The 144179-nt window shown below is 33.3% G+C and overlaps 5 protein-coding genes and 1 long non-coding RNA gene across 8 annotated transcripts; 2 read left to right on the forward strand and 4 right to left on the reverse strand.

Annotated features, from left to right (window-relative positions):
• Window positions 1-5360: 5360 nt before the first annotated feature.
• LOC133183963 (T-complex protein 1 subunit epsilon-like) lies at window positions 5361-16778 on the reverse strand. Of its 2 annotated transcripts, XM_061318837.1 has the most exons (12): window positions 16585-16778; window positions 14988-15213; window positions 14504-14702; window positions 14210-14402; window positions 13818-13967; window positions 13436-13555; window positions 13082-13267; window positions 12517-12654; window positions 11012-11192; window positions 10646-10764; window positions 10247-10258; window positions 5361-5656 (listed from the first exon to the last, which is right to left on the reverse strand). In XM_061318837.1, exons 1-11 carry the CDS (start codon window positions 16681-16683, stop codon window positions 10253-10255), a joined length of 1617 nt encoding a protein of 538 aa, XP_061174821.1. In that variant the 5' UTR covers window positions 16684-16778; the 3' UTR covers window positions 5361-5656; window positions 10247-10252. The 2 variants fall into 2 exon arrangements, with proteins under 2 accessions (XP_061174821.1, XP_061174829.1); XM_061318845.1 differs by lacking the exon at window positions 10247-10258.
• A 206-nt stretch (window positions 16779-16984) lies between these two features.
• Window positions 16985-20631, forward strand: LOC133182181 (sperm microtubule inner protein 11-like). The gene is made up of 3 exons (XM_061316966.1): window positions 16985-17341; window positions 19127-19262; window positions 20181-20631. The coding sequence occupies exons 1-3, from the start codon at window positions 17092-17094 to the stop codon at window positions 20227-20229; spliced, it is 435 nt and encodes a 144-aa protein (XP_061172950.1). The 5' UTR covers window positions 16985-17091; the 3' UTR covers window positions 20230-20631.
• Window positions 20632-32648: 12017 nt separating this feature from the next.
• On the reverse strand, window positions 32649-51003 carry LOC133183980 (tetratricopeptide repeat protein 21B-like). 2 transcript variants are annotated; one of them, XM_061318857.1, is made up of 38 exons: window positions 50857-51003; window positions 50341-50470; window positions 48360-48470; window positions 48053-48117; window positions 47746-47844; window positions 47110-47192; window positions 46554-46751; window positions 46210-46294; window positions 46024-46122; window positions 45567-45759; window positions 45167-45264; window positions 44953-45060; window positions 44748-44840; window positions 44497-44626; window positions 44011-44168; window positions 43595-43715; window positions 43216-43322; window positions 42768-43006; window positions 42584-42656; window positions 42114-42224; window positions 41415-41470; window positions 40766-40798; window positions 40218-40303; window positions 39276-39402; window positions 38403-38468; window positions 38173-38275; window positions 37866-37976; window positions 37658-37739; window positions 37401-37551; window positions 36498-36653; window positions 35889-35955; window positions 35606-35731; window positions 33973-34086; window positions 33790-33843; window positions 33507-33563; window positions 33257-33377; window positions 32990-33057; window positions 32649-32886 (listed from the first exon to the last, which is right to left on the reverse strand). In XM_061318857.1, exons 1-38 carry the CDS (start codon window positions 50881-50883, stop codon window positions 32809-32811), a joined length of 3984 nt encoding a protein of 1327 aa, XP_061174841.1. In that variant the 5' UTR covers window positions 50884-51003; the 3' UTR covers window positions 32649-32808. The 2 variants fall into 2 exon arrangements, with proteins under 2 accessions (XP_061174841.1, XP_061174848.1); XM_061318864.1 differs by lacking the exon at window positions 40766-40798.
• Window positions 51004-51248: 245 nt separating this feature from the next.
• Window positions 51249-84926, forward strand: LOC133183998 (uncharacterized). The gene is made up of 28 exons (XM_061318875.1): window positions 51249-51368; window positions 62914-63105; window positions 64287-64355; window positions 65043-65163; window positions 65440-65554; window positions 65669-65701; window positions 66484-66543; window positions 66922-66996; window positions 68867-69077; window positions 69196-69287; window positions 69508-69706; window positions 70467-70540; window positions 71061-71118; window positions 71769-71843; window positions 72358-72380; window positions 72590-72688; window positions 73253-73298; window positions 74871-75058; window positions 75319-75339; window positions 77212-77272; window positions 77590-77651; window positions 78046-78159; window positions 79782-79910; window positions 80318-80428; window positions 81045-81101; window positions 81399-81449; window positions 82241-82372; window positions 83495-84926. The coding sequence occupies exons 1-28, from the start codon at window positions 51317-51319 to the stop codon at window positions 83540-83542; spliced, it is 2568 nt and encodes an 855-aa protein (XP_061174859.1). The 5' UTR covers window positions 51249-51316; the 3' UTR covers window positions 83543-84926.
• A 9944-nt stretch (window positions 84927-94870) lies between these two features.
• On the reverse strand, window positions 94871-101231 carry LOC133182350 (uncharacterized). Its single transcript, XR_009720539.1, has 2 exons — window positions 100239-101231; window positions 94871-95140 (listed from the first exon to the last, which is right to left on the reverse strand). It is a non-coding gene; the product is annotated as an uncharacterized LOC133182350 (long non-coding RNA).
• Window positions 101232-101544: 313 nt separating this feature from the next.
• LOC133181922 (uncharacterized) lies at window positions 101545-126936 on the reverse strand. The gene is made up of 6 exons (XM_061316574.1): window positions 126786-126936; window positions 126327-126672; window positions 110668-110823; window positions 105945-106089; window positions 102720-102902; window positions 101545-102367 (listed from the first exon to the last, which is right to left on the reverse strand). The coding sequence occupies exons 1-6, from the start codon at window positions 126934-126936 to the stop codon at window positions 102239-102241; spliced, it is 1110 nt and encodes a 369-aa protein (XP_061172558.1). The 3' UTR covers window positions 101545-102238.
• Between the last annotated feature and the right edge of the window lie 17243 nt (window positions 126937-144179).

A 144179-nucleotide genomic window follows, 5' to 3' on the forward strand; every position in this document is an offset into this window, starting at 1 on the left:
AACTTTATCTTGGTCAATGGACACGTATGATATAGGTAGTGTACCGAGTACAAGTACATGTACTTCTAAATGTGAAAATCAGAGCGGTCAACTCATTTTTACATTTCTGGGAGATAGAGCTATACGACAAAGATGACAGTGCAGCTCAGAATCTTCAAAGGTTGAAGGGGAGGGGGGGGGGTATATACGAGTTACAATTAGTTATAGAATACAGATTTTTAGTCTTTTCTATTTGAGTGGGGGGGGGGGGGGCAAAACACTACCTCTACTCAACAAATTAATTATTTTAAAAACCTTCTTTGATGCTAGCAGTGTCTTGGAACTTACTACACTTAATAAATTCTACCAGTGTCTTGTGCTTTTTTCGGCACATTCAATAAATAACTGACGAGGAAACGAAAATTTTGAATTGTTTCGATTGATAATTTTTAATTTTCTAGACCTTTCCAATTGTCCGAAAGGGTTGGTTTCAACAGATCAAACTAGAGTCTAATGGGAAAGGAAAGTTTCATATGTCTAAACAAGAGGCCCAAGGGCCTTAATGGTCACCTGAGTATTATACAACATTGCAAAGGATCCACAGAAGTATGAAATAAAATAAAAGAATAAACTGATAGATGATCGAAGCTATATTGCCCAAAAGCAAGAGAAATCAAATGATTAGGGATCAACAAAACAATTAGTCTATTACTCAGTAACAAATGTTAAAAGCGAATCTATTAACTAGTACTTTTCAGTACCTGCCCCCATTTGTCACTATCACCATTATGACTAACTAAGCAAAACGAAAGTGCTTCAGCACTATTAGAATATCAATTGCATTCCTTCTCACACTAGTCTCTCTTGTTCTCTCAATTTTGGAAGAGGCACATTTGCTAATCATAACTATGCACTTAATTTGATTTTTTTTCTTCATACCCAGGAGAAGAAGATTTTCAAAGAATTTATACAGTTTCAATGTATGATCATTAGAGCCCTGTCCTAACGACAGAACCCCTGAACCTGGGGCTACAAATTTCACAATTTTTGGAAGAGGCACCCTTGCTCATCATAACCAGGCACCTAATTTATCTTCTAAATATACAGGGTGAGAGAAGATTTTTAAAGAATTTATGTATTTTCACTATATGTTCATTAGAGCCCTGCCCTAACTCCAGAACCCCTAACCCTGGGGCCATGAATTTCAAAATATTGGTAGAGGGCTCAGTGCTTAATTTCAATCATGCCAACAGATTGATGTTAAGGAGAAAAGAAGAAGATCTTTAAAGAAAACACTAATTTGATTGTTTTAGCCCCACCCCTCAGGCCGCAGTGGGACAAGGACCATGAAATCACAATTTTTGTACCCCTTCACCAACTGATGCTATATGCCAAAATTGGTTGAAATTGGTTCAACGGTTTAAGAGAAGCTGAAAATGTTCAAAAGTTTGCGACCGACGCACGACAACAGACAAAAAGAGATAGCAATATGTCACCTGAGTGACTCAGGTGACCTAATAAAATTCAAACGTTTTAATTAAAATATCTTGTGAATTCCAACCAACTGTTCAGTATCAACAAGAGGCCTAAGGGCCTTAATGGTCACCTGAATATAATACAACCTTGTTAAGGATCCAAAGAATTGTAAATAATTATTCAATAACGCAAAATATACTGAAAGAAAAAGAATGATCAGGGCTCAACAAAATAGTTAGTCTGGTAATAAGCAACAACTCAGAAACTCGTCTGTAAACTAGTAACTAACAAGCAACTCTACTGCATAACAGGAGGCCCAAGGGCCACATCGCTCACCTGAGCACTGTGGCTAGGAAAAAAGGAAATATCAGTTTAGTATTGAAAAGCTTAAATGCATAAGTGGTCTCAACCTACCCCTAAAAAGGGAGGGGGTGGGGAGGTGTCATGATTTGAACAAACTTGAATCTACACTATCTGAGGATGCTTCCACATAAATATGACAAACCGTGGCTTTGCTGTTCTTGAGATTTTTAAAGATTTTTCCTATATATTCCTATGTAAAACTTTGATCATTCATTGTGGCCCCACCCTACCCCAGGGGGTCATGATTTGAACAAACTTGAATCTACACCACCTGAGGATGCTTCCACATAAATATGACCAATCATAGCTTTCCTGTTCTTGAGAAAAAGATTTTTGAAGATTTTTCCTATATATTCCTATGTAAAACTTTGATCGTCCATTGTGGCCCCATCCTACCCCCGGGGGTCATGATTTGTACAAACTTGAATCTACACCACCTGAGGATGATTCCACATAAATATGACCAATCATAGCTTTGCTGTTCTTGAGAAGAAGGTTTTTGAAGATTTTTCCTATGTACACCTATGTTTAACATTGATCGTCCATTTTGGCCCCACCCTACCCCTGGGGGTCATGATTTGAACAAACTTGAATCTACACCACCTGAGGATGCTTCCATATAAATATGACCAATCATAGCTTTGCTGTTCTTGAAAAGATTTTTCCTATATATTCCTATGTAAAACTTTGATCGTCCATTGTGGCCCCACCCTACCCCCGGGGGTCATGATTTGTACAAACTTGAATCTACACCACCTGAGGATGCTTCCACATAAATATGACCAATCATAGCTTTGCTGTTCTTGAGAAGATGATTTTTGAAGATTTTTCCTATGTACACCTATGTTAAACATTGATCGTCCATTTTGGCCCCACCCTACCCCTGGGGGTCATGATTTGAACAAACTTGAATCTACACCACCTGGGGATGCTTCCATATAAATATGACAAACCGTGGCTTTGCTGTTCTTGAAAAGATTTTTCCTATATATTCCTATGTAAAACTTTGATCGTCCAATGTGGCCCCACCCTACCCCCGGGGGTCATGATTTGTACAAACTTGAATCTACACCACCTGAGGATGCTTCCACATAAATATGACCAATCATAGCTTTGCTGTTCTTGAGAAGATGATTTTTGAAGATTTTTCCTATGTACACCTATGTTAAACATTGATCGTCCATTTTGGCCCCACCCTACCCCTGGGGGTCATGATTTGAACAAACTTGAATCTACACCACCTGAGGATGCTTCCATATAAATATGACAAACCGTGGCTTTGCTGTTCTTGAGAAGAAGATTTTTGAAGATTTTTCCTATATATTCCTATGTAAAACTTTGATCGTCCAATGTGGCCCCACCCTACCCCCGGGGGTCATGCTTTCTACAAACTTGAATCTACACCACCTGAAGATACTTCCAAATAAACGTGACCAATCATAGCTTTGCTGTTCTTGAGAAGAAGATTTTTGAAGATTTTTCCTATATATTCCTATGTAAAACTTTGATCGTCCATTGTGGCCCCACCCTATCCCCGGGGGTCATGATTTGAACAAACTTGAATCTACACTACCTGACAATAGTTCCACATGAGTTTCATCTTTCCTGGCCCACTGGTTCTTGAGAAGAAGATTTTTCAATAATGCCATTAATTTTTTGCTATTTCATAATTATCTCCCCTTGGAGGAGGGCGTGGCCCTTCATTTGGACAAACTTGAAACCCCTTCACCCAAGGATACTTTGTGCTAAGTTTGATTGAAATTGGCCCAGTAGTTCTGGAGAAGAAGATAAAAATGTGAAAAGTTTACGACAAAAACGACGCCGCCGACGACGACAGACAACGGACAAATTTTGATCAGAAAAGCTCACTTGAGCCTTCGGCTCAGCTGAGCTAAAAACATACTGAACATTATAAATTACGTCTTAATCAAATATACTACCATGCCTGAACATTTAATTGACCTATGCTGCCTCATTGATGTAAACCAATAGCAGCGGGTGTCCGAAACCAATATTTTCTCGATTAGCACTACGTGATGTACCAATTAATCGAATAATATATAATTGATATGACTCCGGATTCTTCATACATAATTTGGTGTTGTGACAAGGATATGTAGATAACAGGTGTATATTCTAGAATCACTTTTCACTTTGTTTTTTTTTATTCGTGGTTTGACCACCCGTGGTTTGCCGGTGAAAGTCCTGCCAGGAGCAAATAAGAACTTGGGTTGTGTCTTTGATGGTCAAGTCAATTTAAGGAGGGAGGAATGTAGTGGTTTGGGCCATGAATAAAAGCCTAGATAGCTCAGTAGGTAGAACACCTGATTAGTTATGCAGGGGTCCCAGGTTTGATTCTAAGTCAGCCATATATTTGTTCCTTTCGTGTTACATGTACAATACATATGCACTTAGTTTGTCTGCTAAATATACAGGAGCAGATGATATTTGAATAATTAATGCATTTTCACTATGTCATCTATACAGCCCCCGACCCCCCGGGGGGGGGGGGGGAGGGGGGGGGCATAAATTTAACTATTTTAGTAGAGGGCTTAATGCTTACTCATGTAAATCACTTTTTATGCGCGAGAACTTTATTTTCGCGTGATTACACGAGTCTGTCTGCTCACGGAAAATTTTATTCTCGCACCTCTTTGTATTGTTAAGGATTACATAAAAAAGAAACCACTGCTCATGAAAAATTTATCTTGCTTATAAATACCAAAAAGCTATCTCGCAAAAATAAGGTGTCGTGAAAATATAGTGATCTACAGTATTATAATCATGCCAACATTTTAACTGCTTGGTGTAGAGGACAAGAAGATTTTTAAACAGTGCATAAATGTTTAGTTTTAACCCCATCTCTCAGGCCCAGGGGGAGGGGGTGGACCATGAAATTCATAAATCTTGTTTCCTTTCACCCATAAATGCTATTTGCTAAAATTGGTTGAAATTGGTTCAGCGGTTCCAGAGAAGCTGAAAATGTTCAAATGTTAATGCACAACAAATGACTTTGGACGAAAACAGATGGCAATGGGTCACCTGACTCTGATGACATAAACAATAAATATTATCCACAAGCTGCAGTTGTCTCTCTGTTAAAATACATACTAGTTTGTACCTCCAAGATTACATTCTTCCATAATGAATTTATGCTGAACAAGAGATGTTTGTGAAACACTTATGCCCCCCCCCCCCCCCTTAATAATTAGAATTTTTCTGAGTCCATGGGGCATAACTCTGTTCAAAAATTGCTCGATCGTACCCAAAACAATAAATCTGTATACCAAATTCCATTTCAGTATGTGCAACCTCTGCCTAGAAAATGAACGGAAACTGTTGGTGGACCGACAGACAGACCGACCGATCGACAGACAGCAGCAAAGCGATATGCCCTCCCTTCTTGAAAGGGGGGGGGGGGGGCATAAATATTTACCGATATGATGAACATGAAACATTTCATATTAGCCAATATTCAGTATCTGGTGTTTGCATTTTTAAAACACCTCCATCCCTCCTTTCAATAAGACATGAAACAATGATAATTTCATCACATTTTAATTTGTTCAAGCAGTCTGATCCATTTAGATATATAATATCTTACTGTATAAAAAGTCATTCATACTTCACCAAGTACACTATCACTTAAATTTGACAATGTACAAGTGAGTCATTCACACTAGTACTAAATTGCTGGGAAATGGTATGGAATTCAGTTATATAACATATGAAAACCATTCACAACAGTCACCAATGTTCAAACACAATAAAGTCCTGGTCACTTAATAATTTATATGTCTTTTATATTTGCATACTGTTTCCATATTTACAGCTAGACCTGAAAAAAAAAAAAGATTCATGTATATTATCCATATCTTTAAATTATGTAAAGTACCTACATGCTATGTTTAGTATATGCATAAATGATATACATGTACATATATACTATACTTTAACAAGAGGCCCATGGGCCACAGCGCTCACCTGAGTACTTTGGACTTGCTGTTTTTCACCTGATTTCTCCCCCCCCCCCCCCGTAGTACTTATTATGGCCCCGCCCTACCCCCAGGGGTCATGATTTGAACGATTTAGAATCTACACTACCCCAGGATGCTTCCACATAAGTTTCAGCTTTTCTGGCCCAGTGGTTCTTGAGAAGAAGATTTTTAAAGATTTTTCCTATATATTTCAATGTAAAACTTGGATTCCCTATTGTGGCCCCGCCCTACCCTCGGGGGTCATGATTGAAATAATTTAGAATCTACACAACCCCAGGATGCTTCCACATAGGTTTTAGCTTTTCTGGCCCAGTGGTTCTTGAGAAGAAGATTTTTAAAGATTTTTCCTATATATTTCAATATAAAATTGGATTCCCTATTGTGGCCCCGCCCTACCCCTGGGGGTCATGATTTGAACAATTTAGAATCTACACTACCCCAGGATGCTTCCACAAAAGTTTCAGCTTTTCTGGCCCGGTGGTGCCTGAGAAGAAGATTTTTAAAGATTTTTACTACATATTTCAATGTAAAACTTGGATTTCCTATTGTGGCCCCGCCCTACCCCTGGGGGTCATGATTTGAACAATTTAGAATCTACACTACCCCAGGATGCTTCCACATAAGTTTCAGCTTTTCTGGCCCATTGGTTCTTGAGAAGAAGATTTTTAAAGATTTTTACCACATATTTCAATGTAAAACTTGGATTCCCTATTGTGGCCCTGCCCTACCCCCGGGGGTCATGATTTGAACAATTTAGAATCTACACTACCCCAGGATGCTTCCACATAAGTTTCAGCTTTTCTGGCCCAGTGGTTCTTGAGAAGAAGTTTTTTTTTAAAGATTTTTCCTATATATTTCAATGTAAAACCTTGGATTCCCTATTGTGGCCCTGCCCTACCCCCAGGGGTCATGATTTAAACAATTTAGAATCTACACTACCCCAGGATGCTTCCACATAAGTTTCAGCTTTTCTGGCCCAGTGGTTCTTGAGAAGAAGTTTTTTTTAAAGATTTTTCCTATATATTTCAATGTAAAACTTGGATTCCCTATTGTGGCCCCGCCCTATCCCCGGGGGTCTTGATTTAAACAATTTAGAATCTACACTACCCCAGGATGCTTCCACATAAGTTTCAGCTTTTCTGGCCCAGTGGTTCTTGAGAAGAAGATTTTTAAAGATTTTTCCTATATATTTTAATATAAAATTGGATTCCCTATTGTGGCCCCGCCCTACCCCCGGGGGTCATGATTTGAACAATTTAGAATCTACACTACCCCAGGATGCTTCCACATAAATTTCAGCTTTTCTGGCCCAGTGGTTCTTGAGAAGAAGATTTTTAAAGATTTTTACTACATATTTCAATGTAAAACTTGGATTCCCTTTTGTGGCCCCGCCCTACCCCCGGGGATCATGATTTGAACAATTTAGAATCTACACTACCCCAGGATACTTCCACATAAGTTTCAGCTTTTCTGGCCCAGTGGTTCTTGAGAAGAAGATTTTTTAATGACCCCACCCAATTTTTGTATTTTCTTGATTATCTCCCCTTTGAAGGGGACTTGGCCCTTCATTTTAACAATTTAAACTCCCCTTCACCCAAGGATGCTTTGTACCAAGTTTGGTTAAAATTGGCCCAGTGGTTCTTGAGAAGAAGTCGAAAATGTGAAAAGTTTACAGACGGACGGACAGACGGACGGACAGACGGACGGACGGACGACAGACAACGGGTGATCAGAAAAGCTCACTTGAGCTTTCAGCTCAGGTGAGCTAAAAAATTATATGTAAAAGGATAACCAGAAGTAACAGCACACATGTGAACTAGCCAAAGAGGAAACCAGAAAGTGTTTTATTATCTAGTATATGTACAGGTTTCATAATATCAGAATAAGGTGGAATATTTTCAAGAAAGATTTATGAGCTGAAAGAAAGATCAACACAATCTATAAAAACTTCTGATCAATCAATTAAAATTTCTTTTGATAAAATCCTGACAGTACTATCTTTTTTGACTGAAGTCCTTTAGGAAAGATACTTATTTCAGGAAAGTGGACACAGATAAACTATGGCATATAATTTGAATAAAATTTTTCATGCTTTAACAATATTTGAACATGATGAATTACAATTGTGGGTGAGAAAGGTTTGAATTCTTTGTTTTCCTACATTTCGTTGCTTATAAAGGGAGATCACTCTATCTGTATCCAAGTAATCGCTGAAAAGTAATTCTTCTACAGAATACACAGGGATAATAAATAAAGAAATCAAAATAATAAAAGAATACCTAAAAATTATATGACAATAACTAAAACTAGAACTGTCCAAAAGGGACAAATACCCCCCCGCTGGGTTTTTCAGAGAAAGTACCAAATCACTAATGTTTTCTAGATGTGAGAGGTGTTCACAATTTCCTTAAACATTTACAGTGAAAATTTAATTACTCATTATATATTTTTATACGTCCGTCTTACGACGGGACGTATTATGTTATAGCGTTCATGTTTGTCCGTCCGTTAGCTTTTTCATGTCCGGCTCATAACTTTAATACTATTATGCCTAGAATTATCAAACTTTGTCAGCTGATACATCTAGGGTAGAAGGTGTGTCGCACATTAAAACCATGTCGTTCTGACCTTTAATAAAGACGCTATGGCCAAATATGGAAAATCATAACCAGAAAACCATTAGACTTAGAATCAAAAAAAACTGTCTTTTAACTTTTAAATTACACAATCCCAAAAGATGTCAGAGTATTGCAGTATCTTTATTAAAAAAGTGTTAAATCAAGAAAATACTAGTCTTATTTTTTTCATTATGTTCTTTACAGCAATCTGTAACAACAAAAATTCCACCTCTCCCATGGGTGTAATGATCAGGCACTGGTCAAGGAAAATTTTGATAGCAGAAAATTGCATGTCAAATTAATGAGTTTAGTGTGAGGAGATAACTGGCAGAGCATCTCTGATCAAGCAGGTGTTATCTACATCTCTTGGGAAATGGGCAAAAGGAATCAGTCTCTTAATTAATTGCTTTTGTTGTATTGAATTGTTCTTGTTGGCTAGTCTTACTTTCAAGATAAATTTGATGTAATTAAAACTAATTTGATATTGTATATAATAATTAAAACTTATATGATATTGTGTAATATAATTTAAACTAATTATTTATTGTACATTTTTTATTTGAATTTTTATATCTTTACAACAAATTGCAGACTGCCTTGTCTCGCTAAGATGTCATTCAAACAATTGAATCTAAACTGTTTATGATAATTTAACAATATTTGATGGGCGTATCATGCTGTGGTGGGGCACTTTATTAAATGAATGAAACTAAGGTGCAGCCTAATAAAACATCAACACTAATAATTACAGTGTTTTTTATTACATTGAAAAAATAGTTTGCAACTATCTGCCATCTTTGTGAGACATGACACACAGCAAATTGATTGTTGAAAAAAAAATATCATAATTAATTATAGAAAATCAAATTGATTTTAATACCTTTATATCAAACTCATTTTAAAAATAAAAGGCTGGTTTTAGTAACTATGTATTTTGACAGACATAAATTACAATTAAGAGACTTCGACAACAGAGATCTTTATTTCTTTCTGCCCAATTCCCCTGAGATATAGATAAGACCTGCTTGATCAGAGATGCCCCAACAGCTTCCCACACTGAACTCATTAATTAATCTTTAACTGGATGCATGTCCACTCATTACTCCCAAGGGACAAATGGATTTACACTATCTGCTGTGTAATGTAAAAACTGTTTTTAATACTTTGTGTTTTTTTTAGCTCTAATGAGTAGTTTTAAGCTGTAGTTCACATTTTTGTACAGATGTTCTAGATGCTATGTCTCAAACCTTAGACATGAACCCGAAATGACTAAGTCAATAAAAAAAAAAAAAAAAAAAACACCTGTAAAATGCAGAAAAATTATCAAATAATGTTGAAAATACCAGGTGCATATCTTCATATGGTAAATAATAAGTGTACAAATTTTCATACAAATCTATGCAATAGTCTCTGGGAACAGATCTCACATAATAAAAATGAAAAAAAAACACCTGTAAAATGCAAAATAATTATCCAATCATAATGAAAATACCAGGTGCACACCTTCATATGGTGAATAATAAGTGTACAAATTTTCAGACAAATCCTTCCAACAGTTTCCAAGAAATGGTCTGGACAAAATCTCGTCTACAGACAGACGGACAGACAGACGGACATGCTGATTCCAATATACCCCCCCTAAACTTCGTTTGCGGGGGGTATAATAAGTTTGTGCATATGGAGAAAAGGGTTCTACAATACAAAGCCTACTAAATAAAAAGTCAGTCTGAAAATATTCAAATAAACAGGTAGAAATGAACCTCTAAAGGGGTCATAGATAAAACACAACACTAGCACAGCAACCTGACTTACCACATCTCACATCTGTAAAGCAATATATGATTGTAAGTATTCAAGAAGAAAACATCTCATTTCACACACCATTATCTAAAAGCTTACTGCAGTATAATTTAAATATATTAAAGCCATATGTTGTATACTGTCAATCAACACTCCTATGCACATAAATTTCTTAAATTTTTGTGACAAAGATATTGAGCAAATTTTGTTTGAGTTTGTAAATTGAGTTGCATCGTAAGAGAAACAAAGAAAAGTTGGTTAATGTATAACAGTATTTGCAGAAAGCTTAAAAGCTATTGCCAAATCAATACTTGGAACATATAAATGATATAATTAAAATGCCACGACATGTTACAGAGTGTATCTATTACACTGAGAATTCTCTACACATGATAACTATTGATAACTCACCTGATCTGCACTTCCTCTGACATCATCAATTTTTAAGATCATCTTTGTCAGTTGTACAGCTAACAGAATCTGGGCTCTCTTTGATGACAGGGTCTCTATCACAGATTGGGCCTTCATGTCTGCAATACAGGGGTAGGTATTGTAAACACAACAACATAACTATAGACAACATTTATATTATATAATAATAATATATACATGTATCACTGCATCTACTATAGTTTAATAATTTATGACTTGAAAAACAAGAAATATAACAATTCTAAAAGAATTCCAACTTATTCAGGAAAAATTGAAATTGACACTCTGACATGAAAAATCTTCTAAAAGTAAACAGCCATTTAACCAATCAATGTTTCTACTTACCATTAGTCCCCTTATTGAGACAATCTATTCCTAGCCTGGGATTATTCTCCTTAACCTGTCTAGATTTAATTTCAGCTAATGTGTGGATGGGGGCAAATCCCGAGTTTTCTGCTAAAGCTAGAGGTATACTTTCTAATGCTTCTGCAAAGGATTTCATTGCATACTGTTCTAGAGTAGATATCTGTAAGAAATAAAAAAAAGATGCTCAAAATTTGCGACTTTAACCCCTGAGATCACTGGGTCTTTTCCTAAAGAAATGTGTACATCTTTCATCAGTGTTTAAGTTCCATAAGGAAACATAACCATGGTTAAAGAAGCATATTTCTCTAGCATGATGTCTGAGTCAGTTTATGAATGGTTCAAAAACTGAAATTCCTCATGCAGTTTAAGTAGTAGCAGTATATGAATAAAACTCAGTCACCCACCATATATATCAGTTCCATCATATTCATCAGTAAATTTTTACAATTTCATTGTGGACTTTTTGTAAGCAGTGACATAGAGGGTGTTGAAATCTCAAATATCATGGATATGTTGAAATGAGTTATTAACCCTATGCACTCTTTCTTTATGTATTTTAACCTTAATATCTTGCATTCCAGGATATCTCTAATTTTTTTCTAAGCCCCATTGACTTCGAGATAACAAGGTTTGAATGTATTTATACTTGTGTCACATTAAATGTCAAACATCAGTCTGAATGTCTGCTGTATACATGTATTTCACATCAGAGCAAGTGTAGGAAGAGTCAATAAATTTTCAAAAGTTTAACTGGTGTATACATTTTTGTGTCACCTTGTTGTTCGTCAGAAAGTCCTCTCTTGGTGAAAATGTCCAAATCAGGTAGTGCTTAACTTCAGTACTTTGAACAATGTTTTTTTGTGTTCAGAGATATAGTGATAGCATGTACATCTTTCATCAGTGTTTAAGTCCCAAACAGGAACATAACCATGGTTAAAGAAGCACATTTCTCTTGCATGATGTCTGAGTCAGTTTATGAATGTTTCAAAGACTGAAATTCCTCATGCATAAAACCACCATCATAACATTGGAAAATCTGCCAAATAAGTTTCTTCATCACCGATAAATTTACTTATTATATAAAGGACATGCCTCCTAACAAGTAACAAATCAATAAATTGCCATCACAATGGTGACCCTTTCTAATAAAATTAAATTTGTCATATTTTCCATCTGTAAAATCACTTTCATGCATTAATGTCTGGAAAAATAGCATCTATTCATCATACAAGTATTAGGTGGTCCATCAAAATAAATTTATTTTTAAAGACAAAGATTTCTCCAGAAAAAATTGTTTTCCCCATCAACATTGTGTTTAGATCTTTATAAAAACATAACAATAGTTTGAGGAAATCATTCTTGTAGCACAAGCCAGAGCCAGCATATGACATACACTGTAAAAACACTTGTGCGCAAGTCAACACAACATTACAAGATCACAACATTACAAGATGGTTAACTTTAAAACTCTGCTTTATACAGACCTTTTTGGCGGCCTCAGCCACAGCCACGGAACACGAGATTTCTGGAGCACCACCTCCGTACACAATCCTGTTGTCCTTAACCAGATTCCTGATCACACACAGGGCATCATGAATACTTCTCTTGCCCTCTTCAATAATCTGGAAAACGTCCAGCCCATTTCATAAGGAACTCAGATTGATGGACTTCTAAATAGTCAATACTGTGGAATCATGGTAATTTGTGGGGGGTCAATGTTCATGGGCAAGCAAAATTTTCCTTGTTTGTGGGGACATAATTTCATGGGTTACTTGTTTATTTCGTAGATTCAATAAATCAATAAGTTTACAAAATAAATGTTCGTGGGGATGTAAATTCATGGGTAAGAGTGACCCATGAAATCCATGACCAATAATGATTTCACAGTATATCAAAACATTCAAGATATAAACTGCATGTGCTACAATACCACTATAATTCATCAATCATAAACTATAAAAGAAAACATCCTAATGAATGAAAATACACAGAGACCTGGAATAATCTTTGAATAGCAAAGCTCACCTTCACTCATCTAGAAAAACTTACCATTTTGTTACCTCCCCTTATAAATATGGTGACTGCTCGTGAGTTATTGCAATCCTCTATCACTAACATTCTATCTTTAGTTGTACCAAAGGACAGTTCCCTTACAGTTCCTGCTTTTCCTAGTTTCTCTTTTGTGAGTTCCTCAAACCTGGGTACAATTCTGCCTCCAGTTGCTATTGCTATTAACTGCAAGAGTTAGACAAATGCATGGTAGAGTAGATCTCTTCTTTGTTTCAAACATCAATGTGTATCAATGTGTGTGTATTTTGTACAAAGCTTTTTCACTTTATGTGATTAGCTATTTGAAATTTCCATCTCTCAAAGTCTAAGAATTAAGAGATTCATCCTTTTTACCTCTATTTCCGGTCCTCCCACCCATCGTACAGCAGGCAGACTCCTCTGTAGTAACAGGTGGTTTGCTTCATCATCAAATCCCCACTGACAGATGACCAAATTAGCACCCGTATCTTTTACCTACATCACAATGATAATGGTATCAAGAAAGTTCATTACACATTTTTAATACCTAGTAACATGCCACAAAATCATTATTTCATCTTGATTTTAATTCACACAATATATTTTATTCAGAAAATCTGGATTTGACAGTATGCATTTCTTATAAATACAATCTTCAAACAATCATTTCAACCCAACTCAATCAGCAAACAACACTGGGGTAATACATTTATGTGACTTTTTTATGTGAGTACATCAACAGTATGCAAACCCTTACCTGCTGAACCATAGATTCAAACTTCTCCAGTTCATATTGCTTCAGCTTTCTATAATCCTCAACAGATTTCACCTCAAGGCCATGTTTGGTTTTGGGCTTTGGTGGTTCAAAGGGGCATGTCAGAATAGCTATCTTAGCATCCTTGATGTTCTGGAAAACAACAGAAAGGTTATAAAAGTTTTAACACATACTAAAAACTTTGGTAATGCAACATTTACAACAGCATATTACAGATAACATAATTTTGATTACACAATTATACTCAAAGCTAGTTCTTAAGTGGATGAATCAACCACTTTTATCATTTTCTTTGCTTACAAGAAAGCAATTACATGTTTAGAATTAAACATCTATAGATTTTTCCTTTTCTCTCTAGTAGAATAATCAATTACTTTAGGCATCTGTGGATGACTCATATCTTTGTCTACAATAACACCCTTGATGAGCATTGTATCCTCCATTTTCCCTCCAACTTTACCCTCAACTTTAATAAGCTCAAAATCTACATCTTTCCTCTCAAAGTCAGCTACTGACATGATTGCATCTACAGCTATCTCTGCCATTTGTCTATGACATCTGTTAACTCTGAAATTTAAAATAATTTGTATAAGTAAAGAGTCACTCATAATTCTGTTTTAACCTTTCAGCATATACAAAAATCAATGTTGTCAAACTTTGAGGCCTACATTTTTGAACCTAGGGTAGTCATTGCTAAACGGACCAGATCTTCTTTGTCTTTTGGACTAACTGTGAATTCTTCACTGATTTTTTCTAGGTGTTCACATGCTACTTTAGCAGCCATTTCATATCCATCAGCTACACGTATTGGATGAACTCCTCTATCTAGAAGCTTCTCTGCTTGTTCTAGAAGTGCTCCAGCCAAAACTATCAAATAAAATGATAACTATGACTGAAATTTTATTTGTTCTTACATATTTCATTTTGAAATAGTGGAGAAATGTAATAGCATTACATTAATAAAACAAATGCTATTAGAGGTATCATGATCAAATCAGGACTGGTCGACTTATTTTTGGATCCACATTAGTTATAAAAGGTGGGGCAATCTCAATAACATAAATTCTAGGAAAATATTGAGTATAAGATCAACAATTTCACTTCTCGTTTTGGTGCAAACGTTTATTAATTACAGTATTGTTGTGTCTTTACCTACTACCCCTGTAGTTCCATCTCCAATTTCGTCATCTTGTGATTGTGACAGTTGGACCATCAGCTTTGCAATCTGATGCTGTACATCCATCTGTTTCAGAATGGTAGCACCATCATTAGTCACTGTAATATCACCATCAGGACTAACCAAAAGCTTGTCTAAGCCTTTAGGACCAAGGGACGTTCTCAAGACTCCTGCAACTGACTTGGCTGCCAGAATATGGGACTATAAAAAGAGAACGGACAATGTATTGGTTAGCTGCAATAATGTAGCCCTCTCCGATTTTTTTTTTGGGGGGGGGGAGAGGGCTACAACTCCTTAGGATCTCCGTAATGGTGCAAGTGCAGGAGTGATTCACTACCACACAGATTTTGGCTCAAATTATCAGTAAGTGGGTATCTTATTAACATATCTTACCTGAACTCATAAGATGTAGTTATGCAAGACATGAATTGATCCAAAAATATACAGAACAATCCGTATATCGGTTATTTTTCGTGTATGTCAACATCACAACTTAAATTTATCAGCCATGTTTACCGATCTTGATCGATTTTATTTTGGAACAACCAATGAGAAATCGGGATCTAGGGGAACGGATCATTTAGGATTTCCCTTATTTTAAGCATAAATATCACTGTTTATGAAAAAAATATCACATGGGATGCTTTTATTTATCGATGTTTAGTGATATCATACAACACAAACATTTATCAACACCGACATTTACTTTATCAAGTGCTTCTAAAATTCAAGCGCAAGTCTAATAATGCATGTAAAAATCACTCACCAAATTAGTCTCCTTAAGAGACTTTGTACTCAAAGTTCTAAAAGTTTTGGGGCTATATAAAGCAATTGATACAGTTACTTCTTCAATGAAATTATAAAGGAGGCCAATTATGGTCAACAAGATAATTGATTGGTAATAATTCAGTACAATGAGAAACAATCATACTTATCCATGCCTCAACACACACAAGTGTACAGTTACCCAAACAATAGAAATTCATCTTTTGCTTAAAGTATTCAAATGCTGCAATGTTAGAACTATCTTTGATTTGGGTTGTTGATTTGATAACCCATATTACATATATGAATAGTCAAATACTTGTGACTTTTTGTCTATTTTGTACAAATAACATTTTTGTGAAAACCTGCATATAAATAGCTTTATCAAGCTATTTTGAATAGCTTAATAAAGCTATATATATATAGCCATTTCAAGCTATATAGCTTAATCAAGATTGTGCTGGACCTGTAGAAGGTAACAAAGCAGAATAACTTGCAAAAACAATGTACTTCCTCGTGCCCTCGGGAATATACATTTAATTTCATTAATTCTAAACATGCAAAGGCTGTAAATGTGACTGTGGTTGCTCAGTTTTTGATATACAATGTAGAACTTGTTTAAACATGATCAAACTACATAAACTTTTAAGACTCAAAAAGCAAACTTTACACTTAATGTATGAATTTCATGGAAAAGTTTATGTTTAATGTGATGAAATGTCAAATTAAATCAAACACTCTTCTTAACAAAACTTTTAGTTTTACAGTGACATGAGTTTGTAAACAATGTCATGCTGCATTCCTTACTTTGTGGGCCTCGATTCCTGTCAATCGTGACTTCCTTTCTTGGTCCCTGATGATAATAAAAGGTCTTCCATATTCATCAAACGCTAACGAGCCGCTCATGATTAATATTTCCTAATTACACCGGCGATGATGTTGGATATCAAATAGGAATTTTCATCGAATGTGCGAGAAGAAGATTTTTAACCGGAAGTTTACCATTAAAATCTATGTTCATATCGGAATTCATTTTATACAAAACGAAATCAACATTTATTACTTGATTGTAATTTATTATATTTGAAAACTGGATTTTATGTACAATTTGAGTAATATTTTGTTGAAACAAAATATTATAAGTAAATTTACCAAGAAAAGGAAAGCATTTTACATTGTTTACTTTTTTCGTTTTGTAGAATTTCATTACATTAATCCTCTGTAGTGGATATAAACAAACTTCATAGCAACTTCAAGTGCACACCGCTAAATTAGTTTCAGAAACATAAAACGTGCATTTGCAAGACAAGAACTATGGCATTCTTTGGCATAACCCAATTGGGTTATCAGAATACAATCCGTGAAGGGACGATCCAAGCCAAAATGGATCCAATTCGCTCAAAAACCCAAATTGGATTTGTAGCCCTTCCTCCCCTGAAGGAAAAAAATCCCCCTAGACGATCTATTGTTCCCATCGATCAGGTTTCAGGTTATGGCCCTGGACCACAAGGTTCATATGGGGAATACACAAGGATGAGGACAAAGCATATCAGAAATCCCAAAGGTTTGTTTTCCCTGTGTAACTTGTTTTATTACTTTGCACAATACATGCAATATATACATATATGTTTGATGCAGGCAGAGCTGCACTTGCACATAGGATAGACATACATATTGGAGGTAAAACACAAAGGCTTGCAGCCAATAGTTTTTATAAGTATTATATACAATGCATACATTATATAACTCTATGGATTTTAAGTATGTTGAATTTAAAATTATCAGGAGCTGGGGAGGGGGAGGAGTCATATACATGTGTATATGTCATTCATGAGACACATATGAAACATAATAAAATTATCAATAAAGCATGTGGATCTGCTTGAAAATTGAGTATTCACTATACATTCAAACAATTATAAGCAATAAATCTACATATGTCCTCTTTTGGATTTTAAATATTGATATAACATTGTTATATCAATTTAATATTTAAAATCCAAAAGACTAACATTAATATCTTTCCAAATTTCCCTCCCCCAACCCCCATCTGCCAATAAGAGGAGTAAATTTTTAAGTAGATTTCACTGCAATATACAGTTATTTAATGTCTGATCAGTGAATAGACCAGAATATTTTTCCCAAGGTGTTGGGGAAAATATTTTGGTCTATTGACTGATCAGACATTAAATAACTGCTTTATTAATTAAACATATTTACATTTGCTGTGCTTTTCTACTAAGCCAACTGTGAAATTGATTTGAAAGTCATATTTGTGTATACTCACGCGTAGAAATATAATGTTACTAGGTGAAACTCGTGCTAAAGTGACATCACAATGAGGCTACAGAGACGAAAATAAAAATGTAACGATATAGGGCAGCAAGAAATTCAAATATAATGAGTATATTATTGGTGCTTTTTAACTTGTAAAATGTAAATATAAGGAATGTTTTTAAGTTTAGTGTGAATTATTGACTTGCACGTAGGCATATTTTTCATGAAGCGCTAGCAATACACACCAATAACTCACACAAAACTTAAAAACATTCCTTAAATATACTGAGTATTTGACCACTGCCAGTCCAATATATGACTGATCCAATATTTGCCTACTGTTGACTGACTGTCCAATAGATTGCCAGTCCAAAATTCACCAAGTAATGATCAACAGTCTAATAGATAGCTTTAAAGACTTACTTTTAAAAAAAATTCATGTGGATTATAAATCCATTGTATTAAGTAATAAAATTTAATACAGACTTGTAAGCCTAATTGCAGATAATGTATGAAATGTTGTATTTAGTGCTTAAGAACACCCTAATGGTCAATAAGAAGGATCTAATTTGCTTTGAATCTCATTCAAATAACACTTGTCCAGATTGTACGTATGAATATTAAATAATTTAATTCTGGTTATAACACGGTATTTGATTGGATAAAAAATTTACTTTATATTGTATAAATTGGGTTGTCTACGTCACAATGACTTGCCATCAAAAACGTATTGATCCACCTGGCATTACATTTAAATTTTTGTACGATTTGAAGTAATTTTAAGGGCAATCATCTTTTTTCTTACACTAAATGAATGAAAATTAAATTATAAGGAATGAAATTAATAGCTACCCAATTTATACGGTATAAAGTGGGTTGGAACAGTTTACGCTTTTTTTTAACCGCTTTGCGGTTTATAAAGCGTAAACTGCCCCAACCCTCTTTAATCATACCGTATAAATTGGGTAGCTATTAAATTCATTCCCTAAATACATTTCATAGTAATGTACATTTATCATATTTTTAATTCATTGAAATATAATATACATGTATATATGTATTTTTTACACAGAGCCCTTTGAGATTTACAGATTCCCCCTTCACACATCTAGAGAGGTAGGATGGTGGACAAAGGAGGCCCCACTGAAGAAAAACCAGCCCTGGACATATGTTCCCCGCCATGTTCATGTCAACAGTGAAATGACAAGGTAATTCTGTTTTTATCAAAAGTAAAATATATACTCCATTTTATGGAAACTAGAATCTAGCTCTGTGGTCTGTCCAAGGTATATATATATATATATAATTTTTTTTAACAAAACATGTATTATCAATTTATCATGCATCCAATTTAAAATTAATACATCCATGAGAGAAATACATGTATATATAAAGTAATATTTCAGTAAAAAAATTTTTAACTTAACATGTGTGTAAAGATTTAAAATGAAAAACAATTTTTGTCATAAGTCACTCTACTATAAAACTGGATTGTTGTAACTGTGGCAGACAGGTAAGTTTGTTTGCCAGTGGTCAGATAGCTGAACTTATAGAAGTCCATCTAGAGTTCAAAGGGTCAAGATTCTAACCCTGCTCTGGTCCATGGCATTTTCTCCATTACATAACAATTGCAAATTCCAACCACTGATACGTGAAGTTTGCTAGTCAGGCCTACAAGTGGCCTCTAAAATTTAGGTGCCAGCTGGCGCCTTATCAAAAAAAAAATTTAGTCGCCAATGCAAATTTTTAGTCGCCAGGCAATTTTTTTTAAGACACCAACTTTAAAAGTTAATAGTAATCAATATAGGGACCAATGACGTGACTAAGAAAACACGATACATTCATTGCTAAAAATAATTTCCTCTTCTTTTAAAGATTTTTCTTTTCGCTTTTTCAGAAAAAATGTTAAAAATGTTAAAATTTCCGGAATCTGACGATCACCAAGTCAATTTAAAATGGTTGCCAATTGGCGACTTGTGGAAAATTTTTAGGTGTCAGTCAAAAATTTTAGATGCCATGGCGACTAAATTAGTCGCCAATTAGAGCCCTGCTAGTGTACCATAGCATATCTTTGCTGCATGGGTATATGACACTTATCTTATGGTGTAACTTTTTATGTATTTCAGATTTGTGAATGAAATGAGCCTTACCAACAGGGAGTTTACCTTGTTTTAATATTTCTGTCATATAGTTATGAAAATTTACATCGAGCCAAAGTAAAGTGGAATAAATGTCTGAGGAATACATGGATAATAGTAGACAAGATCTGATTCAAGACTTTTATAACAAATTTAATATTTTGTTCTCTACTGACCTTCAGTTATTGCACTATGTGCAGTCAATTTACCATAAAAAAAGCAATTACTTAATCATTGTTCCATATACCAAACACTAATATTTTTGCACCTTTACTTGTAATCTTTTTACTTGGAAGCATTTGAAACACTATATCTAATGATTTACACAATATGCATATTATACACATTTGAATGTTATTTATACAGTATGTATTGTATAAATCAGAGATGAACATATGATTAATACTTGTCAATTTATCTATACAATTATTACCTGGTATATTTACACATATTTTCGAAACAAACAAGTTTACAATAAAACATCCTTAAATTTGAAATGCATTGAAATAAATAATTATCGTACATTAATTGTACTTTTAAAAAAATATATTGTTCTGGAGTTTGTTTTTCAGCTTTGTAGTTCATAGAATTGATCATATGCATGTAATATTTTATGATGATTTGATAACTAGAATTTAGTGTTATAAACACAATCATGTGAACATTTCTTGATTTCATCTTGCAGAAATTATTTAGGAGAAAATCTTTTACAAAATCATGAGTTAAAAATCATTTTTCATCAAAACCAAAATGGAAGCCATTTTGATTCATCTCTTTCACCTATTTAATATGCCAACTGTACCTCAAGTTCCTAAGACTAATAAATTATTTATGAACAAAAAGCAAATTCAGTTTGAAGGACTCATTATTGAGAATATTACTGATATTCTATTCATATCATCAGTCTCTTAATTATTAGCTTAATTAACTCTGATTGTGAGCCCTAGTGTAGCAGGTTATTGTACATGTTTATTTTGTCTGATGTGAATTAAATCACAGAATTTGCAAGTGTTTTGCTGTTGAATTTTTGCACATATCGCTATACTGTTTCGGCTTTTTGTTGATGTACGTAACTTTATTAATTGCTTTTATTTCTGTACTTATACTTCTTTAAGAATCATGTGTTCATGTCTTTGTTTTGAGAAATATTTGTTGTTTTAATTCTCAATAAATCAAAATTATTACACCTTAATATAAATATATATTTCTTTTCATTTTTCATTGCAACTATTAAAGTATGTTGTTCTGAATTCACAAAAAAAAAATCATCACAACTACATCTGTAATAGAATTACCAAGTTGTTACCATCATAAAAACCACAGAACCTTATTTTACATTTGGTAATTATTGGCTTTCATCTGTATTTATTTTGATAGCATCTTTCTCTATACACCCCCACCCCCACCACCACTATCCCATTTTCATTTGAAAATCTGTACGGAACAGAAAAAAATATTATTAACAAATGAGGGCATTTGATCAAACAGGTAAAAATTTGGTGATTAGTAATTTTTTTTATTATCTGCGAACACATACAAATGTTGAAATACTGACATTTATCAGTCTCTCTGACAGTTTATATTCAGGTCAGGGTTGTCTGCAGATTATCAATACATTTGCTTGGAAACAATGGTATGTCCATAAGGTTGTTTTCAAAATTCTTTTCTCCATACATCTGCTTTTAATTAGTATTATAGTATTATCAACAGTTCTTTTTCTGTTGTTGGTGGTGATACATGTATGTCAGTTTGTGTGTTCTCTCTCTCTCTCTCTCTATATATATATATTTAAAATATATAAACTGTATGAGAACCTCTGTAATTTGATATGAAAAAATGAATTTTTCCACTCCTTGAAATAAAAATTTCGAGGAGATGATGTTTGTTAAATTAACAATTATACATTTTATTACAAAATTTTTAAATATTTTGACCCTCATCTTACCCTTGAGTCAAAAAAGCAAATAAACACTGGACAAGGGGCAAAAAAGCTAGCTCTTTGACTAGCTCTGACTGTTGATGATGCCTTAGTTCTGTCCCTTATATGCAAGATAGTAAATTATGTCAACATGCAAGTTATAAATCTTTACCATGAATGTGATTTTATTAATATGGGCAAATTTACTAAACTAATGCAAGTCTCAGACATGCAAGACTGGGGGGTGTTGACCAGTTGGGGCTTTTGGAGGAGGGGGGGCAGTTGGGGCTTGGGGGGGGGGGGCAAAGCCCTTGCTCGTTCTCAAGTTTTAAGTGGGTTTTTTTTTCAACAAATTTTTGACTTATTTTGCCTATATTTTAGGTATAATTAATACAATATCATACATCAAATAAATTGTTTTATTAATCTTATGTGTATGTATATTTTTGGTCGCAAAGGGGGGTGGGGGTGGACCCCCTGAGCCCCCTCTAAACCCGCCAGTGTATATGATGTCAGATGCTAGTGTTAGTACATGTACATGTACAGTCATCTTCGCTAGCCAAGGGTTTCTGATACGCTACTCTCCTCATAAGTTTATGAGGAGAGTGGCATATCAGAAACTCTTGGCTAGCGAAGATGATGTACAGTAAAAATCGGTTTTAAGGAAATCTTGGTTATAGGGGGTTTTTTATGAATCCCCTTTGTTCCTCATACGGATTTAATAAAATCTTGGTTATAAGGATTAAAATTCGAAGTCCAAGTGACTTTCTTAAGAGGGAGTTTTAGTATTACTGTATGTAAATTTGCATGTATAAATGTCAGATGCTGGTATTATTAATGTAAATCTACCCACCTACCTTGTATATTAGATAAAATCAGTCTCACTAAAAATGTTGGTAACTTGCAAGCCAACTTATTATCAAGGATGAATACTCATATATCATTATCTTGTATGTTGACAAAATTCATCTTGCATAGAGGGGCAGATATATATGACAAGCTTTCACAATAAAAACAACAACAAGCTTTCCCTATAGCAAAGAATCCCCCCCCCCCAGTTGAACAGCTATAACAAACTCTCCCCCGGGGGAAGTTATGCTATAGAGCAAACTTAAGATATTCTGCACACCAGATCTTCCTACATGTACATTTACCTTATCGGTTTAATTTTTACACCTTCTTTTTTTTCGGGGGGGGGGGGGGGGGGTTGGGGGTTAATTTTTAATATCCATTCTCATTGTTTAGAATGCTTTTTCACAATGTAAATGTAATTGTTTACAATTACATTTGGAATTTTAACGGTCCAAAATCTGAATGTTAGTTGTCAATTAGGATGCGTCTTATAAATTTTATTGCAAACATTCCGAGGGGGATGCTATAAAGGGGGGGTTGGGTTGCTATATATAAATGGCAATCATTCCTAGGGGGAAACTGGCAGTATAACATTTCTTCCGTAGGGAAAGATTTGCTATATTACAAACAATTCGAGGGAAGTTTTGCTTTATATCATATCTTCCCAAGGGAATTTCTGCAAGGGGTAACTTGTGCTATAGAACACAACCATACGGATTAGCTAAAGCTAAAAAATGCGTGAAGGAAACAATATTTATAATTCTTGATTTCCAGATGCGCTGTCTAATTGTAAATGTCGTTTGCACTTTGATGCTATTGGTGTATTGCGAGGGTGGAGTGGTCAAGTGTCGAGCAGGTTGTGGCGACGAATTTGGGGACTGCTGTGTGACCCTGTGCCATGGTAACGTCCGACATCAAGGATTTCTCCACGAGTTGCATTGCCACTACAACGTAACAGTTGATGTAGATTCACATCATCACTGTGGGCACGAATGCCACGAGAAATTCCTCAACTGTACCATGGCGTGTGGAAGCATTGACCCTAATCTGCTTGGGAGATAAAAAAAAGATACCTATGTCAAATCACGCAAATTTGTCAGATCTACTTAATGTTTTATAAATATATATACACGTATAACATTGATTTTAGTAATAAACTATATCTTTATTTGGGGTTGGGGTTGGTAAAATTATGATTTCTCAATGATCAAATTGTGAAATAAGTAAAGATATCATAAAGGAAAGAATTTTATATTGTACTACATGTCTGGACCACAGGTGCTTGACGTTTATAACCTTTCTTTCCATAAATAAAAAATCCCATACTATAATAATAACGTTTATAACCTTTCTTTCCATAAATAAAAAATCCCATACTATAATAATAACGTTTATAACCTTTCTTTCCATAAATAAAAAATCCCATACTATAGTATGGGATTTTTTATTTATGGAAAGAAAGGTTATAGACGTTATTATTATAGTATGGGATTTTTTATTTATGGAAAGAAAGGTTATAAACGTTATTATTATAGTATGGGATTTTTTATTTATGGAAAGAAAGGTTATAAACGTCAAGCACCTGTGGTCTGGACTAGTATATCATACCAAGTAACGATTAGAGCGAAAAAAGTTGAAGATAGCGAAGTGATCCATTTCAAAAAACAAACAAACAAACAATACAAATCTGTCAATAGGGCATACGAAACGGATCATTGGAAATTCCAGAGGTGGGATCAGGCGCCCAGGAGGAGTAAACATCCCCTGTCGACAGGTCACACTCAACGTGCGCACTTTGTATTGATCAAGTGGACGGAATATTAGTAGTCAAATTTAGTATAAAAACAAAGGCTAACAGTTGGTATGAAATATGTAAGTCAAAATACCGCCCAATGATACACTGTATTTGCTAACAAGGTCATTATAACGACCATAGCATTTACGAAATGCTGACATTAAACGAGGTTGCTGAAATCCCTGTAACATCAATTTATCTGAGAGTAGTCTGCCTCGGCTAGATTGTGCTCGGAGGATGCTCTTGAGTATCGAATAAGTTCGGAGACATGAAAACCATATACAGGTGATAGCGGAATATTACTGCATAAATAAGGATTTAAAGTTGACTATACAAAAGCTGAAATTATCTCGTTTGTCATACAATTCAGTTAATTGTTAGTTGGCCTTTATCGTCAAGTCAGTAAAGCATCCAAATATGAAACAGATGTGGCAGACTCTATGGTGTCTTTTAATTTGAGTTCACTGGGATATATCGAGTCGACATATGAATGGGAGTAACTATTGTTAATTGATAAAAAGTCATCGATATACCGGTATCTGAATGTTGAGTTGAAGGCCACATCAAATGTCTTCTTATGTGCAAGTTTTCCAATAAATTCTGCTTCACGAGAATATAAAAAGAGGTCAGTAATAAATGAGCACAATAAATGCATGCCTATCGGAATTCCAACAGTTCGTTGGAAAACCTGATTCCCAAAGACTACATAGATGTTGTCAATAAGGAACTCCAGCATCCTTTTGTTATCAACTCCTGAGTACTAGTACTTGTGTAGAATCAAAGTGATTTTCAACAAAGTAATGTTGATGACCAATCACAAGATATGAAAATTTCTGAGTTTCATTTTTATTGAAGAAGCAGTTGTGTCTATATATTATATCAAAAAGCCTAGTTTTTTTTAATTCATCGTAAGGAATGGTTGTGTAAAGTTATGTTTTGATGATACTACCATTTGAAAAAAAAGTTGTGTTTTAAAATTTTCGAAAAGTTCTTTTGGAGTTTTTGTGAATCTACATTTGATTTACATCACTTCTAGAATATGCTGTAGCACAGTATTCTGAAGATTCTCCTTGATGGGGGTATTATTTTTGTGATGATTAAAGATAGGGGCATGATAGAGCACTTGCTGGACCCGTCAATGTACATGTATCTTTCTAGCTGCAATAATGTAGCCCTCTCCGATTTTTTTAAATCTGATATCTCCCAAAAAAAAAAAAAAAAAAAAAAAAAATCGGAGAGGGCTACATTATTGCAGCTAGTATCTTTCTTTTAAGGATTTCGTGAAATTTAGGAATCCAGTAATGGTAGGGTAAATCGATCTCACCATCTTTGACTGGAATGTAAAAAGCGTTTAAGACTGAAATGTGATTTTGAAAAAATTTCATCCTTAGAAAGTGAGTTGTGAGTGTAAGTAGGATTTCCAAATGGAAATTAAAACCAAGTTCTTCTAAAAATACAGTTATGATAATGAGCTTCCAAAACAAAGACAATATTGTCACAAGCCTTGTCTGCCCGAACCATAACATATGATTATTTTATTCTTTATATTTCGCCCAACGTCTGGCATAATCTTCCACAGAATTCATAACAGAAATGAAGTTCTGTCGCCAACTGAAAGATCGAGACTGTATTTACGACCTTTTAAAATGATTGCTTTAGGTCGTTATTTTCAAGCCAATATTTACATTGATAGTTTATAAACTTTTATGCGCAAAAGAGTTATGCAAGAACTATAAGTAAATCATTTGTTATGCTGACTAACACACAAATACTAAACTGATTAAGTGCAGTCAGTCTATTTGCGATTACAGCACATGTTGCAAAAAAAAAAAAAAAAAAAAAAAAAAAAAAAAACTTACTTAATGAAAATAATACATTAAACCCAGTATACAGCAGATTCAGTTATTTATTTGAAAATAATACAAGGGGCCAAAATTTGCTGAATAAAAACGACAGTTAAAATGTTTAGAATTTTACAATTTTTTTTTTTTACTGTTCTCAATATTGAACACGTGGATGAGTATATTTTGTAACATAAATAAGCACTACCTTAAAATCAGTTCATCTATTAGATCAATAGTTTTGAATGAAAAAGGTGAAGATTGATTGATTGTATGTTGTTTAACGTCCCATTCGAGAATTTTTCACTCATATAGAAAAGTCAACATATACCGGTGAAAGGCTTCCAAATTTGACCTTTACTCAGGGCCATTGAGCAATGAGGGATCTTTATGTTGAAATCCCTGTAACTTCAACTTATATGTCCATAGCCTGTCTCGGTTTATACATTGATCGTTCTCAAAGCATGCTCTTGAGTATCGAATAAGTTGGGAGATATAAACACCATATGCAAGTGATAGCGGATTATTTCTGCATAAATAAGAAAAGTTGACGATCGAAAAGCTAAATTCATCTCGTTTGTCTACCGTTTAGTTTTTGGTTGGCCCATATCGTCAATAGTCAATGTATTATATTAAATGATACAATGATTTTTTTCACTTCAAATTTATTGTGATACATTTCATCGGCATTATCACGTGACAAAGTTCCAGGGTTTCAGCAGGGACGTATATACTTAGTAGTTTCAGCACGTGAAGTTCGTACGTTCTTTTTTTTTTTTTTTTTTTTTGGTCAACATTCAGAAATTCATAATTAATAATTACTTAGATATTTGTTGCATTTGTCTTTGAATCAAATATTTAAATTTTTTAAAAATACATTTCTATCGCAGTCCGATTTTCATATCCATGAATCTATTTATTTTCATTAAATCTAACAATTGATCACTGAAAATTAATTAAAGTACAAAAAATGCAGAGAAATGTAAGGCAAGTGTACAGTTTGCAATAAAAATGTATCATATACTTGCTACATGTACTTTGAGTTTTTTTTTCTTTTGGACTCTTTCTTGTGGAAATACTTTAAAATGCTAAATATATTGTTTGTGGCCGATTTGATGCTTTGCATCAATTAACTTGTTAATTTATGATTTTATAAAAAGTTGTTACAGGAACTTCTCCCCAACATGGGCGTGTAAACGATATAAGAACAAAACGTACTAAGTTTCCGGATACGAATCAGAGTGCCTAGAATAATTAATAAATTGTAAATGTTTAAGAAGAAGTGAATATTGTTTTGAATACAAGACAGTTGCAAATGAGACAATGATTTTTTTTTTTGCACCTTACATTTATTTTGATACATATCATCGGCATTATCACGTGACAAAGATCCAGGGTGCACGTGAAGCCTTTATATGTCCTTTTATAGGATGAAAATATATTCCTATCGATTTTCATATCCATGAATTTATTCATTTTGATTAATATTTAACAAATGATCACTGAAAATTGAAGTATTAAAAATGACAGAAAAAGTAAGGCAAGCGTGCAGTTTGCAATAAAAATGTAACATATACTTTTTCTACTTCGTTTTTTTTTTAAACTTTTCTTTCGGAAATACTCTAAAATGCTAAGTACATACATATGTATATTTGATACTTTGCATATTTTAATATGTACGCATCCCTTTTTTATATACAATTTTTGTCTGTCTTAAATATATTCTTTGCATTTGCATAAAGTCACTTCCTACTAAAGTTAAATGACTCAAATGATGTCCATTTGAAGCTTCATACAAACATAACACATAAATAAGTGAATTAATGAAAGTTATGACAAAGATTAAAGCTTTTGCTATTCTATTTTCAATGTCCATGATGGAATTTCCATTTGGATCACTGAAGTGCGTACATAATGTATAAGAAGATTGAAAGGATTAATGAGATCATTCAGTGCTTAGTTACAGCTTTAACGATATATTTAGTTAAAGTTAGTTAGTAAGTTAGTTTTAATCTAATCAACACGAGCGGATCTAGAGGAGTGGGGGTCCGAACCCCCTGGAATTTGCAGTTTATTAAATGTATATACATACTAAAGCAACTAAAGGTGACCTTGGACCCTCCCCCCCCCCCCCCCCCCGGCAAACCCTGTTAAGTCGACACACACACACAGTAAGTTAACAGGCTTTTCACATTTGTGAAAAGAGTTAACGTTTGTTTTATTTTATTTATTTATTCTTTTTTTGTTTTCTTTTTTGCTTGTCAAGAAATTTCTGGGTTGGAATTTTCTTTTGGACTTGGTCTACCCCCTCCCCCCTTTTGAAAAAAATTCCTGGATCCGCGCCTGATCGACATTCATTAAGATCGGATACATTTATGCTGAGTTTGTGTTGACTTTATGTATTAACCGCGTATGTAAAATTTAACGCTGCCTTTCAGTACTGTTTAGTACTTTAATTTTTCTGTCGCTTTTTTACTACTGCTTGATAAATCGAGCAATATAAAAATATTAACAATGACATTTTAGGAAAATTAACCTCATCGTGTCACAGGTTGGATTGACAGCGATGACATTATGCCTTCTAGGCTCTGAAAACGATACAATATAACAGGATCAAATCTGTAGAATTTCCACAAACTGTTTCAATCATTATGAAGGTAAGTATTTTTTTTTTATTTTAAAACTAGACTCTATAGTTAGGTACAGACTCTGTTATGTTTGTTCAGGAAAAGCCCGGTAAGGCAACGATGTCGGCCTTTAAATAATTGCAAATTTATATGGAAATTTAAATATTTCACTTTTCTTTATCTCATCGTCTTCCTTCATCAAAAACATAGGTAATCAAAGATTACGAAGCTCACCTCGACGAATGTTATCTACATGTAAAGCAAATTTCACATCATATTTTTTTTCTAGTTAGGGTACATCCCAAGATCAATATCCATGCAAGTTTGATTTAATTATAGACCTGCTCAAAAAACTTTTGACCTGTTTAGTAATCAAGAAAATTTTGGTCAGTTCCAACATCCAAAGCAAGTCTGGAAGTTTTCATCCTTAGATGCACCATCTATGCAAGTTTAATCATAAAAGGCCATAATATTATATAGCTACTCAAAAAAAATTACCCTGGTCACTCATCTGGAAAATGTACGTCAGATTCAGAATCCAAAGCAAGTCTGGAAGTGTCCATCCCTAGATACAACATCCATGCTAATTTGGTTAAAATATGGCTAAAATTCACTCATGTGGAAAATCTAGGTCAGATCCAGCATTCGAAGCAGGTTGGTTAGTGTACATCCCTAGATGCATCATCCATGAAAGTTTGGTCGAGGTAGGGCTTATAGTTACTTGGGAATGGGACTACTCCTAAATCTATACCTGGTCTCACATGTGGAAAATGTAGGTCAGATCCAGCATTCGAAGCAAGTGTGGTAGTGTCCATCCCTAGATGCATCATCCATGCAAGTTTGATCAAGGTAGGGCTTATAGTTACTTAGGAATGGACCTGCTCCTAAAACTTTAACTTGGTCACTCATCTGGAAAATCTAGGTCTGATTCAGCATCCGAAGCAAGTTTGGTCGTGTCCATCCCTAGATGCATCATCCATGCAAGTTTGGTCCAGGTAGGGCTTATAGTTACTTGGGAATGGACCTGCTCCTAAAACTTTAACCTGGTCACTCATCTGGAAAATCTAGGTCAGATCCAGCATCCAAGCAAGTGTAGTAGTGTCCATCCCTACATGCATCATCCATGCAATTTTAATCCAGGTAGGGCTTATAGTTACTTGGGAATGGACCTGCTCCTAAAACTTTAACCTGGTTACTCATCTGGAAAATCTAGGTCAGATCCAGCATCCGAAGCATGTGTGGTAGTGTCCATCCCTACATGCATCATCCATGCAAGTTTGGTCCAGGTAGGGCTTATAGTTACTTGGGAATGGACCTGCTCCTAAAACTTTAACCTGGTCACTCATCCGGAAAATCTAGGTCAGATCCAGCATCCGAAGCAAGTGTGGTAGTGTCCATCCCTAGATGCATCATCCATGCAATTTTAATCCAGGTAGGGCTTATAGTTACTTAGGAATGGACCTGCTCCTAAAACTTTAACTTGGTCACTCATCTGGAAAATCTAGGTCAGATCCAGCATCCGAAGCAAGTTCGGTAGTGTCCATCCCTAGATGCATCATCCATGCAAGTTTGGTCCAGGTAGGGCTTATAGTTACTTGGGAATTGACCTGCTCCTAAAACTTTAACCTGGTCACTCATCTGGAAAATCTAGGTCAGATCCAGCATCCAAGCAAGTGTAGTAGTGTCCATCCCTACATGCATCATCCATGCAAGTTTGGTCCAGGTAGGGCTTATAGTTACTTGGGAATGGACCTGCTCCTAAAACTTTAACCTGGTCACTCATCTGGAAAATCTAGGTCAGATCCAGCATCCGAAGCAAGTATGGTAGTGTCCATCCCTAGATGCATCATCCATGCAATTTTAATCCAGGTAGGGCTTATAGTTACTTAGGAATGGACCTGCTCCTAAAACTTTAATTTGGTCACTTATCTGGAAAATCTAGGTCAGATCCAGCATCCGAAGCAAGTTTGGTAGTGTCCATCCCTAGATGCATCATCCATGCAAGTTTGGTCCAGGTAGGGCTTATAGTTACTTGGGAATGGGACTTGCTCCTAAAACTTTAACCTGGGACGCCGACGATAACGCTGACGCCGACGCCGGGGGTATAGCATAAGCTCATCTCGACTTCGTCGAGGTGAGCTAAAAAGAGAGATTTTCCTCAAGACATCTCAAATTGAGGGAAAGCGTGACAATGTATAATTTGCCAAATATGTGTTAATCTTGTCTTTAATCTACAGTAATTTAGGTAATCAAAATATGGAATAGAAAACGTAATAAATACATGTAATAGTATCCATATTTCTCGTAGCAGAACGTTCAGTTTGAAATATGCAAATGTCAGTAATATACAATGTATTTTAAAAACGTTTATTTCATTAAATAGCAGCACTTGAACAAAGAAGTCTGGTTTCTGTTTTATTTTTCAGACACAATATCTACTTCCCCTTTGTTTGCTGGCCTTATTGGTGAGTTGTGAGGCCACGGGGGTTGTCAAGTGTCGAGCTAGGTGCGGGGATAAATTTGGGGATTGTTGTCGAAATCGATGTCGTGGTACTGTCGAACAAGTAAGTTTCGTGGCTTTACACTGCGGTCAAAGCGGCCCGGAAGTAGACCAAACCAACCGCTGTGGGGAGAAATGTCAAAAAGAATTCACCAGATGTGTCAAGAGATGTGGAAACATTAAAATTTAATAAATAAATGAATAAATGTTTATGTCAAGCAAAATTTTGTTTGAATTTCTGAATAATTTCAAGAAATTATAGAAAAAAATCATCAGGTAGACAGAATATTCAGTAGTCAAAAGTATAAAATCAAAGACCTAACAATTGGAAATAAGAAAGATGTCAGCCAAAATACGACCCAATGATACATGTAGGTAATATTTGCTAACAACAAGGTCAAGGACCATAGACTTTACGAAATGCTTACTTTAAACGAGGTTGAATGTGAGCCAGAGACTTTCTTGACACGTCGCTCATCAACTGTGATATAGTCACCAAAATTCTGATTCTTTAACTCGAGGAACTTTCTTTGTTGCCTCAAAAATTACATGTAGGCCTACATGTATTTGTTGCCTGATGAGAATAGCTCTAGGTATTGTTACCGTAAAATATGTGAATGTGTAGTACTTCTGCTAAACACCTTTGGTCAAAATTACATATAAAGAAAGTTATTTTTGACAGCTGCTCACCAATTACTTGGCATTTTCCCTAACTTATTCCCTCACGTGACATCTACTTTTGCATGTACATGTCCTTCACCAACAAAACATTGACTTCTTAATTCAGATCAACCAATCAAAATACAGTGACTTAATTCCTCGACAAAATTTAATAATCTGATACTGGAAATAACTCACATTTGGATTTTCATTGAATGATCGGGGATTGGAAATAAAACTGGAAGTAGAAATCAATATGTCAATAAATAATTTATTTCTATCACAAGAAAAAAAAAAAAAATCCACAACAATTAGTTTCTCTTCCACTGGACGGAATATAGGATGAGATTTCTATATATCACAGTAATGGCAGTCACATGACAGGAAGTGAGTCTGTGTCAATAGATCTGTGTCACTTTGATGTCACACTCGTAGAGATGCTCTTGCTTTATCTAGAATTTCTTTTCTAATTTTGGGGTAGTTTGGATGATTACCTAAAACCTGGAGAAGAAATTATTCTGTTTATACATTTACTGAAGTACAATTTTACCTATGAAATATTTCGTAGATTTATTTTAAAAAAAATTTTTTCCCTTGTACTTACGTGATGACAAATATCAATTGCATCTACAAATCTCTTTGCCTTCAGGTAATTGAATGCTAACTTAAAACCTGAAATAAAGGAAAATCAATATGAATCCAAGATGACATGGCAGCATTTAGTACATGATTATGTAATTTAAACAACCAACTCTACTATAGAGCATGATTCATAGAAAGTAAATTTTTATAAAGATGATCACTTCAGGTATCTGTAACTGGGTTGTTGTTTTTATTGTCATATTTTTATAAAGCGAATTGTATGAAGTACCTATAACAGGGTTGTTTTTATTGCCATATTTCCAGGCCATTTCATAACTGGAGGCAGCATCCTTGTAGGACTGTTCCTTCTCAAAAATATACCCCAGATATTCATGTGCCTTGCAACAGGACTGGGCAAAAAAAAATTTAAAAAAAAAAAGAAAAAAAGATAAGATATACAATGAACAGTAACATCCACAATGGTAAAGATCATAAATCGTGCTGATTTTACTTTAAAAGGAAGCATAATATAAACCAACCCTATTGTGTTGTAGGCATCTTTTCAGTAGTTCTGTTGCCATGTCATACTTCCCGGTCTACAAAAAAGACATACTTGTATTCTGCAATATCCCAACTTTTCACAGATTGTATATATAGTGTCTTCTTTTTATCAGAAAATGGAAACATTAACTATTATGAAACTCCTAGTATGAGCAGCTTATAGTGAAAACTTATAATTATAAAAGGTATACAACCACATGTACAGACTGTAGTCTTAAAAAAAATTCTAGGAAGTTAGAAAGAAACTAATTTTTTTTTTACCTGTATATAAATGTCTGCCAATAAAAGCCAACCCTTTTCTAGATCTTCTGCATCCTATAAATATAAGAAATTAATTTTTGAAATATTATCATTTTTGTGAAACAACCAAACTTGCTTTTTTTATACAAGTATCAACAAATTATGACAAGATGTAAGAAATATTTTTTTAAACTATTATCTGACCTGCATGGTCCAGTTATTTTTAGCAATCCTCTTTAACTGGTTCCTGGCTCTTGGTGTCTGCTTCAGCACCATGTATGCTGCAGCGATTCCATACAATGCACCAACATGTTCGCGCTGTGTGAAAGAAAAAAAAAAGACATTTAAGCAACAGTGCTGTAAATAAAACAGTGTGTTTGCTGTTGACCCCATGTATGCAGGTCACATATTCTCGGACATTTTACAGAGCACAGTTTGATGTGATCTGATATACTAAAGATGTTGATGAATTGAAAACTGCATGTACAGCCATACTTTGCTCTGTATTCTGTTTTCTAATAAAATAATACTAAAATCTAAAAAATTCTAACTTAAATTGACAAATCCTACAAGTGTCTTCTAACATTTACTTTGATCTATTTAATTTAAATCACGATTAGACTCCACATTTTGGGTGAAACTTCTTTTATTCTGAATTCTTCACAATGTATGCTTGTTCAGTAACATGTATCATGCTAACTCTAATCTAATCTGATCTAAGAGGAGTGTTACAGGGCTTCCAAAACATAACATGTTTCAAGTTTGTCCCTATAAAGTTTCTAGATTGTGGTGAAACTTGTGAAATTAAAGTACTAACTTCACAAAACTATGGGGAAAAAATATTAACGACATTTACAAACACACAACTTCCCTTACACTAACTATCTGCTAATAACAAAGTCTAACCATCAAATGAAGTATCTGCGGGACATCATGGAGTATGGATGTAACATAGAGAGTAAGGCTGTCCTTAGATGGTTTGCATTAAACTTATTTACTGTAAATAGCATTAATTATCTCAAAACATTTGGAAAAGTAAACAAACAGTAAAAAAAAAACCAACAACATATTTTTACTAATTGTATACCTGTAACCTTGACTTTTGCAACTTATGATCATACATGTACTTTGCAGTGTTTGAGTGGTCAAATTATAAGAATGCCTTAGTAAAAAATTTGTGTAGTTCAATGTACATATACAAATAAAACCTTAATGAGAACAAGTGGAGTGGTGACTGTGCTGACTATGAACCAAGTGATGGTGCTCAAAGACTGCTCTAAAAACAAGGGAGGTAACTACTAAACACATCCCCAACACCGAGAAATCAATTTGTTTATCCCTGTTACCACGGAGACATGTCACCTACCGCTGAACCAGTAGTGGGATTTTCCGAGTCAGGCTAGGTAAAACAACAGCTCATCATGACAAGTTTCTTATAAATAACTTCTATTGGGCAAATATTGTCTAAATATTTACATGGACTTTAAAATTGAAATTTTTTGAAATAACTCAAAAGAAAGGAACCAGAAAGTTTTCATTCATTTCAAGATATATCATAAAGACTGTAATAAATGGCTTTCTCTTTATGGAAATGAGGAATAGTTAACTTGCACACAACAGATAAAACATGGAGTAAAAAGACCATCTTCACTGAATAGATTCTCATTTAAAGACAGACTGTGCGACAAGAGTTAATTTTTCTTTTGTTATGAATTTATACCAAGAAAACAATCCTTTGTCACTTTCAGTTTTACACATGTACATGAGCAGATCAGGTAAAAGAAAAGAAAGAAAAATCTGTCCATATGCTGTACAAATTCTGACTGTTGTTACTGACCTCATTCGCACTGATTTCCATTAAATTATTCAGGGCTTTCTCCACATTCTGTTTCTGTTTTGATGCAATCAGAGCCATATTCTCCAACATTTTGGGTCTCAGGTCCCCAGGTTTAGCCTTGACTTCCTACAACCAGAAATCATTTAACTTTGAAATCAATTTTCCTAACAGATAGATGAATCCACAGTGCATATATACATGTATAAGCTTTCACTATAATTTGTCTTTCACCTATCACATGAATTAAATAAGACGTTTAAATTAATCTGACAATATAAATTACCTTGAGTAATTTTTCAGCGGTTCGGACAGCTACCTGTTCACTCTCCATTTTGTCTCTATCCACAGCTCTGAGAAAAAAATGATTTTTTTTTTTAGAAATTGTTCTCGACTTTTCAATCACTTAAAAAGAAATCTGAGCTTTCAAAATACTGAAATTAGCTTGAATCAATAATTGGATCAAGACAATAACTGACTCAGTCATATCCATGGTATTCAACATATTGATGTTCGAGGAAAGAAATTTTAACTGTTTTTTCTTTCAGAAGATTTTTCATACAGACATAAATTAATTGTAGCAATTGAAACTCCAGTGATGCAGGATAACAGTGTCAGGCAAATTTATGTTTACAAATACTGTACATTCCTTTACTGTAGATTTCTTACTATACACGAGAACTTAATATCTTGAAATTACTTGTAAATATCAAATCGCAAGAATATGAATTTGTGACTGGACTGTCGATGAGGACATTTAACATTTATTTCAGCACTATAAAAATAAAAGCAAATCATTTTATTTCGTGTGTGGTGCTTCTTGTGAAACTATGTGAATTAATTCCTCTCGTATATTTAGGAATCTACAGTATTCACTATTTCAACAATTAGTTACCCTGTTCCTTCATCTTCAAACACCTCTCCCCCCAGTGTATCATTGTCAGGGTTCAGACAGATCTCTATCATGTTGTAGATAGACAGATTTCCCCATTCATTGTCTTTTCGGGCTTTGTTAAAAGACTTCAGGGCCGCTGTAGGGTTACCAGTGTACCTGAAAACATGAAATAAAAACACTTTGTTTCAACATAAAAGTTGAAATTTAAAACTAAATTATTGGGAAAATAATTGTTTTTTCATTGCTCACAAGACATGTCCGAAAGCAAAGATCTCTAAATACACAAAATTAATTTAAAATGCCTGTTTTTACATGTACTATATATGTATTTATAGTTTAATTTTTAAAAAAAAAATCTTTGTACCAGTGCCTGTAGGTGGGAGTACTTTGATCAATATACATAATACATGTATATAAACACCAACAGTCACACTTCTAGTGATGGGAAATCAGAATTTTTTTTCATAATCGATTATCGGAATAATCGGATGCACTATAATCGATTAATAATCGATTGATATCAAGTATTAAATTTGTTCATTTTTGAATGAAGAATAAATTGGTAAAAAATTCTGAAGTGTTTCTAGGATACATTTTTGATATATTTTGTATCATTGGATTCATTTATTAGATTATTGTTTAGGATTTAGTTAAATTCAAAGAAGAATGAATAAAAATTCAAAGGAATAATTTGCTTTTAACTAATATTTTGATCAATCGATTATCAAAAGTATAATCGATTATCTATAATTGGGGGCCATTTCGATTAGATAATCAATTTAATCGATCAATCGGTACATCACTACACACTTGTGATCTACATGCACTTTAAATTTAACTTAAATAGTACATATACAATGTACCCACACACATTTTTAATTCACATCTTCTCCATTCCCTTACCATTCATGAAGCCCTTTACAGTAATTATATCCTGCTTCCAAGGAAGCCCGCCCCGTGGCATTTTCTGCCGCTTCCAGGAATTTCGGGACTTCCTCCAATTTTCCAGATCTCCTCATCAGATCCACTAATCCAGCCAAAGCCTCATAGTTATCTGTCAACAAACACATTGATACCAGTCAGAGAGAATAATGGACGCAGGTTGAAACTCTTTATATGTATTTATGCCAATGAGACTGAACATTTGTTGAATACAATACCTGGTTTAACTGTTAACAGTTGTTGGAAATGGTGCACAGCTGAGTCATATTCATTCTTTCTGAACATAAGATCAGCCAACATCTATCAAGAAAGAAGAGATATTGTACATTTTACATTTAATTATTGTCTTTTTCAGGGGATGGGGGGGGGGGGGAAGGGGTTGCTCTACTTTTTCCATTCCCTAAGTTTTTGGTACCCAGTACTTACAATTGTTGCAGCATCATTTTCTTTTTCATTTTTCAGGAGGGTCATTAGCTGATGTTGACATGAGTCCAAATCTTCTGTCATTAAATACAACCCAGCCAAATCCAACATCACCTATCATATGTAAAGAAAAAAAAAATTGTCAAAATTTACATCAAGCAATGAAAATTACCGGGTATATCCACCTGCTACAAGCTATCCCTGATTCAAATGAAACAGAGAATCAGATATAAGCCATAATGTTGTGCACACTAGTTACAAACATTCACTTTTTGATAAGATGAATCTACCCTTGGCACATATACATTACCTTACTATCATTTTCATTATAAACTAGAGCTTCTTTGTAGAACTTGATAGCTTTCTCATAATCTCTTTGTCCCCTCACTTGCTCAGCCATTGTCACACAAATACTACAAAAACAGTGCAATAATACTTAGAAATCATTTTGTTTTGCATAGCCCTAATATAAGAAAAGGCAACTTCACAGGTTAAATCAATGGATAGTACTTAGAATCCAGATGTTTGGTAAGTACATACTCTGACGCCAGCTGTTTCTGTTGGCCAATGGCATCTGGTTGTTCTATTTGAACTCTCTTCAGAACCCTACAACAAGGCAAGAAAAACATGTACTTTCAAGCTTCAGCCCACAAAAAATCTTTACTGGTAATTGTATATTTAGAAACATATGAGAAGACATTACTCTCAAAAACCAAATCACAATACAAGTACAACACCCCTCAAATTACAGTATCTTTTTAAACAGACAATAGTGTTTTAATTAGAAACATGAAAAGATATCACAAAAAAGTATTTGATAAAATTCTAACACATATACATAACAAGAAGTCTGTGAGCCAATGCTCACTAGTAATACCCCCACTTTGATGTGAATGTACACAAGTTCAGTTATGGACAGACACAAGGATGAACAAGAAGTTGACATCAGATTCGTACAAAAATGAATCCCACCATATTGCATGCCTCAAGAAAGCGTGTGCTAAAATTTCAAGCATCTGCAATCAGTAGTTGCTGAGAAAACTGCGACCAAAATTTGTTCTGTATGGTACGGACAGATGCACGGATAAATAGGAAGTTGACATCAGATTCGTACAAAAATGAATCCCATCATATTGCAGGCCTAAACAAAGAGTATGCTAAAATTTCAAGCATCTGCAATCAGCAGTTGCTGAGAAAACTGTGACAAAAATTTTTTATGTATGGTACGGACAGATGCACGGATAAACAGGAAGTTGACATTGGATTCGTATAAAAATTAATCCAACCATATGGCATGCCTAAACAAAGAATTTATTACGGACAGACAGACAGACACACAAGGTTAAACATTATACCCCCTCTCCTTCGGAGCAAGGGTATAATAACTGTGAGATTTAGATGATTTAGGCTTACCTGGCCTGCATGTCCCTAGCCTTGGTGAGGGCTGTCATGGCATCCTCCATTCTGTCCACTTTCTGGTAAACCTTGGCTAGAAGAACCATCAGTCTGGTATGTTCCATCATAGTGTCCAGGTCTGAAGCTGTTATAATACAATTTAAATTTATATTACACTTTTCTTATCTTAGAAATTCTACAACTTTATTTTTTAAATTCTCCATGAATCAAGTTAATGAATATGCATCAAGGTGAAACAAGTTACCGGTAAATCTTCAAAGACTTCAATGGTTACAAATTAAACATGAACTAACTACATCTCTATATATAAAGATATTTTCTTGATAAATGATAGTAAAACTGTGATAAGTTTTTACTATGTACATGTACATTTAAATTATTACCTCTTGATTGACAGTCAAGTTAACGACTCTAAATAAGGCAAAACCAAATTGTTTTCAACAAAAACAAGAACACAAATGTTTTCCACAAACCATTAAAGAATCACCTAGGACAGAAGTTTATAACAAAAAAATAAAATCAACATTAGGTGTCCATGCAAGAAGAATCCAAACTTCTGTAACAAATAACTTTTGAATGTCTTACACATTTCTTGTGACAGAAATTTCACCCTAGGCATTTCCTCTCTATATCTGCCACTTGATTTTCTCTCTCCAACACACGTTTTAACCTCATCATTTTCGGCATACCTTTCTTTTTCAATGTCCTCAATAATAGTGTTAATTTTCACCTCCATATCAATTGGAGTTGCTTTACTTTTCCCCCTCTCAAGAGGTATATCCTTTTCACCTTTTTGTGATTTTAATGATGATACCAATGTAATCATGATTTTCAGAAGTGTTTTACCAATTGAATTTGCATTTAATTACAGGATTACTTTTAATTTCTGATACATAATTATCTGGGAGTAGATAAGGAAATCTAGAATAGCAAACGTACCTGCTTCTGTTTCCAGTGACTGTTTCAGCACTTTTTCTGCCTTGTCATATTGTCGCAATTTCAACAACAGTTCAGCAAGATCATGTCTATAAAGAAAATTATTCAAAAGACAATCAGCTGGTTAAAGTTTAGTTTGGTTAATGTAATATTAATCTGAAATCCTTTCTATTACAATAAATGGAATAAACTCCATTTCTCTGGGAATCTCTTGATAAATCATCAGCATAATACATTTCTAATAATTCTTTTTTTCTTTATAAGTATACTTTCAATACAATACTGCTTAAATTCATCGTTACTTTTTATTGTTTAAAGTGTTTGATGCAATGAAAAAAATGTTTATCTCATGTTTGTGAAAACTTCAACACTGAATTTACATCCTCAAAAGGTGAAAAAAAGTTAGTGAAACATAATTCAATGACAAATGAAAAATTAGAAATCAGTAATTCCAATTTTTTTTTTTAATGTTTTAAAGAAATAAAATTGTAATCAAGAAAAAAACAAACAAGAATTTCTCCTCCAAATCTCTTTCACGTGCGGGATTGTACCTTGCTTTATAGTGCTTTTTCAGTTTAGTAAGACTAGACAATATATAAATTAATATCATTTAGCTGCTGAAATAACAAAAAAAAAATTCTGACATTCTCCTAAATAATATATACATGTACATTCATGTAGGTACAAGTATGTTTATTCTCAAATGGTTTCTCTTTTTAAGAGTACATGTATTACTATCACTTAATAGCATGTATATTGTTATGAGTTGAAATATGACAATGGAAATTTCAGTACTGCTTGTGAGATAGTTGGCCACATCCAGATGAACACAATATTGACTCATCTTCTATAAATCAGTGTCAAAATTTGATATGTGCCCTTTGATTTTACCTTACAAATCTTTTAAAACTTTTAGAAAAAAAAAAATATGAATAAACAAAACACATATACTAAGTTCAATTTTCGTTCACTTTTCACATGTATAAAAGAAAAGTAAAAGCAATTTACATATAACACATACAAATACAGGTGATCAAATACAAATGGAGTGTTACAGGTATCGCAGACATGTAAACATCAGTTAAGGGATTTGAAAGACACGTACACATAGTAGACATTAAAATCAAAAGTTTTACATATGGTTTGAACAGTTAATAAAATTTATCTAAGTGATACATATTGAAGAAAGCATTAACATACCTTAGGAAGCCTTGATTGTTGCCATTTCTTAATGCAGCTTCATAGTAATTTATTGCCTACAAATAAACAATTACATGTATCAAAATAATATCAAAATGCACATTGTTGATTTGTTCACAATAGTATTCTAACAAAAGACAGAGATACTGTAAAGAAAGAATATTATCAAGTGATGAATAAGAAATTTAAGAGTTGACCTGTATGCTTTTTGTTAATTACTTTTTCATGGTACAATTCTTGACCACTATGTTTGTTGTTACATACCTTTCCGTAGTTATGAGTCTTGACTACTATATTTGAAGTTAAATACTGTATAGAGGGAATTTTCCCTTCTGTTTTATTTTTTCCCCTTTTGCCCTACACACTGAGTGTGCGAATTTAAGACAGGACAAATTCAAAGAAGACAGTATAATTTCTTAAACAGAACTGTGACTGGGCAAATTTAAAACCAGGGTAAATTGTTTTCAAGTGTGTAAGGGTGCAAAAATAACATGGGGCGAAAATAGCCCTCTGTACAGTACCTTTCCATAGTTAAGAGTCTTGACTAGTATATTTGAAATTAAATACCTTTCCATAGTTAAGAGTCTTGACTAGTATATTTGAAGTTAAATACCTTTCCATAGTTAAGAGTCTTGACTAGTATATTTGAAGTTAAATACCTTTCCATAGTTAAGAGTCTTGACTATTATATTTGAATACCTTTCCATAGTTATGAGTCTTGACCAGGGCTTGACCAATTTTGCTGGCCAGCTGAGTTTCTTTAGGATTGCTCTTCATTGCTTTTTCATAAACCTCAATGGCTTTGTCAGGCTGAAACATAGCAAATCCTCTACAATCACCAATCATGATGTACTTATCATGTAGAAAGTACATTGTACATTCTTGTTTACGGCTTCTTATCTCAGAAAATGGATATAAAACATGGTTAGCAATCACTCGCCAATAAAAATAAATTTAAACACAGTCAAACTTCTTATCTCGAACTTCACCGGACCAAGAAAATACTTCGAGACATCCAAAGATTCGAGATATCCAGGGTAAAATACTTAAGAAATAAGCACTTGCTACTTTAAAATCACTTCAACATATCCATGGTATTCAAGATATCCATGTTCGAGATACCGAAGTTCAACTAACTCTAAATTAGCTTTTATAAATGTGATACCAACCTCTTGAATACTCATGTAGGCATCCCCCAATAATAACGCTGTTTCTACATTTGGCTGTTTGTCATACAGTTCCCTGAAATACATGTACATACAGGTAACATAAAATCACCATTTTGGAAAAAAAATACTTCTGAATAATTAATATAGGCACTTTTTAAAAACAAACATGGCAGTATTAGTCTACCTGTAACAGCCAGTATACAGCCTCTTGTCTTTCTTGTGATGGAGGTATATATCCGCCAGCTTCTCCCTGGATTTGACGTAGTAAGTCTGGTCAGGGGTGATATTCCTCAGCATAGTGATGGCCATTTCTACATCCCCCCTGGCAATAGACAGGTCTGCGTTAGCGATGGCGATTCTAACCTCCTCAGCTGTTCCTCCGAAATCATTAATGGCATCCTGCATCACCTTCGCTGCCTCATGCTGTTAGAGATAATAATTTTAATTTAACTCCATCTTTTGGAGCAAAACAATTCTCTTAAAATAATATCTTTAAATTTATTCTACAACAAAAATAATTAATTTCTCATAACTTTTATACATACTTAAAGAAAACATCTATTTTACAAAGGACTGAGATTATTTTCTCATTTCAGGCTGATACTATGAACAGACTGCCATCCACTACTAACCGTTTCTCCTAAAGAAGTGTGAGCCTCGGCCAGCTCTAGATACACTGACACTCTATCATTTGTGCTGATGTCTAGCATCTTCCCTTTCTTTGGCATTTGTCCCTTTCCTACAGTGTCAGATATTAATACAATACATACTAATTAAGTCAACAATATTTAAGAGCCCCACAAAAATTTTTCATTTCTAATTTTACTACTAGTAAGATGTACATTTAAAATAAACTGCTTATTACATTCGATATACATTGTGTATTACATTTCATAGCCATAAAATTCAGCATTTAAACCAATCAAAGACAATGGTACGTAACCGTCACTAAACTGTTAAGTATAACTTGAACATAACAAAAACTCATATCTAACTGAAATCAAATCTCACCAGCTGATTTGACCCCAGGCAGAGCCATGGCCATTTGAAGAGTTTTAACAGCCTCTGCTGAGTCTCCTGACTTCTTCAGAATGCGAGCCTTGATCAGATGATACAGTGGGTGGTCCCTCACCTGTCAATCAAGATCAAATTTAAATAATGAGACAGTTGTTCCATATCTGACAGAAACTCTGTCAGATTTGTATGAATTTATAGAAATAAATAAATTAAAATATATTTTTTCCCTAGATCCTATTGACTCATTTCACTTCTACCTGACAAACTCGATACAATTTTCTTACAAATAAATTCAACATAATCTCCCTGAAAACTTTATTTGTCAGAAATCTTTCATCAGTTTGCCTCACAAAAAATGCTCACTTAATGTTTGCAGATTTCCATTCACAATAATTTTCAAAATGACTGACCTCAAAGTTGTAGCTTAGTCCAACCTCCAGGGACTGGTTGGCTAACTTGAAGTTGTTCTGATAGAGGTGAATCTGGGCCATCAGAATGTGGGCATCCGAGTACGTGTTCTCCATCTCCAGGCAGTGATTCAGGGTTCCCTGGGCGGCATCTATGTCACCTACACAGTAAAATACGCAATGATGTATATTGTAAATCAATGGTACTTTTATATGTTTATATTTATCAGATTATCTCTATTGCTCATACAATTTCTTTTAAAATTGTACAGTAAAGCATTTAAAATGTGTTGCCTTACATAATTAAGTGCAGGGACAATGAATAATTAAGTACAAAATTCAAGTCTCAACATTAATATGTCAAACTGTTGGATATGTCAAAGATTTTGTTAGTTCTGCTTAGATCATGATACCAAGGCATGACTGTTTTGACAAAAGTATGTGCTAATATGTGCGTATCATTTTTTAAAGTTTAAACTCATACTGTACCTTGAAGGAATCTGACTTTGGCCATAAGGTACAGGGCCTCTAGAAGTCCTGGTACAGTCCTAGTCAGGGCCTCAAGTACCTGATTACAGCGCTTCAGGAGTGGATCCGGAGGCTGGCCCTGCTTTATTGGCTGTTAAAAGCAATAAAACCATTGATCAGTGACCCTAATTATTTTGTTGTTTCCCTTTTAAATTGGATTTTTTTTCTGCATAGACCATTCATTTCTTTAAATCATCACCATGCATACTTACTTGTGTAGGAGCAAACACCAAGAAGTCCTTGATCATCTGGAGCAGGAAGTCTGGATTGAGCAAAAGGAAGTACTGAGGACCAAGGGGATTTCCCTATAAAAGTTATAAAATGTATATAAAGCTGTCATCTCTAAAGGTATTTTGATCTGGATTTCAACATATGAAAATGAAGCATGTTTTTCCAATTTCTTTGATGTGGACTTACTTTCAAGGCTGAGAAATGAATCTCAACTGCTTCATTCAAAAGTTTGTAAGCTTTCTCTGGCCCTTCACCTCTTTTTATAGACAATGCAGCACTCAGGTAGGCCAGTTCCTATAAATAAAATATAGTTTCTTCATACCAGTAACATTGCTATTTCAAGATGGTTCAATGAATGAAGTTTTCAGAAGAGATGCCTCCGTTTTTGGAGCACACTTACTGAAGTTCTTCCTATACTTTGCTGTACTTCCTGTAGGAAATCTAACTGTTGTGCTGCATCATCCAGCTGGTTCTCAATCAGCTGACAGCGAATGATACCTGTATATAAAGAATATCAGATGAATTTTTCTTGAATGTACATGTAACTTGTCATTTTTAAAATGAAAAATCAAAATACAATACCAAAATATAAATAAGTGAAATGATTGAATACATCTATTTAATTCTTTTGTACACTCAGAAATGTTAGCTTTGTTTCATTTTAAATTTACTTAGATCATTTTTCTATGCAAAACTTGTGTGAACTTCTGTAAATTCTATTGGTGAAGGATGAAATTTTACAAATAAAGCACCTCTGGTTACTTTTCACCTTAAATATGCCTCTATGTCATCAAACAAACCTGTGAGAGACTGAACACTTGTGTCATTGATTTTCATGGCGTTTCTGTAACATTTCATGGCATCCTTGACTTTTCCCTGTAGGAGGAGCTGGAAACCAAGTTCATTTATGTACTCAGTGTTTTCTGGGTCCTGTTGGACAGAACGCTCCACCAATGTGTAGGTCTGCTGTAGGACCAGGGCATTTCTCCCACACTGTAAATACAAATGTATATACATTATTAGGAGATACAAGTTAATCATCCTGCTAGAGTAAAATGTTCTTCATTTCTTCTTCATAAATATATCAGTTTCTTGCAGTCAAATCAAAGTTCTTTCAAGTTCAGTCAAATACATTGGTTGAAAGTTAGGCTATGTCTGGGCATCATCAGAGTGATATTTTAATTCATGTACATGTACATATAACAGATGAAAACAAATAAGATTTGCCAAAATTCCTGTTTTCATTTGGCAACTCACCATTCTGCAAAATATTTGGGCCATGTGATAGTAAAGAAAAGCACTGCGTGGTTCAAATCTGTCTAGGGCTGATATAACATCTCCTATCTTGTTGGAGGCCTAAAATAATATATCACAAAATGAGTCTGAGTGAATAGAATTCCAGTAAAATAAAAGCTTAAGTTTCAATCTCCATGCTGTACAGACCTCAGAATAATTCCCTTCTCTGGCCAAAAGGTAGATAACTTGGTACTTCAGTGCCTCTGTGCAGTGAAGGTCCGCATCTAATGCTCTGATAATGCAATATGAGATGAAGAAAGTCAGTGCAAGCCCTTGGAAATACATGGTAATTTAATTGCTTAAGATACTTTCATCAAAGTTTGAAAGTAATTTTTATTTCAAACTTTAAAATTCATGTCATTTAATAACTTTAGAATTAAGGTGTCAGTAAATGGGAAATCATAATAATTTCATGTCAATTCTATTAATGAAATTTCATCAATTATATTTGCACAGAAATATAAGTACAACTGTATGGAAGAAGACATTACCTTTGAGCTGTTTCAATGGCTTGATCCCAGTCCTGCAGATTGAGCTGTAGTTTCATTTTCTCAATCAGAGCTGGCATGAAACCTGGATAGGTCACGATCAGCTGATTGATTAGTTCTAGCGCACCAGTAAAATTGTGTCGTGACTCCAGGTACTTTGCTTTTCCTAACAGAGCATTTATATCGCGAGAACCGTCCATTCTGTAAATACATGTAAGTTTTAAAAATGCCTCTGTATTTCATAAAATAAATAAAATGATAGGACACATAAACACTATAGCTTTTGCTTTGAAGTTAAAAACAGGTGACACATACCTCATCATACTCAAAGCTTACCATTAAAATTTGTACATTAACTCTCTAAATTCTTGTTATCTTTAACTGACTAATGTTTAAATCCCTTTGTTCATAAACTGAGAGAGATAACAAAAACAAGTAAACTTTATAAGGCATCATGTCTAATTTATCTGATAAACTTTCCTGTCTCCTTTAAAGATGAAAATTCTATGCATGACAAAACAATGGAGATGATATAAATGTATTTTCTGATTTTACTCACCCAATGGCATCGTCAAAATATTTAATTGCTTTTTTTGCCTCTCTGCCACTCAACAACTCAATCCATCCTTTGGCAACAAATCCCTACATTAAATCAAATTAAATAAATCACTAATACCATAATTTTTATATGTGCATGTATTTTCACGGACTGAATGAACTACTGATGCATAATCTGTAATTATAATGGAAACATCTTACATATCGGTACCTTCATAAACTTCAAAGAAACATTGCATGCATAACATAACAAAAAATACCAATTACTAAATTTTGAAACTGAACACGGAATATCAAAACAGAACAATTAGCTTACATAATACTTCAATAATGCTGTGAAGTCAGTCTTCTAGTCATTATAAAAACAATTTATCTATAAAATCCAATAACAACTGGACATTACAAACAAGGGCACTGCAAAACAAAGCATCTCCTCACAAAAGAGCACATCGATCCAGATATAAATTATTACTCACTCACCCACTCATACTATACCCTTCCCACCCCACCCCCCCAACTTTGTTGTGAGGGAATAATAACCAGTGATAAAAGTCGAAAAATAAGTACAAAACTGTAATTTGATAAGATTTCTTGACTTTTTTTTTAACATATCATTAATGCATATGTCTTTTCTTACCTCTTTAGTTGTGGCCATTTTTAGCATTCTGTCAATGTATTCTCTTGCTTTGTCTGGTTTACCATTCAAAAGCAGAAACAATCCTCCATAATACAAACCCTGTGGTGGTGATTAAAAAAGTAAAATACATGTATCAACAAATAGAGAAAAATAACAATTAATGAAAAAGTATCTACCTCCTTTCTCATACAAGTACCTTGACAAAATACATTAAAAATATAATATCAGTATTTCATTAATACAACAGAACAAATATTAAAATCTTGAATGAATTCTTGGTTTTGAATTCTGGGATTTGATTCCTCACCATTTCTCCACTTTGTTTTCTCTCCTCCTTTAGTTTTGCATCTAACTCTTGAACAGCTTCTCGATCTATGAAAGAGAAGGGAATCAATCAGAAGAAAATAAAAAGGCCAATGAAAAAAATAAACCCTTAAAATTTCAGTACTAAAGTGTAATCAAAACATAATGCATACTTCATGATGAATAGAAGAATAAATGTTGATCTTGTCTACATGGAATTGACGATGTAAATGGATGTTGAACAAATGGAATGGTCAGTCTAAACGATTACAATATGTAACAATTAATGCAGTCCAAAGAGGCAAACTTACCAACAGTTTGACTGTGCTTGTGTGCATAAATCAAAGCCATTGTAGAGCAAATATTAACATCTCTCTTGTCTTTCAATACATCAAGCTCTCGGATTCCTTCTTGAACACGACCTAGAATAGAGAGATAACTTTTTTTTTACAGACCCATAAATTTGATTTAGATGGTAACAGTAAATAAAGATTAATCCTGCTGTTTTTGTATTGTCTACATTACTTATGACATGTGTGATAATAGCAATCTCTGTAAACTAATGCATGGGAACAGAAGAGATTAAACCTGAATTTCTTTATATTGGTCAATTTTTTCAAGGCAAATTTTAAGATAACATTACCACAATCCCCTAACACTGATAATGGCTAACATAACATCAATACATTGATTCAGAGTTCTCCATGAATCCTATGAAATGTTACTGTGTTGCACACTTTACATGAACCACTAATATTCGCGGTATTTTCCGGATCAAATTCTCAACCGAACCACTATTCATTACAATTACATAAGCACCCCCCCCCCCCCCCACACACAATTTTTTTTAATCACCTATTCGTACATATGATCGTTCATATTAATAAAAAATAAATTAATGGAATGGTTATTTAAGACATTAGAATTTTTCCATATAATAATGTATATGTACATACAATATTACAGACAAACCGACTGTAAACCCCCCCCCCCCCCCCCCCCCCATCACACAACTGAAAAAAAATAAGTACGATATAAAAAGAAAACCCTGAAATAATATACATGTACTTGTATCACTGTCTACAAGTTTATGTGTTAATTAAACCTACATATTGTTGTGTATACAATGTATATTATTTAACTTCATATTTAACATATACTCTGAAGAGCAGAGGAAATTCTGCGCAATAAAATTGATCTACTTCCCTACTTTAAAAGTAAATTTGCCGTGATTTTTGTCAGTTGATTGAATTTAAAAAAGGAAACTTTAGAATAGAAAAATACTTTTAGGGGTGCCTTTAAATTCTTCAACAGTACATTTACATGAATGAAATGATTAAGGTACCGTAACGATATTTGACTCACAGTGCCAACATAATTCTAGAGACATGGTTGTGAAGTGTAAAGATATATATTTAAAATAAATTTTTAATTTTTAAATAATATTTTAAATGCAACTAGCAGTTATACAGTTACATGGAAGTGTAAAAACAAATTATTTGTCTTTGTTCCTTCATGCGTTAAGTTCAGCAAGGGTCTAGGAGATAACTGATTATGCAAGGTGAAGCAAGACAAAATGCCCTAATTAAGAAATAATTTAGTGCTCTGCCTTAAAAATTGAAAGTCGGTAGATTTGTTTCATTTAAGTTTCAGTTAGAGAGAATTTATGTTCTGATTTTCTTATTATAAAAGATCTTACCGTGTCGCAAAAGTTTTACTGTGTCGCACGCATAAAATTTGAGTCATTATTATGTTGGGGAAAATTTTACTGTGTCAGGACCGACACAGTAAAACAGCTCATGGAGAACCCTGATTGATTCCTTCTTGAGAATTCAATGAATAAAATGTGTGTCTTTTCTTTTCACAAAAGATGTATGTAAATCCAGGTTTCTCATTTAAGTAATTGCACTTATTGCATTTTCATTTTTGAATTACAGCTGACATGTGACAACTTAAGAGACAGAATCATAAAAATGCAATCATGAAATTAAAAATTCTAAGCTTACAGCTTGAGTTTGAAGACATAAGACCAATTTACACTGATATTAATGAATTCATTGTGTATTCTCTTTATTTAAATAAAATGTAATTGCAACTTTACAAAAAATATTTCAAAGAAAACAAAGACTTTTGAAGTTCAGTAATTGAAGTTGTGTGAAATCACCTTCTAGACTTCAAACCACACAGAAAATTAAATTCAATTACAAAAGTACTAGTGAGATTGCCTCAGTTGTTAAACTACCAAATACATAATATACAAACGGAGTGCAATATTTGACAGTAATTACATACCTTGTAAAATGATTGCATATGCCCTAAAGAATTTAAGGACTGGGTCATTACTATACTTCTGTAGTCCCTCCATGGCCGCATTTTCCATGTGACAGTAATAATTCTCCCTGCAGTAGTAGGAAATTTTTCCCTGGAAGAGTAATTTACAGAAAAGTTGCATGAAGAACACGATGTCTTAGGTGTAACTTAACAGTTAAGGAAAATGTACACCATGGAAAGAATCTAAAATAATGTTTTACTGTATACTTTTTTAAAAGCTTGAGTACTTATACATGTTAATATTTCTTCACGTTGACAAAAATAAAATAGCATGAAGAAAGTATCTGCAGAAATATTAAATTCTGAACAATAATGACAAAATTTTAATCTATACATAAAATAGTATCTATAAAGAAGAAAACCAAGCTGAGGAAATTCGAAATCAACATAAAAATAATATCCTTTCACAATGCAATAAAGTCGATTATAACTTTCAATGGACAAAACATGTATTTCATTTCTATTGAATGTACATACTATTATCGTGGGATCTGTGTCTACCATCCTGGCAGATTATATTAATGATTTCTAAGATCTATTTTGCCGCAAAACTGTTGGTGTTTGGGAATTTCTCTCTGCGCATGTCATGTAAAAGTTTATCTTCCGGTAGGTCAACTTCGTTGTAGAGAGAACTGAAAGGGATTCGTTTCAAGTACAGAGATAATGTACTGAGATTCATTTTAAAAATGTCCTAAATAAAACTTAAATTCACTTAAATTAAATTAAACAACACCTGTAAGCGGCATAGGCAGAAAAACTTTCATATTTTTGGTATTTCACAGAGAATAATGTAAATAGAAACTTACTCTCCCTTTCGATTATTTCATTGAACGCACCATGACAATTATTACAACAAATCCACGCTTCCAGAAAGTACGCGTGTTAATCCAAATTAATGACCATGTTGTAAATATTGACATACAAGAAGAATCAAAGTATGGCATTAAAAATTGATGTAAATAAAGGTCCCCTCACCTTGACACATGATCGTAAGTATCAGGATTTTAAAGTAGGAAAATAATAGAAAAAAGCTTTTAATTTACAAAATATATGATATGCAAATATATAGCTGTAGATAGACTACTTTGAACTTTAAAATTCCATAAAAATGAACCCTTTTTCTAGAAAGTGAAAGCAGCGTTTTATTTCTTTATCTCCCCTCCCCCTTTTTGAAAAAAAAATTTAGTTTTGACTAGGAATTAAAAATATTAATAAATCTAAAAATAAGCCTGAAATTAAAAATAATTCATTTTTCAAAGTAAATCGCATTACTGCCTGAATAACAATCTAGCACAAGTGCTTTCTTTCTTAAAATAAAAAAAATGACTGCGAAGAACTTGAGAAACGATTTTCCAATGCTAAGAGTAAAAGTGTTTAAACTTAAATTTATTTTGCTTCCAGGGTAGTAGAATACACAAAGTAGATTAGCCCCCTATTGTGTTGACATAATGATCAGTGATAAAATTATCTTCCTATCTCCCTGCCAAATCCCATGAACAAACTCTTACAAGACACAGAAGTATTTACTTGAGAATTATAATGACATAATTTCGTAGACGGTGCGATATTATATATAGGTTCGCTCTGCCCATTATTGAGAGACAGTATCTTGCGTTTACTTTCGCTTGATCATCAAATTGAACGATGTTTTAAGTTTTTAAAGACTTTATAAATATTAAAAGCAATAATTTTGCTCTCAGTTTGTGTAACCAAGCCCCTTTTACAAATAAAACTTAAATTTGTTTTAATGGAGAAGAGGTAAAGAATATGACAGTTTTATTGATGGTGGTAATGTTTTTATAAGTTTTCATGTCACAATGTTTAATGGAATAATTGACACAGCTTTCTTCAGATATACACAGTTGCTAATATTCAAATTGAGTATATTAGTCTCAGATTTAAAGTGTAAATGTTTTTATCTAATTGTCAGAGGAAATCTTCCAAATAAGAGAGAGAGAGAGAGTATCAAATGTTGTTGTAGATAACTCACATAAGATAACATATAATAATACAGTTTGTAATTCTGAAAAACTTTTAAAACCGCGATTTTCTTAGTCTTACTAACAATCCCACGATCATTGATCTGTGACAGCTTCATTCATTGATACGCAGACTGTCCTTTTGTGTTGGCAAATACAAGTTGCATAACCTACAGGAACAAATTCTCTGACACAACGGAATCCATTTAGCATTCCTTTTCTCTGAAGCAATGCCTATAATGTGATGCTAAGTTAATATCCTCAATTATGCATAGATCACGAAAAAATGATAAGATGACCTCTTTCTTCTAACCAATATTATATGTTTAATTTAATTTGTCATCCAATATCAAATTTAGAGGGCTGCTGTCAAAAAATCTATGTTAATAAATACATGGGTCGAAAAAGCCTATTTAATCAATACCCAGCCATGAAATAGTCATTGTCTCTACACGCTCAACTAGAATCAGATATCTGTCTATTGTTTTATAGGTTTTTAAAAAGACAGAAAAAAAGCCACTGCTGTGGTCTTATCTATTTACTTTCAATGTTAATTTTCAAAAAAAGACACAGTGAGTTACCTTGGAATGTGATTTAACAATAAATTCTACAAAGAGTTATTGTTAAACATGATCAATATTTTTGTCTTTGCCTTTAATTCTTTTCAATCCTAAATCGAAATATATTCATTTAAAAATTTCCTTTCTTGGGCCAGGTTTAAAATACTAGACCTATACTTAAATAGCATTTAATTTCAAATGTACATACGGCATATATTTATGAATAAGAAATTTCTATTGGGTAAAAATATGGTCCTGGTGAAAGATTAATAAGTTAAGATGTGAGTTAAACCACCTTTACAGTATCAATAGATTACTAAAACATTAACTTCCATTGACAACAGAATGGCAATGTATGTGATAGATTATTTAAATGGTTAGTTAGCAGTTTATATTCAGAAGTCAATATTTAAAGAAGGAATATAGTCATCGCTTTCGCACAGAGAAACAGAGGCTATTTCACGATTAGTTCAAACACTTCACAGACTTTCCCTGTTTTTACTAACATTGACCAATTCCGTACATTTCCCGTGGCATTTAACCAAACACCGTCTTTATATTTTCTTGTTGGCAAGCAATCGGTGTTTTGAAGCAACGCTAGATTGTGTGCGGTGAAAAGGGATTTGATACTTTTTTTAAATGTGGAATTAACTTTCTTTCTACTTTGGTGGTTACAATCGGAAAAAAATTGGGATTTAATTTTCTGGGTGCTTATTTATTCATACCAGCGTTAATCATAAAATTGAAGTGAAGGAATACACACATATTGGCGAAAATGGCATTCGTTTTAGCCCCTGAACGTAAGTAATATCATTAAAAAACAATTCAAATTGCTTTAAATAAAACATTCTGAAGATTTAAATGGTTGCTAAGGGGATCTGAGTAAACAGATTCCCCAAGCAAGGGGGAAATAAATCGAAAAAAAATTACTTTTTTTTTTTAATTTCAAGATGGCAGTTTTGACCATCAAGTAAAATCTTCACTTTCTTTAAAATGATAAGAATTAGAAAGACGTTGAGTGGTCCTATAGCTGTTGCTATTTTGATCTTAATACTGAGAGGATTGACATCCTTAAAAAACAAATTTCCTGGAAAACAGATCTAAGAAAGCTGCCTACATGACTTCATATGAAAAGCGCAGCTGGAAAAAATTGAAATATTAATTTTTAACTCACTGACAGAGCAAAAGATACATGTGCCAAATTTTGATCATTGAAATGACATTTTATACCAATATCTTTTTCAATGTGAATTATGCTAGGATACTAATATCTAAATTATTCATTCAAGGTACCAAAGGGCTTTAAAACAAAATTACTGAACTCTTTCTTTCACGATTCCTGCCTTTACGGTTTAAAATTACAAAGGTTGAAAAGTCGCAAGAATTCAACCAATCGTTTCTTCCTGAAAATCATAAACGTATCCAACTCTTGCCACTGGTTATCAATTAAAAATAGTTCCGCTTAGTCAACCATTTATATCTGTCTCCTTGAAAGTTTTGGTATAATTAAACTATCAAATTAAAGATTTATTATTTGATCGATTGTCGAAGTCAATCCACAGAATAAATAAACTGGAGCATTGAAAATACTCCAACTGTTTGAAAGATGAACGTGTAAGCAAGTAACCTATTTGATTGATAAATAAGTAACACAAATGTTCAATTTTTATTTTGTCATAATAGCAAAAATTTACCCCAACACTGTAGATTGATCTGTTTAAAAACTATAAAGTACCCCCACTTCTTATCTAATCTAATGTGCCAAATTGGGGTATTGGATTTAAATCTATATTTTATTTCCTACACTACTCTGGACAATTTAATCTGGTTAAACTTGGCAAATAAGCAAAAACTATAGGAATTACCTTGACTCAGGAAAAATAGTAAAGCTAGAACGCTGTGCTGTATAAAATATGTGGGGATCAAATTGACTGCACTATTTCAAATCGATACAAAGGAAGAGAAATGAATTCAATGCTTAGTATCTTGCATATAAGTATATAATCTTGACAAAAGTTATTTAAATACGTGAAAGGGGGGGGGGGGGTGTAAAAATATTCTATAGGAATTCCTTTTGTATAATCATATTTTGGACTCCAATTAAAATGGGGGAGGGGTATTTATTTGATTTGTTTATTTGGCGTCTTTATAAAAAAGAGTTATGACATATTTGTTTAATCATTGTGAAATGTGAAAATAACGAAGACTGTATAAAACATGTATCAATTTCCCCCTTTGTTTGTTCTCATTGATGTGCATGAATAATTAAGACCGAGATTCAACAAGAAAGAATACTAGAGTGTATGTGTTTATATATACATAATCCTTACACCTTAAAAGATTTTTTGCATTGTATAATTTTTATTTTCTCAATCTTCTTAGTATAGCTTTAAGTTATTAGCAATCGCATACAAACAGAAGATGCACTTTCGTTTACCTCTGGCTATAACCTTCATTCATAGAATATTTTACTTTCAGATGTTTTAGAATAGTTGTCAGAGAGTCTTTACTCAAAATTAATTGAATATTTTAACATTTTGAAAGAAATTTTATGATAAAAACAATGATCAAGATGAGAGATATATATAACTCGGAGTTTGGGGGTAAAATGAAATTGTTGCGTGAACTGAAAAAAAAAAAAAAAACAAAACACAAACACACACACACATGGCACTGGAGGGAAGAAAAAAATTAGTTGAGAATGTTGATGGATTTAAAAAATCAATTTCAGTGTAATATCACTGGTTCGTAAGACTTTTGTGCAATGAGTTGTTGAAACCATTGAGATCTGCACAGAGTGGATTGCTTTATGATGTACGATTTTAAATGGAGGGTAGATTCAATTTTAATCTCATACAAACTTGGTACTCGTTTAATCAAATAGGTAAACTGACGTAATATCTAAGTTTTCTATATATGTGTTTTCAAATAAAAAGGAGGCGTTCAGAACTTGAATACAGCATTAGGAAAGTGATTTATTGAAACATCTGAATGTTCTCAATGATTCTTTGTTAGATGTGGATTTTAATATATCCTTAACTGATTCTTCAACCAAATACATAAGACCCCTTCTGGTCGTACCCCAAAGAATTTGGCTTAATGGCAGACTTTGTGTTATTGATCATATAATGTTAGGAACAAATCACTTTTCACGCTATAGAATCTCTGATGTTATAGCTTCACCACCCAGCGAAATGTCGTTTTCTGTTCTATTTTGTCGGCTAAAAATGACATTCGGAGACAATATGGGGTCCATTGATTTCTGCATTAATTACCAGTCAACATTTGGAATCAGGCTGGGATCTCCTTGGACACAAACAATCAAATCTCAGAATAGCTGGTGACTCTCCAGATGCCTTGATTTCTGCAATAAAAGGCATTTACTTTACCAATTCATGATTTTTAGAACATTACCATACTAACAATGTTATGGTAAACTGTCATGGATGTCATGGCTGTATTACGATTTTGAGTATCCACTTTAATATGTCTCATTTTACTTCTCAGATATTTTCCATCTGTTCAGTCATTCTAGCCCAGTTTGAGAAATCCAGGTTTGACTGTATATTTCAACTCACTTTAATAAATCCCCGGTCGGTATTCAACTTAGTTATTGATGTATAGCATACAGAGGGTCAACTGTAGATAATGATGTGTAAAGTAAATATGATTTTTTTAATTAAATATCACTTTATGTAAGCTTTAGGAATAAAGGTTCTTTTCATGCAGTTAGCTTCTGTAGACATATATACAGGTCATAAAAAAATCCGGTATTCAGCATTATAATAAATATTAAATGGTTTTTAGTGCTATTAAACATACAGATACCATATATATGTACCATTAATCAAAAGCCTTTTGTCTCATTTTCTTTCATGAGAAAAATTGGCAAGAAATCACGAGACACACCAAGATAAACGCATCTAATGAGCAACATGATTTGCACAGTGCAGGAATGCTAGCATTTTAAAATTGATTTTTCATTTTAGACTCTTAATAAATAATTACTAGCTTTTCATTGGTATTTACAAATTCTCATCTGCAGAAAATTGATTTTAATAGTACGCCAGTAATTAGTTGCATGTATTGAACAGTGTTAACGGGTTATCCTGCTTTTCACGTGATTAAATTTTGTAGTTTTTGAAGTTGAATTATTACTTAAGTCATGCAATAGCTTTTTACAAGTCATATTTAGTATACTAATTTAGTAAATTAGTAAACTGACCCTACATTGTAGTTACAAGAATTATTTTCGTAAAAGATCAATGGGGGTAGTGAAATTCCAATCCTAAACTTAAAAGCCAATAATTCTGTTTATATTTTATAATCATCATAGAATTAATGTTCTAGACTAGGCTTTTTGTTATAGTGAGGTGGCATTACTGCTGCCATGACTGTGCTCTGACCATCCCTTTATTATGACTACAGGGAAATTCCTGAATATGGTAGCTATGCCTTAAAATGGCCAATATTTCGATTTCCTGCCTCTTCAAGCTGTATAATTAGAGCACTTCCAAATTTCAAAATATAATCTGTTCTCACAATATTGATCTATAACTCCAATGGAGTCAAGCTGGAGTTGATAGAGCAATTACTGGATTGTTTAAACCTTTCCAGATATCAGTGAGTGCACATAGGCACTCGACCCTATCTCGTACTGTTGTTAAAAACATAAAAATGAATCTACTTGGTGATAGCAGGTCCACTTTCTACAAGTATATAGCAATTTAAACAATTAAAGATCAGACTGTTCAAAAGGCAATTGAAATCAAACTTTAAATCTGTAAGACCCTCTAAAAGGCATGACTGAAGGTATAAACAGTTCCATATAGACCATTAACATTAAAAAGACAATTGGATATTATGTGACCATTTCAAGTCATAGAACAATTAACCTGGTTTATATTAATGAAAGATTGTAGCCATGAAATCAATTCAAAATACCAGAACTATGGTTATGCTGTACCTAAGAACTTTGGGGTATGCATGGATACTGAAATGTGATATCAAGGTTCAAGGACAGAGGTTATCCTGTTATTTTTTTCTTTAAGGGCATGTAATCCAGTGCATATTTTGTGTTCCATTTTGGAGGAATGTGTAAATGACACAGGATGATTAATATGGCTAAAAATCAATTTTAAAATGAAAATGTTTGAATCCTGCTTTGGACACTCCTTAGCTGAGATTGAAAAAGAAATCCGTACATGAATTAACTTTGGGTCATTTTTTTGATTTTTGATATCAAAAATCAAGGCAAAAGATTATTTAATGTATATAATTTTCTCTCGAGTATTGTCATAATCTGGAATATTTTTTATGGGGCAAATATTAAGGATTTACCCCATTGTAATCAAAATGAAAATTTCTTTATGAACTTTGATGTAGCTATAGTCTCTCTCTCTCTCTCTCTCTCTCTCTCTCTTTCTCTCTAAATTACGTGTACAAAAAAAAAAAGAAGAAGAAATGACTGAATTTTATAAATATTCTTTTTCCTAATAGTAGCTAGGTAGCACTAACAACCCCACTTATATTGGAGATTATTAAGAGTTCTCCCCCTTTTCAACACGGATTGCCAATTTATACTAGGATTAAAGTATTAGTATACTGATTACATAATCCAAAACTGTTGACAGGATTTCTCGTTCATGTCAAATTGCCAGACATTTTAATAATTTACAGATTATCCGCCCTTAAACAATAGATTTAAGTTACCAACTCTTACTTTTTTCCCCATTATTTTCCTAACTATGATTGTTTTTATCGTGTTGAAACGTTCTGTTTTAAACCTCTACTTGTCTCTTGATAAGCATGACACTGTGACTAGTTTAGTTTAAAATATATTTATTCATTACAAAGAAATGGAAATTGAACAGTAGGCATAATGCCTATAATCGTTCTCTCCACAGAGTCACACTATGACTCTATAACTATTAACCATAACTATGACTCTATAATTTATTTTTTCATAAATGAAATTAATAAAACATATTATAGGTTGATAAACAAAAATATCCATGCTTATTCAATAGACAATAATTAAAGTACAAATATTTGTAAACAAAATTCTTGACAGATTAGTTTTAATTTCTCAATGTTTATTTTCATCATTCATTTTACACAGATTTAATTAAAAAAAAAAGTTATAATGACAAGTTCTAAGATTGAATATTTCCTCAATGCCTCAAAGCAACGATTGTATCATCAACAGAGGTGCGAGACTTTAAAAATCAATAATGTATCCAGGTACCTGATTTTTTCAGTCCCCATTTCTAAAACAACACTCAAGTACCCAATAAAGTCTAGATGTCAACCTTTTATTAATTAATAATATGAGTATTTTGTTTTTCAGCGTGTGCTGATGACATATCAAACGACTAATTAAGGGGTATTGATAATGTTATTGAGAGTTAACACATGATATTTAAAGTGTAGATTTCAGACAGGTGCAAACATGCCCCACAACTCTACAGGTAAATTGTTGTATACAAAAGTTTTACACCCCTGGAGTGTAAACAATTGAGGTAACTATACAAAATTAGTACTAAGGAAGACCACTATATTACTAAGGACTTGTATTTATGAAGTACCACTTTTGTGGGAGGGATTGATTTTTCCCATTTATGCACTTTTAGTGGTTCAGTCTGAGGATTTTGTAGTTCAGTGTACACATGTTTTATTGAAGCGTTGGATTTAGTTAATACTATCAAACTGGTAGGTATAGATTTTTTTGTATGGTCGCAAGTTTTCATTACATCTGACAATATATAAAAGATATATCGATTATTATCAATAATTCTACACAGGACACATTTTTTGCCATGCTGGGGTAATGTATTTTATGGGGATTCGAAAGAATGATGTAAAGAGCATGGATACCAAATTTACTAGGTCAACTATACGAAGAAAAAAAAACCTTTTTTCTTAATCAATTGCTTTTTCGTCTGTCTTTACAACGGTTTTAAATTCAGTTAAAGTTCATTTGAACAACAACTTTTTTAACACCTTGACACAAAAGAAAAATTTTAAAAACGGAAATGAAATATTTAAAGTATATGATGACCTATTTCTATTGAATCAGCTAAATTGATCTCCATTATAATGTTATGAATAAAGGATAGGCAGATTTGTCTGCCTTGAGGAAAAAATCTTTGCTTATTGACAAGTAAATCTATTTAGCTCTAATTTTTCCACTGCAATACATTGATTTTTGGTCAATTTATTGTTGAAAAGTGGCCCTAAATAATAGAAATATCCTAGTTTGAGATAATTCAGTTAACACATTCCGTGACTGTAATGGTCCCATAAGAAAAAAAAATTGTCCAGAGCCACTGATCTTTGCTTCTTTTTTTATGTGTGATGTTTTGATTTTTGCACATTTTCACAATTTGAACGCCACAGGTGCGTGAAGATTCACTAGTTTACCGCTTGGTGGAGCTGCGGCGGCTTGAACGCCACCACATGGATGGGATTCTGGGTAATATGGTCGCCAATGCATTCTTCTTTGAGTTTTTTTGCACTGTAGTGGGAGGATTTGTTTAGTTTTAGCTTATTTCGCAGCTCTCAGAATTGATTTTATATGCTCTCATATTTGTTGCATATCATGAAATATTCATACATCTAAGAGGGTAGGTGTTTGGTTGCATGGTTACATATGTAGCATTGAAATGTTTCCTTTCATTGTATTCATATTTGCATGTAAACACACTGTAAAAAGTCAATATTTTCAAATTCAAATGAGATTTTTCTTATATAGTTTTAATTTTTGCAGTAGCAAATTTTGGATAGCAGCACGTAGTATATATAGCACAACACTTTGTGAGGTAACCATAGCAAACTAATGAAAACTCTTTGATTTGAAGACGACCTTTGTTTAAATTGTAAATAAATAAGAACATTTTGTTTCAATTTCAATCCAATTTACCCTGTGTTTGCTTGTATATTCGGTTACAGAATTAAATTCAAATATTTAATTTGAATGTTCCTCCAAGGTAGAATCCAATTTTTGTTTAACTTGTTTCGTATCAAACTTTGTTAAAGTGACAACGTGAATCTCGCGTCTAGACGACAACTGTCCGCATATTTATTTTAACCTTAGATAGCCGGGAGATAATGGTTTTTGACCATCCAATTAAATTTTTTAGCTGTATGATTTTTTTTTTATTAAAACCCTTGTGGGGGAGCACATTGAAATATCAAGGACACTTTGCATTGTAGTAGGTTCCCTCTAGACCACTGCACGTTTAAGAGAGAGAAAAAAAAATCTTACCGAGTACTTCAATCGATCTGCAGATCGATTCTAGATTAAACATTGACACCTTTGATAAGGTTGTAACACTTATATCAAGATTGCTGTTGTATGAGGCTCGAAATGTTTTATGTCTTAATTTTGTGTCAAAGCGCAAGGCGTACTCAATAATTGTTGTTGAAAATACACATGCTTAAAAGAATTAAAAATTTCTACGTAATAAGAATAGTAAAAGAACCTCCACCCCAGGTGTGTGTTTGTTTAAATTCAATGAAGTTCAATATAGTTTTAAAATCTGTTAACACAGATGTCTTAAAAATCTTTACTTAGAAACCTGTTTCCATTCTGCCTCTCGTGGGTTCTTTATATCAGACACATTTTCTGAACGGTTCATCAAATGCAAAATCAACTTCCAGGAGAACCTAAATATTTAAGTGAAAACGTTTTCAACTGATATACCCCCCTCCCCCCCGTATAATGAAGCTAAGTTATACTATAAACGGCTGTGCAGATCTAGTACATGTACCTCTATTCCCAGACCTATTCTTTTAACGTCATTACAAGATAAACTCTGTAGCGTATTTATGGTCGCGTCTTCATTGACAATAATTTGAATTGGTGTCAATGTTTTTTTAAACCCCGTCTGTTTCTTATCACTAGAGATCAACAACGCACACATATAATGCTTCAACAGCATAATTAACTGGGTTTCTGAATAAGGAATGTGGAATAATTGTTCATGATTGATAATTTTATTTGTACCCTTATTGCATGTTAATATTGTAGTTTGATATATCCTCCATTAATTCTCTCTTCAACTTACATGTATTTTTAAAATGGTGCAATTGTTGTCCAATTGTACGTCATCTCTAAAAAAAAAAAATTGTTGAAGTCGATGAAAAAAACTTGTAATGAATAGAGACAATAATAGAACGACATATTACAGTAAAACCTGCTAGTAAGGAAGTCATTTTGAAGCGCTATGATATGAGAAATTGGGAAATTACATAACTTCCTATTAACCGAAATTTCCTAATATACGAGACAGTTCCTTATAAGCGAGTTTGACTGTACTGTGTATCCTACATTTTAAGGGTTATACCTGAATGTCCCATAATAATTCCCCAAGATGTTTACAAGTGTTGTCTTGACAGCTTGGGACTCTGTCGACACTTATACTATCTTTTTAGCTGGAGATCTAATTCTGTGAATCTAATGTCCCTAACGTTAAGTATAAGGTACACAGTCTTTTTATCTCTGACTAAAGTATGCGAAGAGTTCAGTATCATTTTGTTGAAGTCTTTGTAGTATCTTGTCGACATAATGACTATATCCAAGATTGCTTTACCTTTTTATCTGAATGTTCAAATAACTTAGAAAAAAGGATTAGTGTTGTATTTCATATATGCTTAATTACTTTAACATGATATACTGCAGTACAAGAAAAGTTTCAAAAATCTCTCTAAATAAATGATGAATGAGAAAGCGCCACTTTCTTATCTGTTAAAACCATTTTATTTCAAGATTGAAATAAAGTCTTGATTGCTTGTAATAAAAGGTTGCAGGTCTCATGCAACGGCTATTTACTTATTCATCTAATAATCCCAATTAAATCTATCCGGTTTTGAGATTTTTTTTTCCAATCACAATTAATTTGGAAATCGTCAATAAGAACAAACTGTTTAATATAAATGTCGTAATTTATTTTTACTGGTTTGTTTCATTGCTTCTTTTCAACTTTTTATTCCAGCGAGACCACGTGATTTGAAAACCACCAATAATACCTCGGAAGATAACCCCTTGTATCAGGACTTCCGGTTCAAAGGTTATCCATCCGAGAGTTTTTTCAACCCCCACAATCCACAATATAAGAGAAATTCAGCTGCTATGAATGGATCTGACGTAAACAGATATTTTGGAAAATCACAGCATTTTGATTCAGGTAATTTTCATACATGTGTTCTCTGACATTCATTTTAGTAAGATAAACTGAAGTCAATGATTCTTATATTTATCGATAGATTTCAGTGCTTTTATTGGTTATTGATATTTTAAATTGATTTGTGCTATAATGTAGATTACTACGGTGAGTAATTAAACTGAGAATGTATTGTAAGTGTACTAATTATATGTAAGTAGAATAGGTAAAATATTAACAGATTTAGCATTGTGATGCATATAACGTTTTTATGCTTTCCCCGAAACAACTTTACGTTGCTTAGTAAATGTTTTTTTAGACCATAGATAGAGTATAACATATAATATTAGTATGTTGTAATTTTATACCTATACATGTAGATGTGTTCATTCTAGTAGTCTATCGATACGATATTTTTAAAGAAAGGAAAGTACCGTCGAAATTTGACAATCAAGACATCAAACAAATCAAGACTAAAACTGAGACGCATTGAGTGTTATTTGTGTTAAATAATTATAAATTGAAGAATTACTAATAAAGCAGTTTGTTAAGCCAAGCGAGATTGTTCACCAATATATCTACAAACTTATTCTAAAACTCCAATATGACTTTAATAGAACAAGGTTTAGTACGAGCCAAAACCGACCGCCCATCGGCCAGGCCACGTGCCACTCCGCCTCCTAGGGCAAATTCCCAAATGGAAAATGGTATAGCATCATTACCATGGTCACGAGAACATTTCGCCATAACTTCCATAAACCCTTTTATGACTCTTTTCTTTCTTTGCGCCTTCATACAATTCTATTCCTTTTTATCTATGTAACAAATACATTTGGAATTCCTGTGCATGGATTTAAGTTTTTATTCCTTTTGAAGAATGTTTAATCACTAATTCAAATCCCGACTCTAAAAGGAGACACTCGATCGTGTAAAACAGATTTACACGACTGGCTTTTTTAATAGGTCTTTGTTCCAAAAAGATTAAAGAGAAGAGTCAAATCTTACATACTTATCCAAAGTGAATGCTATCTTTAATATTCCTAGTTACCCGCAATTGCATGAAAAAACATCTCACCTTTCGTACTTGACTACTTTTTTCATGATGAGGAGTCGCTACTCGACCTCTAGCAGTGTTTGAGAGTGTTATAAATTGACTTGTAGTGAATCTAAGGAAAATTCAAGTGAAAACACGCTTACTCTTTCAGCAAGAAAGACAGAGCCGGTCGCACCAAAACCTCAAGCCTCTGAAATCGTTACCTACCACCCGGGTGATGGTAATAGAAGCTAGCTACTTAGACCTGTGTGCTAGTCTGCATAACATGAAACTTATCCTGATTTTTAACTTTTTTTGTCTTGATTTGCTCTTTTTATAAATAGTCACGTTCCACCTTGTCTTGACTATTTTTAGTCTATATTGCATGATTTTTTTTTCTGTTTGTGTATGATTTTCTCATTAAATATACCGTATGTATATGTATTAAAAAAAATTCATATAATAATTTTTTTTCTCGAAAGAGTGGCAAATATGTGTACAAAACCAATCCTACAATAAAACATTCTTCTTTTGAATAAAGCGATTGAGTGTGCTTCCTTGAATTTCCTTATTTTCACTTTCTTGCATCAGTAGCTTGACGTGCTGATATTCATAACTTTCATTTAAAGCTTGCAAGAGAATGATTAATTGCAGAAAATCCTATGTTCCGTTTGTTATTAATAATGCACATTGATAAATAGCACTTTTCTATCAATTTCTGAAGACTTCGTTCAAGTGTGGTTACACGATTTCTCTAAAATACCCATTTCATTTTACAAAAGCGTATTAATTCATTTTTATCATTATGCCTTTGTATAAAAATATCCTACTTCTACGGAAAAATCAGGGGGAAAATTTTCGATTTAACTGCAATTCTTTGCAAGGTTTCCCTAAGCAATGATATAAAGTATATTTGATTCTTTTATAGCAAGACCAAAATTAGACGAGGGTCACAGAAGTCTACAGTACGGGTCAGGTGACCCACGAATTGAAGAATCCCAGCAGGTGCGTCCTGGGCCAATGAGAGGATTAGGCTTTGACAACAGAGAGTAAGTTGCTTCAAATTACACAGAAAATTGATCTTTTTGACTTTTATAACTTTATATAATTGCAAATCCTGAATGGTATGAGAATAAAATGAAATAAAAGAGAGATAACGTGCTGCATTAAAAGTTGTTGTGTATTTTAAATATGTAAAGAATATGCTCTTATTTTGACGTTATAACTTACTGCTATCGTAAATAGTAAGTTATTGTGACGTCACAATGAAGTATGCGTAATGTAGGTTTGTCTTTGTGACGTCATAGTATATTCTCTTTCCATAGCGAGAACGAACGGGAGAGATTACGAAGAGAAATGATTGATACCGAGCAGGATCGACAGAGAATCAAATATCAGGAACAGATTAGAATGAGGGATAGAGAAGATGAAAGGAAAAGGGTAAGTAGAATTTTATTCTGATAAGAAAGAGATGTCGGCGACAGGAAAATGAAGTAAAGCATATTGTATACTGCAACTGATGTCAAGATTTTTTGTTGTTGTTGATGTTTTTAGCAATTCGACGAGATCCGGGAACAAAAACGACAGGTTATTTATATTCTAAATCTATCTCTATATATTATACAACTATACTAGTATATACTGCTGTTTGTGAGTTTCCCAGATCTATTTCTGTTGTTTTTCTGAAGGTGTCAGTTTTTTTTTTAAATATTGTCCATTTTTGCGTATATGTACAGTGTATATAAAATCTATGGAACACGGATGTCTTTTACTCAGTAGATCTCAGTAGATGAAATATGGACGTTTGATGACGGCAATACAAGTGTTACTCGCAAAATATTTTACACCATTTGCTTTTGAATTAGATTTTGAAGTAAAGTGTGTATGTCGTTTTCTGCAAACAAATGCATTACATAACCAAGGGAAGATTAGTTTCTGACTCCACTTTTATAACTCTTTTCTTTTATTTAGATATTTATCCTTAGTTATAATAACTTTTCATAGTGATTTAGTTTACAAGAAAGTTGTCTCTTTTCTCATTGTTTCTGTAGTTGATAAATATGAATATATATGAGGCCAGGGATTTCATCAGTATTGCATGGAATTTAATGGCATTCAGCATTGATGCTATTTCATATAGAACTTCTCTAATGTGGTTAATGCTATCATAATAGTAGTTTAACAGAGAGAAAAAACATGGGGCCCTATTAACTTAAGCATTCAATAAAAGCATGGGCTAACCAACAAGAAACCATGGCTATTAAGGATTTGCATGAGAAGCGCTATTTTAATCAACATTAGAACAATTGCTCTTATTTCACTTAATTAATGCTTATGCGTCCTAACGTGCTCTCGATAATAAATTTTAGGATATGGAAATGTTAAAAAATTACAATCCGTGGGGTCGGCCAGGGGGAGGAGCGCCTATGGTAAGTCAACCGGATATGACGTGTAGGTCTAGCGTAGCTTTTGTTAAAGTATTCCATGTTTTAGTTGAACATATAATTTTATTTTTGAAAAAAAAATATTTTATTTCATACAGATATATTAAGAATTTCAAGTGATTGGATAGTCTTTTTATAGTTCAATAGTTAAATTACACACCAAAGCAAGCTTGTCTTTAATCACAAATTATAATCTGCACGCCTTATTAACACATTGTCCCAACTGATATGACCCAATTCCATCCATCCGTCCCAAAATCCTTTATTATGACATATAAATGCAATGGTAATCATAAATATACATGCAGGATTTTGCTGAGCATATTCTTTGCATGTACATTCAATCTGTGCACACAATTACAGGCCGACGCCCGAAAGCAGAAATTTACCGAACACCAACTTGAACCTCCAGAGAAACATGTATATAAAGATAAATGGGTAAGCATCTATAGAATATCACTGTGATTTTAATGAACATGGGACACAAAAAAGGGAGGAGGGGCTTTCGCGAAGAGGTTTATACATGTTATATTACCATCCACATACAACTTGGAATAAACTTACGAGAAGAAATAAAAATGTTATGCCGTACAGTTGTGCTTCGACTTCTAGTCGAATAAAGGTACTTTTTAAAAACAACAACAAAATACGTTGGCAAATTTATTTTTTCTTTCTCTTTATTATAAAAAAAGTAAATAGAGGCCTTTCTTAGAAAAATAGTTCTCATAATTTTTGGTTTCCAAGATCGGAATCTTTTTTGGCATCACATGTTTTATTCTCTGAACAGGAACCTGCCTTCCCTGAATTAGAAAGGATTGATTTTAGGAAAGAAATATCCCAGGTATCATTGTAAAAATGGAATTCTAAAACTCGGTGACAGGATAATTTCTTTGCCGACTAACAGCATGCTTTTAGTCATAAAAAGTAGTTATTTTCATGCAATTATAAGACCTGTACAATGGATACATTTAAATATCAGCGCAGGGTTTCAATCCTGATTTAACCTTGTCTGAATTCTGCCAATCAAATAAATTGATTAAAATTTGTCAGCCCTCAATCAGATTTGAGATAATCAGTATCTATTGTACAGGTTGCATTGGAATTCATAAGCTGTAATCATCTAATTCTCTGTCGGGGACGATGCGAAGTCAAGTCCATGTCTTGTATTGTTGTTCAATCTCGGGTCCATCATAATTTTTTCTGTTCATTCATCTCACGTAGAGACTTTGACCTTAACCTTAATTTGATTGTTTATCGTAATAGGCAGTCAAACAAGGAAAGTTGAACGTTTGTCCTTTTTTATAACTGAATCTGAAAACATTTTATAAAGATTGTTTTTACTTTTTATAAGGTGACTCATATGTGTAGATTTTTGGATTAAAAAATTACAAAAACAATATTGGAAATATTACTTGTTTCTAATTAATACGTCATAATTTTAAGAACAACATGTCGAAGTTCTTGTACTTTAAAAAAAAAGGATGTGGACGGTCTTTTAAACTACTATGAAATAGTTATGCAATACATAAAGCCTCGTATAGCGCTTTTCTACTAACATGTGTCATGGTACGTAATTGTGAAATAGCTGAGATTGTAAAACGATTAAAGGGTACTTATGTTGGGCAGTTACTAAAAAATAAAGTTTGTTTACATGTTGTTTTGCAGCCAACAGAAAACGAAAAAATGATTGACATAAGGCCATACGTAAAAGTAATTTCAAAGTGTTTATAATACGTACAAGTGCTGTGATTTTGTTTGTGAATAATGGTGTTTTCAAAACAAGGTTAACCTTTTATAACCCAAAATAAAAAAAAGGAAATCACCATGGTAGTGTGTTTTCAATTGTTTATTTTTAACCTTTGTAAAACGAAAACTAACATATTCCACTTTTTACTAACACATTTGAATATTTTGATTTATTTTAAATACACAATAGTAACTTTCAATACTTTTATAGTCATAATAATTTAGTTATTCTCATATATTTTTTTTCCTATATGAAAAATAAAATATAAAGTTCTTTTAAAAAATCGTTATTTTAAATGAAAAAGCAACGAATATTGATTTTTAATGTTTTATTCATTAATTGACGAAGATCGTGTTGTCATCAGCGAATAGAATCACTCCGCTCTGATTCTCTTGTCTTTAATTTTTTTTTATTATTAATTTGATGTCTTTACTTTCACTTCCTGCTTCTCTTTCCTTTTTTTTCCCAGTATTTCATCTATCTTAGCGATCTCTCTTTCATTTCATTATCTGTATCTTATTTCTCCTCTTCTCTCTTCCTTCCTTCCTTCCTTCTGGATAGAGTGATCAGAGCGATGATGCCAACAATCACAACAAATTCTTAGAAAACTGGCAACTATTCGCTTATGACGACAATCCATTGCATCTCCGAGTTCATCCCGGTAAAGCCACTGTGATGCATGAATTGGTTCATAAATTTCAGGACAGACCTGGATATGATCCATCGGGACCAAGAGATCGCACAAGGCTCGAACAAATGAAACGAGACCCAGGTAAGAGCAATTTATCTGTTACAATCTCTCCTTGAAATTAAATATTACGCTAATATCTTCTACCTTTTGGCATTATAATAATTAAGTGTACGTTAAAAATGGTTTGTTTCAAATCCAGCGGCCGATGCGTCTCCAAAGAATAATTCTCCCTCCGCACCGAGAAACGGTCAAAATGAGCAGGGAGGGATGGCTCCAACTCCCCCAACAGGCGTAAGCTTGTCTATAACGACAAATCGATTAGTAAAAGTTTTACCCGTAAATGTTGGGAAAAATCTTTTTATATTTGTTAATTTTATTCTTTTTGAAATCTACAGTTTGCCTTTTCGTCATTTTTCAGATTTGATTAAAAAAATGCTTCATTCTTTCACACTTCTTTCTTTCACTTTTACTTCTCTTGTCTATCTTTCTTCTTTCTTTCTACCTAACTCAGATTACTGGATCTATAGTTGATCGTCTCGGAACCCCTGGGGGAGGTGCTCCTCTGAGAACGGATTCCGGAAATCACGTGAAAACTCATATGAACTCTGATAAACTAATCCGCTTTCAGGATCAAAGCAGACCGGAAGTAGAAAATGTCTTGCGATATGAAAGGGATCCGCAAGCAAAACAGGAATACGCCATGGATCTGAGTAAATTTGTATTTTTTTTCTGTGTCGTTTGACAGCGTTTTCACAAAATGTTCACTGCATGAGCATATAAAACCAACAAACCAGCTTTTTTACAAGACTCTTTGCATGCAAGCTTTATAGATCATTTTTCATTTTAGATAATTTTGAATTTCATTACAGCAATAATAAGGTTTCCGAAACATAAAATGCAGTTGCATTGTACATTAATATTTTTCTATGCACATGCTAAAGCATGTAGCATGATGCATTTTAAATAACCAAGTAATCTGCAAAAAAAAAAAAAAAAAAAAATCTGCTGCTACTCACATTGATTGTAAGAGCCATGAATATTTTTATGTCAAGGAAAAGAATATTGTTTACGATCATAAACACGGCAATGAGCTTTTTAAACCATTTCCATAAATTAAAAAAATAATAACTTGTACTGAAAGAGTGGTTTTCATATGATTTAATTTGAAGATCTGAAACGATATTTAGAATAGAATAAAAAATTTTACATAACATAAAACGAATGGAATCAGAAAACGACAAAAAAGTTTACAAAACCTACATTTCACTTCATGTTATGTACAACGAAAGCATAAAAAGCCAAAAATAAAATGCATTGCTGTCGGTGGATTGCATTAGATTTAAAAAAAAAAAAAAATGAGCGATTAGTTAGAAAATAAATAATCTGGAGACAATTGGCAAAAGGAAGGACTAATAGTAAATGTAGAAAAAAGTGACTGTGAATTGGAAAGAAATACCCTTTTTTTTGCAGAGCTCCAACAAAAGCAGGACATGCTTCATAACCAGGAGGAGAAATTACAGCATCTCAAAGAGGAACTAGATCACGTGAGTAAATCACTATGGCAACTATTTCAATCCGGGCAATTCTTTGTTTAAGTTTTTAAAAAAAAAATACTGACAAATGAATCAAAGACCTGGACCAGTATGCGTTGCACATTAGATTCTAGAATTTAATAAAATTTTATATTTTAACACATTACACTGATCTTTACAGTTGAAAGCTGCAGCTGTCACACCCAGAAGACCAGGTAAATTATGCTGCATGGCTGCAGTCAGTGTGATAAGCTTCCTAGATTTACTAACCACCACATTTTTTCTCATTCCTCCTTAGCATCTAGACTTCTCCTTCTTTACTTCATTGGCACTATTTTTGCTCCAGCGCGCTTCTTGTAGCAGATCACGCAAAACATGTTATTTCATGCTCCTTGATTTTTAGTGTCTCGATAGGTCTGGTGGATATACTTTTGCAGTCAGGAAGATTCTTTTCTCTCTTCTCTTTTTGTCGCTTTTTTTTTGGTCGCAATTTTCTCTGCTACATTTCTCTATACAATGCATGTTGTTTCAGTGTGCTACTTTTCCGTATGGAAAACCTGGAGGTGGTGCTCCTAATTTGTCAAAGTCTGGCAAGTACACTCTTCTTTTTCTTGTTCTTTTTTTAAATCTTAGTCATCCTGTTCTTTTAATGTTGATACATCTTGATGTATTTTTCTCTTGAATAAAGGTAAATTCTAGTTATGCCACCTGGCTTCTTTTCTATCGTAGAGTTGGTTATTTTTAGACTTCTTAAGCTATTTTTGTTTCTGTTTCTTCATTTTACTTTTTTGTCTCCCCAATCTTACAGCTCCCTAAGAATCTTTATTCTGTTTTTCTATTCTGTATACAGTTGAATTTCGGTGTCTCGAACACTGATATATCGAATACCATGGATATGTCGAAGTGATTTGGAAGTCCCAACTACTTATCTATTCTTTTAAGTATTTTACCCTCAATATCTCGAATTCTCGGATATCTCGAAGTTTTATCTCGGTCCCATCAAGTTCGAGATAACGAAGTTTGACTGTACATTACATTTCCTTTGTGTTATGTTACAATTACAATATAAAACCATTATTTTAGTTTATGTATGTTAACTCTGCTAGTTTTATCAATCATCTTCATCTTATCATTGCTAGCATTTTCAACATCATCAACTGTGCATTGCTTTTTCTTCTCAATTCACTTTCTTGCACTAATTCTATCGTCTTTCTTCCTTATTTTCCTTCCCGTAATGCAGGAAATCACTTGCGATTGAAAAGGAAAATTTATAATACTCTGGACACGGTTGAACTTATGAAAGTTCAGGCTAGAGGTATGGTGTACTCAACAATGGAATTGTAACTTAAACTATAAATAATTATATTATCTATTATTTAAAATCAAAAGATTTTATGCAATTTCAAATTTAAAAAACAAAGTAAGTCAAAGATCCTTTTTGGTCCCTTTTGTGTTGTTTCTCAGAACAATGAAATTCTTTTTAAGCATCAACTGTAATTTAAGCCTGTTTCAAAATGAGTCTAAGTTTTTGCTCATGTTGAACATCATTTATGGTTTATGAAACAAACCATCATAAGTTTATCTTTGTCCTTCTTGTCAAATGGGCCTTACCTTATCTTGCCATTTTACGGTAATTTGATTGAAAATGCATAACGATTGATTGATTGTTATTGTTTAACGCCGAGTCGGCAATATTTCAGCCATACTTCGGCGATAAATGCATAATGATAAAATTTCTTCAGTATAAACGAAAAAAAATATACCTTTAATTGAGTAATGTAAAATTTCAATAAATAATTACTGACAATTCTGATTTTGTCTGTTTGTAGATTCCTTCCAGGAGAGAAGACAGGTAATTAATAATAGACAATACATGTATACATTATATATATATATCTTACTATCTGTGGGATATGTCTACATTACTGGTGAAAAGTCTCTCTCTCTCTTTCTTTCACTTCTTTGATTCTTTCCTTTAATTCTACCTTCACTTTCCTGATTCTGTTTAACTCTGTGACTTTCTTTTCTGTCTTTCTTGCCTAACCCTCTCTGATTTAACAGTTTGATGACTTTGATCCTTGGGGAAAAGGAACTGGGAACCCCCTTAGAAATTCTGACGGATATCTGATAAACATCAGAAAATCCTTCAGGAGGAAAAAGGTAGCGTGTGAACTGAGACTGAAACTTAATATGTGTATATTGAAAACCATTTTTCAGTTTTTATTAAAACAAAATTATATTGGGCTTCCTTTAACCTTTTTGAGAAGTGTCCTTTTATTTCATAATCCTTGAGTTAAAATCTAACTTTTTACTTATGTTCTGGTTGGGAAAAAAGTATACAAATCTTAATAAATATTTAATTTTTTTAAGATTAAAATATATGCAATTACATGACTTGTATAAAGTCTTTGTAAATAAAGACACCCGTCTATCTCTATTTGCATTTACATTTGCCAATATTTCCTTTGAAATTATCTTATCCCATTCTTGATCTGTTTTGAGATGAATTTTGATGATTTACGCTTATTTTGACGTGATATTGTATGTTTTTTCCTACTCTTTCATCATACTTGTTAATATAATTTTTAATTCAAAAATATTTAATATAAACAAAAAACATAGTTATAAAATACCATATCGTTCATTATTTTTTATTTGAAATAATTTTTTGAGTTGTTTTTCTGTCCAGAAGTGATTTGTAATTTTATATTTTGTATTTTTCAGAATGGATACAGCGATTCCTATGAAAGAGGAGGTAATCCCCGCACAGGTTAATATTGTTTTGCCATAAACACCACCTTCACAGCAAATACATGTATAATAACCATTTCCTAAAATCAGAGAATTCCACTTATAAATTTCTGAACATAAAAATATCATTTTTGAAATGACAGGGAAAGGGGGTTATGAAAAAAAGGAATACCTGACAATTTGTCAATTTCCAAACCAGTAAATTAAAGAAAACATGAGATGTACATATCAGAAAGTTTTGAAAATAAAAAAAAAGATAATCAGTAGAGTATAATTTTGTTTTACCCCTTTCTTTAAACAACAAAGAATACGTGTCAATTTGACAATTTCCAAACCAGTAAATTAAAGAAAACATGAGAAGTATATCAAAAAGTTTTTACAATAAAAAAAAAATATTATTAAAGTATAATTTTGTTTTACTCCTTTCTTTAAGAACTATTTTGATTTTTTTCTTTTTATTTTAAACAGATAGCTATAGAGGTAGTGAGATGTATGATTGTCAAATAATAATAATGCTTCTTACAAGTGGTGTTTCTAGTTTGACATTCATAATTTTGATACAGGCTTTTCAAAACAAGCAACTTCAAAAGGGAAACAAGACCATTGTAATTCAAAAATATAGTCTAAGGCAATGAATGGATTTTTGTAATCATTGGAAAGAAAGTTTAATATCCAAACAGTTACTCCCAACTTTTATATATTCATCTGTTGTGGTGGTGTGTGAAAAATATTAAAAACAGAATTCTGATACAAAATTTTTACCTCAGTCTGTATGTACTCTTATGAGAACGAAATTAAATTTAAAAGTCTTACTTGTATCCCTAAGTCTTTTTTTTTAAACATAGAAATTACATGCATGTAACCGGCTTTAGTAGTTAGTACATATTATTAATTGAAAAAAAAAATACATCATATAAAATTTTAAGAAACTCAAAATCGACGAAAAACATTATTTCAAAGTGGTCATAAGAATTTAGATAATTTCAATAATATTTTGTTAACATGTATATCGAAACCAATGTTTTGTTTTATTCATGATGTTTTAATATGCCTTATTTGATCACAGCTTCTTTTCAGTTTATAAACATATATACAATTTTTAAAAATCACTTAATTGATATAAATACAATGCTTATATTTTGATTTTAAATTATCCTTGTCACTTATATTTTAGTGTTTTTTCTTTTTTTTTTTTCTTTTCTTTTTTTATGCTTTGCATGTTGTATATAATTCTTTCCCTACCTTATAAAATTTCGGAATCCAATCACTTTTGTTTGATAACTTAATATTGAATGAGGATACATTGACCTAACCAAAATGCTGTGTTACTCACTTGCTTATTTTTAAACCAACATTTTTGCTCGGAAAATTTACTCTGAAACAATATTAGTGAATCATCTTGTTCTTCAAATTTCGATCTTTATTTTGTTTATTTAATGTATTTTACCAGACTTGGATATGATAAATGAAATCTATGAATGATACGATATTTTTACAAAATTATGTAAAAAAAAAATTGTGGAGAATGTGTTTTTCTTGGTTTTATTTCTTTTGAGATTATTGGTAACCTTGAATCTATCTCCTCTTACAGCCCCCGAAACAAATCGTAGTGCTACCAATCCGTTTGAAGAGTATGACAATCTTGGCAGAATTGGAAAACCCAAAAAGCCAAACATGGAGCTACATCCTATCTATCATCCTTTCGGAAGATCCGGGGGAGGGGCACCAGTTAAGGATTACAGTGGGAAAATCAGCACAGTATTACACGGCCACTCAGATGTATGTATAATAAATACAGCTTTTATTCCATTTTGTCGCACTTTCACTGACTCTTAAAATTGAACATTTTATTGGAAGTTTTGTGGGATATTGTAATTGAATTTTTTGGGAATGATAGGTAGTTTTACCAGATTTTGTTTGTTACAGTGGGGAAAATGTTTATTCAGTGTTACTTTGCTTCTACTAAATTGCTTGCACCTATGAAGTTATGCGTTTTAAGAAAACGATTTAAACAACCTTAAATCACATGCTTTTTGCAGCGACATTATCTGCATAACAACGTAAGTATACCGCTGGGCATACAATGCACCAAGGGTGTCATTCTCAAGGTCTTCATCAATTAGTGACACCATATCGTACATTTATTTAAAAACTGCAAGATAATTATCTTTTGTGCTATTTTTAATATTTACTATGCTATCATCTTGACAAACTAATGATGTTTCTAGTTTGGAAAAAAAAATAACAACGACTTCGTCATTTACTATCTAGTAAATTACATGTATGCTTTGAACTTCCTCTTTGCACTCTGTGAACTCTATAAATTTCGTGAAAATGAATGACTTTAAATGTTGTGTTATAATTATGTTTTCTCGTGTTCACATGAATGATTATATTGTTACCTATTTCCTGATCTTTTCCTTTCACTTCCTCTCAGACGTGTTTTGTGGAGTTGCTGTTTTTGTTGTCTGTTTCCTAGGCTACTACCACAAATTAAGGACCCCTATTGCTATCCGTTTCCGTCTCACATTTGTCTCTCGATCCTAAATAAAAATAAAAAAGAATATCTATATATGATTCAACGAAGTCTCATAGCAATTGCTATAATAAATCAAAATTTACTGGTTTACCTCTGGTAAATCAAAGTTTCTTTGAACAACGAAGTACCAAAGTACATTTCATAGTAAATTAAATTATCAGTGCTAAAGTATATATTATAGCCATTAATAAAATCTCAAAGTGTACAATATGTTTAACGATTATATACTGTAGTTGAGGCTGTATTTTAACATGGCTATATTCTGTTCATCTTTGCAATAAATAATGAGCTCTTTAAACTATGAAAAATATAGTCCCTGGGTCCAGAGCGTTAGGCCCGAAAGTGGAGCTAATTTGATTGTAATCTAAATTGTAAAGGTATCAAATCTTAAAAAAATCTTTTTTACCCCTAAACATTTAGCAGATATGTTAAATAAAATACGATATTGAAAAAAAAAACCCTCGATTAATATTAACCCTTGGTCTTTTGGTCTAGAGTTCGGGTTCAAGGACATTGCTTTGTTGAAAATTATATATACTCAGTAGACTAGTAGAAATGTATGCATTATTATAATGGCAATGAGATCACCACCAAATATACGAATTTTACTTATACCGGGTCGAAAAAATTCTGAGTTCTTGGTAGAGCAAAACTGATCATGTATGAAAACTAATATTCGTCAAAATTGTCCAGATACTCAGATGTAGAGTAAGGAGTGTGGGCTTGTACATGACAGAGTTGTGTGTTATTTTCAATTGATCGTCCGATTTAAGAAAATTTTACATCCTGCAGTTTTTTGCATTTTCTTACAGTGAATAATGCCTGGCTCAGATTAAGTATTAAGATATTTTCCACCGAAAAAAAATTACAACACGCTTTTTCTAGGTTTCACGCGATTACGTGGCTAAAGTCTGAAGTTGCTGCAAATTCCTTCGACAACTATTCCATACTAATTGCTGCAACGGCTAGAAAGTTTTCAGTTTCTTGTTAAGTTTAAATATCTTTCACATTATTGCATGGGCCTGTGATGCTGTTTGTACTGTCTTATACAGTCGATTAACAAATCTGATAGAAACAGTTGCTATGTATCTAGATGCTCATGCATGTGACGTATTGTATTATATTGCATGGGTAATTGGATGGTGCATTTTGAATACTAGTAGCATTAGCAAGGAGTTCTTTATTTTCATTTACAGAAAATTTGTAGCATTTTGCATTTAAATAACAATGGAGTATTGCTCGTTATATTCTGTGTATATCAAGTAAATATATAGATTTTTATGGTATGGTGAATTGCATAGAGTATGAAATCAAGAAAACATTGAAATATTGTTTTTTTATCTGGAGAGATTGTAAATGAAAAATAATTTCTGGCTTTTTTTTTCCTTTTCAGCTCTCTGATTACGAGAGAAGACAGAATGCAATCAAAGCCAAAATCTACTATGCAGAATTAGGTAAAGAAAAGATACTTACATTTAGGTATTGTGTTAATTAACTATCGTGTAGATTTTTCTGCTCTGTTGTTGTTGTTTGTTTTGTTTTTTTTAATGTTTTCTTTTTGAAAGTGCAATATTCACTTACAATTCGAAAGTCCTTTTATTTAAGAGTGTTGTCCATTACATCTTGCATATCCGGTGGCTCTGACTTTGGTTGCGCAAATAACTGTTGCCAAATTCGCCGGTTATGAAGGTGAAGGGTTGCCAAGAAGGAAATCGGTGCGAGAAAAGATTATCAGTCATTTTATTATCATTTTTTTCTCTCTGTATTTTAGGTCAACAGATGGAGAACCAGCAATACAAGAAGAAAATGGAAATGGAGGAAAAAAGAAAGCCGGTAAGAGTTCAAGTTAATCTGATGATAAGTTTGAAATTGCTGTAGTTTATATCTGACTTGCGATACTGTCTTTAATATTGTTGCTTTGCGATGACTAATCACATAATTTCTTAGAAAACCAAGACAGATCCAACCAGGAGAAAAAGGTCACTTATTTCATCAACAAAAGGAAATAGTAAAACAAGACATGACGACTTTTTAATTTTTTAATGTATATATCTCTTACAGATCGGAGAATTGGCTGTTTTAATTGATGATAAAGTTGTAGGCAAACCAAGACGTAACAAAGTCACCGGAATGTTAGAGAACCACCATCTTGGTAACTCTGACGTGTCATTACAGGTAATTAGGAACCAAAATCAAAAGTAACAGAAAATATGATATTATATTACAGCATGGTGAATTGGCAGTTATTATTGATGATAAATTAACTGGTAAACCCAGAAGGGACCCCATAACTGGGGCCTTGCAAAATCATCACCTGGGCAATTCTGATGTGTCCCTGCAGGTATACTATAAGAGTGTGGTTTTCCTTCTAGGTAACACTTACCTTGCACTCTATAGCAGAAACTCCTGTCTTTGAAACAACTTAATAGTTTTCTTTGGCTGGACACTAATACATGTGTGCTATAAGTGAGGAAGGGGGGTTGGGGCATTTTTTTTAAAAAAAAATCATTTTCAAAATGATATATAGTGCTATGCAATTATGACTAACAGTTTAGTGAACTCTAGATATTACTTAATATCCTGCATTCTGTAGCAGAAACTCTTGCTTTTTAAACAATTTTTATTTTCCCTTGGAAGGACAATAAACTATATGCGAAACATATAAAGAATGAGGGGATATTGAAAAAATTTTCAGATGAAATATGAAGATAACGAACAGTAATTAAGCTCAAAAGTCCACTGAAACAATACAAATTTGGAGCAGAACAAACACAGACCTCTCAAAACATCAGAGGTGGGATTACGTCCCATGTAGGAGTAAGCATCCCCTGTAGACCGGTTACACCGGCCGTGAGCTCCTTGTCATGATCAGAAAAACGGAAAAAATCCGTAGAAAAATAATTTTCAAAAATGATATAATTGAATTTCAATGTAATTCATAACTGACAATTTTGTGAACATCTCTCTTGATCTGCACTTTCTAGTGTGAGGACATTTTCCATTACTTCTCTCTTCAGAGACATGCATGTATGTCTCTCGAAACGCTTGTATAATGGGTAGTAAGTGCTGAGGTCTCTTTTCTGTACTCTTCCAAATCACATTTCTCTTCACTCACTAAGGAGATTTAAAATAGATGTGATTCCACTTATGCTTTGAAATGTTGCTTTCAACCCTTTTCTGGCAGTTTTGACCAGTTATGAAATATTTACTATTAAGGGTCGTACTAATGTGGACTTTCTAATGAGAAAGATAAAGAACTTATGAAACTAGATTGTAGAACACTTATTTTCTTTTTGCTGAAACACATTTTTTGTCGTTTTCTTCACTTGTTTTACTAGTACTTAGAAGTCTCAACTTGTACTTGGAGGGAAAAAAATATTTATATTAATACTGCTTTTATGTTAAATGTTTGAGGTAAACAATCATTTATTTAAGCAATAACAACAATATCAAAACAGAAACTTTTTGTGGATTTAATACATTGATGACCATGTCAAAGTTTATCACTAACAATCAATGGCTTATAAAAATTAAAGAGTTCATCATAGATTGATTGTTCTAAATTTTGAATTTACCAGGTGGGAGTATATACAAAATTTAGAGTAAATGTAAAATTTACAACATGACAATTAGTTGTCATGTTATAAATTATATATTTACTCCCAATTCAAAATTTAGAACATTACAATACAATGAATATACAGTAAAACTTGTTTAATCCAGACACCACTGGTTCCATAGATATTGACCGAATCAGACAATATTCCGAACAAGACAATATCTTAAACAATTGATTTTACAGTTTACATCGTATTAAGCAAGATTTTGGAATACACAACATCCGAGTTACACAAGTTTCACTGTAAAAAAAAATCCACCTACCAAAAACTCACCTTTTTGGTTTAACAAGATGATTTTCTAATGTTAATTAATAATAATTAATTAATAAATTAATCAAAACAGAAAATGGGAAGCCAGCCAAGAAATATCTCAGAACAGAGGCAGTACCATAATTTCTTGGATAATATGACAGAGGAAAGATACCGCAGAAATGCTCTGGGTAAAATGAAGGATTATCAGGAAGGGCAGAGGGTAAGGACTATTAAGGATGTTTGTTTGAGCTCAAAGAAAGTTCTTCTTACATTGGGCGTGTCTCATTTTTATTCTTATCTACTTAATTGGTCAAGCTTTCGAAGAAAAAATCAATAATAAAACGTTTTGATTTCAGAACCCTGATAACCTACTTTCAATTTTTTTTTTTCGATACAATTTATCTTTGAGTGGTTGTAGGAAAAGTTATAACGTACATTACAGTACAGTGTTGCACTGACAAACTAACGATGTAAAAATTAATTCTATTCCCAATTTTGAATAAGTAAAAGTAAAAGACAAACATGAAAGTGTGTGAAAAAAAATTCATGTTATGTAATTTCCTAATATGAGGTACCTGTATCATGAGGTAATTAAATGACAAGTGATTTCAAATAAATTCTTTTCAGCATTATGACACCATGGACAGCCTCTGGGGTAGACCTGGGGGTGGGGCACCAAAAGGGTACACCATGAGGAAGATGAATCTGGACGAGATCATCCACCACCCCACTAAAGATGTAAGAACTGTTCTGAAGCCCACGTCTTTACCGGAGCCTTCGTCTTGATCTATCTCTCTCTTTCTGTCGATCTTTCTATGAACTCTACATAAACAATATGCAAACAACTTTACAGCAAAACATATATAAAAAATTATTTGTTGTTTTTGTTAGTGTATTCTGCACATGTTAGTATTGTGTCTTAATGTATTTGGTGTGTAATTGCTTGAGCATTGCTTTAATATTTTGCTTTCAGAAACGAATAAAAACAACGCATCTTGATTTAATTTTAATTTTTTTTTTTAATTTTTCATGCCTTATTTTTGAAAGCTAATTTAATAGAGATTATCTTACAAAACATGGAGGGAGATTGTTAGTAAAGGTTCTTTGAGAAAATTATTGCTATCTATAGATTAATGTTCTACAAGATGATGTATGTTTTGTGTTGGTGTCAGTATATAATGGGAAAGTTATAAAGAAATTTATCAAAATTACCTTTATGGACATAAGTATTTTTGGGGGGTATATATATGCCAAGATGTTTCCCATTATATAAAAACTATTGTGAATTGTGAAGCAGAACAATCTTACACGGGCAATTGTATTTAAAATGGTTGCACTTCTGTGATTTTAACAGAAAGCCACCGAGGAATATGTCAGGAAACACGATTGGTCAGAAGTTGAACCAAATAAGGTGCGTGTTCTTGCAGCATTTCACACACTAGTAGCCAAACAATATGTAACGTGTATTGCATGAAGTTACCCTTTAACTGAATAAAGTTACATATTTTTGGAGCTCAATTCATGTAAATATATTACTGCAGAAAATTTTATTAACAAGACTTTAGGATTTTTTTAAAAAAATTTTAATGCTTTTTTAGTTTTGAAAATATTTTACATAAAGAAATCTGACGATAGTTTTGAAATGAAAAGTTCATAGACTATAACATGAATGAGTTGTGACTTATGCATATTGGATGTTTGTTTCTAGTTCTTTTCAAAAGATGACGATGAGTATATATCGGCAAGATCCCCCCGACAGGTTAGCTGTGTAGTAGAACCCCATTCTATTTATAGCCATCTCTGTATTCTTGCTACCTGTAATATATCTTATACATGTAGTTTTTCCTACCTTGACTCGTGTGTTTCATTTCTGAAAAACAACTAATTTTTTTCTAATAAAAACACCTATTTATCTTCATCAGAACATTGTAAGACTAGTTCACAGTTTCTTTGCAGCATTCAGTTTTTCCATCTTTGCTTGCAAGTTTTGCAGCTTGAATGTTCTTCACATTATTCAAACAATTTTTTTTTCTTTCTGACAAACGTGTGCAACATTATTTATCGAACCACTGCACATATACAACAAATCTAAACCCATTCTTTATTTACCTACATTATACCAAAACCAATGATTTCATATCAATATTTCATTGTTATAATCAAGTTTAACATTTTTTGTATATAACTCTCCATATCACATATTTTACAAACTAGTATGCAATATAGAGTGTATTACAGTAATCATCCTTGACGTAACACTTGTTGTTTTATACTAAACAGTCATGATCTTTTTATTGTGTTCTTTTCTAATTTTAGAAAGCTATAAATTATAATTGTTTTTAATTTTTAATCATGATGTGTAATATAGATAGAAAAATATTTGTAATTTTTATCAATTAACAGTTTCTCTTGAACTAATTTAGTAGAGAAAATTTAAATAAAAGATTAATACAAAAAAGAGAGATTAGGAGTTGATAAATGTTCCTCCATGTGAGCAAAGTAAGGTCATACCTTAGCCTTTTCTTGAAGATGTAGGGTACATTTTTACAGAACCCCATGCTCTCGGCCAGAGATATTCAGGAGGGACGTTTATCCCCGGGTGCCAGGCCTAAGAAATTTATAAAGAGTACCGTCACAAGTAGTCATGCCAATATGTTCGATTATCGAGAGGATTATCCTCAGGTGAGTTTCCCATGACGGTGCCAGCCACAGTTTCGTATTTGTCACGTGACCTTCATCTTTTGCAATACTGACAAAGCAGATTATTTTGGTGGAGGTCAAGGAATTTTGTTTTGAATTAAAAATTAAACCGTTTTTTTTTTAATTACAAATGTATATTTGTATCCAGATTATTACATTTTGAGATAGAAACTAACAAAACAATTAATACTCCGCACTACATATTCAAATGACATAAAATACATGTACCGGTATATCATAACCCATAGTGCATATGCATTGCTTAAAATTCTATTTTTTTTTTCTCATTCATTGATAAACATAATTGGTGATGTGATAGATTAGACAATGATCTCTAATCATAACCTCTGCAGTAAAAAATATAGTGCATGTTTCATTATGAAAAAGCATGTGACGCCTAATTAACTTGTAATATTTCTATGCACGTTTCATCAGATGCCCCATACAGCGCATTAGACTCCCAATCTACATGTAGGTATAGTCATAACTCCTTAGTATTGAGGTGAAGGGTGCTTATTTTTGGTGAACGGCAATACGTTGATCTCTTAAACTATTCCAGCGAATATGAATATAATTTTCAGAACTGCTAGGATTGATAATTCATAATGATCATTTACCATAAAAATGAAGTTAAACGATAGTACTTAAGTAATTTTACATGTAAATCGTATAAATTTTCTGGAAAAAAGTTGGAAGTGTGATAAATATTCTTCTTTAAAATGTTAATAACATTTCAAAGTGATTGATGATTGTTGATACATAGAAATGCAGCTATATTGAACAGGTATATCATATAATGAGGCGTTATTGACTATAAACATTATTTATAGAGTGGTTCAATATAAAAAGAGGTTGGGGTTAGAACCTATTGCACGTTTACATGTATGTGAGAGACAGCACCAAGAAACCCTTAAATACTGAATACAGAGAATTGGATTAAGTCTGTGTTGAAGTTTCTTTCACTTTTGATAGTTACACTTCGTGCGACAAACATGATTTTTTGGCGATGGCATATTGGTGACATCAGAAGAAATTGAAATCGTGTAAAAACAAGTGTTGAAACTGTTACTTTGAGTTAAAAGATATGTACATTTTAATTTACAGAAAGATTACAAGGTTGGTGCACCGTATGCGACAGGGATCGAGGGATAACGGAAGTGACGATTAGGAAGAACTCTGCAGAGGGAAATTTCAAACTTTAATAGGGAATTTTAATAATGAAACGATATTAACTTTTACACAGGAACAGTGTAGATCTGATATACTTAAAGCTCAACTCTGTGTGTAGAAATATTCCTACAGAAAGTCATTATTCCAATGTTTTATTCATGAACCTGCAAAGATTAGTATGCAATGCACTTTTACTACATATGTATATAGATCTAATATATATTTTAGAAAGTTTAAATTTTACTGACAAAAAGGCATCTTCCTTATTGACGTTTGATGTGAAGGTTTCGGTTTTTGGTTTAAGGAAGATTATCATTAAATTGAGACCTGTATATGTATGGAAATGTTTGGTGACAGGGGGGGCATTTGGAATACAGTAACAATTAATGCTATATTCTTATTTTAGATACATAGATGAATAATTAATTGCTTGTATATACACAATAATTTATAAATTTCACAGTGGAGTGACTTGGGTTTTCCACCTCATTAAAAACGGACGTCTTTGATCCGCTCCAGAAATTGATATGGTTTTTTAGATCAAAGATCTGATTTTTAATGAGATTTGTCATATTGTACATATTTTTCTTATTGAATTAGGTATTCTTTCACTTTTGAATGCAAGATTAATTCACTGTTGTATGTAGAATGAGAGGTATATATATAAAATTGGTATGTTCCAAAGTACATATGTTAAAGTACGTGTATATATAGTCTCTGTTACGAATTTTTATTATAATATGAAAATTTGTAAAATCGGGGACTTTTGATTGTATATTATATTCTGGGTTTTCAGTTCTAGTACATTTTTGTGTGTCCTTTTTTTATTGAGTTTTTATCAATTTTAAAGAGGCTCTAATCAAGCGAAGCTGTGATAAAAAGTTTTCTGTTTCAATATAAGCATAGTTTTATGTATTTTATATTTGAAAGAAAACAATGTTAGATTTGTTTGATTTTTTTTTTAAAGTTTGCATTATTTCAGAATCATTTAGCGTCGTTCTCCATTTCAGAAATTCATTAATAAAAAGGTATTAAAGCTTTAGCGGTTGAATGTCACTGAGATTTAAAAAAAATGTAAATTGTAAATTCCGTCTATAACATTGCATGTTCTCCAATATCTATTTTCCAAACATTGTTTTCTTTGTTTGAACATTTTTTTTTTCATATCAACGTTTATGTATTATGTGCTTTACACGATTTTATACTGAACTTTTTTTTTTATGTACATGTATATCCGTCCATTCATATAATCAAAGAAATTATTTATTATATCATAGGTTTATGTCTACATTGTATTATTAAAGGAGGCAATGGAGCACACTGTTTTCCTGTTATGTGAACGCCCTATTAAATTATCAATGCATCATTTTTGTTATTCTTAAACAGCTAAACAAATTTCGAAATACTAAGACAGCTAGATCGAGATACAAAGGTGAATCAAACGAAGGTCAGAATGGCCTATTCATTTCGACATCTGACTAGAATTTTACGTTCAAAATGTCAAAGTTATAAATGGAACACATAGCTAAACCATACATGTACTCTTCGATATACGAGCGAGAAATTTTAAATCCCAGGGAAACAAACATCCTTTTCTAAAACTTTAGAATCACTTTCATCTGATTATTTATTGATATTCCAACATTTGAGTATATCACACGTAGATGTTTTGATGGCTTAATAGATAAATTACGTGTTTATCAAAAATTCATTTCAACATAGACTTATTTTTACTTTTATATGCGCATCATTACAAATTGCCTCGATCTTATATATATTGTTTTCAAGTAACTAGTATTCCATTTGGCATTCTCTGTCGATCATAGATATAACTGCAAAATTTAAAATGTTCACATTGTATACATTCTGACTTAATTCCCTTTAATTCAGTATCTAAATGATATCTGGGATTTTCACTATTGACGAGTTGCTTGAAATAACTTGGTGGTATATTGCACTACAAGATAAAAAAAAAAATATTGTACACACGCAATTATCCAAGTTGAAATCAAAACAAAAGCAAAACCCACATGTGGATAAAGCTTTAAATTGATACTCACCAAGATTTTTTTTTATATAAAGGCATGTACTTTTGCTTACAATTTAAAATTATCGACGTGTAGAAGCAGAAAAATTCAAGTGAATAAATGTACCTAAACAAGATGTAAACAAAAAGTAAGTCTGCTGTCGACATTCAAAGCCTACACAAGTATTTTTATGTCCCCGTAATCGGAGATTTGGGGGCAAATTGTTTTTGGTCTGTCCTTCTGTGTGTTTGTCAAAAACTTGAACCTTGGCCATAACTTTTGAAAGGTAGGTGCCAGGACTCTGATATTTCACATAAGACTTTTCTTTGGGTACAAACATTTTTGACCTCTTGACACTGACCTTGGGGTTTGACTACTTTTGAAAAAAAAAACTTTAACTTGGTCATATCTTTCGAATAGTTGGTGCTAGGGCTTTTATATTTCACATGTTTATTTCTTGTAACAAGATCTTTCTTTTTCTTTGGGTAAGAACACTTTTGGCTTTATGACCTTGTCCTCGGAGTTTCATCTACTTCTGAAAAACTTAACTTTGGATACAAGTTTTGAATGGTGCTAGGGCTTTCATATTTTAATTGTGTATTTTTTGTGACAAGACCTTTATTTTGTTATCAACATTTTTTAACTCATGGCTTTGACCTTTGACGGTGACACACTTTTGAAAAACTCTAATTTAACCTTGGCAAAAATTCTGAACGGTTGGTGCTACGGCTTTGATATTTCACATATGTATACCTTGTGACAGATCTTTCTGTGGGTATCAACATATTTTTTCATGACCTTGAAGTTTGAAACACTTTTAAAAAACTTTAACCTGGTCATGAGCTGCAATGGGAGGATCGGTGGTTCACAAACATATCTTGTTAATTTTGTTCTGTTTTTTTGTTTGTTTGTTTGTTTTGTCCTCAATTGACCTTCTTTTGAACACCATGTGCAGTCTGAGCTATCACTTTTATGATTCTGTTTTAAATTTTGAAACATTTTTTTTAATTCAGACATAGTCACTGAAGGACTTTGTCAGACATCACGATGTGTTCATCTCACGATGTAAACACTGCCAAGCATCAAACGACTACTCCTCTGGGTCGGCTAAATCAGTTTGCTCTTGTTTCCTCCTTAAAAGTTTGGCCTTGTTTGATTTCGAAGAAACCAATTCCGAATATGCATCGTTTCATTGTACTTGAATTTTCAAACATAATCCGGATTTTTTGCAATAAAATAAAATTAAAAGGAAATTCACTTTCAAACTTGGATTCACCTTGATAAGTGAAATTTTCATTAGCGGGAATTTGTAACTTCTTAGGAGAACGGTACAATAAAACGATTCTGTCCAAACAAGTCAATCATTCTCCAGAAGAAAAATAATGAATATAGAATACTTTTGTAACGTGACGTCAGTCAGGGGAAAAAACAGATGTGTTTTCTTGTGATCTTCTTTGATTATTACAGAGTAGGTTTGTGAATCTTAATCTTGTTTGGAAGTAATCAAGCACGATATTAGATAAAATTATGTAACATGTAAAAAAGAGAGACAGTTGCCAAACATTCATTTCGCATTACTGCAGAAGAAGAAGCAGTAAAAATAGATGTAGGAAAATAAAATTACTTAGAAAATAGTGAAGAAACATACTAAAACGTATGTATTATTTATACTGTTCGATGGAAAACTGATGTCAAGAATTTCTGAATTCAAATTCAAGGAATAATTATGAAGAGTATCTTGCATTTAGCATCCCTACTATAGAAAATCGTTATCACCAAAGGATATGGACAAAATTAACTTAAATAACCCCTACACCATATCTTCCTCTATATTTTCCTACGTTTTTTTTTTCCCCTGCCTTTAATGCACTTATCCTAGAAAACGTATTTTGAAACACATGAAATACACTGTATAAGAGTTTACATATGACAAGAAACAGCTAGATAGAAACGATTTGAAGAATTTATGTAAACTTTTATATCAAATGGTATGTTTAATTCATTGATAGAATGTTTTAAAATACAAGTATGGGGAAAATCATTTCAAAATACACAGAGGTATTTTCTCCTTGAAATAACTCTTCACAGTCTACAAGGTAAGATTATATAGATGTATATAAATGGTGATAATCACAGGGGCTTGCTCCCGGCGTGTAATAATTATTTATTTTTAAAAAATCATAGTATTAACCTATGATTTTTTTAAAATAAATATTATTACACGCCGGGAGCAAGCCCCTGTGTCTGAAATGTGTATTGTAGAGGCTCCAAGGGGAAAATTTAAGCATTATGTCCTAGAAGAATCATTACTTGATAGATCCGAGGCGGTGAGTCAGTAAAATACGGGAAAATATAACGAAAACAGAGGTTGAAGCGAGGAAGGGGTCCAAAATGGCGTCCTCCCTTGTGTAGTTTTAGTATTAACCTATGATTTTTTTTTAAATAAATATTATTACACGCCGGGAGCAAGCCCCTGTGTAGTTTTAGTTTTAGTATTAACCTATGATTTTTTTTAAATAAATATTATTACACGCCGGGAGCAAGCCCCTGTGGTGATAATAATAAAGAAAATGTACCTGAAATGTGTTTCACATTTGCATTTCGCTTTTCCTTATCTTGAGAACGGTACGTCCACAAGTCCAGGGTAGAAACATATTTTTGGTGGAACTCTGTACTTATCTTAATGTTTGTCATAACCAATTCAGAAGTATAGCACGTAATGTAATTACATAAAAAAAAACACCTGGTTCTTTAATGGTGTTTTGATAAAAAAAAAAAAAAAAAACCTTTTTAACAAAAATTCATCGAAAATTTTGACTTTAGGCTGTGTGTGATATTAAACCATACAACCAAACTATAACCTATACTGTATTTTTCGCATCGCAGTAAGTGTGAGTAAAGAATTTCAATTTCACAAAGTTTAACCTCATATAGCGATTCTACCATCAAGAGGTTAGTCTGACATCTTTCATTTCATATGTTGCAAACCGTCACGGTAGCTCATTCGGTACAGCGCTCGCTTCGTGATCGGGAGGTCGGGGGTTCGAGCCGCGGCCGTGACTGACCTAAGTCGATAAAAAATAGGTAGCAACTGTTCCTTCGCCAAGCGCTCGGCACTTTGAAGTGAAAGTTGCTGGTCCTTCGGATGAGACCTTAGAAACCGAGGCCCCGTGTCACGGCAGGCGTTGGCACGATAAAGATCTCTCAATCTTAATGGCCCTGAGTGCCGAGTAAATGTCTAAATTTGAAGCCCTTCACCGGTATATGGTCACAGCTCTATATGAGAAATTCTCGAACGGGACGTAAAACAACATACAATCAATCAATACAAGTTGCAACACTTTAAGGTGCAAACTGTCGGTGATTATCATTATATGCAAATTATAGACATATAAACAACAACTCACATTGTAACAAAGTACATAAGCGGAAGCATAGCAACATCTCAAATATCTTTAAGAAAGTTGTTATAAAAATCAAATAACACTTGAAACCTCTAGTTAATGAACCTCAATTCTATTAAGAGAGATTTAATTTTATGCTACATGACAGAATTCTTCGAAATTCTTTATCTGGAAAATTTGCTTCCTTCTTACAAAGGATAGAAACAAAATTGTTATTGACATGATTAGTTTATAATTTAAACAACTGAAATTTACTATGTTATGTATGTTAAATGATCGATCACTTGTTTTCACAGCTGTAAACTATAGAACCTTGAAAATGAAACACTTTACATCCTCTGGCTGTCAAATCATCTATCCGTTTCTGAATAGCGTCAATTTCTGCTTTGTTCAGACGTTGTGGAGATTTGGGAGATGCTGGGGGATTCTCCCTGCAACAACCACACTTAGAATCAACGGAGCATTGAGTTGATGTAAGAGGCATGATATAGTGATCCCCAGACTCAGGGTACTTATGATTTACCGGAATCGTACGTCCTTTCTTATATTTAAGTTTCTGCTTCCTGTTCCGGGTTCTGATTGGTTTTGGTCCCATTGTACCACCATTATTTTTATCATTAAATGTAGAGAGGTCTGAGATTTTTGGTGAAATCTTCTGTCTGATCCTGTTAGGTGTTTTTTGACATGTCCTCTCCCTGGAATTTTTCACAGAAAAGTTGCCATCAGGCAAGAAATTGTTTACCAGATCATGCACTTCGGAAGACAAACCCGTTTTCTGGGTACCATCCTCCTCTTGTTCAATAGACTGTTTTCTCACGCGACGTGCGAACATTTTCTTCTTTGGCGAGATTTTTGTAATGTTGTAATTTAGATGCAAATTTAATCCTCTCTCGATTTCAGTCATTCGTTTTAACAATCTTTCAAAAACTGCAGTCGTATCAAGAATTTGAATACCCTCCAATGACGCAGTCTTCGTCTTGAAATTGTACAGAATGCACATAATTGGCAAAGAGACTTTTATGAGTGTCAACATGTTTACTTTTGCTTGTATGTTAATATGATATTGTGCAATGATTATGATGTAAAGTTTCCGTGTTGACAGTTTAAGAACTGCTACATAAATAAACAGGAAGAGATTTTTCTTTTGCCGGAAAGATCCAACAAAATGAGTACTGTCACTTAACTATAGACAGTTGTGGTTCACAGGGATTTGAATGGGACATTTTTGGATATAATAATTTAACTACCTTGACAATTTCCTATAATTTATAATGAACGCATCAAGAATGCACTTTCACACAAAACGTCGCTTCCTCAAAAAGCTGTAGAAGTAAGAAAAAGGCTTCCACGATACTGCTCTATGTGTCTGGGTCATTGTAGCCCTCCAGACCAGGGGAAGTTTGTATTGATGATATGAAGTTTAATTAAAATTAGCATAAACAAGGATATTTTTAAAGATCTTTGGAAAAATCAATTAATGATTTTAAAAATATTTTATCTAATGAAACTAAGACTAAGATATAAAATTTGCATGAAAAAATGTATTCTTAAAGATTTTTGGAAAATCAATCAATGATTTTTAAAATAATCTATCTAATAAAACTAGGATTTTTAACAACTTTTGCTATTATATGATACACTTTATAAATACCTACCTGGGCATATAGTGTTACCCTATTCCGTTATTCCATCATCATTGACTTTCTGTTCATTATCTCGGCAACAGTTGTACACATTCAACTCAAATTTGATATATGAGTTTGAGTCAAGTTTGAATTTGGTCATGGTTCGATGATTTTTGACAGTTACCCCCCTTGAACTTGGAAAATATTAAAAAATTCACAATTTCTAAACATTATCTTGGCTACAAATGTGCAATTTACAATATGAAATTTTGGTTGTCCGAGGGGGCATTTGTGGCGTTACCACATGTCATCTAGTTTGTGAAATAAAATCCTTGCCCTTTGGTCTTTGTTTTCATTTCCCAACAAAATCTACCATGGTACATGTACATTCTCTGACAATTCCTCAGAATTTTTTTTATATTTTTGAAATCAAATATTTCTGAAATTAAGCACCGTTTACAGTTCAGTGCAGTCATTTAGGGTACATAATATTCCAAATCACTTTTCATTTTTATTTGATAGCAAAAGGTGTAAATAAATTTTATGCCAGTAATTACACCCCTACTAATGTGTTCGGAACCTTTTATTTTTCGGTGTTCTGCAAATTATAAAACTCGAGGAGTTCAGAGTAGCTCTGACAGTAGCTCTGGCGAGATTAAGCGAGACTACAACGAGATAAGGTAAATTATTCACGGAAATGTGGCTAGGAAGTGACTTCCACGTGGAGACATGGTAAACAGAAAAGTTATGTTGCATTTCAGTTTTCACCACTGTATAATATCTGTAGAAATGTACGCCAGTCTCTCTTCAATTCATTCAAACTTCAATAAGTATTCCTAATGAAATTATTTTCTGCATTTATGTATTAAAATTTATTTTAAAACAAAAATACTTGCAAGGAAACTGGGACTATTTTTTGGCGTCAGATTAGCAAATGAGGTACCAACATGGCTTAAACTGAAAAAAAATCAGCTGAATGAGTTGAATTGCATTGTGGGCTACTACGAATACTACAGGAATTTTACGTTTGGGAAAAACCCAAATCTACAGGCGATCGGAAAGGCACAATGAACTTTTTTTTTCATGCATTTCGTAGATGAAAAGTAATCTGTCCATTTTTATTCTATTATTCCCATGCTCACAATTACAAACAATTCATTTGTTAAATAAACGTGGAATTCTAGCTTTTCTCAAAGTCAGACTGTAAGGCGATTTAATTGCGTCTGTATTCCTTTGTTGTTCTATCTAATACAATTGTCAGGTGGGTTCCCTGGCCAAAAACACATGTGACCATGGGTATTGTCATGTAAAAAAAATCTTTACTGTCCGTTTAATTGTTTAAATGCCTAAGAGATGCTGCTCGTTTTCCTTAACCTTGAAGTGCTGGTGTTCTGAACGTGACACAGACCACATATTATTATATAATATTTCTAGTTAACAACGTATCAACAAATAGCAAACACCAGTGACATCTTTCATAGTTTCTAATCATTTAAATATTTTTTAAAAAAAACAGTTTCGTTTTTTTAAATGGCGTTTGCAGTTCCGTTTTATTGCTAGCGCTCTCGAGCGCTAGCAACTACGTTAGTCTATATTTCTGAAATACGCATGCTCGATTTCACGGTCGAGGATTCTGGGAAAACTACTGTAGATAGATTATACGATAACAATTTCGTTTTGTCATACAAAAATAGAAGCCGGGCTGACTAAATACCAGTCTAGATCCGGATTCTGAATGAATTCTTTTTATAATTTATTGTCTAACCTACACATAAAAGTACAAGAAAAAAATTGACCATATAATGCCAAGATTCTAGACATCTAGCTTTCCTTACAGTTTAAACACCTTAGTGGATAATTCCGGAAGCTCGGAAAAAAAACAACAACAATACAAATCTTTTTCAGAGTATGTCGGAAAGACCTGTCAATTTAGTGTTTATCATCTGAAAATACATATGATCTGAAGTTTCGTGTTTTGTTGTCTAACCTGCACGTAAATGAACAAAAAGTAACAGTAACTCGGGTCTTATAAAACCAAGACTGTTGTTTCTAAAGTTGTAATGAATACATAGCTTTTCAAATCTACCTTCATGGATCTTTCGGCAAGCTCGGAAAACAGCGGCAACCTCGGATATGTTTTCCGAGCTTGCCGGAAAGGCCCGAAGGTGCTTATTGGTTCTACTGACCTTTTATTTTTCACTTCGAAATTGAAATTACAGTAAAATACAGAATGCTTAAAGCATAGTTAGAAGTTATGCCATAGCCGACGTGAAGCACACTCTTAGATTCACCATTCTGAATTGTGACACCCCCCGCCCCCCAACTCAACCCCCAGTGCACCAATCTGCCTTCCAATTAATAATTAATCGATTCAGCAAATGTAACAAATGGTTCAGATATCTTCTTCTGTGTTTTAATTATTATGCTACAGCGCTAGCTCACCAATCTTTTTAAAAGATAAGCTTGTATCGATCGTAGATTGACCTGAACCACGTGTTCGAAGTAAAATGTAAACACGTAGTTGTCCAGTAAACGTTGTTATTCATTCAACGATTGGTCAATTGTTCGTGGTAAGATCCTCTCTGCGCATTTATAACAATAGCCATATAAGGTAAACAAAGGTTTGTCGTAGAAGATATTACACATTATTTTTCTACCAGCGGATTGGGCGATTTTGGAAAAATTGTTACTACTGAGCTCAAATTTTCGCCGTAAATTATCACAAAAGGGAAGATTACCCCCCCCCCTTTTCTGTTTAAAATCAAGAACATCTCTCAGTAAGGTCTGGAAACACATTTTTCATAGGACACGTTTTTAAAAGAAACAGACTATAGCAATTTCCTGTTTTCTGCCAATTTTATTTATAAAAACGGTTCTACCCAAAAACCTTTGAATCGGTCAACCTACACCACGTGTCTTGAATTTAAATCACAATAACATTAGAAGGGGTGAATTAGCTGTTTGATATTGACAGAAAGCAGTTTCAGTGACTGTGGCACAATTCATTTAATATACCTTCCATAAAGTAACCATGACAGGAGGGTTTTTTTTAAAATCTCTGCCATGTCACTTCAAAATAATTTTTGTGTGTTGCAGGTTGAGACATCTGAGTTGACGTGTCCCCTCCTTTGTCATAATGCCAGCTAGTGTAAAGCTGAGATTGATCAATGTACTCTAAGCTAACTTACAACTGTGCTCTAGACCTGCTGTATTCCAAAGGGAATAGAAAGCCAACATATATAGATAGTTTAGAAAGGTATTTATTCTTACTTTTTGTTTAATGAAATTGCATGACTAAATATTAATAAAATATATAAATCATATCTTAATGAATTCCATCTGTCCACCAAGGTTAACCTTTGATTTACCAATTATTTCAAAAAAAATATTGTTACACAGAGGAATTGTCCATTACAGAAAGATAACTATAGTTGTAAGGGTCCAACCACTATAATACTATAAATCGATGCCATTGAACATTTATGTGGAAATTGGATATCACTCGGTCAACAATATTAGTTTTCTTTGTAATAGTCTTAGCTTTCAAATTTTATACGTATTTGGCCACAGAAGGAAGACACATGTAGTTAGTATGAGATCATACAAAATAAGTTTGTTTGTGGACCATTCATCACATATATGGTGATGTGTTAAATACACATAAATAAATACATGTATAACTTTAATTCACCCTGTCTTACAAATTAAAACACTTCAATATTATATACAGAAGTAGCTGATGAAAGGTTGACACCTACATACTGTATATGAACTTAAAATTTAAGACATACCAGGTACATGTTCTAAGATTGAACTGTGTGTCTTTCAAGCTTGTTTACTCCCATTATGAATAAATAATTAAACCCTTAGGCCCTCTCTCACTTTCATATTTTTTTTTTTAGTTTTATATTATCTATTCCTTATTTGCTTAGCTGTTTACTTGACATTTGAATGATCATAGTTAAATTACTACATTTTGTTATATTTATTTTTAAAATAATAATTTCACAGGTGAATCACAAGAAGAAACTACCTAAGAAAAAAGTTGAGAATATGAGGGTGTCCTACCAAACCTATTCTGTCCCGTTTGAAGAATTCCAGGCCATGGAAAGTGATGCACAGACTTTTGCACTTTCTGCACATTTACTTGTTTTTAAATGGAGTTTAATTACTTACTGGTACAGTGTATATGCATGTACCCACATTTCAACAATGACAAAGCATTTTATTCCCAAGTCAATAAAACAATGTATCAGTATTTTCAATATCTTTATTTTATTTGAATTCAAGATAAAAAGGTTATTACATGTACATACACATACTTATATTTTTTGTGTACTGGTAATACATGCTACGAAAAATTGTAATATCATAAAGTATAGTCGCCCTGATGCTTATACTTATGTGACTTTTTTAAGTATAAGTCAGTAAAATCTAAATCTGCAAAACTTTTATTAAGGATTCAAAAATACCTTCCAGTTATGGCAGAATTGTTATGGATTCTGCCTGTATACTATAATTGAACTATGCCTATATAATTCAATTACTGTGAACAAGCTCCAAAATTATAACCCCTTTACAATTTTTTTCTGAAAATGCCAATATCAATTTTTCTAAATGTGACCTTGAACTTGCCAAAATGATACTGGTAAAAAAAGAAACCAGAAGTCTCTGATGAGACTGTAGCTCTACTGGTTTCTAATTACTACAAAGGAAAGAATTATGTATCTTAGTCAAGTCTTTTTGTGTACCAAATTATATTGAAATTGGACCAAATACATAGGAAGAGGAGTATTTTGAAATTTTATTTACAGACAGACAGACTCACAGAAGGACAGATGCTTGACACCTTACTATCGCATAGGCTTCTGGTCTCTGACCAGTAGAAATTAAAAATATGAAAAATCTATTTTACCTATGTGACAAGTGGCTCCTTTGTATCCAGGTTTACACTGGCAGACATTGGGTTTGATACAGGTTCCACCATTCTCACAATTAGCTGTGCATAGTGCTGGTTTATGAAAATAACCAGAAGTCTCTGATGAGACTGTAGCCCTACTGATTTGTACTTATAAAAATAGAAGATGAAAGTAGCACTTGGACTTGAAACTTTGCAACAGCAATACATAGAATAATGATCTATGGTGTAGTCTTTTGTTTTTTTTTTTTTTTGTTTTATTGAGATTTTTGTATCATTAAGATTTATTGCTATCAGACTAAAACTGTAGGAGAAGTAGCCTTTTAAAAGAATTTTACAGAAATTTCTATTTTAGTAACCATGGCAACATCATTCAACAAAATAAAAAAACAAACAATATAGACAATTTTGTATCTTGTGTAGTCTACTCGTGTGCTAAGTTATACTGAAATTAGACCAAAACTGTAGGAGGAGTAGCGTTTTGAAAGTACTTCCCAAAAATCTCTATTTTTAGTAACCATGGCAACATCGTTCATGGAAATCAAAAATCGACATACAGAATTATGTATTTTTGTGTAGTCTACTTGTGTGTCAAGTTATACTGAAATAAAAAAAAACTGTAGGAGAAGTAGTGTTTTGAAAGTATTTAAAGGAAATTTCTATTTTTAGTAACAATGGCAACACCATTCATAGAAATCAAAAACAGATAGACAGAATTATGGACCTTTGTGTATTCTACTTGTGTGCTAAGATATACTGAAATCAGACCAAAACTGCAGGAGGAGTAGCATTTTGAAAGTACTTCCCAAAGATCTCTATTTATAGTAACCATGGCAACACCGTTCATCGAAATCAAAAACCGATAAAGAGAATTATGTATCTTAGTGTAGTCTACTTGTGTGCCAAGTAATATTGAAATCAGACAAAAACTGTAGGAGGAGTAGCGTTTTGAAAGTATTTCTCAGAAATCTCTATTTTTAGTAACCATGGCAACACCGTTCATCGAAATCAAAAACCGATACACAGAATCATGTATCTTTGTGTAGTCTACTTGTGTGCCAAATTATATTGAAATCAGGCAAAAACTGTAGGAGGAGTAGCGTTTTGAAAAATTGTTTACAGACAGACAGACGGACAGACAATGGACAATGGGTGAACAGAAAAGCTCACTTGAACTTTCAGCTCAGGTGAGCTAAAAAAGAAAAGAATTACAGATGTAAAAAATTTCCTTATGAATTCCATATTTTTTATAGTGGTTGCCAGAATACTATTAACAAAATATATGGCAGGTACCAGTTTAATGAAATAAAAAAAAAATTTATATAGTGACAGGTACAACAAAATTCATAGAAATTCATGATCAATACATTCACATATGTAACTCCAAGCAGTCTATATTATTGTAATTTCATTCACAGTAGACACAACACTCTGATCATTATTAATATTCTATATTAAGTAATAGCAGTTCACTGAATTTCAAAACCACTACAAAGAAACAAGCATTCTATGCAATATAAATTATCTTAAGTTTCAATCAATTAAAAACAAAGAGATCCATGGGCCACAATGCTCATCTGAGTCAAAATGGCACACTTGATTTTCACAGGTTTTTAAAAATATTTTGTTCCCTCTTTATTCCTATGTAAAATAGTCCCAGGGGTCATGAGTTAACCAAACTTGAATCCACACTATATGGGAAAGCTGAATATCAATATGACCAATGTGATACTACTTGCAGGTATGTTAAGGCAGCACCCAGATCATTTCTTGTAAAATTTACCCTTTTTTCCTGAAAAATGTAACTTTGATAAATTATCAAAGCTAATGATAAGACCAAATAAAAAAATATGTGTGGTTCCGGTTACCCGACCATCATAATTTTATACCCCCGACCCTAAACTTTTTCCGGCAATTTTCATTTTTTCCGGAATTTTCCCAGCTTTCTGTCATCGGCTCCGGTATTAGTTTTTGTTTCAGCAATGGCGGCCTCCATGCAAAACATCGTTTCAACACTTAGTCAGTTTGTGCAAGTGTTCAATTGATAGTGTTAAATCTAAAGCAAGTTAGCATAGCATTCCTTTTTTCCAGCACCATGTTTTTTTGTTTTGTTTTGTTTTTGCTTGCCAAAATTAAATAAATATACGTTCACAGACAGCTGGCCAGGTAATATGCCTTTGGGAGTTAGGGCATGAGAAAACATCATTTGATTGCATTGATTATGCAAGAAATAGCCCAATGTGTAAGATAGATTAACTTGTAAATTATGAAATAAATTAAATCAGGATCATTTCTGTTAAACCAAAAGTAGAACAAAAAACAGTTGATGAGGAAAAGTGAAAAACAAGACAGCTGATTTTACCTGAATAAAGTCAACTCACATAGTACCAATATATATTTGAGAAATGAGCTTGGAAGTATATCTTCAATGAGGCAAAAATTTTTCATTGTAAGAATTTAACATTTTCACAATATTAAATATATTTCCTCTGACAGCTCTTAGCAGTACTCTATGCCTGTTTTCTAGTTTTATATATAATAAAAATTACTCTGGATAAAAGTCATTAATTTCATTTATAAACATGGATTTAAAAAAAGGATGTTCACCTCAAACTTCTTTTTTACAAAAAAGAAATTAATAAGATTATTAGTGTGTTTACTATTTTTGATTTAAAAATATTTGTTTCATATTCATAACTAGGGTGTCCCTACCAATGTTGACTTGTATATTATCATGCCACATCTAAAAGCCACTTGCAAAGTAGTGATAGGTATTATTTAGAAAAATCTAGAAAAATCATTTTGTAAACAAAAAAAAAAACAAAAAAAATCCCTACCTACCTACCCTAATTTTTTTGGAGGTGTAACCGGAACCACACATATTTTTTTGTTTGGCCTAAGACATAAACTATTATCATCTATTGTATATAAGTCAGAGTGTCTAAGGGGATAAGAAGCACTCAACTATGACAGCATCTTATAATGTGACTGCTATTAACAGAGAAATATGCCTTAATAAAAAAGCAAACAGTTCAACACTATCCCAGGGTTAAGTCATTTTTGCAGGTAAGAAAAATTACCGTACTTTAAAACATATCCAAGCCATAAAACATAGGTAATCAAAGATTACCAAGCTCACCTCGACGAATGTTATCTAAAAGTAAGGCAAATTTCACATCATATTTTTTTTCTAGTTAGGGTACATCCCAAGATCAATATCCATGCAAGTTTGGTTTAAGTAGGACTTATAGTTACTTGGAAATAGACCTGCTCAAAAAACTGTTTACTAATCAAGAAAATTTTGGTCAGTTCCAACATCCAAAGCAAGTCTGGAAGTTTATTCCTTAAATACACCATCTATGCAAGTTTAATCATAACAGGCCATAGTTTTATATAGCTAATCCAAAAAAAAATTATCCTGGTCACTCATCTAGAAAATGTAAGTCAGATTCAGAATCCAAAGAAAGTCTGGAAGTGTTCATCCCTAGATACAGCATCCATGCTAATTAAGTTAAAATATTGCTAAATTCACTCATGTGGAAAATCTAGGTCTGATCCAGCATCCGAAGCAGGTTTGTTAGTGTACATCCCTAGATGCATCATCCATGAAAGTTTGGTCCAGGTAGGGCTTATAGTCACTTGGGAATGAGACTGCTCCAAAATCTAAATCTGGTCTCATATGTGGAAAATCTAAATCAGATCCAGCATCTGAATCAAGTGTGGTAATGTCCATCCCTAGATGCATCATCCATGCAAGTTTGGTCTAGGTAGGGCTTATAGTTACTTGGGAATGGACCTGCTCTAAAAACTTTAACCTGGTCACTCATCTGGAAAATCTAGGTCAGATCCAGCATCCGAATCAAGTGTGGCAGTGTCCATCCCTAAACGCATCATTCATGCAAGTTTGGTCCAGATAGGGCTTATAGTTACTTGGGAATGGACCTGCTCCAAAAACTTTAACCTGGTCACTCATCTGGAAAATCTAGGTCAGATCCAGCATCCAAAGCAGGTTTGTTAGTGTCCATCCCTAGATGCATCATCCATGCAAGTTTGGTCTAGGTAGGGCTTATAGTTACTTGGGAATGGACCTGCTCCAAAAACTTCAACCTGGTCACTCATCTGGAAAATCTAGGTCAGATCCAGCATCCGAATCAAGTGTGGCAGTGTCCATCCCTAGATGCATCATCCATGCAAGTTTGGTCTAGGTAGGGCTTATAGTTACTTGGGAATGGATCCGACCTGCTCCAAAAACATTAACCTGGTCACTCATCTGGAAAATCTAGGTCAGATCCAGCATCCGAAGCAAGTGTGGAAGTGTCCATCCCTAGATGCATCATCCATGCAAGTTTGGTCCAGGTAGGGCTTATAGTTACTTGGAAATGGACCTGCTCCAAAAACTTTAACCTGGTCACTCATTTGGAAAATCTAGGTCAGATCCAGCATCCGAAGCAAGTGTGGTAGTGTCCATCCCTAGATGCATCATCCATGCAAGTTTGGTCCAGATAGGGCTTATAGTTACTTGGGAATGGGACTTGCTCCTAAAACTTTAACCGGGACGCCAACGCCGATGCCGGGGGTATAGCATAAGCTCATCTCGACTTCGTCAAGGTGAGCTAAAAAGTGCTGCTAGAATCCTACTTCTTTGCATGAAACCTTACCAGGATTTTTACATTTTATACACACAACCCGAGAATTTTTGTGGACCCATGCTTACCACATGATTCTAGCAGCACTTCCTAAGTATTATAAAATGCAAGCTTTTGAACTGGGCAAATATTATGTTTCAACATATCCAGTGTATAAATATGTTGAACTTGTCAAGAATGACAGGAAAAAGGCTGACAGGAATTTGTGAACAGCTGCTTGTCTTCATTAAAAGAAATCATTGATGAAAATAGATCACCACACTTTAATTCCATATGAATCGCACACAATATTCAAGATATTTGCTTCTAAACCCTCATTTAACATATCTGTTTACATGCTTTCTTGACAAAATTCTTGTTACATTTTCACTCGGCAAAACATATAATAAACAGTTAATGACGTCACCAGTTAAAGTATTTAACCCCTGACAGATATAAAAAAAATTAACAACATTTTGTTTTCATTTATTTCTGCATGTTTCTATTCAACTGAATCTTGAAATGCAAATATTAACAAATCACTTGCACTAAAGTTCACATCATATTGCTTATTGTGACGTAATTTTCTCAAAGTCAGAATACCTAGGTGCAGCCTTAATTAACATACCTGTCCTGTTCTGGAGAAGAAGATTTTTAAAAGCTTTTTTTTTTCCAATATACAGTTGAACTTCGGTATCTTGAACACAGATATCTTGAATACCATGGATATGTCAAAGTGATTTGGAAGCCCCCATCACTTATTCTTTAACTATTTTACTCTCAATATCTCGAATTCTTGGATATCTATAAGTTTTAGGCCTAGGCTCCATACTTCAAACAAACATGAATCCACATGAATTGGAAATGTTTGCATATCAGTATGAATTAGTGTGATCCTGCTACTTTTGAAATGATTAAAAGAAATTTTCATATTTATTCCAAGGTATAACCCTGAATCCTCATTTTAGCCTAACCTAGCCCAAAACATGATTTGAACAACTATAAATCTGCACTACATGAGGATGATGGTATATTAGTATGACTATTTAAGAAGAAGATTTTTATATTTTTATATTCTCTCCCCTTAAATTCCATGTAAACAGAGCCCCCCCCCCCCCTATTTAAGAAGAAGATTTTTATATTTTTATATTCTCTCCCCTTAAATTCCATGTAAACAGAGCCCCCCCCCCCCCCCCCCCCGACCTATGATTCATAAAAACTTGAACCTGCATTACCTGAGCATGCTTGCACATTAATATGTCTAATCTGGTGTTCTTGAGAGAATTTTTCCTGTATATTCCTATGTAAAAATTTGATCCCCCATTGCCCTATTGTGGCCCCACCCTACCCCTACTTCCCATGTTGAAGTTGAAAATGAGAAAAGTTTAAGATGACACATGACAGACAGACGGATGCAGGACACTCTCGGATCAGAAAAGCTAACTTCCAGGGTTAGGGTTAGGTGAGTTAAACTGTAATATAAGAATTCTCAAATAATCTTATGCATTACTGCTCTTCCTATTCAATTTAGTACCAACAATAATTTACTTCATCGAATTAAAATCTGATATGAGGAATCTTGTTTTAATCAAAATGAGAAAAGTTTAGAGAGGGACAGACAAACAGATCGATGTCAAACAAAATGTGATCAGAAAAGCTCTCTTGAGCTTTCTGCTCAGGTGATCTAAAAAGCATGTCTTACATTAACATGTTAATGCATTCATTCACAATTTCTGAGCTGTGTTAAAGGACTTAAGGTTCATCGACCCTCTGATAGGAGAAATAACTCTCACTGGGATTAATGACTATTCTTCTTTTATAAAACTGTTAAAGAAAAAGGCCATTTCTGTCAAATTTTGCCCCGAAAGGTATGCTGAAATTGTGTGCATTTTAATCATAAATTAGATTTCTTTCGGAAAATTGTTAGTGTTAAAGCAAACTTTTATATGTGGGAACAGAGGGATGATAAACCTTAGAAACTCAAAAGGCAAAATGTGTATGTTGCTATTCCTGATATGCAAGCAAACGTCTAACTCTGCAGAGCAAACCAAGATTAAACATTGTATCCAAAATTTCTTCTCAATCTTTTCTAACCAAAAAGTTGTAAGGCTTTGAGTAATGAATGCTACTTCTCTTCTCTTCCGCCTTTGTACCCTTTAACAAGCATTTATAATGCCCTTTGGCCCATTCCAAACGTGTGAAAATGATCTGCAATATTGATATAACCATATTATATTTATTTTATAGCAGTAATGCAAAAAAATATTTTACATGGACTGAATTCAGTATGTTTCATACACTGACAGTATAAGCACTTGTTTATTTGCTGGTTAAAAATTACTTATTAGATACAATTTCAATTACAATGGTGAAATACTGTAATTCTTTACATTTTCAACAGTGAAATACGGTAATTTATATAAATAAAAGTGATATTTTCACAGTTATTTTCACAGTGTGAAAATAACAAAAGTGATCTACTAAGTGGGAGGATAACAAATTCACAGGAAAAACATCTCTCTATTTTCCTTCCCTTCACAAAAAGTGCTAAAGTACTAACCATGGTCTTAATACAAATTATTCCTAAATTTGTAGACCTTAAAACAGACTTCCTAGATTCCACTAAAAGCTCTCCCCCATGCTGTCCTAATAACCTCTCTACAGATTGCCCTGAAAACTTCAAGTTTCTGATATTGAAATCAGTGGTAGTTTTTTCATCATCTGCAAGCGGCCATGTCTTCACCTGAAATTATATTTTTAATGTGCTTACTTTTCAAATATTGATGACACAGTAGCTCTACTTATTTGTACTAAAAATAAAGGAAAATTAAGAGGCCCATGGGTTTTATAGGTCACCTGAGTATCACATAACTTTCAACTGAATAGAAAGCTAAATTATTTTAAGGAAGAAAATACATTTACTTCTCAGAAACCTTGAATTACTCTATGGTCGTGAATTACAGGGGTCACTTGATATTTTCATATAACAATTCTGTACAATTATCATGTCATCAATGAAGTCATCATGAATTTCAGATTTCTTCATATAATCAGCCCATGCCTCTTTATGTACTTGGTGCAATTCAATTATGCATACTTTTAAAAATAATCTCTGATATGTGAGCAGTGATAAACTGCAAATTGATTCTTGAAGAAGATTTTTTTAAAGATTTTTTCCTATATATTCCTATGTAAAACTTTGATCGCCCATTGTGGCCCCACCCTACCCCCGGGGGTCATTTTTGAACAAACTTGAATCTACATTAGGTGATGAAGCATTCACATAAGTTTCAACTCTTCTGGTCCAGTGGTTCTTGAGAAGAAGATTTTTAAAGATTTTTTCCTATATAATCCTATGTAAAACTTTGATCACCCATTTAGGCATCACCCTACCCTTGGGGGTCATGATTTGAACAAACTTGAATCTACATTAGGTAATAAAGCATTCACATAAGTTTCAACACTACTGGTCCAGTGGTTCTTGAAAAGAAGATTTTTAAAGATTTTTTTCCCTATATATTCCTATGTTACACTTTGATCACCCATTGTGGCCCAAACTTACCCCCAGGGGTCATGATTTGAACAAACTTGAATCTACATTACGTAATGAAGATTTCACATAAGTTTCAACACTTCTGGTCCAGTGGTTCTCTAGAAGAAGATTTTTTTCCTATATATTCCTATGGAAAACTTTGATCGCCCATGGTGGCCCCATCCTACCCCCGGGGGTCATGATTTGAACAAATGTGAATCTACATTAGGTAATGAAGCTTTCACATAAGATTCAACTCTTCTGGTCCAGTTATTCTTGAGAAGAAGATTTTTAAAGATTTTTTCCTATATATTTCTATGTAAAACTTTGACTGCCCATTGTGGCCTCACCCTACCCCCGGGGGTCATGATTTGAACAAACTTGAATCTATATTAGGTAATGAAGCATTCACATAAGTTTCAACTCTTCTGGTTCAGTAGTTCTTGAGAAGAAGATTTTTAAAGATTTTTTTCCTATATATTCTTATGTTAAACTTTGATCGCCCATTGTGGCCCCGCCCTACCCCCGGGGGTCATGATTTGAACAAATTTTCATCTACATTAGGTAATGAAGCTTTCACATAAGTTTCAACTCTTCTGGTCCAGTCGTTCTTGAGAAGATTTTTAAAGATTTTTTTCCCTATATATTCTTATGTTAAACTTTGATTGCCCATTGTGGCCCCGCCCTACCCCAGGGGTCATGATTTGAACAAATTTGAATCTACACTTCCTGAGGATGCCTCCACATAAGTTTCACATTTTCTGGCCCAGTGGTTCTTGAGAAGAAGATTTTTAAAAGATGCCATAAAATTTTCACTAATTCTTAATTATCTCCCCTTGGAAGAGGGTGTGATACTTCATTTGAACAAACTTGAATCCCTTTCACCAAAGGATACTTTGTGGCAAGTTTGGTTGAAATTGGCCCAGTGGTTCTGGAGAAGAAGTCGAAAATGTGAAAAGTTTACAGACAGACAGATGGACGCCAGACAAAATGTGATCAGAAAAGCTCACTTGAGCCTTCAGCTCAGGTGAGCTAACAAACTGAATTTCTCATATTTATTAATGACCTTGACCTTTGTAAAAACTGAGGGGCAATAACTTTTAAAGGGATCAGACTTAGGGTTGAAGAAAAGAAATTCCAAATTGGTTTTAAAAAGGACATTTTAATAGTGCAATGATATTTAAAATATGTTGAAAGACAAAAGAGATAGAAAAAGAGCTAATTTTCTCATACATTGAATGACCTTGACCTAAATTTCAAGGTTGTTTTTTGTTAATGCAAGATTGTGCGGAGAAGAAAATGGTTTCCAGATGCGTGATTTGTGCATAATAAAAATGTAGATTTTCTAATAAATTGCTTATTTGAGTTGTTTCATGTCTTGAATGAATTAAGATAATTAGCTTAGTGCCTATGACACACACAAGAAGAAATACAGAGGCGACACTGTTTGTATAAATACAAAGAAAACATACAAGGCCAGAGGTGGATCCTAGCGATTCGTATCTGGAAAAAAATAGCTAAGATTGGATTAAGCATCTGTTTGGGTTAAACTAAGAGTAGCTATAATAAATTAAATTTCATACATGCAATGTAAGAAGAAAAGTATGACAACAAGGTCAAAGGTCAAGAGACCCATTTGCAGGTGGTGCTATGCTTTTACAACTCTTCCTTTAGGAGCTTGAGCTTTAACGAAGCGAGCTGAAAAACCTTAGGGGCAATAACTGTCGTAAGGGATCGATAAATCCTTTCGCAGTAAATGGACTGGAAATTCACCTTAGCGAATAGAAGACATTAGCATAAGTTATGTGTCGCTGCAACTCACCGTTTCGTCGGAGTAGCGATAACAAGGTTTATAGTGCAAGGGGCAATAACTTACATATCTAAAATGCTGTCAAATATAAAGTCTCTAAATTTTGTGGTTCAAAAGTTATTGGAAAAGTTAAATTTTATAACAGAATGACAGATGGTCAGACAGGACAAAAACAATATGCCCCCTGATGTTCTATCTCGGGGCATAAAAAACAGACTTGAAAAGTTCTTGAAATTTTTGAATTTTTGATACAAATTGAACATTTCTGAATGTACTATATAGATTTATACATTAAAGTTGCTAAGCTATGAACTTGATTTTGTATAAGTGTTCCTCTGTAGAAGGCGCTAAATAGAATACACAGCTAAAAGTAATACGCTTACAGTATACAATATTCAAAATTTTAATCATTAACAGATACCACTTAGAACTTTCATACCAACCTCTCCAATAGTTACTGTCACAAGAGATGCTGATTTTTCTGATTCATTAAAAAAATCTCCCTGCAAGATGTATCTTAGATCTGGAACACTAGTAGTTTCTATTCCACAAAGCGTCATTTGCACTTTTTGAAAAGCATCTCCTGTCCTGCAAAAATTGACTTAACTCACTTACTTCATTACAAAAATACCATTTTCTTTTAGCATTTTCAACTGACAAAAAAGAAATAATATTCAGCTGACATATCATAAAATAAATGTGCTTCAAGATATGGTGATGCATATTTTAAACTTTTTCTTACTCTCATGATAAAATTATCAAATGTGATTGGTCATGAAATGTTTGAAAAAGCAAACTCTTCCCTTCATTTGTTATGAAAACAAGTCTGATGGTGTGCATCTTTAGATGCATTATCCACGCTAGCTTGTTCATCAAAAGAGCTTAGTATAATTATTGGGAGTGAAACTTCGGGGGGGGGGGGGGGGGGGGGGGGGGGGGATTCCATACCCACTTCAAAAAAACAAGAGACCCATGGGCCACATCACTCACCTGAGTCACTATGGCCTTCCTGTTCTTCAACAGCAAATTTTTCCCCTATTTATTCCTATATAAAAAAAAATTGATCCCCTATTGTGGCCATACCCTACCACCGGGAGTCATAATTTGAATTAAAATCAAAGGCTTGAAGAGCCATAATGGCTTCCAGGTTTGACACGGATGAAAGGTGTACAAAATAAAATCCTGCAACCATTTTTGATGTCTTGGAGTTAATTTAATATATATACCCTTAAAGTAATTTAAAGTTCTTCAGAAGAAGATTTTTCCTATATACTCCTATGTAAAACTTTGACTGCCTTTTTGTTGCCCCACCCTACCCCCAGGGACCATGATTTGAACAAATTTGATTCTACACGACCTGAAAATGCTTGCATATCAATATTGCTGTTCTTGAGAAGAAGATTTTTAAATTTTTAAAGATTTTTTCCTATATAATCCTATGTAAAACTTTGATCGCCTATTGTGGCCCTACCCTACCCCTGGGGGTCATGAATTGAACAACTTGAATCTACACTATATAATGAAGCTTTCATATAAGTTTTAACTCTTCTGGCCTGGTGGTTCTTGAGAAGATTTTTGAAGATTTTTCCCTATATACATGTATTACTATGTAAAACTTTGATTGCAAATTGTGGCCCCACCCTACGCCCTGAACTTGAATTTACACTACCTGAGGATGCTTCCACATAAGTTTCATATTTTCTGGCCCAGAGGTTCTTGAGAAGAAGATTTTTAAAAGATGCCATTAAATTTTCACTAAATCTTAATTATCTTGCCTTCGAAGAGGGTGTGGCCCTTCATTTGAACAAACTTGAATTCCCTTTACCCAAGGATACTTTGTAGCAAGTTTGGTTGAAATTGGCCTAGTGGTTCTTGAGAAGAAGTCAAAAATGTGAAAAGTTTACAGACGAACAGATGTGCAGATGGACGCCAGACAAAATGTGATCAGAAAAGCTCGCTTGAGCCTTCGGCTCATGTGAGCTAGAAATATCAACATCAATTTAACCCTTAACATGCTATATAAGTAAACTGGCGCTGCTGCTGCATTTTTCAAATGTTTACAAACTTAAATAAGTTTTTTTCTTTAAATAACTATAACTTTTTCAATTTAGGAGACACAGAAAAAAGTTGCTTATGAAAATTGATCGCCAGATGATGAAATTTACATTAGTGTAAAAATTACTTTGATATTTCAATTATTTGCACCATTATTTCAATGTTATTTACATGTAAAATATGTACAGCAGTAAACTTCAATAAATTTGTGAAATAAAATATATATTTTTTTATGAATTATGTTAGGTAATTATGCCATTCTATAATTTTGACATCTATACTTATAAATGAATAAATTTTGCGAATAAACTCCAAAACACCTGCACCTGTTCATGGTTTTTTCTCTGATATTACACTAGGTAAAAGGTGATGCCTGTAAACTTAATTTTCGAATTTTTCTTGCAGTTTGAGAGTAATATCTTAATTTTAATCAAAATTCTACTTTCGTTTTCTGTAAACAACCATGAAATAGCAAAAAAGACAGTACAGTGGTGGACAAGGTTTGCCAGATCTAAGTTACTGGCAATTTTTAATGAAACTGACAATGTACAATGGTTTAATATTTGATAAACCATCGTAAGTGAATAATTTAATCAAAACTTGATTTAAGTGGTATAGAAGAAACATTAGTTATGATAACTGATTAATAAACAAAATGTGCATATTCTTTTCATCAGTCATTGATCTTAGTTTTGACAGAAATTTCCAGAGCATCATGGCATCGAACCCGATATAAAAAAAAAGGCGGTAAATCACTAATATGAATTTTTGAAAAAAACTTGATATTAATGGGCATGAAAATAATGGTACAACATTTCATAAACATAGGTAATCAGAGATTACAGAGCTCACCTCAACAAATGTTGTCTTTAAGTAAGGCAAAGTCCCACACTAAACTAATAATCTAGGAGTGTGCATCCCTAGATGCAACATTTATGCAATTTTGGTCTGATAGGGCTTGCAGATACTTGGGAATAGACTTATGTGAAAATAGACTTATGTGAAAATTTAAAATTAGTATCTCATCCAGAAAATGTAAGTCAAATCCAGCATCCGAGGCAAGTTTTGAGATTGCTCGTTTGGTTCAGATAGGGTTTATAGTTACTTGGAAATGACATCTGCTCCAAAAACTTTAACCTGGTTACTCATCCGGAAAATGTAGGTCAGATCCAGCATCCGAAGCAAGTTCAGTAGTGTGAATCCTTAGATGTATCATCCATGCAAGTTTGGTCAATATAGGGTTTATAGTTACTTGGAAATGACATCTGCTCCAAAAACTTTAACCTGGTCACTCATCCAGAAAATGTAAGTCAAATCCAGCATCCGAAGCAAGTCCAGTAGTGTGCATCCTTAGATGTATCATCCATGCAAGTTTAGTCAATATAGGGCTTACAGTTACTTGGAAATGAGATCTACTCCAAAAACTTTAACCTGGTCACTCATCCGGAAAATGTAGGTCAGATCTAGCATCTGAAGCAAGTTCAGTAGTGTGCATCCTTAGATGTATCATCCATGCAAGTTTGGTCAATATAGGGCTTATAGTTACTTGGAAATGAGACCTGCTCCAAAAACTTTAACCTGCTCCAAAAACTTTAACCTGCTCCAAAAACATTAACCTGGTCATTCTTTAGCTGAAATTGCAGCATCTGAAACCTTGACTGGTACAATAAAACACACTAGAAGCATCCTCCATGCATCTCTGACTAATATAGGCCATAGAAGTACTTGAAAAGAAAATTGCTCCAAAAACCTCAACCTGGGACGCCGACGCTGAGGGTATTACATAAGCTCCCCAAACTTCGTTGAGGTGAGCTAAAAACCATAAATAGTGAATATATTTATTAAGATGTAGAAAGAATTAGTTGAGGTAATTGATTTATTTGTGAAATGTTTGATGGAAATTTCCAGAGCATCACAGCACTGAACCTGAAGTACAATACAAAATGTATTGAAAATGAAGTTGCTTACATGTATAGAAAAAAAAAATGTTGAATAACGAATATATTATTGTTCAAGTAAATGCGGAGCACATGCATGCATTCTAAGTTTTCACATTTACTAAAGCTGTTCAAATCAGTGCTCTAATCAATAAAATTTTGGGGTTTTTTAACCAATAGTACTAGGTATGTATAACACAAAAGTGAAATAAAACGGAAGGTGTGAAAAACAAATTTATACGAAACAAACAAACAAAGCAAAACACCCCCCCCCCCAAAAAAAAAAAACAAAATGGAGAATATATCTACTTCTGCTCCTACAGTCACTGCAGGATTTTGAACGAAGGACAATTTGATTTATTTCTTCTTGCTACACGTATACCCTGTAAGACTTTCATAAACTGTCATGCAGTACAAATTACTACGATATATTGGAATTGCTCTGTCACCAATGGCAAAAACTCAATTATCTGCACTTGTGCAGGATTTCATCTATTTAAATAAAGAACTATTGTGCAAACCTGTACTCAGATTACAGGTAATTACAGGTAAATTATTGCAATGGTTGAGAAAGATTTGTTCATTTTGTTTTTCTATCCAATTGTGTAATTCTATTTTGTACTTTGGTGATAATGGATAAAGATTGTCAATAATAATTGAAATTTATTGATGCTACGTTCAGGGCAAACTACAGGTAAAAATTCAGGTAAAAATATAGGTCTTAGGTAAACATACACGTAACTTCACTCATCACCACTTTCAGAGGACTCTGACTGATTCAAAGCTGCTTTGTAATGTTTTTTTGGTATGAAAATATTTGCACTGTTTTTTTGGTATGAAAATATTCAAAACAATCTGACACACACAGTGATACATCACATCGTTAACAAAAGAAAGACGTCTGGACAAAATGTGATCAGAAAAGCTCACTTGAACTTTCAGCTCAGGTGAGCTAAAAAGTAATAAAAACTGACTATTGCTTCTGCTGACATTACTTTGGAAATACATAATTATGATTGTTAAGTCAGTGAATCTTATTCAAACAATGTGGTGATCTGATTAATAAATTTTTTTGAAGAAATCAAGACTAATATGTATCATATGAAGAAATCAAGATTAATATGTATCATATGAACTTGCTGAAAGTGGAAGGGCAAGCATAAAATAAACTCACATAGGGCTCATCAGGAATATCTTGCTGAAGAATGTTAGAAGCTGACGGAATTCCCCTTCCACTCCATTTCTTCTTGCAGAATTAAATTCTTTTATTAGGTCAGAATAATACTGAATATATTCCGAAATCCCAGTAAACCAAATGCTATAAAGGTCCCTATAAAATTAAAAATTATTTTACATTGTCATGGTTACGTAAATACAGTATGAAATGCAGGATTCAATGACTTTTCCTTGTGTTGAAATGGAATTGAAGATAGATATTAGTTTTCTCCTTGTCTATATTTCTTCTGGAATTTCTAAGACCATAAAAAATTAATTATCTGGTTCTCAGGCCTGCCCTCGTCTATTCAAATAGTGCTGCGTGTCTAATTTTATTGCCTTTTTAATAAAAAGAAATTTTCAAATGCGGCATTACGTTATTCCAGAAAAAAATTTAGTTGGGGTTCTCATTTTAGAATTTGTAATGCTTAGTCTTAGAAATGTTTGTAAGGCCATACCAATTTCTAATATAGTTCGTCGGATTCGCCGCTTCTATTTACAACAAATCCAAATTATAATATTATAAAAAAAATTTGCGCGCGCGTCCAAAAATATCCGTATACAATTTTTTTCTCTCGACTTTTTACTCAAAACGCACAAAAGACTTGGAAAGTTGTTTGACAGAAGCGCGGGATTTAGAATGTTTGTAACAGTTTGTGAAGTTTTGCACGATGCCTGTGTAACTGTTCGTATGTACCAGGGGTGAGCATTTAGCATCTCCCGACGCCCGGGGCTACCATTTTTGCGGGTCGGGCTAGTGGTTTTCTGCAAGGAGGAAGCCCGTCGGGCTAGTAAAAAAATTAACTACACACGCAATACATGACAAGCACAATCGGTATTTTCACTCATTTTTTTTTTTTATATAAAATTCCCAACCAGTTAAAATTTTCCAGACAACATGCTCCGACTGTCAATAAATCTCCATAATCTTATCTGTTTTACAGTTCTATCTGACTATTTACTTCCAAAAACGATCGTTTTTTTCCTAATCCGAATTTCCTCTATTCCTCCATTTATGGTAAATACATGCAGATATCTCATTAAATTATTTACGATCACTCAATCAACTGAAAAATAAGTGTTTTGTGACTTACATAAAATATATTTCTAGTGTATTCAATGATTTAAGATGAAAACAAAATGAATTTAATTTCATTCTAAATGAGCTAGTGCAATGATCAGAAAAAGGAAAGATAATTTATTTAAATTCATTTTAATTTTCTTTCATAATAATTTATACATGATTTATATTGATAGTGAGAACTTTTAACTTTAATTTTAAAAAGAATGACCTCAGTACCCTGACTTTTTCAGCAATTAATTTCTTGTCAACATTAATAAGTATTTATTTTAATTTTTGCCCCTCTATTTGGGCTAGTAACTTTTTACTTGGGGCTAGTAACTTTGATTGACTTACTTGATTTTTTTTATTGCACACCCCTGTGTACTATAGTTAAAAACAATGGGTACAAAGTAGTTCCATGCACAGCAATAGAAATGGAAGCTTAGGAGACGCTTGAATCTTTGTTTGATGAAACAATAAAGAGAATATCATCAACATATGAAAAATACACACAAGGTTAAGTAAATATTGACCGTATTTGTTCAATAAAAATTAAAGAAAATTCAAGAAGCGATGCAATTGTGATTTTGAAACCTGACATGACCTTAACAATTTGCAAAGAATTAAACAGAAAATTTGTAGAAATGAAACTACGTCTAAATTGCAATGTTACGAGAAACAAAAGAAAGACGCGTTTTCACATCTTATGAGTACATAGAAAACGTTTTCTCTCCCAGAAAAAATAATAGGAAAAAGAGGAGAACTTAGAAAATTTTGCCACCTATATTAATTATATTCGCTCGCCTCATAATTTTGATACCCGAAATGAAAAATAATATTTGTAAAATTATTTCGCTCGCTCGCCTCACTTTTTATTTTTGAAAATCTGAAGAACTATTTTACAAATTGGCGTGGCCTAAGGCAAGATCGATACAATGTCAAGCATTTATAGTATCTAAGTTACAAGTGGTCAAGATGGCGGGAAACGTTTCTGAGCTGGTTGTCTGTACAAGTATACAGACGTGTTCTGAAGTTGTTCTTCCCTGAAATTTCAGCGGAAGGTTTTCAGATGGGTATATCAAATCAGAACTTTATTCGGGTATATGTTTGCCATATTTTACTGAGTATTAAAGTAATTTGTTAAAAAATAAAGCCTCCCACGTCATTCTTATTTACAGTGAAAAAGGAAAATAAAGTGCACCGCCATGTTATATGATACGCCCATCAAATATTGTTCAATTATAAAACATAGGTAATCAAAGATTACAAAGCTCACCTCGACGAAGGTTATCTATAAGTAAGGCAAATCTCACATCATATTTTTCCTAGTTAGTGTTCATCCCAAGATCAATATCCATACAAGTTTGGTTTAAGAAGGACTTGTAGTTACTTGGAGTAATCCGCACAGAGACCTGCTCAAAATAAACTTTTAACCTGTTTACTAATCAAGAAAATTTTGGTCAGTTCCAACATCCAAAGCAAGTCTGGAAGTTTTCATTCTTAGATGCACCATCCATGCAAGTTTAATCATACCATGCCATAATATTATATAGCTACTCCAAAAACATTACCCTGGTCACTCATCTGGAAAATGTAGGTCAGATTCAGAATCCAACACAAGTCTGAAAGTGTCCATCCTAAGATACATCATCCATGCTAATTTGATTAAAATATGACTAAAATTCACTCATCTGGAAAATCTAGGTCAAATTCAGCATCCGAAGCAAGTGTGGTAGTGTCCATCCCTAAATGCACCATCCATGTAAGTTTGGTCCAGGTAGGGCTTATAGTTACTTGGGAATAGACCTGCTCCAAAAACTTTAACCTTGTCACTCATCTGGAAAATCTAGGTAGCCAGCATCCAAAGCAAGTGTGGTAGTGTCCATCTCTAAATGCATCATCCATGCAAGTTTGGTCCAGGTAGGGCTTATAGTTATTTAGGAATGGATCTGCTCCAAAAACATTAACCTGGTCACTCATCTGGAAAATCTAGGTCAGATCCAGCATCCGAAGCAAGTGTGGTAGTGTCCATCTCTAAATGCATCATCCATGCAAGTTTGGTTCAAGTAGGGCTTATAGTTACTTGGGAATGGACCTGCTCCAAAAACTTTAACCTTGTCACTCATCTGGAAAATCTAGGTAGCCAGCATCCAAAGCAAGTGTGGTAGTGTCCATCTCTAAATGCATCATCCATGCAAGTTTGGTTCAGGTAGGGCTTATAGTTACTTGGGAATAGACCTGCTCCAAAAACTTTAACCTGGTCACTCATCTGAAAAATCTAGGTCAGATCCAGCCTCCAAAGCAAGTGTGGTAGTGTCCATCTCTAAATGCATCATCCATGCAAGTTTGGTCCAGGTAGGGCTTATAGTTATTTAGGAATGGATGTGCTCCAAAAACATTAACCTGGTCACTCATCTGGAAAATCTAGGTCAGATCCAGCATCACAAGCAAGTGTGGTAGTGTCCATCTCTAAATGCATCATCCATGCAAGTTTGGTTCAAGTAGGGCTTATAGTTACTTGGGAATGGACCTGCTCCAAAAACTTTATCCTGGTCACTCATCTGGAAAAACTAGGTCAGATCCAGCATCCAAAACAAGTGTGGTACATTGTAGTGTCCATCCTTAGATGCATCATCCATGCAAGTTTGGTCCAGGTAGGACTTATAGTTACTTGGGAATGGACCTGCTCTAAAAACTATAACCTGGTCACTCATCTGGAAAATCTAGGTCAGATCCAGCATCCAAAGCAAGTGTGGTAGTGTCCATCCCTAGATGCACCATCCATGTAAGTTTGGTCCAGGTAGGGCTTATAGTTACTTGGGAATAGACCTGCTCTAAAAACTTTAACCTTGTCACTCATCTGGAAAATCTAGGTAGCCAGCATCCGCAGCAAGTGTGGTAGTGTCCATCTCTAAATGCATCATCCATGCAAGTTTGGTTCAGGTAGGGCTTATAGTTACTTGGGAATAGACCTGCTCCAAAAACTTTAACCTGGTCACTCATCTGAAAAATCTAGGTCAGATCCAGCATCCAAAGCAAGTGTGGTAGTGTCCATCTCTAAATGCATCACCCATGCAAGTTTGGTCCAGGTAGGGCTTATAGTTATTTAGGAATGGATCTGCTCCAAAAACATTAACCTGGTCACTCATCTGGAAAATCTAGGTCAGATCCAGCATCCAAAGCAAGTGTGGTAGTGTCCATCTCTAAATGCATCATCCATGCAAGTTTGGTTCAAGTAGGGCTTATAGTTACTTGGGAATGGACCTGCTCCAAAAACTTTATCCTGGTCACTCATCTGGAAAAACTAGGTCAGATCCAGCATCCAAAACAAGTGTGGTACATTGTAGTGTCCATCCTTAGATGCATCATCCATGCAAGTTTGGTCCAGGTAGGACTTATAGTTACTTGGGAATGGACCTGCTCCAAAAACATTAACCTGGTCACTCATCTGGAAAATCTAGGTCAGATCCAGCATCCAAAGCAAGTGTGGTAGTGTCCATCCCTAGATGCATCATCCATGCAAGTTTGATCCAGGTAGGGCTTATAGTTACTTGGGAATGGACCTGCTCCAAAAACTTTAACCTGGTCACTCATCTGGAAAATCTAGGTCAGATCCAGTATCCGAAGCACGTGTGGTAGTATCCATCTCTAAATGCATCATCCATGCAAGTTTGGTCCAGGTAGGGCTTATAGTTACTTAGGAATGGATGTGCTCCAAAAACATTAACCTGGTCACTCATCTGGAAAATCTAGGTCAGATCCAGCATCCAAAGCAAATATTGTAGTGTCCATCCCTAGATACACCATCCATGCAAGTTTGGTTCAGGTAGGGCTTATAGTTACTTGGGAATAGACCTGCTCCAAAAACTTTAACCTGGTCACTCATCTGGAAAAACTAGGTCAGATCCAGCATCCATAGCAAGTGTGGTAGTGTCCATCCCTAGATGCATCATCCGTGCAAGTTTGGTCCAGGTAGGGCTTATAGTTACTTGGGAATGGACCTGCTCCAAAAAGTTTAAGCTGGTCACTCATCAGGAAAATCTACATCAGATCCAGCATCCAAGGCAAGTGTGGTAGGGCCCATACCTAGATGCATCATCCATGCAAGTTTGATTTGGGTAGAGCTTATAGTTACTTGGAAATGGACCTGCTCTAAAAACTTTATCCTGGTCACTCATCTGGAAAATCTAGGTCAGATCCAGCATCCGAAGCAAGTGTGGTACTGTCCATCCCTAAATGCATCATCCATGCAAGTTTGGTTCAGGTAGGGCTTATAGTTACTTGGGAATGGACCTGCTCCCAAAACTTTAACCTGGTCACTCATCTGGAAAATCTAGGTCAGAACCAGCATCCGAAGCAAGTGTGATAGTGTCCATCCCTAGATGCATCATCCATGCAAGTTTGGTTCAGGTAGGGCTTATGGTTACTTGGGAATAGACCTGCTCCAAAAACTTTAACCTGGTCACTCATCATGAAAATCTAGGTCAGATCCAGCATCCAAAGCAAGTGTGGTAGTGTCCATCTCTAAATGCATCATCCATGCAAGTTTGGTTCAGGTAGGGCTTATAGTTACTTAGGAATGGATCTGCTCCAAAAACTTTAACCTGGTCACTCATCTGGAAAATCTAGGTCAGATCCAGCATCCAAAGCAAGTGTGGTAGTGTCCATCCCTAGATGCATCATCCATGCAAGTTTGGTCCAGGCAGGGCTTATGGTTTTTTAGGAATGGATCTGCTCCAAAAACTTTAACTGGGACGCCGCCACTAACGCAGACGCCGCGGGTATAGCATAAGCTCATTTCGACTTCGTCGAGGTGAACTTAAAAACAGATTAGGGTGCAAGGAAGAAAATCGTGTCATTCTTTGTACAATGATTTTTCTATTCCTAATGTTTGATGTGCATCTCCTCTGGTGTAGTAATTAATTAGAACAAATAATACATTATATATTTCTCAAATGGTTGTGTAAGAGTTTTACAAATGCATCTTTGTTCATTGTGTTTTTAATGAATGAAAAACAATGCTACAACCTAACAATAATCATCGTGTTTATTCTTAGACTGTAAAACTGTCATCTTAGTGAGACATGACTCTCTGCAATTTGTTGCTGAGATATAAAAAACTAAAATAAAAATATTATACTGAAACGCAAAAGAAACGCAACAAGCAGTAATCTACAAATATTTGATTTTTTATCTAATGATTTTCAAAAATGAATACACTTAGGTAAAACTTGATTTGAAAACATCAAAGATTTGATAAAAATGTTAAATGATTATCTTTTAACTTTAGAAAGTAACACATGACTGTTAAAACACCCCCCACCCCGGCCATTCAAATTTACAGTGCGCAAGTCTGCCATGCACAACAATTGCAGCTTGATCTCTACAATGCAATAGGTTCATCAATCTCAAGATCTGAGCGAAAGAAATATTCTTTGCCATTTTTAAATGCCTGTTTTTCGGATGATGAGGTCGAATTTTCTCTAGCAAAGCGCAGTGTAGTAACCCTTGGACTTCCGGTCCAAGGACTGTCATTCATGCTAATGATATGTAAGAGACTGTTGGGGCGTGATGTAGGTAATATTTGCATCTGCAACTCTCCATCACCTTTATTTTGAGATTTTCCAGCTAGAGCAATGGAAATGCCTACTTAAGTCATTTTCAGGAAGCCTTGGCATCGCTTACAGAAAAGATAGGGGAATTTATTTTTCGGAACATTGCTGATTTACTTATGATAAACAGATACAATACCTTAAAACCCCATATTATTGCCAAATATTTTGCTAAACATGCAATATCTGATATTTGTTAAGCAGACTCAAATTCAACTTGTGTTGAACATTATATATAAGAAACACAAAATTCTACCATCTGGTTTCCAGAGAGGGCATCTCAAAATGTCAAAATTTACAAAATTTTCATGTATTTGTGGAGTGCTACAAAATATAACAGATACTAAGAATTTATATAGAAAACAAGAGGCCCATGGGCCACAACGCTCACCTGAGTCAATATGGCCCTGCTGTTCTTCGTCAGCAGATTTCTTCTCCTATATATTCATATATAAAGCTCTGATTGCCTGTTCTAGGCATCCCCTCCCCCAAGGTGCCATGTTTTGAATGAAATTGAATATAATCCTTTTGAGGATGCTTCTATCTTCATATAACTAATCATGATTTTGCTGTTCTTTAAAATGGAATTTTAAAGATGTCAAACACCCTACCCGGGGGTTCATGATTTGAACAAACTTGAATGTGCACTACCTGAGGATGCTTCCATATCAATATGACTGATCATGGCTTTGTTGTTCTTGAGAATGAAGAAGATTTTTAAAGATATTTCCTATATATGTTCTTTTGTAAAACTTTGATCCCCCATTATGGCCCCACCCTACTACTGGAAGATGCCTTGAACAAACTTGAATCTACAATACTTGGGGATGATTCCATATCAATATGACTAATTGTGACTTTGTTGTTCCTGAGAAGAAGATTTTTAAAGAATTTTCCTATATATTCCTATGTAAAAATTTGATCCCCCATTGTAGCCCCACCCTACCCCCGTGGGTCATGATTGAACAAATTTGAATCTACAATACTTGAGGATGATTCCATATCAATATGACTAATTGTGGCTTTGTTGTTCTTGAGAAGAAGATTTTTAAAGATTTTCCCTATATATTCCTATGTAAAACTTTGATCCCCCATTGTGGCCCCACCCTACCCCCGGGGGTCATGATTTGAACAAATTTGAATCTACACTACCTAAGGATGATTCCATATCAATATGATTAATTGTGGCTTTGTTGTTCTTGAGAAGAAGATTTTTAAAGATTTTCCCTATATATTCCTATGTAAAACTTTGATCCCCCATTGTGGCCCCACCCTACCCCCAGGGGTCATGATTTGAACACACTTGAATCTACACTATGTAATGAAGGTTTCACGTAAGTATAAACTTTTCTGGCTCAACGGTTCTTGAGAAGAAGATTTTTAAATGATGACACCAAATTTTCACCAATTCTTAATTATCTCCCCTTGGAAGAGGGTGTGGCCCTTCATTTGAATAGACTTGAACCCCCTTCACCAAAGGATGCTTTGTGGCAAGTTTGGTTGAAATTGGCCCAGTGGTTCTGGAGAAGAAGTCGAAAATGTGAAAAGTTTACAGACGGACGGACAGACAGACGGACGGACTGAGGGACAGACAGACGGACTACAGACAAAATGTGATCAGAAAAGCTCACTTGAGCTTTCAGCTCAGGTGAGCTAATAACCAAGAATAACTGTGAGATTTTCATATTCCTGTGTTTAAAATTTCAAGAAAATATATTTAATTTATACTTTTTATTTTATAACACTTTTTATGACCCCTCTTTATCATATCATCACAAATGCACAATAACGATGTCCGTCTACCTATTAGGCCTAAAAAAAATTATGTTTGTTTCCTGCAACATTCCCAAAAAATCAAGGGTCGGTAGGTCGAAATTTTTTTTTTTTTTTTTTTGGCTTATGGATAAGAGGGTCAAACATCCCCAGATTGAATTAACCAGGTGTTATATTTAAAGTGGACACCCAAAATGGCTGCCGAGCGGCAGAAAACGAACTTAAAAAATTTGTGGGTGGAAATTTTTGTTACAATAATGATTACTCTTTATATTTAAGGTAAATGTTGACTAGGATGACATATTCTATATATCTCAAATAGAGCTACAATTAATATTTTTTGAATAAATGGAATCAGCTTATTGATCAAACCAAAGAGCAAACGCAGATTTGGAAGAAGAAAAAATCCGCCCGGGGGTAATTTGAAAGGGTTGGTCGGGTTACAGGAAACAAACTTTTTTTTTTTTAGGCCTTAGTTGAAAAATCATGTAAAAAAAATCAGCTCTTTCAAGTGTAAATAATTTTTTTTTTCTTCTAATTTCTTAATTTTGTTAAATTTAGAAAATTATTTTAAAATAACTGCTTTAAAAGCGTAAATACACTTTATTTCAATATGGTGCGCGAAGAATTGCGCAATGGAAACCCCAGTCGGCCCTCTTAAGAATTGTTCAATTATACAATGTAAATGAGTGATTTTTTAACATATCAAAAAACACAACAAGCCAAGTTTTAACACCTTATTCCAGAATTTTTTAACACTGAACAAACTTTCCTTTCTTTTTTTTTTTCGTAAGACCATCCTATTCATATCTGACAATAGGGGCTGTCTCTTCCAGCTGAGAGAGCTGAAAGTCATTGTACCGTACCATAATTTTCAATCATTTTATGTCAACTTTCAAGCTAATCCTTCCAACCCTCAGCTCCGACGGAAGACCTCTCATTGCTCTGCAACAACCTTTGCTCTAGTTTACAAATAAATTTATAACTGATAACATTTTATGTAAGTTATCTTATTAAATATGTTACAACATTTATGAATGATTTATGTATAAGTTATAACAGAAAGCATAGCGGCAATATGTGGTGCATGGAGGGGGATCATGAATGCATGGCAGTCCCCCCCATGCAAAAACGGCCTGGGGGAAACACTCCATCAGAAATGCAAAGATGTAGCTGTAGAGCTATTCTTAGAATTTTATATAGAAGCTTGAATCTGACTGGCCAAAATTTTCATGTTTATTCATAACTGAAAGGTTGCTCTGATGCAACCCCATATGGGATGTTGTTAAATGTTTGAGAAGCAGATTCAGAATATCTTATTTTAATTAGATTGACCATTATTCTATTTGAAACTTCATTCCCATGAATTATTTACTTAAAAACATGCTGACAATAAACAAATAACGGAGTTATAATTCACATGCCATTGACAAATCCTGCAGCATTTCAGATGAAAGATAGGGAAGGTAAATTTTCATTTAATCTAATTAATCTAAACATGCTAAAAGTAACAAAATCAAATTCAAAAGTACAGAATTATTTACTGATTATATTATTTATAGGTGAAATTTTTATTCTTGTTCAATCTCATTTTACATTTACATTTTATGGTCATAGGATAGAAAATTTGGTCTTTTTTTTTTCTTCTTTTTTTGGATCAGGATAGTCCAATTCAACAAGAGATAGATCTATTCACATCTATGGCATGTCAAACGTTGCAATATTCGATCTTTTGCATTTGCATTGTATAATTTTCCATTTGCATTGTATAATTTTTATTTGTATTGTATAATTTTCTATTTGTATTGTATAATTTTTCATTTGTATTGTATAATTTTTATTTGTATTCTATAATTTTCTATTTGTATTGTATAATTTTCATTTGTATTGTATAATTTTTATTTGTATTGTATAATTTTCCATTTGCATTGTATAATTTCTTATTTGTATTGTAAAATTTCTTATTTGTATGCGATAATTTTTCATTTGTATTGTATCCGCGGACTGTTTATTTGTTTCGTTACGAAGGATTTCATTGGTCAAGTTTCAGCCTGTATCGGGTTAAAGATGTTCCGGATGCTCAAAGCAAACTGGGCTCATATGTATTTGCTTGCTTGCTTGATTGATTATTGTTTAACGCCGAGTCGGCAATATTTCAGCCATATTTCGGCGGCATATGTATTTGCGTGCATGTTAGACGGTTATTGGATTCTAAAAAGGGAGCGCTGGTAGATGACAAATAAATAATCTGTCCTTAGGAATGCTGACTGAGAAAATAAATAAATTGACCTTGAGTGGTGGTAACTACCCCCACCCCCCAAAAAATGAGTTTTCGGGTTTGGGCGGATTTTCTTCTTTTTGTTTTTCTCCTTGTCTCTGGTCATATTGGAAATAAATATTCTCTCCTGCGAGAGAATGAAAATAAATAATCGGATTCGACACCCCCCGAGAATCAAATGGTCGTCCCTTAGCATGCACCGAAAAATAGAGGAGCCGAGTTTGTGTTTGTAGAGAGTGCGCGATCGGAATTGTGGGAAGGGTACCAGACTAAGTTTGTGATTGGCACCTTTATACAGACTAAATTTTATGACCAATGACATCCTTCGTAACGAAATAAATAAACAATCCTCGGATACAATACAAATGAAAAATTATCGCATACAAATAAGAAATTATACAATACAAATAAGAAATTATACAATACAAATAAGAAATTATACAATGCAAATGGAAAATATAGAATACAAATGAAAAATTATACAATACAAATGATTTTTTTAACAACACAAATGGAAAATATAGAATACAAATAAACATTATACAATCCAAATGGAAAATTATAAAATCCAAATGGAAAATTATAGAATACAAATAAAAATTATACAATACAAATTGAAAATTATACAATACAAATGAAAAATTATACAATACAAATGAAAAATTATACAATACAAATAAAAATTATACAATACAAATGGAAAGTTATACAATACAAATGGAAAAGATCGAATATTGCAACGTTTGACATGCCATACACATCACCACTGTTAATTTGGCACACTGGTTATTCTCTAGAAGAAAATTTTTAAAAGATTTTTTTTCTCTTAAATCCCATAACAAATTTTGACCCCATATTGTGGCCAAACCTTAGCTCCGAGAACAGGCATTCTTAGACTAAATTTTACAAATTAACTCAAATGGGTTATTTCTTTGTTTAGTCATAAATAAGGCCAAATAAAAAAATATGTGTGGTTCCGGTTACCCGACCGTCCCTATTTTATACCCCGACCCTAAACTTTTTTCCGGCAATTTTCATAATTTTTCCAGAATTTTCCCCCATTTCCATCATTGGCTCCAGTATTAGTTTTAGTTTCAGCAATGGCGGCCTCCTTGTGAAACATCATTTCAACATATAGTGCAAGTTTTAATAGTGTTAAATCCAAAGCAAGCTAGCATGTAGGTGTCATATAGTATATTATCACATCTATATGCCACTTGCAAAGCAGCAGGGATTTATCAGCCTATTTTGGGAAACGCCATTTTTGGGGAATTGGGAAAAATTATCGGCTTTTTGATGAAATTGGGAAAAATTAAAAATGTTACTTAAATCATGTATTCAGGTGTAATTCATTTAACATTTCAGCATGAACTCTAATTTGGGCAACCAAACAGACAATTATATATGATCCAACTTCATACAAGATCAATTGTGAATAACAGACTAATAAAAGTAAAATTGACTTCAATGAGTATAAAGTGTTTATACAACTTAGGCTAGTACATGTGTGTGTATGAGATTCCAATTTAGGTCATTACAGAATCTGTTTCTGGAGAATAAAAACCTCCTGCAAGTATACATTTTCTCAAAGTCCTCTTTTAACATGTTTAATTTGTATTAATGCATTGAAAATATATTTTTCTATTTGAAATAATGCCTACAGTCCTTACCATTCACTCGTAGATCAATTGAGTAAGTAGAAATAACTTAATAAATCTATATAATTGCACAATATCACCATTTTCAGAAAAAACGGAGGAAATTCGGATTAAAAGTTGGCGATGTTTTAACAGTGTTCTTAAACAAATGTTATGACTGTAGCTGTGCTAAATGACTTAAATAGATGAAAATTACAGACAATCTGACAATTTTCCTTGTGTTTTTCCAAGATAATTAAATATAAAAGCATTGTTTACCAATTGGGAAAAAATACTGCCAAATTGGGAAAAACTGAACTCATTTTCAATTGGGAATGGGGCGAATTTCGGCCCCTGAGAAGGCACTGATAAATCTCTGAGCAGTGATAGGTATTATTTAGAAAAATTATAAAAATCGTTTTGTAAAAAAAAAAAAAAATAAATAAATAAGGCCATACCAATTTCTAATATAGTTCGTCGGATTCGCCGCTTCTATTTACAACAAATCCAAATTATAATATTATAAAAAAAATTTGCGCGCGCGTCCAAAAATATCCGTATACAATTTTTTTTTCTGGACTTTTTACACAAAACGCACAAAAGACTTGGAAAGTTGTTTGACAGAAGCGCGGGATTTAGAATGTTTGTAACAGTTTGTGAAGTTTTGCACGATGCCTGTGTAACTGTTCGTATGTACCAGGGGTGAGCATTTAGCATCTCCCGACGCCCGGGGCTACCATTTATGCGGGTCGGGCTAGTGGTTTTCTGCAAGGAGGAAGCCCGTCGGGCTAGTAAAAAAATTAACTACACACGCAATACATGACAAGCACAATCGGTATTTTCACTCATTTTTTTTTTATATAAAATTCCCAACCAGTTAAAATTTTCCAGACAACATGCTCCGACTGTCAATAAATCTCCATAATCTTATCTGTTTTACAGTTCTATCTGACTATTTACTTCCAAAAACGATCGTTTTTTTCCTAATCCGAATTTCCTCTATTCCTCCATTTATGGTAAATACATGCAGATATCTCATTAAATTATTTACGATCACTCAATCAACTGAAAAATAAGTGTTTTGTGACTTACATAAAATATATTTCTAGTGTATTCAATGATTTAAGATGAAAACAAAATGAATTTAATTTCATTCTAAATGAGCTAGTGCAATGATCAGAAAAAGGAAAGATAATTTATTTAAATTCATTTTAATTTTCTTTCATAATAATTTATACATGATTTATATTGATAGTGAGAACTTTTAACTTTAATTTTAAAAAGAATGACCTCAGTACCCTGACTTTTTCAGCAATTAATTTCTTGTCAACATTAAGTATTTATTTTAATTTTTGCCCCTCTATTTGGGCTAGTAACTTTTTACTTGGGGCTAGTTACTTTGATTGACTTACTTGATTTTTTTTATTGCACACCCCTGTGTACTATAGTTAAAAACAATGGGTACAAAGTAGTTCCATGCACAGCAATAGAAATGGAAGCATAGGAGACGCTTGAATCTTTGTTTGATGAAACAATAAAGAGAATATCATCAACATATGAAAAATACACACAAGGTTAAGTAAATATTGACCGTATTTGTTCAATAAATATTAAAGAAAATTCAAGAAGCGATGCAATTGTGATTTTGAAACCTGACATGACCTTAACAATTTGCAAAGAATTAAACTCAAAATTTGTAGAAATGAAACTACATCTAAATTGCAATGTTACGAGAAACAAAAGAAAGACGCGTTTTCACATCTTATGAGTACATAGAAAACGTTTTCTCTCCCAGAAAAAATAATAGGAAAAAGAGGAGAACTTAGAAAATTTTGCCACCTATATTAATTATATTCGCTCGCCTCATAATTTTGAAACCCGAAATGAAAAATAATATTTGTAAAATTATTTCGCTCGCTCGCCTCACTTTTTATTTTTGAAAATCTGAAGAACTATTTTACAAATTGGCGTGGCCTAAAAAAAAAATAATAAATAAAAATCCCTACCTACCTACCCTAATTTTTTTGGAGGTGTAACCGGAACCACACATATTTTTTTTGTTTGGCCTAAGTGAAGTAATCTCAACAAGTTATAAGAAGTCATGACTAAAAAATAGAAACATGTCCATAGGACATGAATGCCTCATCGAGGGTATATTAGTAATGCAACATTTTAACACAAATTGAGAAAAGTGAGGTCAAGGTCAAAGGAAAGGTAAAGGTGAAAAAATATTGATGCAGTTGAATAGCTTACATCAGTATGTATCAGCATATGAAGTTTGACACTAATTTAAGAAAAGTGAGGTCAATTTAAGGTCAAAGGAAAGGTCAAATTCAAAAATTATTAATGCAGTTGAAAAGGTTACATCAGTATGTATTGGCATATGAAGTTTGATAAAAATATTATGAATGGTTTCTTTAAAACTGAGCTAAACACTAATTTAAGAAAAGTGAGGTCAAGGTCAAAGGAAAGGTCAAGGTCAAAAAATACTAATGCAGTTGAATAGCTCTCATCAGTATGTATCAGCATATGAAGTTTGACATTAATTTAAGAAAAGTGAGGTCAAGGTCAAAGGAAAGGTCGAGGTCAACAATGTTGATGCAGTTGAATAGCTCTCATGGTATATATATATCAGCATATGAAGTTTGATAACACTATCTTGAATGGTATCTTAAAAACTGAGCTAAAAACATATTTAAGAAAAGTGAGGTCAAGGTCAAAGGAAAGGTCAAGGTAAAAAATATTGATGCAGTTGAATAGCTTTCATCAGTATGTATCAGCATATGATGTTTGTTAAAAATATCTTGAATTGTTTCATTAAAACTGAGCTAAACACTAATTTAAGAAAAGTGAGGTCAAGGTCAAAAGAAAGGTCAAGGTCAAAAAATGTTGATGCAGTTGAATAGCTTACATCAATATGTATCAACATATGAAGGTTGATTACACTATCTTGAATGGTATCTTTAAAACTGAGCTCAACACTAATTTAAGAAAAGTGAGGTCAAGGTCAAGGTAAAAAAATGTTGATGCAGATGCATAGCTCTTATCAATATCTATCAGCATATGAAGTTTGATAAAAATATCTTGGATAGTCTTTGAAACTGAGCCTTGAACATAGCTAAATGCAAAGTGTGACAGAAGGACAGAAGATGGACATGACAAACACTATATGCCCCGGCCATATTCATGGCAGGGCATAACAAACTTATCAACTCAAGGGACCAATATGTTCCAAACTGGTAAATGAAAACATACCGGGATAGATTATCTAATGATCCAATTTTCAATGACATTTCCTCTCTAACTTTTGCTATTGCTTGCCCACATTTTTTGGATTCTTCTTTAACATCCGCCCAATCCAAGTCTTCCATGTCAAATTCTTCATCAACATCTAAGATATGCATGCATTTCTTCGTTGATTCAATCAGAATTTCCTTTATCTTAAGAAGTCTAGTCCAAAACGCGGCATTGTTTACTGCTGACGAATACATCTTTTCCTGGGCTGGTTTATATAACTCGGACAATTCTGTTGCTTTTACATCATAAAAGATTCCAAACAATTCTAACTGAAAACTATTCCAATTTGAAACATGATCTCCACCTAATCTCGGTGGAGATTCGGCTGGGCTAGATATTTGGACTGACGCCCACCGATGGTGGGCGTCAGTCCAAATATCTAGCCCAGCCGAATCTCCACCGAGATTAGATCTCCACCATACCTCCCAAGTTTCGGTTGGGAGCTGTAACTTTCGTCGCTTTCATAAGTTCGAGGGTTTTTGCTTGATGCTTTTCTTTTTCGCATTTGTGGTACTGATGGGGGTGAGAATGGTGGTGGTAAACTGGAGCCAGAAGATGACTCTTCCATTGCGGTGCTACTACTTTCAAGAATCCCGGGATTTCAGGAGAATCCCCCTACAGAAACAAGAATCCCCAACAAAAACGTAGAATCCCCGCTTTATTGAAATAAGGGTTAAGCAAAGAACAGAGCCATGGATGACATCATATATTTTAGGCCTCATTAGAGATAGGGATAAACATTTGTATTTGTATAGAAAACATAAAAGTCATGAAGACAATAAAATTTTTTGTAAATTAAGAAATTTAGTGCAGAGAGAAGTTAGAAAAGCCAGATCTTCTTATTTTCAAGATAAAATTGAGGAAAATAGGTCAGAGCCCAAGAAGCTGTGGCAACAGCTTAAGAACATTGGATACAAAACCAAACAAAAAAGTAGCGAAAATATTGTTTTAAACATAGATGGTAAAGTACACCATGAAGGCAAAACTATAGCGGATTATTTTAATTGTTTTTTTACTACTATTGCATTAAAACTTGTAAGCAAATTACCTAGTCCTTTACATGTATTTTCTGTTACATCAAAGGTATTTAGACAGTTTTATGCAGATAAAAACATAGAAAAAAAAACTTTAGTACTTCAACCTGTGTCTGAAGATTTTATTTATAAAGAACTGAAAAATCTGAATGTAAACAAAAGTACTGGTTTAGATAATATACCAGCAAGGTTTTTAAAAGATGGTGCTTTTTATATCAAGGAACCTATTATGTCCATTGTAAATAAATCTATAATCACCGGTACCGTACCAGAAGACTTTAAAATGGCGAGAGTCAAACCTCTCTTCAAAAAAGGAAATTCCCTTGAAGTCGGAAATTACAGGCCAGTCAGTATACTGTGTATAGTGTCAAAAATTTTGGAAAAATGTGTTCATGTTCAACTTTTAGATTTTTTAAACAATAATCACTTGTTGTATTCATACCAATCAGGTTTTAGAAATAAATTTTCAACAGATACTTGTTTAATACACATGTTAGATTTTATTAAAAGTAATACATCTAAAGGGCTTTTTACAGGTATGGTAATGTTAGATTTACAAAAAGCTTTTGATACTGTTGACCATACAATTTTATGTGATAAGTTAGAAGTTTTAGGAGTTTTATCCACTGCGTGGTTCAAATCTTATCTGTCCTGTAGACAGCAACAAGTCCATGTCAACAACATTTCATCAGATTTTAATTCGATAAACTGTGGTGTTCCTCAGGGAAGTATTTTAGGACCTCTTTTATTTTTAATCTATGTAAACGATATGGCTGTCAGTATTGATAATGACTGTAAATTAATTTTATATGCTGATGATAGTGCTATTTTTTATGCACACAAAGATCCTGCTATTATTGCTCATAAACTGGGCAGTGTTCTGGATAAATGTTCTTCATGGTTAGTTGATAATAGATTGTCACTTCACTTAGGTAAGACAGAATCTATTTTATTTGGTCCTCCGAGAAAGCTTAAAAATATCACAGATTTTAAAATTTTGTGCAATGGTCATGTTATTATAGGTTCTGAAAGCGTTAAATATTTAGGAATCTGTATTGACAAGTTTCTTTCATGTGAAAATATTGTATTAAGCATTATACAAAAAGTTAATGCCAGACTTAAATTTTTATATAGAAATGCATCTTGTCTTAGTACACAGTCTAGAAAGACCCTATGTTCTGCCTTGATACAGTGTTACTTTGACTATGCCTGTTCTTCTTGGTATTGCGGAATAAATAAGCAACTTAAACACAGATTACAAGTTACCCAGAACAAAGTAGTAAGGTTCATTTTAAACCTTGGTCCAAGAGAGAGTATTTCTAGTAATATTTTAGACTCTCTGAATATGTTAAGAGTGGAAGATAGAGTTAAACAATTAAGATTAAACCATGTTTTCAATATATATCATGGAAATGCACCAGCTTATCTCCATGATCATTTTGTGCTGAATAATAATATAACAAGAAGTGCAACTAATAAGAATTTTCATGTACCTAAGATAAAAGGGAAAGAGTCTACATGTTTTTTCTATAATGCTATTAAAGACTGGAATGCATTGCCACGTGAGATCAAGGAGATGAGAACTAAACAAAAATTTAAGAAAGCTGTAAGATCTTTTTTATCTAAAAATGCTAGTGATACTACGTGAAGGCTTGTCTAATTTTATTTCTATTTAATTTTATTTTAGTTTTATAAGCATTATTGTGATAATTTTTAAGGAAAATGTGTAATGAGAAACATGTCATTTTTCAAAGCATTATGCTATATTCATTTAAGTACCCTGCCTAAATTCCATTATTAATGTAATTTTTTTGTTACTAACGTATTTGTAATTTAAGGACCCCATTGGAAATAAGCTTTTTTATAAAGGCTTTTATGGGCTATCCTTAGGTAATACCTATCATCTGTATGTCATGTAATTTATATAATAATACATGTATATGCTCAATTAGATCTTTATTAAGTAGCATAGTGCTGAGATAATGTCTGTTTTTTTTTCTATTAGTGGGCTAATCTGTAATGTTTTAATTGTGTGTTATCATGACATTATGTGATAATTTTACCTGAATAATAAAAAAAAAAAAAAAAAAAAAAAAAAAAAAAAATCCCCATAAAAATGAATGAGTTGGGATACAAAATGGGTTTAGGTGGTGATTACTAGGATGATATTGTTATCCGTACATTTTTATAGACAATTTTACCTGAAAATCGACAGAAATCGGACGCCTTTACTAGTTTGTCGTGGTATACCGTATACCACGCCCGATCTAAAATCGCGATCGAGTTCTTTCGGTTCGTCATTATATAGATCAAAGCAAAACGATTTATCTAAATTTTCGGAATATTTTCAATATTTTTACAATGACATGTGTCAATTATTATGTGATAAGTATTTAACAAAAAAAATTGTAATTAAGAAAATATTAAGAAAAATGAATATGTGTATTAATTATTAAGAAAATATGAATATGTGTATTAATTATTCATATTATCCCAATGTTACCAGCTCTAGCCATGTGGAGGCCTCCTTTTTTGTAGAGTCATAATTTATGGAATTTAGAATTTAGAGATATGAAAATATGAAAGCCAAAAGGTTCAAAACGTATGAATAAAGTTTAAAAAAAAACAAACTTGAATTATCAATAATTATACAAATATTACTAAGAGAACAAAACACAAGAGAAAATAAATAACTTTAAAATATGAAAATACTGAAACCAGAGGGAAAAAAATAGATAATTAAAAATTTATCAAGAATTTCAAATATTTAGAAATTTTAAATCAGAGTTTGTTACATTCTATATTTTCTTTTAATTACCCCCCCCCCCCCCCCCACACACACACACACACACAAAAGAAAGAAATTAACACAATTTAATACTTGATTGAATTTTAACTGAAACCAGAGGAACATTTTAAAAGAAATAGTAAATTGAAAATTTATTAAGTTTTTCAAATATTTAGAAATTTTAAATCAGAGTTTGTAACATTCTATATTTTCTTTTAATTCAAAAAAGGAAAAACAACACACACACACACACACACACACACACACACAAATTAACACAAGACCTGACTGAATTTTAACTGGGAGGGGGGGGGGGGGGGAGACCAGACCCTTCCATGGTTTAGGAGGCCCACACGTGGCTAGAGCTGGAAACAAGGATACTATGAATATTTTTCGGATATTAAGATTTTTATTATCATGAAGATCAGACAGGATTCATACCTGGGAGATATATTGGAGATAATACACTGCTTATATATGATCTGATGGATTTTCCTCTTACGAGGAAAGGATCAAAACCTTAATTAGGAAAGGATCAAAACCTTAATTAGGAAAGGATCAAAACCTTAATTTGGAAAGGATCAAAACCTTAATTTGGAAAGGATTAAAACCTTAATTTGTATGATATTACGAGGAAAGGCTCAAAACCTTAATTAGGAAAGGATCAAAACCTTAATTTAGGAAAGGATCAAAACCTTAATTTGGAAAGGATCAAAACCTTAATAGCCATTCTCTGTAACCACTTAAACTTTTGTGGCACGCATAGTCACAGATTTTTTTCAAATTTGGCTAGAATTTACCACCTCATAAACTACTCCAAAAAATATTGTTAGATCATATGAATGTTGAGTAGTTACCATGGAAACAGTGTCTAAAGTTGATTTTTTCTGAAAAAATGCAATTTTTGGGAATGCTATTCAATGAAATGCGGCTACTTCAATTCATGTTACTCACAGGAATAAAAAGTATGACATCTGATTTTAAAAGTCATTTAAAAACATTGTTGGTATTCAGTCTATAAATATGAGAAATCTATGATTAAAATAGCAGACATTCATTTAAAAATTGAATTATCTCCCTTTGATAATTGTGAGCTCTTTAGTGTGAGAGATAAAAAAATCATTGGACAAAACTGACTGGAAGTTGTTTACATTGTCAACATATATCCTGGATTTCAAGTAAAATCAAGTGTTTTTCTCTGTTTATTTAATGTGCATACAAATTTTAACCTCTTTGTTTATTTCCTGGATGCAAAAGAGTAATTTTTATGTGTGAACAATGGGGAAATGTACAAGTCTTAGACCACATGGTACAAGAAATCAGCTCTGTGCACATTCATGATATTGAAGCCTAAGCCTCAAGGTCTTAGGGGTTTCAAAATGGGGATAAAAAGATAAACTTAAGATATCAGAATTATATTGCATTGGTTGTAAGAAGAGGTACAGTGTCTCAGTCAGAGTACGTGATATATTACAATGAATAACAGCCAGGAAAGCCAGTGTTTCTTTTTAAAAACAAATGTGGAAAAAAAAACAAAACTGAATTATAATGTTAGAAAAGTAGGCTTTTGATTTTACCTAAATAATTAAAGTCTAGGTACATTTACATGATCGTACAAAACTGGAAGTTGAAAGTCAGATAAAAAATAGGCTTGGCAACAACAAAGTACAGGTGTATCAAGTTTATATTGAATGATGTGATGTAAGTTGATAATGTTGCTGAAGCAAGAATTTTCTTTAAGGAAAAGGTCTTTACCCAATAAAAAAAAACTGTTAAGGCCAATAATAAAAATGTTTTGTTTGATTCCTATCGACCAGTCAAAATTATACTTTTTGGGGGGTTGGGGGGGGGGGTTGCATAGAAATACAAATTGTCTGAATCATTTTTAAAGTTATCGGTTTATCATATCTCTAGACTAAGATACATTTAGATTGAACCTTATAGCAGTAAAATTAATATTAAATCAGTTTAGCTGTATTTTATTAACAATGAAAACATAAATAAATTTCTGACCCCCCCCCCCCTTTCTACCAAAAGAAAAAAATCTAAAATTAAACAAAAAATAAATCTATAACTAGGAAATAGGGGCGGGAAGGGGTTAATCACTTATGAATGAATCACTTCCTTTAATTTTCATAAGTAACGCTTCTTAACGTTTTACAAGGTATCCATGTTTTTTTTTTTTTTTTTTTTTTTTTTTTTTTTTTTTTTTTTTTTTTTACAAATGCCACTTACCAATTGATGTGGGTAAGTGCTTTTAAATGGTTCCTGGAAGGGGTGGAATAAGTCCTGGTCATTGGTTACTTTACTATATTCATTTTTTTAAAAAAAATGAAAACTGTAGGAAGAAGGCAGTGACAGATTATTTATTTTAAACATTTTCAAGGACTAAACTTTAGAAATTATGTTTACATTACACACCATAAGGTGTATGATTCCATCAAGCTTACCAAACAACTCAAATTTAGCAACCAACACAAATTCAAGAAAGCACAAAAACAGATTATCCGAACAGGTCCAGCAGATTTTTTCAACAGATAATTATTGATTAAATTTTGGGAAATAGCAGATCTAGTATGTGTAAACCAATGCATATTTGGGTTAAAATATTTATCATCAATGTCTCTAAATTTTCAATTTTTTAAGAATAATATTGCAAAGTAAAAGGATTTAGGCTTTTTCTGTCAACTTCTCTGAAAAAAGTCACAGGAAAACATAATTTGACTGTCACTTGAAAAGTGCGGGCTGTTGAATAGAGTCTAAAATGTACATTTTAGAACAAGGACTTAGTCTACAAAAACAACAAAAGAGTGTTTTTACATGCATGTAGTACAATTCTCTACATACAAGTCACTCAGTATGGTAAGTGTATAGGCTTTCAATATTTTGACTTGGCTACATTTTTATCAATAAATGACCTTAAAAAAACATTCTCATAGCATTTTCACATTATGCATCAAGCTAAAGATGAGAATGTAATTTATTTACCATGCAATTTCAGTAAAATAAATTGTATATAAAACAGGATACGCTTTCACAATATCCAAGTATAAATGCTTTATTAACAAGCTAATTCAGGGAATCTGTGTCCCCTGCTCAAAGAAAAAAGAAGAGTATGTACGGATCTAGAGGGGTGGTGGGGTGGGGGGACGGGACACTTTAAGAGGAGCGGGCGGGACCATAGGAGTTTTGATATAAATTCCATTGCAAAAGATTAAAATCTTTTTGAGATATCACTCGGAAATGAAAGCTTTACACACAAACAGAATGTATAAATTTTTGACATTGACCTTTGACCTTTTGACCTCAAAATCAATAGGGGTCTTTTTTAGTTCATAGGAAGTTGTGCTTTATAATTTCGATGCAAAAGCTTGAAGGCTTCTCGAGATATCGCACAGAAATAAAGTGTTTAAACAGAATTTATGTATTCATGACCTTGACCTTTGACCCTAAAATCAATGGGAGTCTTCCCTAGGCCACAGGGATTTTTTATGCAAAATTTGCAAAGGCTCAAAGGCTTTTCGAGACATCGGGCCGAAACAAAAGTGTTACAGAAAGACAGACTGATAGACGGTCAGACAGACCCAAATCAATATCCCCCACTTTCAGTGAAAGCGGGGGACAAAAAGGCAATTTTCATATACAATTGTGACCTTGAACATTGACCTTCTGTCCGTATTTACCAATTCATGTGATGCCACATTTAGTTATTGTCCACCAGAAATGTAATTTTGTTTCTTCATGCTGTTTAAAATAAAAGTATTAGTTAGGACACAGAATAAAATCTGCTTAGTTTGCTTAAATTTCCATCTAAATCGAACTATTTTGACCTTGACCTTTGACCTTTTGTCATAAAAATTGATTTTTCTCTTTGTTTTTGCTATTGTGTACCACATAACTAAATTTGGTTTTAATCCATTTTAAAATACTCAGGTATTTATATGGAAACTGATTGTAGGTAACTATTGCCCTTGTCTGGAATTCTTTAAAAAAGCTTAAGTTTGTAGCCATGGTAACATGAAAACAAAATATGAATACCAAGTGTTTCTCTGCAGTTTATATTAGAACTATATATGGACTTTCAAACCAATGTATTTATTTTTTCCCAAATGTCCGCAAAATTTTATACCAGGCTTTTCAAAAGAGCCTAAAATCTACAATTTTTTCCCAGAAAAATCCTGCCTAAAAACGGGCGATATTTTTTCTATTAGGTAAAGTTACTCAAATACTAGAAATTATCTAAAGAACTACAAAAATGATGTTGTTTGGCAAAAAGATGAAGTCAGGTAAATATCTTGTTGTATTAAAGACTTTTAATTTGTCAAAAAATGGTCATTTTTCATCAAAATTTAGCATTTTTTAGGCCATGAAAAATGTAAGTTGGTTGCCATGGTAACCATTGATCATAGCAACCATTTTATTATGAATTTTAGTTTCATACATCAATATAGGAATGTGTGCCAAGTTTCATAAAAATCTAGGACATAGCGTGCCACACTCCCTATATAAGAGTTTAAATGCTTACAGAGAATGGCTATTAATTTGTATGATATTACGAGGAAAGGATCAAAACCTTAATTTGTATGATATTACGAGGAAAGGATCAAAACCTTAATTAGGAAAGGATCAAAACCTTAATTAGGAAAGGATCAAAACCTTAATTTGTCGGGTAAAAAATTTTGAAGTAACTGATGTGCAATGGGAAACTATTTATAATATAATCTTCCATTCCTCGTGACACATGATTGTAAATTACAATGGTTTCAATACAGAGTTTATCACCTTATTCTAACTACCAATAGTCTTATGTATAAAATGGGCAAAGCTGAAACTAAGTCTTGTAATTTTTGTGCAGAAGAAGAGGAAACAATTTATCATATAATCTGGGACTGTATGTGTGTTCAGCAATTTTTAAATAAAATTATTAGTCTTTGTCAAGCAAAAGACATTGAATTGAATTTAAATGCTAAATCATTTATTTTTGGTGAAAAGGATGATAATGAAATCTCAGAATATTTTAACACTATTTTGATTTTAATGAAGCATTACATTTATAAAGTTCGTTGTCAGAATACTTGTCCATCTATCCAAGGTTTTCTGAATCTATTTAAATCCTATTTTACAGCTTTGAAATACACTGTAAAAGATGATAAAAAAAACTTACTGACTACAACACTTTCTGGCAGAAATAGGTTGTTATATTTTAATTTGTTGATGTTTCTTTCTTTCTTTCTTTTTTTTTTTGGGGGGGGGGTCACTTAAATATGTTACAAGCGAAGCCCTCAAAACTGCACTGTTCTAGTTTTTCTTTCTCTCTCTCTTTTCTTTTTCTTTCTCAATAGCAAGTTTAAATGAAACTGAGTAATGTTCAAGACAAAACGTAAAGTTAGAGCTAGCCCCCCCTCTCTCTCTCAACTTTTAAACTGAGTTAAATATTTCAACTAAAATTTAAGTTTCTATTAGGTTTCTGTTTTGTACATATCTTCATGTAAGTTGTAATTTTAAGTGAAATTTTATTTAACGAATAAATAGTAAAAGGGCTTGCCACATTAGAACTACTAAATTGTTTGTAGCATATAATATGTATGTAAATACTTAATATATATAACTGAAAGATTTGAGTAATTCTATATATGTATGTCTCTATAAGTATATTATATACAATGTAGCAAGTGTACTGAAATAAGCATGCATTACTGTAAATTTTGTTTATATTAATTGTGTCATACTGTCTGATGTGCCATATGGCATAAGGAAAATAAAGAATTGAAACTGAGTGTTTAAACAAATTACTCCGTCCGTTTAAAAAAACAACAACAATTTTAGGTTTTCTTTCTAACACCGTAGGGTACACGTACAATAAGAAAGGATTTTCTTTGAAGTTTTTTTTTTATTGATGTTCCCTTCGCCGAAAAAATTATTGATATTTGATAAAAATGTTTCATGATGTCATTTCCTGTGATTGCAATATTATTAAATTGATGTCATTTCCTTATGACGTGATCAGACCAATAAAGATCTGGTAAGACAATGTAATTTATGTATTGAGAGAACGCAAATTCACCTGGTTAATTCATGTATTGAAAGATAATCTAATTTTTCTTATACTTTGCCTGGAAAAAGCCCTAATGATATGAATCTTGTGATAGAAATAATTTATTTTTGGTCAAGAGGAAAGCAGAACTGTTGACTAAAGAAAAAACCCAGAAGAAATCTTATTAATTACTTCATTGCATGTATGATGATGGAAGATAGTGCATTCTGAACACGAGTCGAGCAGACGAGTTTAATAGCTCTGTCCTGCAATCATCATTACCAAAGCGGAAATCGGCCAAACGCCATGTAATTTCTTCATCAATATGCATCAATCAATTTGAAATGTTTATGTTGACCTTTGATTTTATCACCTTTATTGTTAAGAATAAATCACTGAGGAGTCGGCGATGAACTCTGAGATTGCATAAGATTTTTTCAATGTGATGTTGTTGCAGTACCTTTCAGAAGAAGCAAAAAGATATCTGTCTATGCACAAACTTCATTATCATCGCATTGCTGGATATTCTTTATGAAATTATTCCATAAATTCTATAAAATAAAAAAAAAATCGAATGGTATTTGATTCTTTCATCATTGTGAGTCTCTTTATGAGCAAACCATCGAAGCCATTGTTGCATCCTTGTCTGAGGCTATGGCAGAAACAGATTAGGATTTTAAAAGCCCCTCCATGTGTCCCGTGACTTCCAGATAACATGCACCCTATCATGTTGATAAGACACAACTGCTAATGGTTCTTTGTAAATGATCAAACAAAATCAATTTCTCTATGTTCCTTAATCGGTAAAATGCAATTGAAATATTCTGTGTGGCGCATAGTCAAACTTAAAAAAACAAGATGTGTCTGTGAAACACTGATGCCCCCGTATAGCAACTTATAGCAAAGGTTAAACTTTTTCAAATGCAAATCAAAAATGTTGTTACCAAAAGTAAGATCTTGTCTCGAGGAATATACCTGTGAAATATGAAAGCCCTAACAGCAACCAATGAAAAGATATGGAAATGGAAAGTTTTTCAAAAGTTGGTCAAACATAAGGGTCATGGTCAAATGGTCAAAATTAATGGTGCCCAAGGAAAGGCCTTCTCACAGCAAATACACATGTAAAATATGAAAGTTGTTCAAAAGTAGGTCAAACTCCAAGGTTTAGATCAAAGGGTCAAAGTTGTTAGTATCCAAAGGAAAATCTTATCACAAGGATTACATACCTGAAGTATGAAAGCCCTAGCACCAATTGTTCAAAAGTAATGTCCAAGGTTAAAGTTTTCCAAAAGTAGGACAAACTCCAAGGTCAAGGTCAGTGGGCTATGATTGTTGGTATACAAAGGAAGGTCTTGTCACAAAAACATACATGTGAAGTATGAAAGCCATAGCACCAACTGTTCAAAAATTATGGCCATGGTTTTTTTTTTTTTCAAAAGTAGGTCAAACTCCAAGGTCACGGTCAAAGTTTTTAGTATCCAAATAAAGGTCTTGTCACAAGGATTACATACGAGGGTTGTTCGGAAAGTTCGTGGACTTCTGTCATATCTTTTTTATTTAACGTTTTTTATTTCTACCAAATTTGGTAGAAATATTTTAACAATAAATTTAAATGATTTGTATTAAATTTTTCAAAAATATCATGATTTATTTAAAACTTATCCATAAATATTTACATTTCCAATGTCTTTGTCCGAGATAAAATTACAAATTGTAAAAATACTTTATTTCTACATAAATCTACTGGTTCATCGATAGGCGCGGTTAAAAAAAAATCACGTGCGGGGCGGGGCTATTAGCACGGGAATTTGCAGAATCAGGAGCATGTAAATATAAGGAATAACTGTCAGATTTTTTGGATTCATGACGATGATCAATCGATTGGCTTGCGTGATAATTTTATGCATAAACGCCTTCGGCGTTTATGCAAATTATCACGCAAGCCACTCGATTGATCACATCATGAATCCAAAAAATTAGACAGTTATTCCTTAATTAAAAACTGCAAAAATCGGATCGCGGCGCAGGTCAAACTTTAGTAATTTACAAACAATACACTAAATAATGTCTGTAGTCATCTTCTCTGTAAAATGGAGCAAAAACGAAAAAATCCTAGATGGTTAAATTAAGAACTGTTACATCGATTCTGATTCCAAATTATGGCTAAATATTTTGCTTCGGTAGAAAGAAAACAATTTGAGAAGATAGGTAGTCCTCATTGAAAACGACAAAAACGATGACATTGTAGAACGTCACGGAGCAGCAGATAACGATGCAGTTTTGTGTTATACTCGGGGAGAATCCTAAATAAACGTTAAAAATGTTGGAGGTAAAAGAAATTAAACATTAACAAAGGAAATTATAGAATGAGAACAATTGTTAGAAAAATAAACGTCAAGTGATTGAAAAGGTTTTTAATACGTGGGTATTGGACTATACTGTGTGAATGTATATAGGGATAAAATTTTTAAGAAACTCTTGACGCTATGTTTTTGACGTTACATTGCTTTTAAGTGTGCGCCGTGGTTACAAAACATGTTGATTTTAAAATGAAGTAACTTAATTTCTATCAAATCGAATGGAATGAAATTTCACAGATCAACAAAACAATTATTTTTACACATGATATTGTGCTTATTTTAAATTTCTTGGAAGTAGTATAACAAAGATTGACATCGTCCACGAACTTTTCGAACAACCCTCGTATGTGAAGTATGAAAGCCCTAGGTCCAATTGTTCAAAAGTAATGGCCAAGGTTAATTTTTTTTTTTACAAAAGTAGGTCAAACTCCTAGGTCAAGGTCAAAGTTGTTGGTATCCAAAGGAGGTCATGTCACAAGGATTACACATGTGAAGTATGAAAGCCTTAGCACCAACTGTTCAAAAGTTCGGTAAAGGTTAAAGTTGGGTAAAATTTTGCAAAACTGGGTCAAACTTCAAGGTCAAAAGGTCAAATGTGATGGAACCTTATGAAAGTTCTTGTCAAGGAATGCACATGTAAAATATGAAAGCCATAGCTCCAACCAATCAAAAGTTATGGGTAAGGTGAAAGATTTTGTGGACAAACAGATAGACAGACAGACAGACGGACAGAGCAAAAACTGTATGCCCCCGAATCTTCGATTAGGGGGGCATAAAAATGATCCCCTCTCACTAAAATCCGAGCAAATGGTCCCAAATGCTTGATAGTACAGACGGCGTTGTTTTATTTTTATTTGTTTATTTATTTGCAAAATGCATACAGGTCTTGATTCATTTACACAATAATTATTGTCTTTTTTTAATATACGGGAATGAATTGGGATTTCCATTGCACGCGTCTGTAAATGATCGCTGCTATATGTTCGGCTTCAATAACAGCTGACTGCAGCGATCATTATCCGTAAAATGGGGATAGCTGTATTACATGAATGTTGTAGGAATTTGAAGAATAGTCTTAGTTAAATATTCACAACTCCGTTGTCGTACAACTGCTCTCGGTATTGTTTTCAAATAAAACGATGCCTTGAAAATGATCTAACTGTTCAGACAAAACGTTTTCTTCAATTTCAAACAATCAATTTGAGTAATTGCCGTAGCTCGGAATCGATCGTCAGAAACAACATGAATGTATATTTCGTTCCCGATGCTTCATGCGACATCCTACAAGCTCTCTTTGCCCTGCGGCCAAACGATTTAAAAGTAGCTACTTTTTTTAATAGATAAGCTGCATATTCTATTTTGGACACCCAAATGCCATTTTTAGCACAATTAGACAACAATCCGATATCCTGTTTAGGTGACAGTTTCTTAAATATGTAATTATAATGTTTGAATTACGAAAGACCAAATAGAAGATGGTGTGATTTAATGTTTGGTGCAGATAGACCTATTAACAAAGTTACATATCGTTTCATGCTCGCATTCCATCAAACTTGTATCTCGGCGAGCATTTTGTCAAATCAAATATTCGATCGCACTCGATATATCCATTTAGGAGGCTAGTCCTTTTTTCAGTAGACGTTTGGCCTTCGGGGGATAAAGCGTATCATTCAAACAAGAATAGCATCACATTTAATACATTGTTATTTGGAAGCTTTAATTTCGCTTGTTTATACACGTTACATGGTCAAGGATAGAAAAAATTGCCTTTAACTTCGAACTTGGTCATAAAATGCATAGTCATTATTAGTGTACCAAGTTATTTCACTTCGATGCGAGATGCTCTCGATCTGCGTATCAACTTATTTTCATTCTTCTGCAGTGGTGCATATGTTTCAAACGGAATACTGTGTTAACCATCAGACTTAGTTATCATTTCAGTGAATGGATAACTGGATTTCTAAAGACGTCATGTTAACGTGACGTCAGTTATGACAGATGAGATTTACGTACGTGTCTAAAATGCTTCCCGCTGGTCGGCGCTACACTTACGGCGACATCCGGCGATTCACGTGCGCGGACGTCTCGTCGGACATCAGGAGGGATGGTGGGGGAGATCGATTTGTAAGTAACGCAGATAAGTCTAAGAAAAAGTCTCGAGCAAGTTTGTACTATCAAGGTACATACAAAGTCTATGTAATGTATTATCCATCTTGAATATTTAAAAGTCCTTTTTTTCCTTTGAGTATTTTATCTTTAGGAAGCAGTACAATTAAATGTTAACTTTAAAGAAATCGCAAACAACCCCGCAAAAATAAGAAAAACTAGCACTGTTCAGTACTACATCTAATATTTTGCCATGGTGTGTTTGTCAAATGTTGTGGAAAGTGGATGTAAATGGAAAATTGAGAACTAGGTGTCATGTTTAAAAATATCCCTTTTCATTTTACGACATTTAGGAAATTATGAAACAAAAGTACTGAAACAGTTTCCATTTCGAATGACAATAATCTAAACCATATCTAAACCATATGAACATATGTAACACTTCTGTTATGAAGTTTGTCTGAAAGATAACATGGAATGAAACTTTATGTGCAAATTATCGAAAATGAACAAGTTCTCGATTCGATGAAGAATGAAAAATAAAGTCTGATCAACAAGCCATTTTAAGAGTAGATCAATTTGTTTTAAAGTCACCAAGAATTGGTCTGTTTTGCAGAAGTACTTTTCCTATCTCCTTTCATTAGAGAGACGCTAAAAATGCCTTCGCAATTAGAAAGATGCAGCAAAAACGAGTTAAATGAAATGCAATTCGATAGATCGTGCGATCGTGTTCCATTGATTTCGAAAGAAGTGCAGAATTTGCCTTTATTCCAAAACAAGTATTTGCAAATAATCATTTTCCATGGTGATGTCAGTTATTCATGGTATCCAAGACAACGTTTGATCGCCTGCGGATGATACTTAACTTTTTTTTTCAAATAAATCCAAATGAAGATTTTATAAAATAGGCAGTAAAAATACACGTTCTCTCTTTCTTCTGAACAATTCTGTTGTTAATCTGATTTAACAGTCCGTGGAGCCGAAGTTATCTGTCATCCAAGACTGACGTTTTCCTTGTCATCTTGTTTGAGGAAAAAATCGCACAAATCTTAAAACCAATTGTCTGTCATACGAACCATAAGAGAGATATGCCTATTACATTTCAATGGGACCTAAACATGTTCATGTTAAATATAAACAATCAAAATCAATATCCTTGAAAAGGTAGTGATTTAGTAGAGGATCTTAAAACTATTCTGTTGTGCAAGTTTTTAAAATTTAGTTTATGTTCAATGTACATATGTATTTTCTAAGGACCAAGTTTTCGCTTATTTATTTTCAATTTCCATAAAAAAAATCGCTTGAGATTGGGACTTGATCCTTCCGCTATGTATTCATTTTCAGGATTGTTGAAGAAATTATCGCTTACCCGAGTTCAGGACTTGATTCGTATGCTATGTTAATTATCAACTATCATTTAACTGAGTTAAGGACTTGATCCTTCCGCTGTCATCATTTTCAGGATTGTTGACATAATTATCGCTTACCTGAGTTCAGGATTTGATTCATATGCTATGCAAATACTCAAGTCATCATTTAATTGAGTTAAGGACTTGATCCCTCCACTGTGTATTCATTTTCAGGATTCTTTAAGTAATTATCACTTACTCGAGTTCAGGACTTGATCAATGTGCTATATGTAAATACCCAATTATCATTTAATTGAGTTAAGGATTTATTCCTTGCATTGCGTAATTGTTTTTGAAACTCCTGACCTAATTATCAGATTCTTGAATTACTAGTAAGGAATTTTTTTTAAATGATACGTTTTAGTTAGATTTTTTTTTTGGGGGGGGGGGGGGGGGTCCTGACTTATATTTTTGTTAGTTTAATCAAGGATGTTGCCTATGAATTTAATTATCGATCACTTGAATTATGTACTTGATCTTTACGAATGTAACGTAAGCACATCATCCTTACAAATAGCATTTATTTTCGAGATTCTTCCCTAACTACTAGTGACTGGAGTTAACTTTAAACTTGATTATTTCTGAGACTACTTAAGAAGATAAAAATAATCCTTGCCCTTATAATCCGTATCAGAGGTTCACGACTTGATCTTTGCTCCATGTAGCTGATTCCAAAAATCTGGTTTCAGCTGTGAGATATGGGAACGATTATTGAATCTGTATCCAATGTGACCGATATGAAAATTTAACTTTGAGATTAACCTTTGAAGAACACTTTATTTTTAAGTAATGAGATATTGCAGACAAATTCTAAGCATCACAGTAAACTGGTTTACTAGGAATTGAATGTGTTCCGTTGAGAGCGATGTGTCCGACTTTTTTTCAAATACAAACAAGTGTGCTTGGACCCAAAATAAATTCACTTCATCAGGAATCATTTTCTTATGTCCTTTCTATCCGAAGAGGACAGTTATATACTTCCTTAAATATTTAATTTTATGTGCATAGTTCTAAAGTTGTTCATCATGATGTCACTCTTGTCAATTTCACAATAAATTATTCAAAAAAATCTTTTTTTAGAGGTATATTTTTGTATGAATAGAACAATTATAAATATCTATTTTAGTTGACATTATTTGCTCTAAAAAGCCTGAAACATACACAATAATCCGATTAAAAATTAGTGTCATATAACTTTATTGCAATTCTTATTCTAGTAGTACCCTATTATACGTACAGACAAACATAGGTTGGAAACATTGTTTTACCCTGTTTCTTCTTATAATTTCCACTTACTTTTTTTGTCCGAAAGTGTTCATTAAAACTATACACATCCAGTTCAGCTGAAAATTTCAGAATGTAGAGACATGCGTACTGCATGAAATATACCTACGTGACAAGTCTGTGTGATTTACACACCAAAAACTCACACAAAACTTAGTTTAACAAATATTTTGCGTCATTTAGTGAAGGTTGCAAGGAATTAGGTACTTGTACCATTTGGGAGTATAGGAGTCCCTCTGCATAACGCTCCCTTTACGCAAGACATCCGTCGGTCTTAAACTATTGAACATTTTCGGTTTCTTCAATGAAACGGCTGAACCAATTTGAGCCCATTTTGACAGTGAGGAAAAAAGTTTTGGATTTCAGTCTCTTTTTCCCTGGTACCTAAGGATTGCGACAAAAGTCATCAAAATTAATGGAATCTTCAAAAATCTTCTTTTAATCTTGGACATAAATCAGTCAAGTTGTTTACATGATTATAATAAAAAGTAAATTCTTCACAATACTGTAAAATTCAATTTCCCTTAGACTCATGTTCCAGTAGGCACAGACTTGATCACACAAACTGTACACTGATAATGCAATACAAATTTTAAAAATCTTCTTTTTCCTGGACATCTAACAGGGAAACAGTTTGCATGATTATAATAAACACTTAGGTAGAATTATTGGTCATACATTGAAAATACATTACATCTTTGAAAATCTTTACTGCTGGATAATTAGTATTCAAGCAAACTGTTTGCATGATTACAATGCGTATTAATCCTTTAAAGAGGTTCGTTCCCGAGCTTTT

This window comes from Saccostrea echinata, unplaced genomic scaffold (assembly GCF_033153115.1).
Source record: "Saccostrea echinata isolate AGI-Se365-2 ecotype Australia unplaced genomic scaffold, CSIRO_AGI_Sech_v1 ptg000001l, whole genome shotgun sequence".
NCBI classification, from domain to species: domain Eukaryota; kingdom Metazoa; phylum Mollusca; class Bivalvia; order Ostreida; family Ostreidae; genus Saccostrea; species Saccostrea echinata.

Excerpts from the sequence above, each read along its gene's own strand:
- LOC133182181 (XM_061316966.1), top strand. The coding sequence starts at position 17,092 with ATGGCATTCTTTGGCATAACCCAATTGGGTTATCAGAATACAATCCGT. Across the intron at positions 17,342-19,126 it reads GCATATCAGAAATCCCAAAG|AGCCCTTTGAGATTTACAGA; the intron begins GTTTGTTTTCCC and ends TTTTTTACACAG. Across the intron at positions 19,263-20,180 it reads GTCAACAGTGAAATGACAAG|ATTTGTGAATGAAATGAGCC; the intron begins GTAATTCTGTTT and ends TATGTATTTCAG.
- LOC133183998 (XM_061318875.1), top strand. The coding sequence starts at position 51,317 with ATGGCATTAAAAATTGATGTAAATAAAGGTCCCCTCACCTTGACACAT. Across the intron at positions 66,997-68,866 it reads ATGTATATAAAGATAAATGG|AGTGATCAGAGCGATGATGC; the intron begins GTAAGCATCTAT and ends CCTTCTGGATAG. Across the intron at positions 77,652-78,045 it reads TGGAGGAAAAAAGAAAGCCG|CATGGTGAATTGGCAGTTAT; the intron begins GTAAGAGTTCAA and ends ATTATATTACAG.
- LOC133183980 (XM_061318857.1), bottom strand. The coding sequence starts at position 50,883 with ATGGTAGACACAGATCCCACGATAATA. Across the intron at positions 35,956-36,497 it reads TTTGAAGATGAAGGAACAGG|AGCTGTGGATAGAGACAAAA; the intron begins GTAACTAATTGT and ends TTTTTTTCTCAG. Across the intron at positions 32,887-32,989 it reads CAATTGATATTTGTCATCAC|GTTTTAGGTAATCATCCAAA; the intron begins GTAAGTACAAGG and ends TTTCTTCTCCAG.
- LOC133183963 (XM_061318845.1), bottom strand. The coding sequence starts at position 16,683 with ATGAGCGGCTCGTTAGCGTTTGATGAATATGGAAGACCTTTTATTATC. Across the intron at positions 13,556-13,817 it reads TTGAATCTATGGTTCAGCAG|GTAAAAGATACGGGTGCTAA; the intron begins GTAAGGGTTTGC and ends ATTGTGATGTAG. Across the intron at positions 11,193-12,516 it reads TGGCTGAGGCCGCCAAAAAG|ATATCTACTCTAGAACAGTA; the intron begins GTCTGTATAAAG and ends TATTTCTTACAG.
- LOC133181922 (XM_061316574.1), bottom strand. The coding sequence starts at position 126,936 with ATGGAAGAGTCATCTTCTGGCTCCAGTTTACCACCACCATTCTCACCC. Across the intron at positions 106,090-110,667 it reads ATATTCCTGATGAGCCCTAT|GACAGGAGATGCTTTTCAAA; the intron begins GTGAGTTTATTT and ends CAATTTTTGCAG. Across the intron at positions 102,368-102,719 it reads TAATTTGTATTAAGACCATG|ATCATTTTCACACGTTTGGA; the intron begins GTTAGTACTTTA and ends TCAATATTGCAG.